General features: G+C 46.1%; 6 protein-coding genes and 1 non-coding gene across 13 annotated transcripts; 3 read left to right on the forward strand and 4 right to left on the reverse strand.

The window, feature by feature from the left end:
- The first annotated feature begins 245 nt into the window (after positions 1 to 245).
- TMBIM1 (transmembrane BAX inhibitor motif containing 1) lies at positions 246 to 18,268 on the forward strand. Of its 4 annotated transcripts, none has more exons than XM_065930593.1 (12): positions 246 to 368; positions 9,239 to 9,471; positions 10,818 to 10,918; positions 12,105 to 12,169; positions 12,394 to 12,447; positions 13,407 to 13,457; positions 14,203 to 14,242; positions 14,794 to 14,831; positions 15,007 to 15,094; positions 15,412 to 15,507; positions 16,479 to 16,532; positions 16,911 to 18,268. In XM_065930593.1, exons 2-12 carry the CDS (start codon positions 9,279 to 9,281, stop codon positions 17,055 to 17,057), a joined length of 927 nt encoding a protein of 308 aa, XP_065786665.1. In that variant the 5' UTR covers positions 246 to 368; positions 9,239 to 9,278; the 3' UTR covers positions 17,058 to 18,268. The 4 variants fall into 4 exon arrangements, with proteins under 4 accessions (XP_065786665.1, XP_065786668.1, XP_065786667.1 ...); XM_065930596.1 differs by having other exon boundaries at positions 10,824 to 10,918; XM_065930595.1 differs by lacking the exon at positions 246 to 368 and adding an exon at positions 423 to 444.
- A 693-nt stretch (positions 18,269 to 18,961) lies between these two features.
- Positions 18,962 to 21,496, reverse strand: LOC136164924 (probable hydrolase PNKD). The gene is made up of 3 exons (XM_065930597.1): positions 21,409 to 21,496; positions 20,468 to 20,636; positions 18,962 to 19,332 (listed from the first exon to the last, which is right to left on the reverse strand). Exons 1-3 carry the CDS (start codon positions 21,473 to 21,475, stop codon positions 19,140 to 19,142), a joined length of 429 nt encoding a protein of 142 aa, XP_065786669.1. The 5' UTR covers positions 21,476 to 21,496; the 3' UTR covers positions 18,962 to 19,139.
- A 345-nt stretch (positions 21,497 to 21,841) lies between these two features.
- AAMP (angio associated migratory cell protein) lies at positions 21,842 to 57,373 on the forward strand. 3 transcript variants are annotated; one of them, XM_065930600.1, is made up of 11 exons: positions 21,842 to 22,047; positions 22,516 to 22,671; positions 23,337 to 23,456; positions 23,974 to 24,113; positions 24,372 to 24,516; positions 24,795 to 24,878; positions 24,978 to 25,093; positions 25,249 to 25,352; positions 25,491 to 25,581; positions 25,737 to 25,916; positions 57,361 to 57,373. In XM_065930600.1, exons 1-10 carry the CDS (start codon positions 21,927 to 21,929, stop codon positions 25,893 to 25,895), a joined length of 1,236 nt encoding a protein of 411 aa, XP_065786672.1. In that variant the 5' UTR covers positions 21,842 to 21,926; the 3' UTR covers positions 25,896 to 25,916; positions 57,361 to 57,373. The 3 variants fall into 3 exon arrangements, with proteins under 3 accessions (XP_065786672.1, XP_065786670.1, XP_065786671.1); XM_065930598.1 differs by lacking the exon at positions 57,361 to 57,373 and adding an exon at positions 26,314 to 26,801 and having other exon boundaries at positions 25,737 to 25,891; XM_065930599.1 differs by lacking the exon at positions 57,361 to 57,373 and adding an exon at positions 26,314 to 26,801 and having other exon boundaries at positions 22,519 to 22,671; positions 25,737 to 25,891.
- Positions 27,122 to 30,334, reverse strand: GPBAR1 (G protein-coupled bile acid receptor 1). The gene is made up of 2 exons (XM_065927659.1): positions 30,115 to 30,334; positions 27,122 to 28,267 (listed from the first exon to the last, which is right to left on the reverse strand). The coding sequence occupies exon 2, from the start codon at positions 28,220 to 28,222 to the stop codon at positions 27,233 to 27,235; it is 990 nt and encodes a 329-aa protein (XP_065783731.1). The 5' UTR covers positions 28,223 to 28,267; positions 30,115 to 30,334; the 3' UTR covers positions 27,122 to 27,232.
- On the reverse strand, positions 35,707 to 63,503 carry ARPC2 (actin related protein 2/3 complex subunit 2). 2 transcript variants are annotated; one of them, XM_065930602.1, is made up of 11 exons: positions 63,378 to 63,503; positions 63,081 to 63,162; positions 54,890 to 54,924; positions 53,530 to 53,642; positions 49,427 to 49,472; positions 46,866 to 47,052; positions 46,173 to 46,266; positions 40,640 to 40,766; positions 39,033 to 39,133; positions 38,627 to 38,727; positions 35,707 to 36,088 (listed from the first exon to the last, which is right to left on the reverse strand). In XM_065930602.1, the coding sequence occupies exons 2-11, from the start codon at positions 63,152 to 63,154 to the stop codon at positions 36,064 to 36,066; spliced, it is 903 nt and encodes a 300-aa protein (XP_065786674.1). In that variant the 5' UTR covers positions 63,155 to 63,162; positions 63,378 to 63,503; the 3' UTR covers positions 35,707 to 36,063. The 2 variants fall into 2 exon arrangements, with proteins under 2 accessions (XP_065786674.1, XP_065786675.1); XM_065930603.1 differs by lacking the exons at positions 63,081 to 63,162; positions 63,378 to 63,503 and adding an exon at positions 62,993 to 63,042.
- LOC136165825 (small nucleolar RNA SNORA42/SNORA80 family) lies at positions 60,151 to 60,287 on the reverse strand. Its single transcript, XR_010662794.1, has one exon. It is a non-coding gene; the product is annotated as a small nucleolar RNA SNORA42/SNORA80 family (small nucleolar RNA).
- Positions 63,504 to 98,899: 35,396 nt separating the features above from the next.
- LOC136163219 (C-X-C chemokine receptor type 2) lies at positions 98,900 to 102,654 on the forward strand. Its single transcript, XM_065927660.1, has 2 exons — positions 98,900 to 98,960; positions 101,081 to 102,654. Exons 1-2 carry the CDS (start codon positions 98,945 to 98,947, stop codon positions 102,178 to 102,180), a joined length of 1,116 nt encoding a protein of 371 aa, XP_065783732.1. The 5' UTR covers positions 98,900 to 98,944; the 3' UTR covers positions 102,181 to 102,654.
- Positions 102,655 to 122,755: the final 20,101 nt, after the last annotated feature.

The following is a 122,755-nucleotide window of genomic DNA, read 5'->3' on the forward strand; positions in this document are numbered from 1 at the left end:
AGTAGGAAACTGATGCAAAACACCGCGCAAAAAAACAAGTAAAATATGTAGATACATAGGCAAAGAAGCATCACCAGCAAGCGCTGGCCGCTGGGAGTCGGGAGGAGTGGAAAGACGTGATCTCTCCCTGTAGTTTTGTATTTTGAGTTTCCAACAATGACCACGTACTGCTTTAAGATCGGAAAATCCTGGTAAGTCCTGGCGGACTTGGGAGGAGCGGCAACAGGCGGGACCGGGGCGGACCCCAGCGCGTTGCGGGGGCCGGCGCGACGGGGCGGGGCGCGGAGACCCAGCCCTACCCAGGCCCGCGCGGGCAGTGCAGGATTCGCGACACCAGGAGGCCGGCGACGCACCGTCCGGAGCGCCAGGCAAGCCAGGGGCCCCGGGGCCGGCGGGCCGGCGGGGCCCGGACCGGGACTAGGCGGCGCCCCAAACTTTCTCGGAGTGCGTGGCGGGCCGCAATGGGGCTCTGTCGCCCTCACTTTTGAGTTTCTCTTTCTCTGCGCGCCCCGGGCGGGCGAGTGGCGCCTGTTTAGCTTTGGGAGCCCAGCCGCGGGGTTGTGGGCGCGGGCGATCAGACCGGGGTCTGAGGGTGTCCCGGGCCCCTGCTTCCTATCGCGGATCTGTCGCCGGGCGTGTCCACAGGGCCAGCCCCAGGGTGGCCAGCTGTGCGTGGGATAAAGGGTGTCAGGGGCCTTCAGCTGGTGGGAGGGGGAGGGGAGGCGGCCCGGGCCTGGCCTCGGCCGCCTCTGACGCCCTGGTGCCAGCTTGGGTGTAGACAGGTGACCGAGTATTTGCGTGAGGGAGAGAGCCGGTGGGAAGCCCCGAGCAGCTCACATCCTTGGTGTGGGGAACCGGTCACCTCTGTCACCAGGCCTTTGCCTCAGTCCCCTCTCCCCTACACTGGTCTAGCCACTTCCCTCAGGCTGGGTTCTGAAAACTACTGGGAAGTACTCTCTTCCTTGTGGCCTCTTTGGGTGGGAGTAAAAACCAAGTAGGAAAATGGGAGCCGGGAGAACCGTGGAGACAGCAGGAGGGAAGTGGAGGCAGGCTGTTCGGAGGCTTGGCCCTGATCTTGTGGGTTTTGCTCTAGCTGTTTTCTTCCCCGGGGGTCACCATCCCCTCTGACTCCATAGTGGCCTCTGGGGTTGGGATTGCCCCGAGGAACCTGGTCATGGGATCGGGGGAGGTGGGGGTAGGCCTGGGAACTAGGGTCAGAGCCAGATGTCACGGAAGGTCCCTCGGGTGTCCAGTTCTCTGGGGCTCTGAAATATTCATCTCACTGGTGAGCTTTGGTTTCAAAGCTGGCGCCTCTGGCTTGGCCAGTGGTAGCAGGAGGAGCCAGGAGCCCTTGGGGCTGCTTTGTGTGGGGCAAGGGGGAAGCCATACTTCCTCCTCACCTGCCTGCTCTGTCTCTCCACGAGGCCCCAGAGACCCAGTTTATAACTTAAAAAGTGGTGGGACCACACAAGGGGTCAGGGGCCCTGACTTCTCTTCTTGTGCCCTGAGCTCAGGGCCTCACCGTAAAAGTGGGCACGTCAGAGAGGTAATGATGGGGTACACCTCCAGTGTGGGGAGAACCTCACGTCATGAGCTGGTGTAATAGCCACCTCAGCTGAGCCTCCTCCCACGGGAATGGCTCCACTAAAGAGCATTTACATCCCCCAAACTTGTCACCCTGGACCCTTCAGAAAGAGCAGAAGCCCTAGGGAAGGGACTCATACTGTGTGTCTTTAGAGAGCCGAACCGGGAGTAGAAACTCGTATAGCAACTGGGAGAGAAGGTCTCTGCTAACCATATGGCTAATCCTCATGTGGGCTTTCTGGAGTATTCTGTTGGGAATGCAGAGGAAGGGAAGGCCTTGACGGACTCTTCCACCCCTAAGATTCTGGGGATCTGGGCCCAAACCTGGGTCTTATTTTAAAGGAGAAATGATACCCAGAAGTCCACAGGCCACAGTGCTAGGTACCTGGAGGATAGTCAGTATACTGGTCAGGGAGGAGGATGACCAATATATATATATATATATATGTAAGTCCTTGTTCTTATATGTGTGAAAGTGACAGTGATGGTCACTCAGTTGTGTCTGACTCTTTGCGACCCCATTGACTGTAGCCCACCAGGCTCCTCTGTCCATGGAATTCTCCAGGCCAGAATACTGTAGTGGGCAGCCGTTCCCTTCTCCAGAGGATCTTCCCAACCCAGGGGTCGAACCCAGATCTCCTGCACTACAGGCGGATTCTTTACCACCTGAGCTATCAGGGAAGCCCGTTTATATATATAATAATTGGTGTTTTTTCCTATTATGTGAAGGTGATGTTAGGAATGGCAGCCTCCTGGCTCTATGCTGCTTGGAGATGCCCCCGGCCCTTTGCAGTGAGTTCCACTTTGGAGTTTAGAGCAGCTGTGTGGGGGTGGCAGAGAGGAAGAACCCTCACAGAGGATCAGGACATTGAGTTGGCCCTACCAGTGAGGGGGCACACCTGGTACTGAGTGTGACTGTTCCGAGGGGCTGGCTAAGGACAGGGGTTTAACAAGATGATGAGTTAGGACATGAATCATTCCCAGGGCTATCTGTAAAACAGAGGTGGCGTGGTCAGCAGCCCACAGGATGGCAACTAGGTGTGCCTGTATAAAAATGTTTCAGGCTTAAGAAAGTTGGAAGGAAACAAAGTTGAATAGCTTTGCTCACTGCAGAACTTGGAAGCTTCCTATGCCATGGTGTCTAATGAATTTCCAAAAGGGGATATGGACTCTCTGTTTCTGAGCTCATCCATGACCATCTCCTGGGGCAGGAGATCTCCTGGGGAGAAGAACATCTCCTCGTGTTCTTTAGAGCAGCCTGGGAAATACCTGGCTGGATGATTCTAGCTTTCTAGAGTCCAGAGAGGTAGGAGAGGGAGTTGTGGCCACTCCCACACCCAGGTCAGACCCTGTGCCTCAGCCTCCTCCAGACCGGATGAGGATGAGGCTGAACCTGGCAGAGACTCTTTAGGAAGCAAGACATTTTGCCCTGAAGGTTTCTGCTCTGGTCTCTTAGCTGTTCATTCAAAAGCAGACATTCTCAGAGTCTGAATGGACTTTGATCATTTGGTGATGGTAAAGAATCCTCCTGCAATGCAGGAGACCCAGGTTTGATCCCTGGGTCAGGAAGATCCACTGGAGAAGGGAATGGCAACCCACTCCCAGTATTCTTACCTGGAAAATCCCATGGACAGAGGAGCCTGGCGGGCTACAGTCCATGGGGATTCAAAGAGTCGGACATGACACTTGTTTTATGGATGAGGAAACTGAGTCCAGAGATGTGAAAAGACCCATCCCGACTCTCACAGTGGAGTTAGGACCAGAACCAGGACAAGAACTCAGCTCCCTGCCTTGTAAATCAGGGCTCTGACAAGGATTGACTTTCGACAAGGGGAAAGGAATTGGTATCAACAAGAGAAAGGTCTTTACTTCCTCAGTCTGCTCAGGTGGTGGTGTTGGCTTGTTCTGGTGGGGGCCTCAGGGACTTTGCCTCCAGGCAGGTGTAAAAGCAAATGGTACCTTAAGTCAGACTTCAGATCTGGGTTCAAACCTTTCTCTGCTGTTTGCCTGCTCCAGGACCTTGGATCAACTTCTCTGGAATTTCAGTTTTCTCATCTGTAGGGTGGGGATAAGGATTGCACTTCATAGGGCCCATGTGAGGAGCATACGTCCATGGTACCCAGTAGGCAGACAGTACTTGCTGCTCTAAGTGATTCTCTTCCTTCCCTGCCCACTGCAGGAGTGGGGTATATCTCCCTTCTCCAGTAGGGGTTGTTAATTATCTGTCTGCCTCTCCCCGCCTCATCTGGGAGTTGAAACTGAACTGAACTAAAAAAGGTAGAAGATGAAACACAAAGAAGGAGGTGGATGGGGCTGTTTCTGAAGCTGCATCTGGCCCGATTAGTGCTGCTTGCTTTCCTTATCTGGATGTCCTAGCTGTTCTGGGTTGACTGGGGTCTCGGAAAACACCCGCACTCATGATGCTGAAGGGTGATGGGAGTACTGGGTGCCTGGGTCTTCCCACGGCTTCCCCTTCCTGGGAGCCACCTTCTCAGTTTCGGATTGGTTGGAGACCAGGGCTAGGAGGGAGGTCTTGAGTTGGCAGCCTTATTTGTTTCTGAGCCAGGACGGCCAGGAGAACTGGGGGAGGGGGCTGGTTGTGGCTCCGCCTCCGGGGTGTGTGTGCTGGCGTCTGTCTCTCTGAGTTCTCGGACAGTGGGCAGGGCAGGGAATGAACGCTCCAAACCCATGACCAAGAGGGCCTGTCACTGCCTGGGCAGGAACTTCCTCGGCTCTGGGATTTCCTGGTCTGTCAAATGACCAGAGGATTTCTAAAGTTTGTTCCAGCTCTGACGTTTTCAGTTTTCAGATCCTCTTGGTTTCATCCTGTTGACCTCAGAGGCCAGGCGGACAGAAGGATAAGTTGATTCTGGGCCCTTGGTCTGTGTGCGTCAGACCTGGTGGTAAGCCCAGTCACTCCTGGGTGGATCCTTTTTACTCCTCTGCCCTCCTGGCTCTGTGCTGGGTTAGGAGGGCCAAGTGTTTTCTTGGAGGGGAGTGGAGAGCTGGGGGGGTGTTGGGGTAGGGAAAGGGAGAGGAGGCTGTCATGAGAGACCTGGTCACAGCGGGCCAGGGGCTTTACTGCTGGGTGGGGTTTCCTGAGATACTCACCCTGAGCTATTCTTTCCACTCTGGCCCTGGGCACCCGTTCCTGGCAGAGAGCGGCACGGGTTGCCTGGACCAGTCAGCTGCTCCTTTCCACCCCTCCCTCCAGCACACACCCTTTTACTGTAAACCCAGTAGATCCAGCCTCCTCTCAGCAGATTCCAGAGCCTTAACCCTTCAGATGCCCTCCTCCCAGGGAGCCTGAACCTGGGCCCCAGCTGGCGGGGCGCACACTGGCCACACTGAGACAGCACCAGGGAAGGAGCTGGCTTCCCCGAGGCTGCCTCTGAAAACCTGATAGCCAACAAGTCCTGTGTTTGGGCCCTCCCACTTCTGATGGCTGGGTCTGGGGAGCGTGTAGGAGAAAGGAGAGGTTCTGGCTCCTTCCCGATGGGTCATGAGAATGGGGACCACAAGAATGGGGAGCAAGCTTAGCTCTAACTTGACAAGGGTGCTGTGGAGCCTGAATGCCTTGATAAAAGGCATCATGAGGAAGCATGTTGTAATGATTCAAGCTCCTTGCCACAAAACAGTCTTGCTTCCTGTTGTGGGAGTGTGTTCAGTAGAAACCGAATGCCTACTGTGTTTTAGGAAAATTCAGGCTTCTGATGGGGCGCCTGGAAGGTCTGTTTTAGCCCCTGGACACCAAGCCCCTCCATTAGCTACTAGTGGAATTCAAATGACCTGATTCCTGGTTTCTAGTCTGTGGGCATTAAGTATCTGCACTCTATCTCTGTATCTTTTCCCACTTCTTCCTCCCCTTCCCTTTGGATTCCACTTTCTCCTGCTGCTCCCGCCTTTAGTCATAGTCATGAAAGTAAACTCTGACAGCTTCCCCCTTTCCCTACTCCTGGTCACCTGCCAGCCCCAAACCTCATCCCTAGCTGAGGCCTTGATGATGGGGAAGTGGTCAGAGCCTCATGTAGGTCAGGCCGTGGCCAGGGAGCAGGCTCAGAAGCTGCCCATGCTGGCGGCCCTGGGGCCCGAGGTTCCTGCCCATCTGGTCCTGCTCACAGGGGGTGTGACTATGCCTAGCCACTCCCCTGACTGGCCTGAACACTCTCCCTGTCTCCTGTGCACAGGCCTCCACATCAGAGAACTGGAATGTAGTCCTGGGTCCTGGCCCCTGCTTTGTGACAGGTCCCTCCATACTCCCCCCTCCCCCGCCCCGAACCGCGGTGGACTGGCTGCTAAAGGGAGGGGTCAGCCTGCCCTAGGTCAGCAAGTTTCCTTTCAGTGCTGACGTTTTAAGAATATCTGTCTCTGACCACCCTCTTCTCCTGGTGGCTGCACGGAGTTTGGGAATCATGGGGCTGATGGAAGGGGCTGAATGGTTCAGTGTGCACTTGCGGTGAGCCCTCTTTTGTCAGTAGAGGGGCTGAGCTGGGAAGCTGGGAAGTGACGAGTGATCGAAAGGGCGATGAGGATGAAAGCAGAGAGGTTAAGAGCTCTGGAGTCTTTGGGAGCTGAGTCTGGCCTTTATCACACCCTAGCTAAGTCACCTTGGACAAGTGACTTAATTCTTCTAAGCTTCTATTTATTTGTAAATAGGGATAATAATATATCCACCCTATTGGAGAATCATAAGGATTTAATGAAATAACAACTACAGGTAGTGTTCAGGTACCATTTTAAGTACTCTACACATATTTTCTCATTTAATTGTTATAACAGCTCTGTGAAGGGTACTGTTATAGTGTTAAACCCATTTTCCAGGTGGAAAAACTGAGACACAGTGAGGTAAACTGGCTAGTGCTGGTCTCTGGTGAGCATGAGCTGGTGACCAAGCCCCAGAGAACTGGACTATGAGCTGCTGCACTCCCCGCAGAAGGTCTGGTTCCTCTGAAACCAGAAGCATCCCAGGGAGGGCCGAGGGAGGGCAGAGGGCATCTCCACGAGTCAGCGGCCCACTGTGCCAGGCCTGAACCGTGGAGTCCTGGGGGCCTATCCAAGGCCGGCCTCATGCTCCCTGATATACCCGCTGGTTTGGGGAGGGACCTGTTTGTCTGGCTTGGCTTGAGGGGGTGGGGCAGCTGGCTGATCAGGCAAAGGGCAGGCCCCACATAACTGGGCTCCTCAGATAAGTCCCAGGCCCCGAGTCTGTTAGAGCTGGACATGAGCTGAGGGATCATCTGGGCCTCTCACTCCATCTCACCGAGGGGCACCCTGAGTTGCTGACAGGACCAGGTCATGGTGACATCAAGATCAGGCGGCCAGCTGGGGCCTCCGACCACAGGGTCCTCCCTGCCAGTGTCTCGTGGGCTGTGTTGAGTCTGTTGTCAGCGGGGCCCGGGGCAGTAATGACAGATAACCCTACTCCGCCCGTGGCCTGCCCTTCCCGCTTCCTGCAGATGGGGCGCTGTCTTCCTGGTGGAGTTAAAGGGGTGTTTGGTGAGAAGGGGCGGTAGGGGGAGGAGACTCTTGCTTCAGGGGAGGGGGGTGCAGTTTCTCTTCCTTCCTTTTTTAAGAAAGTTTGTTAAGCAGATATGCATATTGTAACTGTTTATGCTACCCTGACATAAACCACAAATGTTTCAAAAAACAGTTACTCACTCTGTTTCTTGAACTCACACCACTCAGTGCTGGGTCTCCCTGTTTCCCTCCGCTCCATTTGCTCAGAGCGCCCTACCCCAACCTGTGGGGCCTTCACTATGTCCCATGCTTTGCTGTCACACCCTCACTGTCCTTCTTATTTCTGACTTCACACTCTTGCTGTCTGGTCCGTTTGTTCTGGGAAGATGGAGAATGGCTTTCCTCAAAATAACTCATTTGGAGACTTGGCCTGTTATGTGAATCCTCCTCCCCACCCCTCCCTGCCACCTTCCCCTCTGTGTTATCCCAGTTGAGACAGAAGTTAGTTAGGACAGTCCTTTATCTGCTCCCTGAACTGGGCAGGGGGCCCTAAAAAGAGGGGTCTGTTCTGCCCTTCTGGCAGAGCCTCTGGGGATGTCTACTGGCCTTGACCTGGGCATGTATCTTCCCTGTGGGGACCTGAAGGAAGGTGTGCCCTTGAGAGATGGTCTAGGGGGCGGCTGTGGCCCTCTGAAGGGGCCCAGAGTCTGTCAGGGCTTGGACCCTCCCAGGGACCTCGGACCCTTCCAGGGACCTCCTCCTCAACTTTTCCCAAGCCCCCATCTCTGTCACCTCAGAGGGGGACACCAGGTCCAGAGGACATTTATCTGGCACAAGAGGCATAAAGAACACAGCATAATATAGAGCATGCCTAGACTTCCCTGGTGGCTCAGATGGTAAAGAATCTGCCTGCAAAAAAAAAAGAATCTGCCTGCAACGTGAGAGACCCTGGTTCAATTCCTGGATCGGGAAGATCCCCTGGAGAAGGAAATGGCTACCCACTCCAGTATACTTGCCTGGAGAATCCCATGGACAGAGGAGCCTGGTGGGTTACAGTCCATGGGGTCGCAAATAGTCGGACATGACTAAGCAGCTAACAGTTTCACTTTCACCCAGGACCCGAAAGACCTTGGCTCTTGTACTATTAAATCTGCTAGTTTTGTGATCTTGGGAGTCACTTTACTGCTCTGGGCCTGAGTCCCCCAGTGGAACTGAGCACTTGCGGCCGTACAGCCTGGGGGTCCCTTCGGGATGTTTCTGGGGTTCCCTTCCCCTCCTTCCTCTGCCCTTCCCCAGCCGTGGGGCTCTCCTGCCTCAGAGAGGGCACTGGCTGGCTCTGGCATCAGTCCTCAGCGTTTTAACCTTTCTCAGCCGCCAACCCTGGGAGCAAACAGGCAGGAATCCCAGGGCCGCCAGGGCCTGGCGTCTTCCCCTCCCCGGGGGTTTGAGGGCCCTGAACTCCCTGGCATTCTGCTCCCTGGCACAGCCCTGAAGCGCCTGGTGGCAGCCACAGGCTGTCACATGCCTGAAGCGCCTCCTCGGCTGTCATTTGAAGGAACCAGAAAGTCCTGTCTCCAACCTGCTTTTCTGTGCAGCCTCCCAGCCCCCAGGGGTCAGCCCATGTACCCACATGCTCAGGCCTCTCTGGCGGCCCCTGACTCAGCCTGACACCTTCCACAGCCCCGTGCCCTCCTCCTCTGGGCCTGGCAGCTCCAGCCCTGGGACCGGCTTGTTGTCTTCCACTTGGGGCCTTGGCTCCTCCCCAGCTCTGCCTTTCGGGCCTGGAGCTGCTGCCAGCCGCTGTGGAGGCTGGGCTGCGCCCTTCAGTGGGTCTCGGCTGGCTCTGTGACTCGCCCGTGGCTTTGCTGGGGTCATCGGGCTCCTTTCCTGGTCACTGGGAGTGATCACTTAAGAGAACCCCCTGCTCTCATACCACCCATGTGACTGCCACCCCCCACCCCCCCCCCCGCCCCCTGGCTCCTGAGCTAAATCCCCACCCGCTGCTTTCCAAGGGCAGGGGACTGCACAGTGAGGAGGGGCTGGTGTGAGGGCAGAGGGGCAGGGGCTGAGCTGGCGGGGTGGGGACAGTGGCCTGCGGGGAGAGACTGAAGGTGTCCTCTCTGCTGAGGCAGGGGGGACTGGGGCTCAGTGAGCTGGGCCTATGCACTCATGACTGCTTTTCTCATCTCTGCTTCAGGTCTCAGCAGCTGGGGTCTCCCCTCAGCCTTTGAGCTATCATGTCCCATCCCAGTGCCCCTCCTCCATATGAGGACCGCAGCCCCCTGTACCCTGGTTCTCTGCCCCCAGGGGGCTATGGGCAGCCATCTGTTGTGCCCGGGGGGTACCCTGCCTACCCACAGCCTGGCTATGGTCACCCTGCTGGCTACCCACAGCCTATGCCCCCGGTCCACCCGACGGCCATGAACTATGGTAAGTTCCTGCAGGGCAGCTGAGGGTGGGTGGGAAGGGGCAATACTGATGTGAAGAAACTGATGTGAAGTGAAGAAACACCTCCTTTCTTTCCTTCTTAACTTCCTTCATCTCCTTTTTCATCTTCTCTCTAGCTCTCTCCTTCTGTTTCCCCATCTCTGTTACCTCTCTGCTTTTTCCTTCAGCTCCTAGCCGCCCCCCACCCCCCACCCCCGGGCCACCTGCCAGCCCCTTTATTCAGCGAGGAGACTGAGTCTGTAAGACACACACCAGAACTCACACTTCAGATGAGAAAGTGGCTGTGAAGGAATTACTTCAGGAGGCCACTTCTGTTTTCCTGCTAGGCAGCTGCCACCCACCCTCGGCCCTCTCTTCTTCAGGAACTGCCGCTAAGAAGGAAATGGCAACCCTCTCCAGTATTCTTGCGTGGAGAATGCCATGGACAGAGGAGCCTGTCAGGCTACAGTCCATGGGGTCGCAAAGTGTCGGACATGACTGAGCAACTAACACTTTTCACTTTTCACTGGAACCTGAAGCAGTTTTTTTGTTTTTGTTTTTAAATATTCTCAGTGCTGATGGATCCTCATTTTTTAAGGTAACATCTGGTTTGCAAACATCCAGAACTCATTTGGATGTTTGATAAACGTCATGGCTGGTAAATCTGGTCAGAAACGATATTAGAATGTGGTGAGATTTTCCTATGTGGCTTGCCTCGGATTTTGAAAGCAGTTCCCAGGGAGGCATTTGAGGAATGGCTTTGAGCCCCTGCAGCATCTTTGGAACCCTGGAGCACAGCCAGCTCTCATCAGGCCGTTGGTGTTCTGGTGCGAATACGGGCCGGCACATCAGTCACGTTTACAACGAGGCTTTGCCCTATGCACAGATAGCCCTGACGTTTCTGTTTTCCCAGAATCCTAATGCTTGCCTGATGGAGACCACTGTCTGCACACTCTGTCCTCCATCCTCTGCACGCATGCACTGTTTCCATCTCCCTTTCCTTCCTTCGATCCCCGAGTCCCCGCTCTGACCCTGCCAGCTCCTCTGACCCATACCTGCCTGGCTTCTTTAAGATGGTGTTCCCTTGACGGCAGGAGCGGTGGGTGTTCACACTCCTCAGTGGAATCATGCTGATGGAGTGTTCACACCTCAGCCCCCTCCCAGCCAGGGACATACCACTCCCTATGGTATCCACTCAGGTCGCTCGGGGGGCACCCGGAGGAACTGGCTGGGGAGAGGAGTTCCTGAGTTTTGGCTGGAGATCCCTGAGACTGTTGAGATAGTGTTCCAGAGGCTTGGGGATCCACAGGTCCCGGGTCCCAAGTTGGTCATATGTGATCTGTCCCCAGGCCCAGGCCATGGCTATGATGGCGGGGAGAGAGCAGTGAGTGACAATTTTGGATCTGGAGACTGGGATGACAGGAAAGTCCGACACGCCTTCATCCGAAAGGTGAGATATGGGCTGGTGGGCAGGTGAATCTGGGCCACTGGGGCTGTGATTTGGCCCATTGATAAGAAGAGGGGCAAATGTGGAGTCCTGCCCCAAGCCACAGGTGGGAGGCTTTGCACCAGGGCCACAGAAGTGGAGCCCAGAACCAAGGTCACCTCCAAAACTAATTGAGCCCCATTGCCAAAAGCCCCCCTGATCATTACTAACAAGCTTCCTGACTCCCAATTAGGCAAAGATGCCCACTGCAGTAAACACCCTATAGTGCCTCAACTAGTCACCTAACGCCAACCTTCCAGGAATTTTTTTTGTCTTGAGACTATAAAAATTGGCTATTAATCCATGAAAACTGTCGACTCTCCCTGGCTTGTCAGGAGTTGTCGGCCCGCTGAGCTTGCAGTGCCCACTTTATTTGTGCTCTTCGTTCTTAATAAACTCACTCCTTTCTGCAATACGCTGTGTCTGGAAATTCTTTTCCATCCTGTGCTGGGACTGCCTCAACAGGAATGGCGGTCCTCTGGTTCCAGAGGGCCTGCACTCTCCTGAGGGAACCCCAGCTCCTCTAAGCTATGTTTGCCCACTTTTGCTTCTCTCTTCCTTGCCCTCACTTTGGGGGGGCAGGTTCAATTTGAACAACCCTGCTGAAGTGTTCTACCCTCTGCAAACTTCTTTCTCCTGTTAGACTGCAGCAATTTGAAACCAGAATTGATTGCACACACTCGCAGGCCCCTGCCCACCATCTCACCTCACCCCAGCACCTGCTCAGGGTAGAGATGCCTGACCAACGTTCAGGCTGAACCGCTGCAGGCGCAGAGGCCATACTCAGGAGTGTGGCGAGGCAGGGCAGTGAATGTCAGTGAAGGCCAGGTGTTGGGCTAGAAGGGGAGATGTCAGGAGCAGCGGGGGTGGGGTCAGCCCTGCGGGTGCGCACAGCATCTGAACCAGACTCCTCACTGCGCTGGGCTCTCTGGCAGGCTGCAGTGCAGCTGGGGCGGGCTCTCAGGTGGAAAGGAAGTAAGAGTAGATCCTTCAAAATGAAGAAGGAACCCCCTCCCTACCTCTGGAAGATGGGAGCAGACCTAGGGTGGGAAGGTCTTTTGGGCTCCTTGGTCTCGGGGCTGGCTGCTTCCTGGGGGAAGGCCGGGAGCAGAGGGTGGTGACCGTGCTGTCCCCGGTGTCTGTGTTCCAGGTTTACACCATCATCTCCATCCAGCTGCTCATCACGGTGGCCATCATCGCTGTTTTCACCTTCGTGTGAGTCTCTGGGCCTCTCTGCACAGCTGAAGGCGGCTCTGGGGTCCTGGGCTCTGGGTCCCCTGCTAGGAGCATGGCTGGGGTGGGTCCTCGACCCAAGGACAGGAAGAGGGGCTTGGTTGTGGGTGACTAGAGAAGATGGGGCGGGGGGGGGGGGGGGTAGGGCCTAGGCAGGGGGCGGACAGCCTTGGCATGACTCTTCTTGTGTCTTCTCTGCTCCACAGGAAGCCGGTCGGTGACTTCGTGAGGGCAAACATGGGCATCTACTACGCATCCTAGTGAGTGTGTGCTCTTCACTGCTTGGGGGCCAGGAGAGGAGGGGTGACAGCTGACTAGCAGGGATCAGAATCTTTCTGGAGGGAGGGGTGTCCCAGTTGCTAGCTGTGCTGGGCCGTGTGGTGTGTGCCACTAAGTGTCAGTGTCGGGGTCTCCTGAGAGCAGGGCTGGGGGAGCCACGGCCGCGTGCATCCTGTGAGACAGGCCCCCGCCCCGCCGCCTCTCCCTGCGGCCTCCTCCCAGGCCAGGCCCCCGCTCCGCCGCCTCTCCCTGCGGCCTCCTCCCACGCCAGGCCCACGCTTTGGCCGCCTCTTTGTGGCTCCTGCGGCCTCCTTCCAGGCCAGGCCCCCGCTTTGGCCGCCTCTCTTTGTGGCTCCTGTGTCCTCCTCCCAGGCCAGGCCCACGCCCCGCCGCCTCTCTTTGTGGCTCCTGCAGCCTCCTCCCAGGCCAGGCCCCCGCTTTGGCCGCCTCTCTTTGTGGCTCCTGCAGCCTCCTTCTAGGCCAGGCCCCCGCTTTGGCCGCCTCTCTTTGTGGCTCCTGTGTCCTCCTCCCAGGCCAGGCCCACGCCCCGCCGCCTCTCTTTGTGGCTCCTGCAGCCTCCTCCCAGGCCAGGCCCCCGCTTTGGCCGCCTCTCTTTGTGGCTCCTGCAGCCTCCTTCTAGGCCAGGTCCCCGCTCCGGCCACCTCTCCCTGTGGCCTCCCCCCCCGCCCCCCGGCCAGGCCCCTGCTCCGCCGCCTCTCTCTCTAGTGGCTCCTCCCCGCCTCCCAGGCCAGGCCTCCGGTTACTGATGGCCTCAGTGCCCCTGGCCAGAGTGACCCTGTCCTGCTGGGCAGCTTCCCCTCAGACTTCTAGACGCCTTTCTGGGCCTCCAGCCTGCCGGGCTGGTGAGTGCCACCAGGCTGGGCCGGGAGGGGGCTGAGGGGCATAGTGGGCCTGAGACTACTTCCCTCTTTCTCCCCAGTGCTGTCTTCCTGGTCACATACCTGACCCTTATCTGCTGCCAGGCACCCAGGTGAGTCCCAGAGACTTAGACCATGGGAAGGGATGGTGGGGGGCAAGGTGGTGCACGCGTGCTATGTCGCTTCAGTTGTGTCCGACTCTTTGCGACCCCATGGACTATAGCTCGTCAGGCTCCTCTGTCCATGGGATTCTCCAGGCAAGAATACTGGAGTGGGTTGCCATGCCCTCCTCCAGGGGATCTTCCCCACCCAGGGATCGAACCCGAGTCTCTTATGTCTACCTGCCTTGGCAGGCGGGTTCTTCACCACTGGCCCACCTGGGAAGCCCCCTCATAGCATCTGAGTGGAGACTTACCAGCAGTGATGATGATGACAGTGAAGATGAAGAGGATGTTGGTGGCAGCTACTGGCTACTGCTCAGCTGGGCGCCAAGTGCCTTGTGTGTGCGGGATCTACTTAGCTATCTAGCTGTTATTCTTATAGCTACCATACAAGATATGGGGCATTTTAACCCTTTAACAAATAGGAAGAACCCAAGGCTTAGAGAGGCCAAGGGACTTTCTCACAGTCACGCAAGTAGTCAAAGAGCTGCAAACGAATCCAGTTCTCTGTGGCTCCACAGCCCAGGTCTGTCCTGTTGTCGCTGCTGTCTCTGCATAGAACACGAGCAGGTCCCGAGGGCCAGGCCAGCCTCCCCTCCCTCAGGTCCAGGCCTCATTCTCGAGGTGCACAAGCCAGGAACTCCTTCTGAGACCTGGCCAGCCACACACCACTAAGTCATGGTTTCTTTCCCTTCAGACGCCGTTTCCCATGGAACATCATCCTGCTGACCCTCCTTGTGAGTCAAAAGGCCGGGGGAGGGGGAAGGAGATGGTGAGGGAGGGCTGGGCCCAGGGAAGGAATGAGACCCTGTGGGGGAAGATGGCCCTGGCTCTCTCCCTGACCTGACTGCCCTCTGTTTCCTTGTGGCTGCCACTTTCCAACTAGGTGACACGTACCACCAGCTCTGGTAGTGTTCCCACCATGCCTCCAGGGCTCTGCGTGCCCCTCTCTTTCTAAAATTGATTTTAATTTTATTGTTTATTTATTTATTTGGCTGCACTGAGTCTCAATTGCGGCATGTAAAATCTAGTTCCCTGACCAGGGATCAAACCTGGGCCCCTGCATTGGAAGTAGAGTCCCAGCTGCTAGACCACCAGGGAAGTCCCTCTTTTTTAAAAAAATATATATTTTTGGCCACACCACGGGGCATGCGGGATCTTAGTTCCCTGACTAGGGAACGAACTGGCACCCTCTGCCTTGGAAGTTTGGAGTCTTAACCACTGAACCACCAGGGATGTCCCACAGGCTCTATTAAGTGTCTCACTCTGGTCTCTGTTCTTCCCTCAGACTCTTGCCATGGGCTACATGACCGGCACCATTGCCAGGTGTGTTCAGCGGCAGTCAGTACACAGTGGTGTGTTTTATAGGGGAGTGGGGCACCCCTGGGCTGGCAGCCCCTATATGGCTGCATGCTGGGCATGGTACTTCCAGAAAGCTGTAGTTTTGAAGTTATTTGTGCGTGGCTTATGCCTCTGGCCTCTCTTAATTCCTTCCCTGCAGTGTGTATAACACCAGAGCCGTCATCATTGCAGTGATCATTACTGCTGTGGTGTCCATTTCAGTCACCATCTTCTGCTTCCAGACCAAGGTGAGAGCACTGGAGGGCCGGCCCTTCCCTGGCCACCCCATCCCCCTTTCTTATACAGACCTGACCTTCTGGGCCTGGCACTTAGCAGGCCTGAGAGGGCCCAGATCCTTATATAGGGGTCTCCCTTGGAGACCCGAAGCCCCTTCCCTTCACATCCACATCCACAGCTCTGCTTCCTCTGTCTGTCCTTAGAATGCCGTGATTAATCCTGAGTGCCCAGCAGGCAGCATTGAGCCCCATGGAGGAGGCAGGGCCTGGCTGGGTGGGCTGCTGGCTGTGGCCTGTTTGACAGGGGCCTCCCTCTCTCTTCCTGGCAGGTGGACTTTACCTCGTGCACAGGCCTCTTCTGTGTCCTGGGAATAGTGATGATGGTGACTGGGATTATCACTGCCATCGTGCTGGCCTTCAAATACGTGAGTGTCCCGGCAGAGTTGGTCGGTGAACCCAGTGCTCAGGGCAGACTTTCTGTATATCTTGGTGCAGCAGGCCCCATGGGCCTCTGGACGGCTCTGGGTTCCAGAACCTCTCAACTGGCTAGCCAAGGCACCTGTGCTGAAGCGCCATCCTTTGGACTGTGGTATCACTGGAGACCCAGGTCTGGGAGCCATAGCACCTGAGGCCCCAGACAGCATCATGGGATTCCTGTGAGAAGCAGCAGTGTGATCTGTCTGACAGCTGAGACCAGGCTCTCGGAGGCAGGCTGGCAGAGGAATCCAGAGGGCAGAGAAGATGGGCTCAGCTGGAAGGGACCTTAGGGACCACTGTATCTCTTCTTTGTTTCCAGTCAGCAGCGGGCAGCATGTGAGGCCCTAGGCTGAAGGAAGCTTTGTGGTGGGAAGGGGAAGCACATGAACAGGAGAGTGAACATGACAGGAGCCTACCCATGTAACCATGGCTGGCCCTGGAGGGCTGTTGAACAAGGCTGCCCTGGGGATGCTCCCTGACTCCGCTATTCATCTGGTGGTTAAGGGGTGTCCCTTTTAGGCAGGGCTGCAGGAACATGGTCTAGTGACTGCTGACATGACAAAGGGTAAAGGTGATGGGGCTCTTCAAGGAGTGCATGGCTGGGCCTGCCCCTCCCAGAGCCATAATTCAACCACTCTGCCAGAAGCGGAGTGGACACCTCTGTACCTTGACTAACTGGAAATTGGTTTGGGTAAAAGACGCTGTGATTGATTTCATATAGCTATTGGATGATGGCCTCTGTTTTCTCTGCCAAACATGTTCGCATTCTCAATTTCTCCCAGGATCTGGAAGAGAGAGGTAATTCTCTCATGGATCTTCCCACTTGGCCAGAATCCCAGTGGGGAAGATGGTCCTGAGGGTGTGCCTCACTCTGGGCTTTGCCAAGTTTTCTAATGCCATCCCTGTCCTCTCTCCCCAGGTTTACTGGCTGCACATGGTCTATGCTGCTTTGGGGGCCATTTGCTTCACTTTGGTAAGACCCTGCCCACTCTAGGAAGGGGAGTGGGAGGTATGGAACTGGGTGGGTGCTGAATATAGGCTGCTTGAGAGGCAGGGAGTGGGGCCACAGCTGCCTTTCCCTACCGTCTGGAGGCTCCACTGATTTCTTGGGCATTCTTGTCTTTAATTCACATCGCTTGCTATTAGAATACTCAGCAAGCTGTATTCCAGAGATGACACTATTCCAGTGTCCCTCTCCCTTTCTGGACTGTGAACTGCTTAAAGACAGAGACCATGCCTTCTGCTGTTTGTTAGTGTTCCCTAAGCACACCTCATGGCCCTGAGGCTCCCAGGACAGGTCTGTGGACCACTGAGCCCCTGAATCCTCATGCGTGGCTTCTTGTCCCTGCAGTTCCTGGCCTACGACACACAGCTGGTCCTAGGGAACCGGAAGCACACCATCAGCCCAGAGGAGTACATCACTGGCGCCCTGCAGATCTACACAGATATCGTCTACATCTTCACCTTTGTGTTGCAGCTCGTGGGGAGTCGCGATTAAGGAGCACTTCCGGGGCTTTCCCTTCCCTAGGGGGCTGGGCCCTGTGACCCTGGTCTGGGCCTACACCCATTTCCTTCTCCTCAAGTAATACACCCATTTTTCTTTCTGTCCAGGGATGGGCAGCCTCTCTAGAATTGGATGTATAGGTATCTGATGGGGCTGGAGGAACTAGGGACTAACTCTTGCCCTCAGTGGACAGAGCTGGGCCAAAGATGTGTGTTTTCCCTCCATCCCACTACAGGGCACCAAAGCCTTAACAACTGGGGTTGGAGTGGGGTGAAAACAGCCTGTTCTGTAGCTAAAAGGGAACATGAGAAGGAGAAGGGACTTCCTGGTGTTTTCCCTCCCACTCCTGCCATGGGCTTCTGGGCTTGACAGCTGGAACATTTTTCCTCTCTCAATCCCAACAAAGCCAGAGAGCTGTCCCCTGCCTCCTGGACTCATATCTTGTACTTTTGTGGCAACCCTTGGCACCTTTCAACACAGGAAGGTAGAGGGGGTTTGTCTCCCCTGCTTCAACCCCTTCTTTTGATAGCATATATATAATGATCTTTGGGGTTAGGGGTGGGGAGGAAGAGGAGAGTGAGCAAAGTCAAGCACCGAAGCCAACTGAGAGCAGCATTTGTCCAGGGCTTCCTCAGGGCCTGTGTGGTAGAGAGCAGGGCCCCTGGCAGTCATCTGGTTCTCGAAAGCTGCCTGGGGCTTCTCTGGTACTTCTGAGATCTCTATAGTCAGTGGGACCACTTGCTTCCTGTGCTCAGGCTTCTCAGAGCAAAAAGTGAGGGCAGAAGTCAGGAGATGGTGTGGTGTGTAGGATCACTATGGCCAGGAAGTAACCAGGGTGAAGACAGCCTAAACGTGGGCAGGGTCCCCCATCCTGTCTGAGAGATATGGAAGCCTACATGGTACCCAAGGGGCTTCCCTTCTGCTAAAGGGAGGGCCCTGAGAGGAAGGAGAAGCCCCTCTCAGCCTATGAACTCACGGCAGGGGATTTAAGATGCCCCGTCTCTCCAGCCAACTACCGCTTTCTTCATGACACCAAGTGCCTCAAGCTGGAATGGGGAAGGGGGACAAGGGTCACTCTATGGGGTGGGGGTGGAAACCAAATCAACCCAAGGATATATTTAGGACTTCTTTATTAAGTATGTGATCCTAAATATATCCCACAAAGGATCGTAACTAGAAATAAAGTTTTATGTTTAGAAGGTAAACCCCTGTTTGGCTCTGGTTTTCTTCACTTTAAGGGGTCAGTTCTTGGAGAACGTCTGGCTCTGCCCAAAGCATCCATATCCTACCCTTGCATTCTGGCTTGGTATCTTCTACGATAACCGAATATGCTTTGTCCCAGCGCTTCCTAGTGATGGATGGCTCAACCCCAGGTCTGGCAGGCACCGCTCAGATCCATAGCACATGACCTTTCTGAATCATGGACACTTTACAAAAGCACAGGAGAGCTATAAATGCTCTTCCTCTCAAAGCTGTATGTGTACACACAATTTTGCATATGGGGGTGGGGGTGGGAATGAACCACAATGTTTAGGTTTAGAACTCCTACCTTAGAAGTCACTAGTTCAATCCCTCTTACAAACAAGGAAACTGAGGCCCAGAGAGGTTGAGTCATTTGGACTCAGCCAAGAAGATTAAGTGTTTTTAAAACTCCACACCCTGAACACCCTCTTTGATTCTCTTTATTATTTGTTTAGGCTGAATGGAACCCCACCCTCCTGGCCAGCAGCTCAGGGCTCACTCCCCAGGGCCTGAGCCTAGGCTTGTACTTAAGTCTCTGTGGTTTCACCAACTATTCAGCCTAGAACACTGAGGCTTCTGTGAGAGGGAGTACAGAGGAGTAACCAACCCCACCCTGTACCCCTCCCATCCCAGGGGACTCACAAACCCGGTCCTGGTTCCTTTCCACTCAGACAGTAACTTTATTCGCCTTTGGCTGGTTTTTCAGGAGGAATGGGGTTGGCAGGAGCCTGGGCTTCATGCGCCCTCTGGTGGGCCTCAGAGGCAAGGACCAGAAAGGACTAGAGAGTCTGGAGGCCACAGTCCACAGAGTTTAGGGGAGGGTTGCAGTGCTCCTCATGACTGCACCCCCGACCCAGCTTCAGGAGATGGGGCATGACGGGAGGAGGCCCTGAACCTCTGGCTCTCATACTCGCCCGTGTTGGATGCCCGCATGTTCTGCCGAGCCTTCATCTGCTTCAAACGGTCCTTGTCCACTTCCCGCTTGGTGAGGATGAAGAGGAGGATACCACAGGGGAAGCCGATGGCCCTAGGGGTGGGGAGATGTGCATGGGATTTGGGGAGGGGCCGAGCCTCAGCCAGAGGAGCTGGGCAGAACCTCATTCCAGCTTCAACTGCACCAACACTATAATACTACTTGTTGAATACAACTACTTGCAGGCTGAATACATTCAGCCTCAGTGTTGGCTGCTGGAAGGCCCCGTGTGAATCGGATCCTGCCACTGCCCTGCTCAAAACCCCGCAACAGTTCTCTATCACTTCCTGGCCAAGTTCAAACTCCTAGGCGGCATAAAAGGCCTGTGGTTGGGTCTCTGCCCACCTTGTCATTCCTTTTCCCTTTAGTTTGACACTCCTCAGCACGAGCCCTGCCAGCCTGCCATAACAACTGTGCAGGGTTCTCCAGACAGCCCATTCTCTACCTCTCCAAGTCTTGGCAAAAGTTCCCTCTGCCTAAACCACCCCACACCCCATCCCTGACTCTCCTTAACCTAAGCAACTGCTATGTGGGAGGCACTTCAGCGTGGGGAAAGGGCGTGGAGTTATAAGACCTGGTGAAAATCCAGCTCTGAGCCTCAGTTCCCTCCTCTGTAAAATAGGGATGTCCTATTTATCTCAGAAAGACTAAAACAATACACAGTAAAGTACTGACACACCTCGGGTGCTGGAAAAAAAATATTAATTTCTCCCTGCTTTTAATATTGCTCAAGCCTGGCATGCTCCAGTCCATGGGGTCACAAAGAGTCGGACACGACTGAGCGACTGAACAACAACAATGTATTAAGATCAAAATCAAATCCAAATAACAATGCACTGAACATCTTATAGGTGCTACTACTGTATTACTAACATAATCTTGCATGATCTCAATTAAAACTCAATTGGGTCCTGCCCCAAGCTCCCAAAAGAGAGGATGAGGCCATAGACCCAAATCTGAATCAGATTAGCTCAGTTCAGTGCATAGAAAACCCACTCTCTCTCCAGTTTCAGACGTTGCCACCTCCCTCCCCTGCTCCAGTCCTCTGAGATTCCAGTCCTCACACACAGCCATTCTGTCCTGGCAACCCTGGATTCAGTTCATCACCTGAAACTTGGAGAAGTTTCTGGGTCCCACCCGCCCCTGGTGCCACTCCCCATTGGTGGGCAAAGAGTTAGTTAAAACTTACCAGGCTAGTCCCACAGCTTTCATGGGGTTCTTGCCCCTCTTTCTGGGGATGTATTCCAGCTCAGGGGAGAGGGGCTCAGGCTCCTCCTTGCACTCTGGGGAGCTGTGGCTTTGCAGTGCCCGGCTCCTGTTCTGGGAAGCCTTGTTAGCAGCGGCTCCTGACAGAATCCCTGTGAACAGAGGCAAGGAAGGTCAGTTAAGAGAAGAGGAGAAGAAAGCCTAGGGAGGAGTGACTGAGATCTGAGGAAGGGGAGTGACTGCAATTTGGAGTAACAGGTGCCTGGGAGAGTGCAGAGAGAAATGGGAAAATCGCCACCGAGGTGGCACCTTTGAAAGCCGCTTCCACGTCACTGCGGGCTCATCACCCTGGTGCCGGGAGAGCGAGCTTCGCTGTTCTTCATCTCCTCGGACTTCAGGATGAGAAGGGACTGCAGTGGGGCTCGAGTGAGACATATGGAAGAAAATCCGAGAAATGGCTTGCAAACTGCAGAACGTTAACACTGGAGGGGGAGCTTAAAGGTAGTCTACTCCATCCCCTCATTTTATAGAAGAGGAAACTGAAGCCCCAAGAGACGAACTGCTTCGCCCAAGGTCAAACTGCTAATTATCCGGGGCTAGAACCTAGAACCCAAGCCTCCAGAAGCCCAGGGCTCTTTTCCTCTGCACTGCGGTGAGTGTGAAACACCTGGAGCGCGGGAGTCTAAAAGGCTTCCTCGAGGCTCCCTTTCCGTGAAAGACCCCAGAGGTGTCGTGTAACCGGAAGGCTGAGGGATGGACTGGGTGACTTTTAAAGAGCATCTTTTAGCCCCCAGACTCTTTAAAATCCTACAGAAGGATGCGGGCAGCAATCGACAGCCCTGAACTCCTGCTACAGCTTAGCGGGATGTGAAAAAAAAAGGGCATCCCCTGCAGTCCTGCCCTCCCCGCGGTCCCTCTCCTTACCCCGGAGGACGCGGGCATTTCTCGCCCCCCGGCCCTTCAGCGCCGTAGCAGCTACCACCGCCGCCATGTTCAGATCCCACCCCCCCTTCACCGCAGTCCCCGCTGGGAATTGTAGTTTGCGTAAGGGGCCTCCCCCGCTGTATCCGTCCAGCCTACAAATCAGAAACTACATCTCCCAGAAGCCCAAGCAGCGGACCCAGGAGAACTACCCTTCCCAGGAGAGCCCCGGAAGCGCGCACCCTCGCTTGTTTCCCTCCTGTTGGGGGCGGAGTCAGGTCGGGCGGAGTTTGGGTTCTCCTCGCCACGCCTCGGCCTCGTCTCCCTCTTCTGTCCTGTGATTGGTGACTCAGCCGGTCCACCCCCTTCGCTATTGGTCAAGAGCCCGTCGCTCTCCCTGCTGGGGGAGTGGCCTACACCTACTTCCTCCCGGGAGGAGGGGCCCGAGTTCCGCGTCGTCGCGCAGAGCTGACTCTGGGAGGCGTTTGGGCCCAGAGAAGTGGGTCTGCCGCTTGTGCCGCATGGAGTCCGAATCGGAGAGCGGGGCCGCTGCTGACACCCCCCCGTTGGAGACTCTAAGCTTCCATGGTGATGAAGAGATTATCGAGGTGGTAGAACTGGATCCTGGTCCGCCGGACCCGGGTAAGAGCTGCGGATCCTCAGGCCATGGGACAAGAGGCTCTTACCCCTGGCCTTTGACCCCGGCTTCTCTCCCCTCTGCTCCCCACCCTACCCCACCCACCTGTCATTCCTACCTATCTCCTTCGCCCTTCCCCTCTCCCCTAACCCCACACTTAGTTCTCAGGCCTGGCCCGGGGTGGGGGTTCCCCTGACGCCTCCCCTGGCCCTTCCCCTCACACACCCCCTTCCCATCATTCCCTCGGTCCTCCCTTCCCACACGGTCTCTGGCCAACCCCAGGTCCTCAGAGCTCTCCAGTCCTCCGTTCCACACGCCCCCTCCTCCCTGCCGCCTCTCACCCCCCGCTTCACCCCTCCTGTCTGACCTCATCTTGCCCTCTCGCCACATGACCACCCCAGCCTCGGGCCTCCCCACACTTGCCATCCCTCTTAACGCCTGCCGCACACCGTCTGTTAACCCTCTCCCCAAAGCAGACGATCTGGTCCAGGAGATGGAAGATGTGGACTTCGAGGAAGAGGAAGAAGAAGAGGGCAATGAGGAGGGCTGGGTTCTGGAACCCCAGGAAGGGGTGGTCGGCAGCATGGAGGGCCCTGACGACAGTGAGGTCACTTTTGCATTGCATTCTGGTAGGTCCCTGGGGAGATCTGTCCTAAGTTCAGTCCAGGTGGATATTTGAGCATCATCTGCTGTGTAGCAGTGGGAAAATGTTGCTTTTGTGGTGGAGGAGCTGTTGGCTCCTGGAGTCGGTTGAGACACACTTGGGTTCAAATCCTCTCTCTGCTACTTGGTTGTTTATGATCTTTATTGATGTCTCTGGGCTTTAGTTTCCTTTTAAAAAGTTGTCATTGATAAAAGTTCCTTTACTCTGAATTAGGGGTAATAGTACCTTTTGGTTCATCTTTTGGATAATCCTCTTAAATGTTAACTCTTGATAAGGAACCAGTAACGCAGGCTTTCTTCACTCAGCCCCCAACCTGGTGACATCCCACTCTGAGAACTGTAAGCCCTACATACGTTCCCTCCTCTTGTCTACCACATAAGTGTGGGATGAAGGGAGGAACACAGGAGAGCGATGTGTCCTGGGGAGGGACTTAGAGTTTGGCAAGCTTGGGGAGGGACTTCTCCAACAACTGAATGTTTGAAACTTAGAAGACCTTGGATGCACCCTTCTTTTCCAGGAGGAAAGACATGTTGCTTTAGGTGGAAGGGGGTGGGCTCCCCAAAGGTCCTGAAGGACAGGACCCTAGGTGGGAGCCCCACCTCCTTACTCTTGGAATGTCTCTTGGGACAGCATCAGTGTTCTGCGTGAGCCTGGACCCCAAGACAAACACCTTGGCGGTGACAGGAGGCGAAGACGACAAAGCCTTTGTGTGGAGGCTCAGCGATGGGGAATTGCTCTTTGAATGTGCAGGTGAGGGGGCTCGGTGAAGTCTTGCCTCTTTGCAGGTCTTAGGGGGCTGGCCTGCAGTGGTTGTGCATCCAATAGCCATTTATTGATCCCTGTTTTGCCAGCTCTATGCTTGGCCCAAGAGCCCCAAAGAATATCCTAGTCTGTTGTGGGCGTGGGGGAGGGAGACACTGATTAGCCGAGGGAGTCAGGGAAAGACCTGGAGGAGGCGACACTAGTGACAGAGAATGGGGGTGGGAAGAAGGCTGTGGATGTTTCAGGCAGAGGTGTGGTGTGGACAGAATGGGGAAGACATAGGTCTGGGCTACACGTGGTCAACTGGGGGCCCAGCAGTGTCTCACCTGGGGAGAGCTGGGGGTGTTGGCTCCTGCAGCAGCTTTGAGTTTGGTTACCTGTTCTGTGGGGACTCATCCTTTTTTGCCCAGCAGGTACTTTTTGGTGGGGGGCTGGATACCTAGCTCCTGTATCCCCAGCACCAGGTACCCTGACATTCTTTTCTCTTTCTGCCCAATCTCTGCAGGCCATAAAGACTCTGTGACCTGTGCTGGTTTCAGCCATGACTCTACCCTAGTGGCCACAGGGGACATGAGTGGTCTCTTAAAAGTGTGGCAGGTGGACACAAAGGAGGAAGTCTGGTCTTTTGAAGCAGGAGATCTAGAGGTGAGATCGTCACAGTGGGATTCAGCTCTGAGGGCCGGGCAGAGTGGGGCGAGCTCAGGGGCCATGCCTGCTTGAGCAGATCAAGCCAGCTCTGAGCCAGTGCTCTCCCAGAGGACAGCAGGGGGGTCTGGGCCCATCCCCTGGGATGTCCCCACTGACCGACTCGGAAGCAGGGAGAGCTTGGTGGGGCTCCCGGGGGCAGACTCCTAGGTGAGATGGGGTGAGGAGAACCCCTGTTGAGCCTTTGTCTCTGCCCAGTGGATGGAATGGCACCCTCGGGCACCTGTCCTCCTGGCGGGCACGGCTGATGGCAACACCTGGATGTGGAAGGTTCCAACTGGTGACTGCAAGACCTTCCAAGGCCCCAGCTGCCCGGCCACCTGCGGCCGAGTCCTCCCTGATGGTGAGAGCGGCACCCCTGAGTGTGGACAGGTGGTGGCTGGGTTCCACACCTGCCTGGCACCATCCTGGGCCGTGGTCAGCAAGCTCCGAGGTCTGCTGCTGGGAGCACTGACCGCCCAGGAGCAGAGCAAACAGCTCTCCCTGTCTCACCCAGAACCGGGTCTTCCTGGGGCACTGTCTGCTCCCTCGCTTCCTTGCCTGCCTCCCTCTTTTCTTGCCTGATGCGCTGATGTGTCTGTGCTGGTTGTCTTCTCTTCACCTGCATCTCTGATCCTTTAGGGAAGCGAGCTGTGGTCGGCTATGAAGATGGCACCATCAGGATTTGGGACCTGAAGCAGGGAAACTCTATCCACGTACTAAAAGGTATCAGAGGTGGGGGAGGTGTTAACCTAGGCCTTTGTGGGGAAAGGGCCAAGACCTGGGTCAGGATGAAGCCTGACTTTCCCCGCTGCTTCATCCTAGGGACTGAGGGTCACCAGGGCCCTCTGACCTGTGTCGCTGCCAACCAGGATGGCAGCCTGATCCTCACTGGCTCTGTGGACTGCCAGGCCAAGCTGGTCAGTGCCACCACCGGCAAGGTGAGTGGGGCCTGGAAGCCTGGCTGTGGGGCTCTCTGCGTCTTCTCCGTTTCTTCTCTTTTTCTTCACTCAGCCTCCTCACCCCAGTGCCTTTCTTCTCTTACTGGAGAACCACATTTCCAGGCCCTCTTCTGATCCTCTCCTCTGGCTCATAGGTGGTGGGCGTTTTCAGACCTGAGACTGTGGCCTCTCAGCCAAGCCTGGGAGAAGGGGAGGAGAGTGAGTCCAACTCCGTGGAGTCCTTGGGCTTCTGCAGTGTGTGAGTGTGAGCGTGGCCTCAGCCTGGACACAGGAGCAGGGGACTTGGGGGAGGAGGCTGGGCTGGGGGACCAGGAAGGACAGAGGGCACCGAGTGCAGGTCCCTCCACGAGCCATCGTGATGCTCTCTTCTGCCCAGGATGCCCCTGGCAGCTGTTGGCTACCTGGATGGGACCTTGGCCATCTATGACCTGTCCACACAGACCCTCAGGCACCAGTGTCAGCACCAGGTACAGGCTGTGGGGAAGCCCAGGTTCTCTGGGAGCATCCGCCCTAGACTTGGCTCCTGTCCAGTCCTCCCTATGGTCCATTATCCCTCCCTCCCCCCTTGAGAGTTGGGAGCAGATGCCCCTGACGCACCCCACTTCTCTGTACCCTTCTGCAGTCGGGCATCGTGCAGCTGCTGTGGGAGGCAGGCACCGCCGTGGTTTACACTTGCAGCCTGGACGGCATCGTGCGCCTCTGGGATGCTCGGACCGGCCGCCTGCTTACTGACTACCGGGGCCACACGGCCGAGATCCTGGACTTTGCCCTCAGCAAGTAAGTGACTTGGGCAAGGGCTGGGGTCTCTGCATACTTGGAAGGTGAGAGTAGCATGTGGGGGCCCTTAAAGTATGGGAGGATTGCTAAAGGAAGCTGGGACCCAAGGCCTGGGCCTGCCTAGGCAGCCGTGCTGGGGGTCTGCGGGAGTCGTCCTCTGTTGGTGGTGTGGCCTCTCATCTCACTCTTGGGCTCAGGGGCTGGGACTGCCTCCCACATGTGGGCAGCTCTCCTCTGATCCCCAGGCTGATGGCTGGCTTCAGGAGTGTTCACTGGTTGTGGGCTGGTCAGCCCAGCTCCAGGCACTAGCGGTCTAGAGTTGGGGATACACTGGAAGAGCCCCCCCAAAGTGCCCCTGGGTGGTGGGCTTGGGGTGGACCTTAGGTTCTCCAGTCCTTTCCAACCATGCTTTCTGTCCACAGAGATGCCTCTTTGGTGGTGACCACGTCGGGAGACCACAAAGCAAAAGTATTTTGTGTCCAGAGACCTGACCGCTAACAGCTGCAGCATCTGCTTTGTGTCTGGTGTGGAGGGGGCGCAGGGAGACCCCCCACAGCAGAGGCGGTCGGGTAGGAGGGAAGAGGAGGGGAGGGGCCTCGGACTACTTTCCAACCCCTTCAAACTGACTTGCTCCCTCTCTGTCTCTTCCTTCTCTTAAGAAACCCACCCCTCAGGCCCTTCCCCCCTCCCCTCCCCCTCGCCCAGACCTGGCAGATACTTCAGAGGGAGGTTCAGACCTCTTTCTCTTTCACTTCCTTTGCTGGTGTGAGCCATGGGGGTGTGTGTTTGTATGTGGGGAGTAGGTCTTTGAAGTTCCCGTTCTTTCCCTTCCCAAGTCTCTGGGGGTGGAAAGGAGGAAGAGATGTTAGTTAACAGATTTTAAAAATGTAAATAAAATATACTTCCCAGAGACGTGTCTGTGTGGATTTTGTGGCTGGACGTGAGGAGGAACCAGTGAGGGGCATGTCAGGGTGTTGCTACCGTCCCCCTCTGCTGGATTTCAGGGTTCCTCAACTCACCGCCCTCACCTACTATCAGGAATCTCCCTGGATATATATCCTCTAGGTTCTTTCCCCAGCTGTTCACCTGTCCCTTCCCTGGCTAAGACATGGAATCTCCCTGGATCCTCTAGGTTCTCTCCCCAGCTGTTCACCTGTCCCTCCCTGGCTAAGACACGGAATGAGATAACCATCACCTGGGCCAGGGGAGCTTTATTCAGTCAGAGTGGGGTCATACAGGGACACTCTCTGATCCATGATTCAGAGCTGTGGGGACACGTGGAGACGGGTGGCAGCCAAGATGGATGGATGCTTCTGGTGGGAATGAGCAGAGGCCCTCCCTCTAGTTCAAGTCGAGGTCCACGCTGCTTTGGCTGCTGGTATGGTAGGTGGTGCTGGGGCCAGGACTGCCCTGGGGTCTGCCCCGCAGCATCTGGAGCCACCTCTGGGCAGCCGCCCTCCAGGGGGCCGTGTAGCGCTGATCACCCAGCCCCATGGCCACGGGCACGGCTGCTGCACTGGCGCTGCCCAGTGAAATGAGGGACAGCAGAGTTCCAGGCCCCAGCGGCGGGCGCTGCTCAAAGGCCAGGACAGAGAGCAGCAGGGTGGCCACGTAGGGCCCCCAGCACAGCCCGAAGAGCAACGTGGCCCCGGCCTGCGCCCTGGCCTGCCGCCAGGTGAGGGCCCGGGCTAGGGCCGAGGGCGCCCCGCGGCACACGGCCCGCTCCAGCCGGCGTATGTCCTGCAGCTGGCGGTGTGCGGTGACCAGCACGCGGACCGAGAGGAGGGCGGCCGCGCCCACGGCTGGCAGCAGGAGCCCATAGATTTCGAGGTAGAGGTAGGGGGCTGGGAAGACGGCCTTGGAGCTGCAGTTGCCGCCAGGGGCCCAGTGGTTCCAGCCCAGGGCAGGCAGGCTGGCAAAGAGCAGGGGGGCAGCCCAGGTGAGGAGCAGGGCCAGCCGCATGCTCCCGCGGGGCCGCAGGGGCCGCAGCACGGCCATGTAGCGCTCCCCGTGCACCAGCAGGAGGTTGGCGAGCAGGGAGAGGAAGCAGAAGTTGGGAGCCAAGTAGAGGAAGAGGCAGGACCAGTAGCCCCGGCGGCTCTGGCTCCACAGGGCGGGCAGCGCGGGCAGCGCCAGCCCGGTGAGCAGCCCTGCCAGCAGCAGGCTCAGGAAGAAGCAGCCGGCGGGCGGGCCGCGCAGGCGGCGGTCCCCAGCGATGCCCAGGGCCAGGAGCAGGTTGGCAGCGACGATGAGACTTGCCAGGGCCAGGGAGAGCCCCAGGGCCCCTGCAGGAACGGGGCTGGGCACCTCCTTGGTGCTGTTGGGTGTCATCTTGGGCCTGGGGACGGGGGAGACCTGGAGCAGCAGCAGGCGTGCCTGGACGGAAGATGGGGTGGCTGGAGTTAGGATGGGGCTGCAGATCACTGTCCTCTCTCGGCAAGTTGTTGTTTTGTCGCTAAGTCATGTCCGATTCTTTCTTTGTGACCCCAGGGACTGTAGGTCACCAGGCTGCTCTGTCCATGGGATTTCCCAGGCCAGAATACTGGAGTGGGTAGCTAGTCCCTTTTCGATTGAACTATTGAGCTATTCCCCACCCAGGGACTGAACCCGTCTCCTGCATTGGCAGGCAGATTTCTTTACATCTGAACCATCAGGGAAGCTATCCAGAGGTTGCAGACCAATGGATTGTGGACCATATCCTGTTTGCTGATACACATTTTTCCTCCAATGAATTGCCAATTAAAATTTACATAAAAATTAATATTTTTGGTTAAAAAAAAATGAGGGCTTATGTAGTAGCAACTAGCTAGAGTTGAGCGGTCAACTGCCTTCAGAAAGCTCCCTATAGTCCCCACCCAGCCCTTTCACCCATTTCTGTTACCTGCCTGACCCTCTCTGGGCAGCTGTGTTTATGCCTCTGGTTAGACACACCCATCCCCACAGCATTTGGACCACCCCTGCCTCCACCAGGTGAGGCCTCTAAATCAGCTAAAGAGATAGGATGGAATCTGGCTGGTGTGTAGTGGTCCTCTGGCCAGCCAACAGCTGACAGTCTCCTTTGGGTCATGGGTGTGCCCTGGACCAGGGGCTAGGGCTGGGGTGCGGGGGGCGGGGTGGATATAAATGGAGAGTGGTCCCTGTCTTCAGATGCTTGCAGGCTGGTTGGCACCAGTGTCTTAAAAGGTGGTAGGTTACAGGGATTGGGGGTGGGGGTGGGGGTGGTGCAGAAGTCAGTCTGAGGCAGGGCTCACTGAGTTAGCAGCACCAAGGGGTTGCCCTATCCCCAGCACCTCCCTTCCATCCGCCTTGTGGCTGGTTACACTTCAGTGAGCAGCCTCCGGGTAGGACTTCCAGCCCATAAACTTGACGTCCGCACCAGGCTAGCAGCTAGCAACGGGGCCTTTCCTGGGAACTGGAGGAGGGGAAGAGTTGCTGAGGGACAGGGAGGGTTGGCAGTGAGTGTGGAGGGCAAGGGGGGCTGGCGTGAGCCCAGAGATGGAGGGGGAGCCGCTGGGCAGGGCCTGGCCTCTCTGTGGCTCCGACCTGTCCCAGGCCTCCCATGCCCTGGCCCTACTGCCACATCAAGGGGATGAGGGAGGGGGTGTCCTGCCTGGGCTCTGTGGGAAACTCCTGCTTCTGTCAACAGGGGAGCAGCTGCTGTTGCTAGGATCAAAGTCAATAAGGGAAGGATTCCTACCTGCCCCCTCCCCGGAGTGAGAGGGTCGAAGGGCCTCAAGGCCACTCTGAGCACAGGAGATGCTGCCCCTTCTATTCCCAGCTCCCCCAGGTCCCCAGGCCATTGCACCCCTTTACCCTCAGCCTGGTTCCTCTTCCTCAGTGTCCCCCAGTGCCCTCTGCTGGGAACATCCTTCCCTTCCAGCGGCCCTCTGGTTTCTGTTCCCCTTCATCCCCGCACTGTTAACTTGTTCAAACCCTGGGAGATCTCAGGGTCCTGAAACTTCAAACCTGGACTCTGGAGTCACAGGCTGGAGCTCCCAGCTCTTTGCTGGGAGTGAGTCTCCCACCCCACCTCCACCAGAGCAGCAAGAAAGGCAGGGTCAGCCCTGGGGCGGGGGGGGGGGGGTACATCTCAGCAGTCACAACCTGGAGACTCTGGTGGCTTGGGCTGGGTGCAATGGCCTCTTCAGGCCCCGAGGCTGAAGTCTCCAGGTGTGGTCCAGGGGCCGGGTGGGGGCTAGAGTTAGGGTTAGGTAGCTACTCACATGACTGTAGCTGACAGGTGTGGCTTGCCCAGCCTGGGCTCCCCTCCGAGTGTCAGGGAGCTGTCCCGGCCAGCGCTGCAGGGCTTCTGGCGATGTCTGGTGTCCTGACCATTGAGGTCATGGTACCTCCACTGTGTGGAGACAGCGGGGCCCCCAGCTCTCTGCTGCCCTGGCTCTGCCCTTGCCTAGGATGGAGCTGAGGCTGGTGGGACCCAGCCTGGCCCCGCCTCAGGGGGTGGGGCCTGACACACCCTGAGCTGCTGCGCTGGGAAGGCTTCCTCCCTTCTCCGCTCCCCCCCCCACCCCCTCCACGTCCTTCTCCTGTACCAGGGGCCCTGTCTCCAGCCACTGGACATGGCTTGCCACCAAGGAGGCAGCTCGGAGCTCTCTGGCCTGCTGCTGCTTAGCTAATCTGAGGAATGCATTCCAGTTAACCGACAAAGATTTAGTCCATCCTCCCCACCTCCCAGCTGATATATTTACATTTTATAAATACATCAGTGGCCAGTCAACTGATAGCGCATCCAGCTCTGTAATTCTGCCAGTCTGCTGGGTATAGTCTGATGGTGGTGGTGGTGGGGGCCTTTGGAACCCGAGAATCTTCTCTATCTTCCCTTCCTATCACCTGATGGGAACTTTCAGCTTATAAAAGCCAACCTTGCCTTCTAGAATCTGGGGTCATTCCACACTTTTCTCATTTCCTTTGTGAGTCACGTTTTGGGCTCAGAGGCACGAATGGCCCTGGGGGTGTGACTTTGGGCCAGCCATGTCTCTGGGCCTCTATTTTCTCACCTGTAAAATGGGAACAAGGCAAGGCACCAGTCAGTGTTGCCAGGAGTCTTATGGGATAATATGTGTAACTGCACACACCCCACTGCCGGACACCTAAGCGGGGAGGGGTCTCAAGTGACATCCATCTTCTCTCCTCCATGAAGACTGAGAAATAGCCAGAGCTTGAATCAGAAGGCCTGGGTTTAAATGTCAAGAATTCTAGTTGAATCCTATTTTTCTGACTGTGTAAACTTGAGCAAATTATTAAATTCTCTTACCTCAGTTTCCTCATCTGTAAAATGGGGGCTCATACCGTTTTCATCTATTGTGAGACTAAATGAGAAAATGTGGGGAGACTTCCCTGGAGGTCCAGGGGTTGACTCCACCCTTCAACTACAGGGGCACAGGTTCAATCCCTAGTTGGAGTATATCCCACATGCCACGTGGTGTGGCCAAAAAAAGTGTAGTAAGGATTTGGGTCAGTGGTTGGCACAGAAGCAGTCAACGAAAGGAGCTTCTGGCCTTCTCTGCACGTCCCCTCTGAGAATTCCATTGAAATAAGCGGATGAAGAGCTTGTGAATAGCAAAATGGTAATGACACTTTCACTTCACAAGGAAACACAGGAAACTGAGTGAGAGGAAGGGCAAGTTCAAGGCTAGGAAGCACTGATTTCCATCTTATGTCAAGTGTAACTTTGGGGAGAGGGAGAGAAGAAGCAGTTATATTTTCTTGAGACCTGAAATGGGAGAAAACAGGCGAAAACTTCAGCAAGAAAGCTGGAGGTTAGACATTAGGAAAATCTTTCTCGTTCAAGAGCACATGAAGATGGAACAAGGGGTCCTCTGCTCTCTCCCAAGATCTGGGCCTGAAGGGTTGGAGGCCTGAGAGGTCTGGCTCTGCCAACTCTGCACGGCAGTCAGGGGTCCTGGAGAGAAGGGCCTCTGGATGAAAAGTGGAAGCATCCAGTCTCAGGCCTGTCCTCAAGGGAGCTGGTGGCTAGGAGGACGCAGTGTTCCAGGGGATGGCTCCCAGCCCCACGCTCTCTGGTTGGGCAGAAGTCAAGAGGCTCTGGGAGAGTTCAGACTGGGGTCTGGACCGAAGTGGGAGTGGGGCCCCTCAGATACTGGACTGCCGAGAATAAACAGACCTCCCTCTGTTCCCAGCCCTGGCCTCCTCCCGGCAGCCTCCAGGATGTCTGTGTTTCTTCTCCGCTGCTCTGTCTAAACAGTGTGTGGGATGACGTGTAAAGAACAACTCTGGGAGCAGGAGTCGGGCAGCCTGAGTTCTGTCCTCCGCTCAGCTGTTTGCTCCTGACTTGATCGTCTGGTTCCTCTGTTCCATCAGTCCCTGGGACTGACTCATCCACAGTCTTCTCTCCATTGCTGACAGGAGGGCTCTGATGCAGGCAGTCTTCAGATGCCCCAATCAGCTGACTCTTCAGGCCCTAGAGTCCTCGCCCTAGTCCCCCATCTCTCCTTAGGTCCAGCCTGTTATCACGATGCCTGATGTGGATGGGGGCAGGAAATGCACCTGGGTTGCCTTAGTCACTCTATTCTCCTGGGTATTTAACTTTTCTGTTGACCCTGGGTGTCTGGGACTGGGTGGTGAGGGTCGGGGGGTACTCACTGACTGGATGAACAGAGGCAAAGTGGTGATGAGTGGCTATCGAACAGTTCAATCTTCCCCAGATGCAACAGCAGACGAGCCCCTGGGAGTCTCTGGAGGGTTGTGGGCACAATACTGTGACCAAGATTGAGGAAGCCCTAAGTCACCTACATGAGCAGAGGAAACTGGTCCTTCCTGTTAGGGATAAATGACAGATCTCTCACAGAAATTTAACAGTGCTTTTAGCAATCCCCAGAAGAGGGCAGCATTGCTTGAACTCAGAATAGCTCCAAGAATGGACCCAGGCTTGGGTCTTGGGCCTCTGTGGCTGCTGGGCTGAGGCTGAGGGTCCATGAGGCCTACTTTGAATGAGACTGAAGCAACTGAAATGGTAACAGTGGAGAAGCAGCTCTGGGTATGTGGGCTGACACAGAAGCTGGTGTTACTTCCTCTTCCTGGCTTCAATTTCCCGCCCTCTGGTTCCACACTTCTACTTCCTGTTACTGTCTTGTCTTCCCTCCAAGCTCCTGGTTTTTAGCTTCTCCAAGTCCCACTTTCTCCAGACTTGCAGATACCCATCAACACCTTCCTCACCTCAAACTGCAGTATGAGGGCCACCAGCAAAAAATAGCACCATTTTTGGGGAGGATCTGAAAAACCCCAAAGTAGAATAACCTTGGTTTATGCTGCCTTCTGATCCCCTTGGGAGTGTAAGAATGTAACTAAGATTTATTAGAAAGCTTATCAACTATAATCATAGGCATTATCAGTCAATTCAGTTCAGTCGCTCAGTTGTGTCTATTTGTGACCCCATGGACCACAGCACGCCAGGCCTCCCTGTCCATCACCAACTCCTGGAGTTTACTCAAACTCATTTCCATTGAGTCAGTGATGCCATCCAACCATCTCATCCTGTCGTCCCCTTCTCCCGCCTTCAATCTTTCCCAGCATCAGGATCTTTTCCAATCAATCAGTTTTTCAAATCAGGTGGCCAAAATATTGGAGTTTCAGCTTCAGCATCAGTCCTTTTAATGAATAACCAGGACTGATTTCCTTTAGCATGGACTGGTTGGATCTCCTTGCAGTCCAAGGGACTCTCAAGGGTCTTCTCCAACACCACAGTTCAAAAGCATCAATTCTTCAGCACTCAGCTTTCTTTATAGTCCAACTCTCACATCCATACATGACTATTAGAAAAACCATAGCTTTGACTAGACGGACCTTTGTTGGCAAAATGATTTCTCTCTGCTTTTTAACATGCTATCTAGGTTGGTCATAACTTTTCTTCCAAGGAGCAAGGGTCTTAATTTCACACTGCAGTCACCATCTTCAGTGATTTTGGAGCCCCAAAACATAAAAGTCTGCCACCGTTTCCCCATCTATTTGCCATGAAGTGATAGGACCAGATGCTAATCTTAGTTTTCTGAATGTTGAGCTTTAACCCAACTTTTTCACTCATTATAAATGCCTACTATGTGATAGGCACTTATCTGTTGTCTACTCCTTTTAAGAGCCCCTTGAGATAGGTGGAGTCATGTCCAACCAAAGATGAGGCCACTGGTGCTCAGATTAAGAAATCTACTCAGTCACATAGCTACTAAGTGGAACCTGGATTCAAACCCAAGTCTGTCTAAAAACACTTTTGCAGTTCTCAAGTTTACATCCCAGCTTATCTACACCTCCCAGGTATGGACCTTTGGGCAAAGGAGCAAATTAGCACCAATTGAGATTAGATCCCATTTTCCCAGCCCACATCCTCAGCGTGCTGAAGTCCTCCTACAATGGGCTCTGGCTGAAGTTACAGTGGGCCTTTGTCCATAACGGTGAAGGAGGACCCTTGAGAAAGAGTTAAGCGTGCCCTAGAAACAGATGTAGACAAAGGAGCGTCTGGAGGGGGTTTTCCTCAGTATGAGTTTTTATGCTGATGAAGTCTTGGAATTAAGACAATTCCTTATGGTTTACTGCTGTAAAAAATACTTAATGCCTCTCTTTCTCTCCTAACTCCCTATCTTCTAAGCAATTTTGGTTTTGCCATTTACAGCACTTTTCAGAAATCCGATCCCTATTATTGGCAAAATATAGTTGAGTTCCAACTTACTAAGGAGGTATGTTCTAAACTCAGCGGGATGGCAAACACACTTTCTAGCAAAATTAACCTTCATAAACCCCTTACACAGGGGTACAGAACACATCTATGTCACTGTCTCCCAATAGATCTAACTTAGCCCAGTTTTCCATCTACCAGAGGTAGGTGATGAGGGGCCACATCCCAGGATAACACAGGGCAGACTAGGCAGTGAGCTCTCTCCACTGCAGGTCACGTTTGGCCCCACCAAGGGGATAGCACTCTCCAGGGCAATTGTTTGTTGAGGGCATGGGAGCATAACTGATCCTGAGCTTTCCAGGATCTCGTTTACAAAGAGTAAAGTGAAGTTTTGATGACTAAACGACCTATCCCTTCAAATCTTGACCATGACCCACATAGACATTTTTGTGACCTACTCAATATGTCCACAACTAAGACATATTTCAGAATTAGTACTTACCCATGATAGCAGTGATGTACTCAGCATATGACACAACAGTACCTACTATTCCATTTTAAAACGTTGAAGATGAAGTCACACACGTGAAAAAAAACACACAGGGAACCACACACACACACACACACACACACACAAATGAGTTGCATGTAAAACTGGGGAAATATGAGTAAGATTGTGATCGTGTCAACATTAGCTTCCTCCTGGCAATTATATTGTATTACAGGATTTTAGCACTGTTTCTTACAACTGCAGTGAATCTATAAATACCTCATAATTGCTGAGGAAATGTCAGGTTTCACAATTCATTGACAGTCTCAAACCAGTTTGAAACACAATGAACTTCAGAGACAAATTAAAAAGATTTACAGTGCATGTTCGCGTTTACTTAGAAATGCCGACTAAGAGCTTATCAGTGAGCCTTTCTCCCCTCTACAGGCAGGGTGGGGGTGAGGGGGCTCCTGAACCTAAGCTTCTCCAGTGCAGGTTTGTAGGTTCAAGGGCAGTACTGATGCACCCTTCATCCCTCCTTTTTTTTTTTTTTTGGGGGGGGGGGGGGGGGACAACTCCCAGTCCAGAAACCAAGTGAATTTTCATGTAAGATAGAAAGATTTTCTTTATTAATGACCCCAACCGTATTTCTTTAGATACAGGAGTTTTGAACTCAAATACTTAGAGAAAACAAGTTAAGATTGCATTATCCTGCAACTCATTACCAGTAACATATTGCAAAGCAAAACAGCTTGGAAAAGAGGGGGAAGGAAAGGGGAGTGAGGGAGGGAAGATAAAGAAAAGGAATTAAGTTGATCAAGTGGAATTCTTTTTTTTTTTTTTTAATTCTTGGGAACCATGAAGTCCTTGCAAGCACAGCTCGTTTTTGCAGATTATTTTCCAAACGTGTACAAAATGGAACCAAAACGGAGAATCCCTTAAGAACCTGAAGAGGTGCAACATTAAAAGCTACGATTATCCAGTAGCAAGTGTTCCAGCCTTCAGTTGCCAGCCGCTTCCTCTTCCTGTTCCCAAGAGTTAGCGGGATGAAAACGTCTTCCCCCTTCAAAAGCAGAGATTAAATGCGAAGGTTAGTTTCTGCTTACCTTCCCATCCACCCCACACTTTGCACTGAGATGGGGTCAATGTTTCTCAAGTAGAGGTATGCGGGAACTCCAGGCAAGGGAACTCCAGCTTTCACAGAAACAACCCATCAGCTCTTTCTTCCTATTGAATACTTCAGGGTACCAAGTAATAAGCCCATGAGGACAGTAAATATACCAAGTTAGACAGGAGAATCACCTGCCCACAATTTCTGGATGGCCTAGATCTACCTGCATTTTAGACTGGTCTCAACCCTCTTCTGAGTGAAGAATCTGGGGTCCTCCTAACACAGCTTATACCTTTTTTTCAGGCTAGCAGACAGCAGTTCCTTAAATCTTTCCCCATGGGGCCAGGATGTCAGAAGAAGCAACCCTCCAAACTTTCCAAGGTTAAAGGTGCTTTGTGTTGTCATACGGTGGCTACACTCAGTCACAAAACACTTGCTTCACTCAAGGCTCCTGAGCTGGGGTGTCCTGTCCTACCCTGCATTCTAAGAATGGCCAACTTTGGGAATGTTCCCAAAGATGGAGGGTACCTATCTGGCACAGAAGCCTGGAAGCTAGAGCGGAGGACTATGGGAACTAAGATTTTCCTGCCTGGAATGTCTTACCCTACCACAGGTGAAGCTAAAATATTTTGTTATCTATTCCCCAACAGAAAGCTCAATTCTGACAGAGCTCTGTGGGGTGCTGATGGCTGGCTTCTGATCACAACAGGGCTGCCACCCTCCTTTATGCTGCTCCAGGTTCTGAGAACCCAGAGCAGAAGAGGGCTCCTGGCTTCTCCTGCCTAGCCTTGGGAACTCAATCTGGTTTCCAAGGTTGTTTACCTCCTGCTTCTCCTTTCTGGGGCTCACCTCTGCCAAAGAGAGGTCACAAGACGGAAAAAGGCAAGGCTGCTCTCCTTAAGTTCCAGGAAGGAAGTTTATGGACGACTGGCTCATTTCAAGGACTCATCTTTTCTTAGTCCCCCATCAGGACAGGGAGTTGCTCCTGCCCTTCCACTGCACCTGCTTTGCAGTGACCCCACACTCGACACTGGGTAGTGGCTGCCTGGTGGGCGTTTCTCCTGAACGGACAGACAGGTACAGGGCTGAAGGCAACAGGAGAAGTTTGTGACTATCTATGATGCCCAGCCCCCATTTGGTGGGCCACAGGCTGGCGCGTCAGGCTGCCTTCTGCTGCACTGGCTGCCGGCTCACCTCCTGGCCTCTACTGAACCAGGCCCTGAAACTGGCACAAAATTGGCTGCCTCACACTCGATGTCACCAACGTGGTGTGCGTGAGAGAAGCAAGCAGGCAAGCAAAGGGAGACCTGTCCACTCCATGATGGAGGTTGAGTATCTGCAGGGCAGTGAGAGACGTGTCCCCAGGACACGCCCACCCCGCCTCCCCACCTTTCACGTTCTGCCCATTTTAAGCTGTGCCACAAAGCTGCAGAGTAGAAGGAATGATGCAGTCATTGTTTTGCCATGGCACATGGGCACTTCTAAGCAGAGGATTCAGCTGTGGACTGAACACTCTGTGGCTCTGGGCAGTGTGAGGAGTTATTCTACAGAAAGGTCCTTGGTATCAATTTCCTAGTGAGACAGGCAGCCTCTAAAGTCTAGAAGGCAGAGGTGACTTACACTGCTCTCTATAAATGTCTGATGTTTCTGAGATTAAAAGCACTCTGCTTAGGTGCCCAAACTCAGACCCTCTCTCACCTTGTTAAATGGCAGCAAAAACTAGCTTGGTAGAAGAGGCCAAGGAAAGGAGCCTGAAGGCCTAGGCACAACATACTTCTAGAAGCTTTTCCCAAGAGTTTGGGGTCCTGGAAATGGCTGTGAGGGTTGTGGGGGTGCTTAGTTCACACCTCAGAACATTTAATTCAATGGGAACAAGTGATAGGAGACGAGCACCTATTTCTCTGCCTGGAGAACAGGTTGGCGGAAACCCTACCAGAGGGGGTCCCAAGAGTCGGCACCTGGCACAGACCCAAACCCCCAGGCCCTTGACCATGCTGCTCTACTGCGGACAGTGTCCTGCACCCTTTAGGGTGCTCCTCCTCATCTCCACCTCAGATAAAGTCGACCTCCTCTTCAGGCAACATTCCTGCCAAGATTCGGACCAGGAAAAAGAATGCTTTGGAATAGTTCCAGGCCTATTTATGCAACTATATGTCCTCAAGCAGATTATTCCACTTCTACAAGAGGACATCAAGACAGTAAGATAGGCCTCTCAACTCAGGCCCAAAGAGAACATAGTTCATCTTGGTAAAAAGGCCTGTGTTTCGTCCTAGTAGCCACTCTCCTCGATCACAGAGATGTGGAAACAAGGACACCCATTCAGACGTGAAAACCTGTTTGTCCCATCTTTAGTCTGCCAGGCAGCTATAGGCGCCCCCCTGCCTGTCTCACCTGCAGCCACTGCCCAGACACCTGGGTCACCGACACCCATGACCTCCTTGGTAAGCTTAGGAGAGGAAGGTAGTCCTGCGGCAGGATGGCGTTACTCACGTGATTGTTTTCATTTCCTTTTTCTCGGCATCTGGGCGTGCACGGTTCAGCACCTTGAGGAAGTCTGATGTTTTTGCCCGCATACGTGTGTGAATATAGGCCTGGAGGCAAACACAATGGGTACTGAAGCAGAGTCATGTTCCAGAAAGGCTTTGCTCTAAGTAGTGGAAATTATCAGAAAGGTCTGGGAACATCCACCCTGGGGTTGATGTAGGGCTGTGCAAGGAAGCATATATTCACCTTTCTGCTACGGAGTGAGAGAGATGGAGAAAGGCCATGATTCAAAGCCTAGAGAACCATCTCTGTGGGGTTCCTAGCAACAGCCTGGACCAGAGAGGACTTCATGCCATGAGCGCTGGTGGAGAGAACGGCCCGGAGCACAGGGGCCGAGGCTGCTCCCACTCACCTTAGAGCACTTGATGTGGTAGTGCAGGTAGTCCCGGAACGTGTGGATCAGGTTGATGGTGTTGTCTCGAGCACTGGCGTTGGTGTGGCGAGGGAACAGCACTGGGTGGGGGCACAGACAAGGTGTCAAGGCCTAGTAACACCAATGCCAAAGGGTGCACAGACCAGCAGCCTACCGTCAGCTCCCATCTAGCCCTGCTTTGGGACCGTCCACTTGTTTCATTAGGGTTTTCTGCCAGTGAGTGCAAATGGAGGAGACCATGGCCGAAAACCAGGGCTCCCCAGGGGAAGGGCTTGGTCCTGGCATTCATTCCAGGTCTGGATTCTCCGGCTGTGCACTGTGAAATCTACTAGCTCTTGCCTCTCAGAAGTCTCTCTAGAAGATGACACAATTGGCTACCTGGGTGGACTCTGGAGCTATGGGGATTAGAGAAGAAAGCCTGCCTGCTGTAGGCCCTTGGTGCCAAGGCAGAGTAAGCGTTCAGAGAAACGAGATCCCTAGGGGACCATGTAGTCTGTGGTGAACACCAAACAGGAAGGGACAAGAACCTGAGCACTCCTGGTGGGGAATGGCAGGAGGAGTTGCTTTGGATGGGGGCTGAGAAAAGCCCTTGCCACTGCAAGACCCCATGAAGTCCTGTGCAGTCAGTCACTCAGCTTCACACCTGGGCAGACCTGCATGCCTCTCCCTCTGGCTTCTGGGAATCCCCTCTATCTTCTGCATCTATCCTACTCAGTGGAATTGGCATCAGCAAAGTCCTTGAGTATCAGGTTTTGTTGAAATGAAAAGAAATGCCTCCTAAGAAAGGGTGGGACCACTGTGTGTCAACTTGCCCTCAAGAGAAAAAAGAGCGCCAGGCCAGGAGATAACTATACTGCAGAGGTCCTGAGATGCTAATGACTATAAGTTCACCATCAGTTTATGTAGCACAAAGAGAGACACTGCTAATTAAACTGTAACAGGCTGTCCCAACCTCAGAGAGAGTAACATGCTAAAAAAAAAATAAATGTAGATTAGACTTAAGGAAACCTGGTTAATCAACCCGCTCATCGCCGATAAACTGGTGAAACTTCAGCACTCAGGTGACTTAGAGAACTTCACAAAAGGGGACATTTTAGTGCCGTCAGGGTCAGTGTGCGTATGAGCTGCGATTCTAAACTGTCAGCTGTTAACGATGAACCAGCTCACTAGGCTGAAGCAAGCTGTGAGAGGGTTGGATGTGAATCTCTCCAGAGGGAAAGTGGGTAAGTGAATCATGGCTGGAGCTCTGGTCCGATGAGCAAAAAAAACCTAATAGGCACCAAAGGACAGAGAACCCCATCTAGCTGCTTAGTAGTGCTAATGTGGCCCTAACCTCTCCTACTTCACACCAGAAGCCACCTTTTCCCCCCTGAGGATTTAGATAAAACAGGGAAAAAAGGAAAATGATTACTGTATAAAAATAAAAACAGCGCATGACTTGTATTAGTGCTCCATGACATGCCTCCTATAGTCATGGCACTGGCAACAGGAACACTCTGGCACACCTGCTTTCACCACTCAGCCCCATTTCAACTGCAGTATGAACCCACCAAGGTGTGCAAATGTGGCAAACCCGCCCGGCTCACCGAAGGTAATGTAGCCAATGTTGTCACCCACGGCGGCATCGGTATCTTTCAGCTCTAGGGGAGGTTCCCTGTGGCTGAAGAGGACCTGTGGGGCTGTGTGGCTGGCTCTGCGTCCTTCTTTGAACTCCTGCCAGGATGAAGCAAAAAGCAGACAGAAGAGGATTTGGTGTGAGATGAACAGCAACCTATGCTCTAGGGTTTGCCCTGTGATGTGACCTCTGAGCCCTCTGTCTGGCAGAGGCTAAAAATGAATGACACCTAATGTGAAACACTGGTCTTCCCTGGTAGCTCAGCTGGTCAAGAATCCACCTGCGATGCAGGAGACCCCAGTTTGATTCCAGGCTTGGGAAGATCCCCTGGAGAAGGCATAGGCTACCCACTCCAGTATTCTTGGGCGTCCCTGGTGGCTTGGATGGTAAAGAATCTGCCTGCAATGTGGGAGACCTGGGTTGGGAAGATTCCCCTGGAGGAGGGCATGGCAACCCACTCCAGTATTCTTGCCTGGAGAATCCCCATGGACAGAGGAGCCTGGCAGGCTACAGTCCATGGGGTCTCGGAAAGTCAGACATGACAGTGATTCAGCACAGCACAACGTGAAATGCTACCAGTGTTGGCTGCCATCAGTGCACTTCAGACTCAAAGAGGAGAGACCACAAAATACTTAACAAGTCCGATCTTCAAAGAGTGAAGAAAAGCACTGTTAATCCTCTTCCCTTTCTTTTGTTTTGGAAAAATATGCATGATAAAATTACTTCTGAGGCTAAATAGACAACAAATTGCAAAGCACTCGGAGAACCAGATTATGTTCAGGATAAGGATGACAGTTTATTAGTTTCTTTTGATTTAATATGAAAGGAGGTTATATTTTTCAGGAAATTTGATTAAGATGTCAAGTGGAGCTCAAGTAAGAGCTCACCCTTGACAAAATCTATCCACCCTCAGCAAACTACAGAAAAATGCCTAAGGATGTCAAAACCAAGCCATTCTTCCCCGTCCTAACTTCCACATCTCAAGCGTTCCCAATCCATACACTCCTGTATAAACAGGTAAGTGACACGAGGCGTCCCCGTCTCAACCCAGATCTGTAATAACAGGACTGGACTTTCCAGCAACGCCAGTAAAACCTACGGTTTAAACTCTCTGGAGGACAGAAAGATGGAACCAAAAGTTTTCCAAGGTCCCCGAGTTTTCTGAGCGTACTGAGAGCAAGTCATATAGCCCTTCAGTCTACAACGTTCCTTCTACTGCTGCCTAGATGTAACGTTCTCTCCAACAGCCTGGGCACAGCTGGCTGCTCTCCTGTGGGGAGAGCAGCTTTTCTAGAAACCTCTACTGTGGTATTTCACTATTCATTAATGGACCTGGCTTCCCTACCAGGTTTTAAGCTCCTCAAGTCAAGGATTCTTTTCTTCATCTCTGTACCTAGTCCTCTGCCCTTCAAAGAGGCTGTCTAGCACAAGAACGAGAAAGCAGGCACCACTCCCCTGCTGACAGAGCCAGCACACGGTGAAGGAAGGAGCAGGGGCTACGCTTCCACGTGCAGCAGCAGGACACACACTCATGGGCAAGCCCTCAGCAGCAGCAACGTGAAGGAAGGACACTGCCTGAGGAGGTCTAACGCCCAGGCGGGGAGCTTGTCTTTTTCACCCCCTGCCTTCTGAACTCCTTGTGTAGCTTCCAAAGGTTGGTGGGAAATAACATCACTGGGTTAGGTGTGCGCCCCTCTGAACTTTGATCCCCAAAGGAAAAATATCTGAAGAGGGAGGGAAGGATCCAAGATAATTCAAAATGGAAATCCTTAAAGCAAAGCTGCTGAAATTGCCCTTCTCTAGAAAATACCGTTCATTCTGCAACTGGGTCGGGAGGTTCTCTAACTTCTATCAGTTTCCCTCTTTGAGCCCCGACGGGGAGAACAGATAAAAACTGCCTGCCAGCACTTTGTGTTTCATAAGTTTCTTGAATGCTCCAGTTCACTGGTACATGTGGCGTTCACAACCAGATGGGAGTATCTGTAAACCCATGGGGACTTGGCAGCATTTCTCAGTTTTGTACCTGGAGAGTGATACATTTCAGAGTTGGTTAACAATATACTGACTCGGGGCTATAACTCAGGCAATCTCCTGCCTTTGTTTCTCCTTGGTTTTTCTCTCTTACACAACACTTAAAGCCAACCAACCCACCAACCCAGCGCTTTTTGCTTTAAGAGTCTTGTTAGTATGTATCAGTAATACTGCCTCTTTTTTCTTCCTTTTTTTCTCTTTGGGGCATCACAATATTATTTCTTTCTTCCATCAAAGCACAACTGACCACAGAAGCTCAGAATAAACCCAAATATACACAGAAATTAAGTATATGATAAAGGCAGCATCTTAAACCAGTAGCGTAAACATGGACTTTTAAACAGCTGCCCTGGGACAGGGAGTAGTCACTTAGAAAAAAAGACGGCTGCACCTTTCATATCATGCACCAAGAGAAACTACCCATAGGCAGTAAGATTTACACATAAAACATGAAACTATAAAAACACCAGGAAAATATTGCAGGTAGATTTCTTTACAACCTTGCAGTAGGGAAGGCGTTTCTAACTATGACTCAAAACCTAGAAGCCACAGAGGTTGATCAATTTCACTACATGAAAATAAAGTTCTACCTGGGGGAAAACCAAACAACAAAAACAACCCACGAAGTCTAATGATTAACTTGAAAAAAAAAAAAAAATCTGCAACTCTTACCACAGACAAACGGCCAGTCTCCCAAGTATGTGAAGAAACTGAGAAAATCAATAACCCAATAGAAAAATGGGTAGGGGCCATCAAGAGACATCTCACAAGGAAAAAAAAAAAAAAAAAGATGGTTTGATCGCGTTCATAAGAGAAAGCAGAAACCATTTTTAACCTGTCAGACTGGCAGAAATCCACAAGTTCAGCTCCACTTTGGGAAAATGGACACTTATGCATTGGAGGTGGGAGGGAAATGGCATAACCTCTCTGGAGAAGGGGTTGGCAATGCTACCAAAATTACTCACTTTGCCTCAGGGTCCCCAGTTCAGGAAAATATCCTACAGGTGTAACCCCACATGTACACAGGCAGCAAGGATCCTCAGAATAACAGCTTCAGCACTGTCTATGAGGCAAACTGCTTGTCTTGTCCTGAACATATAGTAACCAGTGGTTTCCACTTAATTTTTCTTACCTACTGAACTAACTTAAAGATCGAGTTATATAAACAATTCTAGTTCACCAATCTCTGAAAGGGTAACTATTGCTTTTCACGTAATGAGTGCTGAAATGATATCTACCAGGTTTTCTCTGATGCTCACAGCTCATATACCTACAAAGGTGAGCACCAGCACATCCATAAGAGTGGGGAATGCCCCTCCCTGTCTTTTCCCAAATGACAGCAATAAGCATCCCTCCAAGTCAGCCTGCCAAATGACAAGGGAGGGATGGCATTCTGACCAGGCTGGAGGTGCATGTCAGCATGGGAAACAAGGACCCACAACAGATAGACAAGTGACCACGACCAGCCTTCCCAGGTCATGGCATTCTAGGCTAGGCATTCACTGCTCTCCTTTTTCCTAGAAATTTAAAATAACTAGGCCTAGGACAGTGCTTGATTTATTTTGGAGGGGAAAACCAGCAAAATAAGTCCACATTACTAAGGTCATTTCAAGTAAATTACCACTGCCTCTGAGTCTGAAGAGGGAGGAAGGGGAGATGGCTTCCTGGGCACCGCCTTTTCACATGGGGCCAGGCCGTCACTCACTGGAGACACTGTCAGTACAAAACTGCAGACCTTCTTTTCTCTTTTAGACAAGTGTCCCACCACATGGACTCTGAGGGACAGCATAAGTTCACATGCAAAAAAGAATACTCAAAATTCTCCTAAGGAACAAATCTCCAGTACACTCTCCAAGACGAGATCTGTTTAAAGTATAAAAATAAGTTAAGATGCTGTCTGGAATAAAGTGGAAGAAGACTGGTAAAAAAAAACCCAGCAAAATCTAAATATATACTTCATAGGTTTTAAAATTAGCTTGTCAGTCTGGATTTAGCCCAATTTCTGAGCTACTGCATTTAATTCCCCTGTCAATTCTGCATAAAAACACATGAAATGCCTGTCTGAGGTTTACATTTAGGACCTAAGACATACATATCTATGTGTCCGCACACACACACACTTTTGAAAGTTTAGTACTCTCAAACGCTGTGTCAATATTCTGATTCTTCTGCCTGGGGATTACAAAATTAGTTTCTGATTAATTAGCTTAACACAAAAAGCCACTACAGATGGTCAAATGGAGAATATCCCTTTTGAAGATTCCCCTACCCATTCAGAATGCCTACACATAAAGTATTCTCACTATATTAAGCACAATTATTTTTCAACTCAACCTGGCAAAAGAGCTTCTGTCCTGGAATTGTTAAATTTCATTACCCTGCCAAGGAACAGAATGAACATACAAAGTTTTGTGTGTTTTTTTTTTTTTTAATTTAACCTCTGTACTAGACTTTGAATGCTGAGCTGTCTCATAAGAAACGAGCCAGGATACCACTTCACCAGTGAGCTCTCATGTCCTAAAGCCAGCAACTGGTTAGCAGACAGCATGACAAAGCCACAATGGTTGTATTGTGTCAGACCTGAGTCCAACCACACCAGAAATCCAATTACAAAATGTCCTGCTAACACCCATTACTCTTCTAGTAGATGAGCTGCTTCTGAGGGAGGCGCTCCATGGAGACCTCAGCCAAACTCAGGCCCATTCTCTTCACTGCCAGTTTGACAACTCTACGCTATTAATGCATTACCTACCACCTAAGAATTTTCTCTAGATTCCATTCTGAAAAGACTTTAGGACTAATAAGCCAAGCCAACAAACCTTGCTAGAAGCTTAAAGAAAACTTAAGAGGGCAGGAAACATGACCAAGCTTTAAATCAAAGACCCCATGGCAGGAAGGATATTTCATATTCAGTCATCTTGTTACTATGTGCTATGCTTAGTTGCTCAGTCATGTCTGATTCTTTGCGACTCCCATTCTGTAGCCCACCAGGCTCCTCTGTCCATGGGGATTCTCCAGTCAAGAATACTAGAGTGGGCTGCCACTCCAGGGGATCCTCTTCCAGGGGATCTTCCCAACCTAGGGATTGAACCCAGGTCTCCCGCACTGCAGGTGGATTCTTTACCGTCTGAACCAACTCTAGTTCAGTCCCGGAAAAGGGCTAAAACCACTAAGAAAAAAAAATTCAGTGAGTTGGATGGGGGACTGTTTAACTAAATCAAGTTTCAACATCAATAGGGCTGCCAGTTCTTATCTTTTAAAAAAAATATCTACTTATTTATTATTTTAGCTATGCTGGGTCTTAGTTGTGGCATGTGGGATCCAGCTCCCTGACCAGGGATTGAACCTGGGCCCCCTTGCATTGGAGTGAGGAATCTTAGCCACTGGACCATGAGGGAAGTCTCTTTGATGGCAGAGTGTAAGTCACTAGGCCATAGTCCCCCTCTCCCCGCCCCAAGATGTCCGCTCCATACCTGCATGAACACCTTTCCAATGACCACATCGTCGTCATCCTTAAACACTGTGCTGAAGACTACTGTGACTCTGTCCTTTTTTGACTCAACATACCTGAGGGGAACAAAACCCACAAGTAAGTACAGAATCAGAACAGGGTTTTGTTGAGAACTTGATCTATAAGCGAAGCAGGAGGGTAAAGTCATCATAAACCTTTTAATTCATAAAACAAGGTGTGCTAGTGAGACTGATTATCTATGGCCACGAAGTCAGTACAATAATTGCATACTTTACGTGAGGCAAGAGATGCAAATCACCCAAAGTGGACGTTATGAACTTGTCTATATGGTATGATTTGGAATCCAGAGTTAGCTGATTCTCAGAACCCCACTTTAAAAGATATTTCTTAGAACCTATAGTTACCCTCAGCCTCCTGATTACCCAGCTAAATTACAGAAGGGGACTCAAAATGTTAGTGCCTTAAAGGAAGTGCTAGATTCTCTTTTTATCTTTTGCCAACTTTCTGTAGACAAGGAGAAGTGGCCTTCTCCTTCGCCATACCATCTACATCCTGAGTTAAAGAATTTTATGAGAAAGACACTTTGGGGGGCTTCACACAATATAGTTTAAGGTCTGACTTAGCTGAACATCTTTTGGCAAGCACATGTGACAGACATAACCAAGTTTCAGGACCAAATTCTACCTATACTCACATGGTCTCATCATCCCTATAATGGATAACTGCCCTGTTCTCCCCTTCCTTGCCCTCTTCTTGGAACTGGAAGTATTTCTCAAAGACAGAGGCAAAACAGTTTCGTTTCAACATGCCAGCCTGATGCACGATGGAATCCTTGGATGCAGGCAGATTTTCAAGGTCGTATAACAAAGAGACATTATATCCTGGAGGGAAAAATAAAAACACCCAGTAGGTATATTAAAAAAAAAAAAAATGCAGTCCTCTCCCATCTTCCTCAAAGGCAAATGAGGTGAAATAAAACCTTAATTCTTGTAAAATTATTGTAAATATATATAGCTAATTAACAGATACCATGCAACAATCTAAATCAGTATTAAAGATGACTGATTACAAATAAGGAATGGGAGGAAGTCATAATCCTGGAACTTTTAGAAATCTAATGTTCCAGACACAATTGTGAAAGCGGGCTGAATATGCTACCAACCTATTAATGAATTTCATATTTTCCTCTGATGGTTTATCATGCCAAGTGCCAACATGGTGAGCAGCTTGGTTGCTTTTTGATAAAAAAAATACACCTGCCTGCATGCCATTGCAAACCCTGAGAATGGAAATAGGGCAAAAACCTAAAAGGGGAAAAAAAAAATCTGTATACACTCCAAAAGACTTATTTGTGTACACTGTAAATTTTTCCAAGTGTTTTAAAACATTTTACTTCATTTGATCTCCATATGAGTTGTATGAAATAGGCCAGATATAGTTATTCTCATTTTAGAGGGAAAAAAAGGTTCAAAGAAGTCAAGTGCCTAGGATGCTTTATTATGTAATTGAATGACATATACCTGCCCAAAAGCCTGTAGATGATTTTGCAAGAATATCTGTCCATCACTGAGGATCATTTCATATTCTAAACAAATGATGGGAATAATTTTACCAGAACTGTACAGACTTCACATTTCCAAGTTTCCTAGACCTTTATACTTTGTTACCATTTAATACTTTTCTAAGAGCATTCCTGAGGTCTGTGTTTTGGGGATCTATCCTCACTGACAGCATCAACTGGCTATCTAAATCTCTGTTCTAGACAGGGTTTAGCACATTCATGGCACTCCAAAATTAAATAATATCAATCACCCTCCAGTTTTGGATACCTGAAAACCAGATAAACAAATAGACCACAAGATTAGATTAAAAAAAAAAAAAGAAATAAATAAAATATTTAAAGCTGGGGTTTGTTAGCTTTAAGAAGCCAAATAAAATAAACTAAATAAAACTATAACTGAAGCCAGACTTAAGTCTGGCTTCCAATATGATAAAGAAAACATGATGAGAATGAAGAAAAGTAAAATCTAGTATGGCTAGCTGAGTTTTCCAAACATGCCTAGATAAATCCATAGAGAAAAATCCAGGTCATACTCTGCTTGTTCTGATAGATTTTAGGATCTGAGTGGTGACAAGAACATCCAAGAGTTCCTTTATGCTTTTTCTGCTCTAGTTATTTTTCTTTCTGAAATTCCCTGATTCCTCTCAGAGCCCACACTGTTATTTATCTTTTGGCTTTTATTTCTGAGATATGTTTGTACCATCAATTTGGCGAAGAATAAATTTCAGTATTCTTTATGGAGCACAAAGTTCTCATAGGCAAATACTCCAAGTAACAAGTTACATTCTAAAGGCACTTTTCTTTATTAGCTACTTTGTTTCCAGAGCAGCATATAAGAGTCAGAGGAAAGTATTCTAATGGGGATGGTGAGGTGCCATCATTTTTTCTTTTTTTTTCTTTTTAAAGTAACTGCTGTTAAAAAGAGACAGATACATTTTCCTTTTTAGAAAGATTTGTTAAGTCAAGGTACCAGTCATAGGATCTGAGTAACAAATATTACATTCAAGCAGTCTTTCAACTTGGTCCTCACTATGGGGCCTGGCTATAGATGCCTCAGAATTCAAAACTACTATTTAATCATAGGGAAAAAAATACTGTTCCCTTTTTTTCCTCTTTAAGTTTCCTTTAAAGCTATATAACATAGCTCTTCTAATCAAGGAGGCACAGATCACTGATTAGGGGCTGAAATTTTTATCTGAAAACGTGACAATAGCTGTGAATATTCCTGTTCCTTCTCCAAATGTGCTGTGTACAAAGGTGTTACTGGGGGCTGGGAGGGAGAATCAATGTTGGCTTAATCTTCTCAAAAGGCATGTTAATCACTATGGGCAAACAAAGGTGGCCCTTTGGCTGAAACATTAACAAAGAGTCAATGTTAAAAACAGCATACATCAACTCTCTGTGTGACTACACCAATAACGTGTATCCATTACTGGACAATGCAAAGCCGCTTAAATGCTAGGTTTATGGAGACAGCTAAAGTGGGACCGTGGACAGGGAGGCCTGGCGTGCTGTGATTCATGGGGTCACAAAGAATCGGACATGACTGAGCGACTGAACTGAACTGAAAGTGGGACCTGAACTCATGTAGAAATATTCATAAATAAGTAACATTTACACAGAATCTGCTGGCTAAAAAAAGCATAGCACAAACAGGGCGAATTTCGTTCCCAGCCATTCACATTACTACACACCTGATTCTGGATTTACCAAGTAGCTTCCGTACACTCTCTTTAATAACTAGAAAATAGAAAAACAAGTATGTCATACAAATACATATCAACAAGTGTGTTAATTCAAAAGAGAATTTCATTATTTTCAAAGCACCATGCATGCCAAGTTTTTCCTAAGCCAGCACTCTTCCTAACTTTCAAAAGGCGAATGGGAAATAGGATACAGGGAGGGAAGAAGATTTATCTGAGTTATCAAGCAAATCACTCACAAAACTTCGATTAACTCCAAAAGGTTAGCACCTGGTCACCCCCTTTATATGGTCTGTTCTCCTCCAGATCTTATATTACACATAATTACCCTTTTTCTTTTTCCCCAAGAGAGTAGGATGCTGAACTCAAGTGAGAATAGATCATGTTAGTCATCAACCAAGTATAGGCCAAACCACTAACTCAGGTGAATGAAATGGTAAACCAGAACTGTCAGGAAGTGATTCTGGTTAGCCTGCTTATCTTGAATGCTTTAAAATTATTTATTTACTACCAGCTTTTTTAAAGGCAAAAAGCAATGGATAATTCAATCTTAGCCGGTTATTTATACTGTGGGGGTCCACAGAAGGGTATACTCTCTAAATGTTTTTTTCTCAAAACCAATCCTTACAGCTGGCTATTTTCCAGGTTTTTTGGAGTAAATGATAAAACAAGAGTCCCTTTTACACCTTCTTATTTTTTCTCTGCCAGTGTGATTGCTCTTCCTGGCAGGAACTGCTCTGAGGCTGAAATGGTTTAAGAATCAATCTTTTTATTTGGGAAGGAACAGTTCTGACTTAAATGTTATTGACACATTAAGCAGGAGAAAGGCAGTTATTTGGAGAGAGAAAAATTAAAGTCACTAGAATTCAAAAACTTCTCGGTATTTAATAGTTTTTATTACATTTTAGAGGCAAGACATAGACAGGTCTTATTTCCGTCTCATTAAAATCTTGAACTTAGGGAGGGAAGGAGTCAGCATTATTCCACACTAAGGCAGAATGGAGGCCAATATATCAATACTAACCCCCAGTCGTATAACAGGCTGTGGGATTTTGTCTCTATGCATCCAATTTTTAATGGTGTCACCACAAATATACTAACAACGATCCTCTTGCATTTTCTGGGATACCAAAAAAAAGAGGTATTCGAATCTAAGTTACCAAGTTAAAAGTGAACAAGAGATGGGAAGGGGGTTCAGGATGGGGAACACATGTAAATCCACGGCTGATTCATGTCAATGTATGGCAAAAATCACCACAATATTGTAAAGTAATTAGCCTCCGACTAATAAAAATAAATGGGAAAAAAAAAAAAAGTGAACAAGAGCATAAACTTGCTTTAATTATAAGAGTAGTGTGTGCTTCTCAGAGCCCATCTCCAGCATCTAGGGACTCAGATAACAGAACTGAGCAAATGTGAATGCTTTTCTTCTAATCTTATTTTCAGTGTTCTCTCCAGGTTTTAAAAACACATATGATATACAAACCAGGAGCCATTTATTTCATGTCTCATTTTAAAGAATTATCATATAATACATTCTTTCTCCTCATTCTTAAATAGTTTTTAGTACTCCACATATTTATTTAACCGTTACCCTATAGCTGGAACAAAGTCTCAACATGCAAAACCTGGACAGCAGGGTGGACTTCACAGCATGAATCAGTGACCACACTTGTTTATGTAAAGGCAAAAGGTAACTAATGCCACACATAGTTCCTATTTGGTGACCATACACCCACTGTGAGGTATCTCTTACAGAAGAGGAACTAAAGGGAGAGGTTCAAGGTCATAGAATCTATTGGTGGCACAGAGATTTGACTTCAGGTGCACCATATACCACTTCTCCTAAATCATTTCAGGGTGAAAAAAGTAGTACCCATGTCCCATTAATAATTTTAACTATCTACAATTCTGTACTATGTGTACTTAGATGAAGGGAAAATCAGATGTGGGAGAAACCACAGCTCCTAGTTTAGGTTCCAAGTTATTCAGTTAAAGCCCAAGATACTAAGTTAATATTCTGAGATCTAAGCAGTTTTTAGAACCAAAATTATACCACATTCAACTCCTCTGCTCCCTCCTCTTGGCAAAACCAGCCAACGCTTCCTAATTCACTTCACTTGTACTTTTAACTGTGATTCACTTTGCACCCCCTCTTACAACTTGACACCAGGAAATCAGACCTTCCCACCTGGCAGCTGAGGCTTTCTGCTTTGAAAAAAGGCCTGTGACAAAATAACAAGCTTCCTGTGGTTATCACAGGCTGGTCACTGTTTAACCAACCCAGGGAGCCATTTACCCTGCACTCTGCTGCAACACAGCCAATGGTTACCTATTCCACCCACTTGAGTGGGTGAGGTTGGTTCTCTGACCCTGTGGAAGCTACAAGAATAGCAATGTATTCTGGAATTTCACTGTAAGGAAAGCAGACTGGAACAAAGATTTAAGAAATCTAGCTTAACACTTTCTCTCCCTCCCAAGGATTGTTTTTACTGCATCAAGATCTTTAAAGAGAGGGAAAGGTCTAGCGGGAATGATAGCACAGTTTTTCAGTTATCTGTTCAAATGTTCAACAGTTCTTTCTAGGTAGTTGTCTTCTACTTCATCTAAAGCAGGGCCACCTTAACTGCCATTTATTTCCTCTTGATCTTCATCTGGTAAAGAGTTAGCCGGTCTCACATTAGTAATCTTTCAAATGCTTTAAAAGACTTAAAGTCTTTCTTCTGAGGCTCTTTTTTTTTCAGGTAAAATAACCCTGAATGCAAGTTCTCTAAACCATTCTTCTTCTCTTGAACTTGAGGCAAAATCAGAGAAGGTTTTAGCTGTTCCTTCGAACTTCCAGGGCAAACCAATTGCATACGAAGAAGTAAGGGAAGTGACCGTGTATGGCTGTTGGTATCTGGCTTGGTTAACACTAATTTTAGTTTTTAGTATCGAGATTTTGATCGTATGCTTTTGTTAAACAGCTCTTTCATCACATAAATTTTAAATAAGTTAAAAGCTACTACTCTCAGTAGCATGGAAACATATACACCACTGTATATAAAATGGATAGCCAATGGGAATTTGCTGTATGTTTCAGGGAACACAAAATGGGGCTCTGCAACAACGTAGGAAGGTGGGGAGGGGTAGGGCCGGGCGGGAGGTTCGAGGGGACACATGCACGCCTATGGCTGATTCATGCTGATGTACGGTAGAAACCAACACAGTACTGTAAAGCAGTTATCATTCAACTAAAAATAAATAAACTTAAAAAAATAACAAACTACTATTACTCTCAATCAGAAAGAAAATAGAAATGGCTGTATCTTCATTTACCACATTAAGGAGAACCTACTCTGTTAAAACTAGAAGATACTTGAAAACTGATTCAGGAACTGAGTCATACTTCCTGCTTTGAGACCCAACCCCAACGTGCACACACTGGTGTGATAACATTTTCTTTCTTCCATAAATGGCTCTCCCCAGAGCAAATACAGTTCAACAGGAACCAAACCTATTGAAAGAAGTCAGTGAATAAAGCATGGCCGCCAAGAGTTTCTGAACACATGGACACCCTTTCTTATTTCCCCTAAGATAGTCATAAAGAAGAAGAGATACTTACAGAGGCCAGTTCTAAAGAGCATTAAATTTAAAAGCAGAAAGGCAGATTTGTTCCTAAATTTCTAGAATGAGAAATTATGCCTGTAAACTTGAAACAGACCAAGGTTATATACCTGCTTCTCAATGTAACAGAAAAAGAAATGAATCCATCTCAGTCTTGCCATAGCTATTTTTGTATTGGTCAAGGAAAAGTATTCTTTGCTACATTTTTTGAGAACTAAATCTGTTTTTGTTTTCACTGGTTAGAGAACATCTTTACTTCTTCAGTGTACAAAGCAGTCAAGCAGAGAACCAAAACCTTTTCTGAGAAACACCCTTCTTTATGACTAATGGAAATGAAGTCAAGAGCCCGTGGTTAGGTGAGCAAGCCACCCAGAGTGGCCAGTGCCAGTGTGGATGACTCAGTGCCGTGGATCTTCTAGGAACGGCAAACTGCCAGGAAAAGGTGAGGAGGAAACAAGACTCCCAAGGAAAAGTGATCTGCAACTTACCTCATCAGCACCATGTGCCTGAAGTTCCTTGTAGAATTTCAAAGAAATACTGACCATCACTTTTGTTTTGTCTCCATTAGGATTTGAAATATGATAGAGGACTCCATCAAAATCTGCCAGGAGAGGCAAATAATCTTGCTTAACTTGGGAATAGGGAATAACATCTCAAAGTGCCTGTCTACCTTTGGGGGCACAAGGAAATCTCCCTTACAAGTAGGCATGTAAGTAAAATGACGTTCATTTAAAATCCATGTGGAAAATCAGTAGAAACACTGAGATAAGAATTATCAAGAACTCATCTCTTTTCTCTAAAATTACAAAGCTATTTTTACTTTAATCATCACTTTGTGCTGAAAGAATTAAAAAAAAACAAAGAAGCAAACCTTTATTGTGATGTATTTTAAACATGTATAAAAATGTAACATACAACAAACCCCTATTCTCATCATGGCTTCAACAATTAATCAACATATGGCCAACCTTGTTTCACTTAAGACACAGCCCTTCTCAACGATTTATTCTGAAGCAAATCTCACACATCATGTCAGTTCACCCATAAATATTTCAGAATACATCTCTAAAAAAAACATAACCCCAATTCCACTGTCATGCCTAAATTAAAAAAAAATATTAAATATCCAGTCAAGCACTGAAATATTATCTCAAGAATTTTTTAAAAATATTGTTGTCTTATTTGAATTAGGATCCAAACAAGGCTCACACAGAGTGTTTGGCTAGCTCTTAAGTTCTTGTAATTCACAGGCCTCCCCTCTACATGGTTCCTGAAACCTGGGCCTGAGTGTCATTACTTCAGGCAGCTCTGGCATTGCCAGTAAGCAGGAGGGAAGGGGATGGTGCCTGGCCTCCAAGTCAGAGCCCTTCAGAGCTGCAAAAAGTTTTCCAAGATGACCCGGTCAAGCATCCCCATTTTATTAATAAACAGCATGACCAACGCCTCAAAGTTCACAGAGCAAGTGAGTAGTGTCAATACCCAATTCTTTCTAGGGAAAAGAAAGCACTAACCTCTCTCTCTGACTTGTTGAACAAGTCTCGAGTATTTTTGTGATTCCCTACTCCTCTAAGTGCTAGGTAAACTAAGACGATGGCTAAAGATACTAACATAATATTTCCAAATTAAAAAAACCTTAGTTTGTACCACAAAATTAAACCCAAACTTCTAAGATATCAGCAGGCAACTTTATATAGCTCACTAAATCCATGAATAATGATCGAAAATAAAAGCCAGAAAAAAAAAAAAAGAAACCTGACAATCAAGATAGGAGCCCAAACGTCAAAGTTTATTTTAGAAACAATTTTCTTTTCTATTTTCTCTTAATAGGCGAGATAAAGGATACTTTACCTGCAAATGTTACTTCTACAGCTTCTGGTTTGTTTCTGCAAAATGAAATAAAAGTCCTTTAGTTAGCTAACTATATTGCTAGGACCTCCCTGGTGACCCAGTGGTTAAGACTCCGTGCTTCCAATGCAGGGGGGACAGGTTCAAACCTTGGTTAGGGAACTAAGATCCTGCGTGCTGTGCAACGTGGCCAACAAAAGGGTAACGACATTGCTGCTTGCCTTCAGGGAGACTTGCAAAAGGCTCCTGAGCTTTATTTAAGATCAAACAACCTTGATCCAGGTACACAATTCATTTTCTCACGCACCTGAACCTCTGTACTTACTAATGGTGAAAGACTGAAAAAAGGATAGACAGATAAAGCTTGTTTTGCAGCTTGAGTCTCTGCTGTGGTTGGGGCTCACCTTCAATTCTTAACTCCTTAAGACCATGACAGACACGTTTGTGTATATGACTCACAAAATGCCCTCTTTTGTAAAATGAAAGGATGAGTTCAGGCCACGAAATGATGCAGTCCTATTCCATTTCAAAGACAATCTGTAAGTCTTCCTACACTGTGTTTCCCTCTCTCTTACATCACCTAAGTACTCACTACTCTCCTTCATGAAGCCCTCTTTGGTTCTACTCTAGTTTTTTTTTTTTTTTTTTTTTTGCCGGGGGGGGGGGGGGGTGTTTTTAAATTTCAGTGTTGTACTTTTTTTTTTTCCCCCAGTGTTGTGCTTTGATACAACATGTAGCACAAAGTAACAGCAAAATAACTGAGAACAGTCAAGACGCCTGTTTTCCAACTTTAGCCTTTTCTTCAGGATCATGTTTTCAGACAAATTAATGCCTGCATTCCTTCATTTTCTCACCTACTCATCTTTAAAATGGGAGAACACAAATGATCCTACCTACTTCACACAACTGCTAAAGATAAAACAAGAGAACAGACATGGAAGAACTTTTCCTGGGAGGCACTGATGCTCTACCACTTTCAATGTGATTCCCAGCTGAGCCTGGTACATGGACTTCTGTTTGATAAATGCTGCTGAGTTATTAACCCAGAAAGCATGACATATATCCAGTTAAAAACAATAATGGTCAATTAACCTCCAGTGAAAAACTACTTCAAATGCTTTCCTTACTTCTCCTCAAAACCCAATGGTAGGAAACCAATGAAGACTCCATAGTTTTATTAGCTAACACCCTATAACTCAAATGATTCCACTTTGTTTTACGGACCAGCAGACAAGATATACACACTTTCACATTTATTCTTGCCTAACTTGCTCAAGACCGCACCATCAAATGTGTATCTCTTTTACTATCTCCGCTCCCTCATCTGCAGAAGGAACTAAGACTGAGCTGCCCTTCAGAGTTGCTGGGAAATAACAGAATAAATAACATGGTTTATGACTGTTAAAACGCTGCTGCAAAGCTAAACCATACCTCTCAAGGAAACTGGCTTCTATTAAACATATGTTAGCCCCATTGTAAAATCAACCTATACAAATCACATATCGAGTTCCACTCTGATTCTTCAAAGCCATCCATATGTGACTTAGGAAAAGTACTTTGGGTGTCTGAGAATCGAAGCATCAAGTGGGTTTATGGACAAGCAGTGAGTTCAGGATGTGATGAAAAGAACTAGATTCAGGATATGATGAAAAGAACTGGATAAAAATTAAAAGTTGTTTCTGATCTTTCATTTGAAACTAGCCTGGTGACTAAGGAGATGAATGACCAATCACCATTTCTCACTTCTAGAAAAAACAAGAGCAAAGGAAGATGTAGAAACATTAATCTATGGCCCATTTGAATGAAACATTAAGAGGATGCACAATGGGAGGAAGCACTGAAACACATTCTCCTGAAGAAGGCTGGCTGTGCCAAAGAGGCAGGGTGGAGGCTTATAAAAGCCCATGTTGTATCACTTAGTAGGAGGCTGTTTTTTTTTTTTTTTTTAACTTTTAAGCTTTAAGTCAGCCACAGAAGGACTCAGTTCCTCACTTTCTCACTTCATCAACTGACCAAGAAAAGATCAACTGTAGATAAAAAACCTTAAGGGTTCCAACATTTTGACTCTGAAATTTTGAATTTCTCTAGGTCATAAAGTTCCCTGAGCACTGATCCCCACTGGGAGAAGTCGTTAAGATCTACACTAAGTGGTTTGCTGCCTGACTTGGGAATATTTGTCAAATCATTGCCATTAATATTTTAGTTTGCTATTTATGGCTGCATAGAGGTCGCAGAGGAGAGAGGCAGGCTGCTGAGGAGCACTGGGCTAAAGGAGTCCTCCTGAGAAGTCACCTGGGGGTTAGACTTCTGTCTAACTCTGTCCCTAACAAAGGGACTGCACTGAGTGGGAAATACACCATGACAGGGCTGTGGCTCAAGTCCAAGACCAAGTGTTTTGTGGTTTAAAAATCACGGAGCTACTGGGGAATAAAGGCTTCCCTGGTGGCTCAGCTGGTAAAGAGTCTGCCTGCAAGGCAGGAGACCACATGTAGCACAGCATTCCTGGGTCCGGAAGATCCCCTCAAGTAGGAAATGGCAACTCACTCCAGTATTCTTGCCTGGAAAATCCCATGGACAGAAAAGCCTGTACGTTACAGTCTGTGAAGTCGCAAGAGTCAGACATGACTTAGCGACTAAACCACAAGCAACCACAGACAGGAATAAGATTGGTCTGGGAGCAAGTGTACTCTTAACTGGTCAAAAGAATGTTAGCCACTCAGTTGTGTCTGACTCTTTGGGACCCCATGGACTGTAGCCCACCAGACTCCTATGTCTATGGAATTCTCCAGGCAAGAATACTGGAGTGGGTTGCCATGCCTTCTCCAGGCGATCTTCCCAGCCCAGGCATCGAATCCAGGTCTCCTGCATTGGAGGCAGATTCTTTACCATCTGAGCTACCACAGAAGCCCCTAGGCCAAAAGGGCAAATAGTTATTTACTGTTTGACTGTGTGCTAAAGTTTCAGGCGGTGAGAGTAACTTTAATCACAGAAAAAGCTTTTTCAGAGCTGACTCTTCACCTCAAGTTCTGTCGCTTACTGTAGCCACAGCAGTGATACTCGTTAGCAAGCTGAAGGTTCCTCTTCTAGAAAATGGAGATTAAAAGCCTCTACCACAATGGCAACCCACTCCAGTACTCCTGCCTGGAAAATTCCATGGACAGAGGAGCTTTGTAGGCTACAGTCCATGGGGTTGCAAAGAGTCGGACATGACTGAGTGACTTCACTTCACTTTACCACACAAAGCTGCTGTGAGGACTAACTGTTACGTGGATGGCAAAGTTTCCCAACAAAGGTCTTATGACTCAGCTACAGATATGCTGAGATAATGATCCCGTGGCCCTCAGGGCAGTCCAGTGGCAGGATCTCCAGGCTAGACCATTTGCCCAGATGTGACATACCATAATAAGGTCAGCAAATCACCAGGGAAGGGTGCCTACACAATGCTGAATCCATCTACTCCCTCAGCAACTCCCAAGAGCCCCAGTTTTGTCAATTGTAAATCAGAGCTGCTATCTGTAACCCAGGCACACTCTGAAATGGAAGGAAACCATGTCAAACAATCAGGAATTGGTCAGCAAAACAAGGAGAAACAGAACCATATTAGCGTCAGACTGCTGCAGTGCCTGCAATCCTAGAGTAAGCCAGGTGGCTAAGTCCTCAGGGTTACTGACAGGACAGCACAAGACACTAAAACATACTCCATTCATTCAGACGGGTTTCAAGAGCCATTCTTAAATTCCTTTAGAAAAAATTTCTTCCTCTCCTTTTTCTAAGGAACTTTCTAAAATGTCACTAAAGAACTCCTGGCAACTGTTATTATTAAATTCTCTTTCCTCATTAAGGATTTTGGAGTTTTTACTCCTGAACACATCCAGTTCCTTGTTGTGCATTTATGTCCCTCTTCTAGTTACTGTTTCGATGAGCTGAATTAGAGGAATTACTGAATACTGCTCATTATCTCATCATAAAGTCTTTGATTAATCTCCTTTAAGTCCTCTCTAAGGCTCCCATCATCTTTTTTGAGCAGAGCCTACAAAAATGGATCATATTAGGTAAGAGGTGGTCCTACTCTCTTAAGGTACATCTCAAAATAACGAAGAGGGTCTAAAAGCTGATTCACACAATGTCAGAAGAAGGATAAACTCCAAAAGAAACTGAGAACCATTCTATCTAGCTTCATCAAACATGTACTAAGCTGACTATACACACAGTAAGAATTCTGGGGAAACAAAGATGAAAGAACCATAGACCTTGCCACTAACAGAGTTGCAGGTTTCGTACACACAAAAGGAACACAGTTCTGGGGCCTCATGCCAAAGTAGCTCCGAGGCAGCCAGAGAGTGGGCAGTAGTGTGTGACTACAGTGACCAGTAAAAAGACCAACCAGATCATCTCAGCAAGTCAGCTGCTACATCCAGTTTCTTCTAAATGCTTAAACAATGTCCTAATTCCAAACTACTTCACAGTAAGAGGACATAGGCAGCATATTTGGGAATGAGAAGCTATCAGCAAGATTTAATTTATTCCTCGTTCAAATTTCTCCTCCCACAGTCCTCGCCCACCCCAACTGGCAAGGCTTGCTTGCTGAGCTTCACTCCCCCTCACAGAAGCACAGCGCCCCACAATATGCACAGCTGTGGCAAGAAGCCAGCATGCACTTAAAATCAACAGCAATTCGCATCTGACAGCATTTCCTCAATTTTGCACTCCAGACTAGAGTGAGGTTGACAAGCCTAGCTTTAGAGGCTATAAAGGTTCTTGGTGTGTATACAGTAACAAAAGAATTAAATTAATTTGCCAGAATACTTCTTTAATTGGAAGCCTAAGTAAGAATTCCTAAATGATTGGAAAAAAAACCAACCAAAAAACTGTTGACAAGACCTGCACATGAGGCTATCTGCAGTGTTGTGCAGAGCTTCTTAATCACGGACAGTCTCTCAGTGTCACAGTCTCAGTGGAGGCTGTTGAGAAGACAATTTACCAATAATTATCATTTTGTGGGGATACAGGAATCATCTCAATAAGCCACCTTTCCAGGAGTGTGGTGGGAAAAAAAAGAAAGAGTAATTTGCCTGGAATGGCTCTCAGGCTTTGTCAAAACTGCTTCCAAGTTAAAAGGTTTTCATGACCAAATATATTCTTAAAAAACTTATGACAGAACTGCTTTACTCAAAGGAAATTTAGACTTTTAGAAGGACATCACAGGCAAGAAGATCCAGCAAGATAATCTGAGAGGCATCATTTTTTTTTTCTTTCTTGTTTCACACTGTACAACCCCCTTCAGTGCTCGCAGCCCACAAGTAAGGAGGCTGGGCAATGGTTCGAGGCTGCAATTTACTCTGGCATGGGTACACTATGAGAGGCCCACAGAGGAGGACCTGCCATAAATCCATTACCATGCTCTGAGAGGCATCACTTAAAATAAGATCAACTTCAAAAGGAAAATAACTGTGTTCTGAAATGTATACCGCAGAACTATTTTTAAGACTACCTCATGCTCACGTTTTCAGTAGCTGCAACAGGGCTGTCCAAGGGGACTTTCTGCAATAATGGAAATGTCCTACATCTAGCTGCCCACATTTGACTGCTTCTAGCCATGTGTGGCAACTGATCTCCAAACTGTGGTTAGTGTGACTGAGGAGCTTTATTTTTAATTCACTTTAATTTTTATTTCAACCTGACTAGCTATATGTAGCTACTGGCTATCACCAGGCATCGTAGAGCTGGAGGATTCACTCTGGGGAAGGCTGCGTAGAACCTCATTTCCCCAACTGGGAAAAGCAGGGCGGAGTGGACCTCTCCCAGGAGGTTCCCACAATGGCCAAGCCTTTCTAATCTCCAAGGTTTCTCCTTAGAGCTACTGCCTTTCTTTAATCTTTCTCTGATCTCCACCCCAAAATGTGTTCCCCCTTAGGTCCTCTGTAACTCTGCCATACTCTAAGAAAGGTCCCCCTTTCCTGTTTCTGTTTGGGGCTGAGCACTAAGAGAACCCTGTAAGTGTTCATGATTATCTAGTTATTATGTAATAATACTAGTTATTATTCTCTAAAAGTTCTGGCTAGGCATGCACCGTGATAAATAGTTAACTACTTGATAAATACTTAAATACTTTACTGCTGCCTCACCTTACTAGTATGCCTAGAAACTTCTAGGCTTCTAGGTGTTACATTTGCAATCCCAGGAAAACCCTACCTGTTAGGCTGAATATCACGGTCTCTTTTCAGAGTGATTTTCTGTAGAGTATATTCTGAGTCCACTTACTTAAAGTCACATCTCAACTGGAAGACAGGCCAGAAAAAAACCAAAATTTGCTGCCATGCCCTAAGATTTAACATTGTTACAACATATACTTTGTAAAAAAAAAAAATGTCCAGAAGTTCTAAATTATGCCTTCCAGACTTGTGTGACTAGTACTCCTAGCTGAAATAGTTAGTAGCTCTTTTTAAGAGTAATGTTCTAAAAAGAAAAGAGCTGAAGCTATGAATAATGGGCTACGTTTCAGAGTCACAAGTTATTAATAAACAAGCAGATGTGAACGTACTCCTACACTACAAGGCATGCTTCTACTTGAAATGCACAGGCATTTATCTTGTAGATCAGTTTATAACCACCCAGGTCTCATTTTTCGCTAGTCTAAACTTGAGAATTCACTTGAGATCAGCTGTGAAAATGCAGAAGTTATTTTAACTTCCTCCTATGTGTTACACTGCTCAAAAAAGTACACAGCAATCATCCAAAATAAGCCACTAAGCTGACTGGCTTGAACATTTAAAATGCAAAGGAACTGGTAAGTGAGGCCAAAGACAAGAAGCAAGTCAGCCTAAAATATAAGCAACTGCAGCCCCTGGCAGGAAACAGTCACTACTGGTCACTGTGTTACTTCAAGGAAAGCTGTGCTTTGTTCCACAGATAAAACCTGTGGCCTTATAACAGAGATAGGAGACAATATATTCAATTTAAGAGGCAGGTAATAAGTATTTTTTTAAAATGCCTACAAGCCACAAGTTCATTATGTCCACTCAGAAATTCCCTCCACCAATCCTCTCCGATCGGTGGCTCTCCAAGCACTTACTCTATTATTAGTTCCTAGTTCACCAGAAACGGTTTGCACTATTTCCTCAACTGTGTAACCAAGATGTGAAGTTCCATCCTCACACATGGGGAAATAAGGCCAAGGGACTGGCCACAAGCCATCAAAAATTAGAAGTTAAAACCGATTCTTTGGTTCATGTATTAAATATTATATTAGAAAAGCAAAGCAGCTTTGGGGGAGGAGGTCATCTTCTACTGATTCTTGTGTCTGACAGCGAAGGTTGCCTTAGAAACATGTCCTAAAGCCTAGTTTTAAAAAGGCCAATGGTTAACAAACAGGTCTTATCTGAGAACTTTATTATAGACTCTGGAGGCTTTTAAGTGTGTATCTGGGCCGGAATGACTACAGAAGAAATCACAGACCAAGGGGTACGGTACAAAGATTTAAAAGATAACAAGATAGAGGGCAGTGGGTGGGGAAAAAAGAATCAGGACCTCAGAAGAGCGATAAGAAAGGAGTGGGGATATTGGGGGGACTATTAACTTTGCTCGAGAAATGTAACAAAATGACCAGTCTCTCTCACAGTAGGGTTCGGGGAAGTAAAACTAGAGAGATCAACGGGTTTTCCGGCTGCAAGGCAGGGCCTGCCTTAGTCTTCTCTCCCGCTCCTTTACACGAGAAGATGGGGGTGGGGAGCGAGAAGATGGGTGGTGAATCTGGGCCTGCCACCTTCTTTCCTCCCCCAGTGCTGGGAATTCCTGAACACTCCTTCCAACCGGATCCCAAATGGGCTCTCTCTGGGTTCTGAACAATGACGGGGAATACAGAGGGAAGTGGTCCCCAGCTCGTTCCAGAGGGGAATGGGATCCTCCAGCGGAGAGTTCCGGCCCAAGCTCCCCTCACGTCCCACAGGTCTCCTGCCCTTTGGCACGCGCACTCCTGTCCACTCACTGCTTCCGCATCCCTCCTCTGAGCCTCTCCCCACGCATCTCTGCCCCTCACCCCACCGAGCCCAATCACCTCCCACGTCTAACCCCGCTGGGGCAGTCCCCACACCCGGCCAGGTCGCTCACCTCCCTCCTCTGGGTCTGGAGGACTGAACGATCATCAGGGGTCAACTCTGCCTCCCCCGCCACCCACCGGCCCCAGGCGCGCGCTCACCCGGCGGCCGCGTTCTCGAACTTGAGCGCGAGCGTCTCCTCGATGATGCGGTTGTTCACCTCCAGCAGGATCATGGCGGCGGCTGCCCCGGACAGGGGAAGGAGAAACAAGGGCGGGTGAGGGTGGGTAAGGGAGAAAAGGACAGAGGGAGCGGCCCTGCTGCCCCTTGAGGAGGGGGGCTGGGTGGGGTAGGAGGTTAGGGGAGAAGGGGAAAGGGACCGGGGTGGGAGAAGGGGAAAATCTGCGCGCTGGCCCGCGCACGCACTGACTGTGGAGACACCCACCCACCCGACCGACCTGGCCCCTGAAGCCTGAACCCGCCTGCCGAGCCGCCGCCGCCGCCGCTGCCGCCTCACCGACAAGCCTGGTCCCCGCCCAGCCCCCGGCTCTAGCCGGCCACTTCCGCTCTCACACCCACTTCCGCTCGCCGCCCGGACGCGCGGCCCCGCGGCGCCATTTCCGCTCCGACCCCTCATGCACGCGCACGCCATCGCGCCGGGCAGGGGGCGGGGTGGAGGAGTGGGGCGGGGTGGAGGAGTGGGGCGGGGAGGGGGAGAGGGGAAAGTGGGTGCCGCGCTTGCGCACGCGCGATGCCGGGAGTCCCAACTCCTTCCTCTTGGCTAGTATCCGTACAGCCCCCTCGGCCTGCTGCCGTTCCCCGAGGTCCACCTGGCAGTCCGGTCCCGTACTCCCCAAATGTTTACCTCCACTCTTTCGGTCTTGTAATTTCAGAGACCCTGCAAGAAGCTCGCTCTTGTCATCTCCCAGCCAGCTTCTTTGCTCTCCGCTTGTCAGTGACCCTTCCTCGTACCACACCAATGGCTGTCCAGCGGCACCGTCGCGCATTCATTTCACCAAATGTGTAGTGGGCTCCTGCTCTGCGCTGGAGATACAGTGAAACACAAGAGGTCCCGCCCTCGAGGAGCTTATAGTCTGGTGAAGGAAACGAACACATTCTCAGCTTAGCTAACTACGGATTGTTAACAAGGTCAAGGAAGGAAAGGAATGAGAAGTCACCGAAGTGAATAAGCCTGCCTGGATTCCTGTCATGCCTCCATTTCTGTGCCTAGAGTTTGCCTCCAGGTGCCCCGAACGTGACTTTTCTCTGCCTTTGAAACCGTTTCATTCCAGTGCCTCTGCCAGAGACATACATTAACTTATCTGCATGTGGAAATGAACTCATTTTTGTGCTGCGGCTGTCATGCCTGTGCGCCTTGTTTTGTCTTTTTCTCCATGGAGAATAGAACAAACGTAGTTGAGTTCTCTCTACATGTATTGATTTACTTTCTGCTACGTGCTCTTGGTAAAGGGAAGGATGGGGAATGCAAAAACGAACAAATAACTAGCCCTTGTCATCAAGGCCCAGACAGCCCTTCAAAATGGATTTCTTTGCTTACCGACCATGGATAAACTTCCATTTGAAGCTACTCCCAAATTATATGCTAATATTTTAACATTGTTTATTGAACTAAAATAATGCAGATACATAACTTTAACATCCATACATATACTAGAAGGCTTGTAATGAAAAAAGTTGTTCCCTGGCCTACTCTTTAGAGGCAATAGTCTCAACTCTGTTACATATTCATCCAGATTAGATCCATATGTCTAAATAAATCCATATACTACTAATTCTTGATTTGTTCATTTGAAGGGTTATTTGTTGACTTCCTGCCATGACAGTTAAGAACATGAGTCTATCTCTTCTGTTCTCCACCTCCCATATTTATGTAAAAATTTTAGTTAAACCAATAATCAGCATTTAAATTATGTATGCAAATACTATTTACCAATGACCCAATGTGTACATCTGTGCCTTACAATTTATACAGCCCTTCATTTTTCTTAGAGTTAATTATTGCCTTTTTTCCCTTGCTTGTTAGTTTTTTGTATTATCTACAGTTGGCTGCCCCCACCCCTGAAAGTGCTCTTATGACTCTGTCCAAAAGTCTGGCAGTTATTTTCTGTATACTCAAATGCATAAGTTCTATTTTTTCTCTAGAATCTTTGTCCCAGAGTCTCCTTCCTCTTGTTTCAATCGGAACTGAGTGCTCTCTAGACTTGCTGTACAGTTGTCATTCTGGGATTTTCCTGGGCTGGTTTTGCCCATTTTACGGATCCCATGCCTTCCTCTTTGTTAACTTCCTTGTTTTGCTGAAGCACCGCCTCTGGTAACTTCGAAAGGAAAAGGCATAGGGGGATATATTGGAATCTTCGCATATTTTAAAATCTATTTTATCTTAATACTTGATTTGTAGTTGAATTTATAGTTGGGCTGGTTATTGAATTTAAGTTTTGAAAATAATTTCCTGTCATAATTTTGAGGGTATTATTCATTTTCTTCTACCTTTCAGGTTACTATTGTGAAAAGCCTGATTCCTATTCATGTTCCTTATCCTTTGTATGTTACATCTTCTCTGCCTCTGGAGGCTTTAGGATTTTCTCTTTAGTCTGTGGGTTGGAAATTTTATAATGAGTTGCTTTGCTGTGACTTAATTTTTTTGAACTGAGCACTTATTCAAAATGGAAGCTCATGTACTTTATCTTTGGAGGCAATTTTCTTTATTTCCTTGATAATTTCTTCTCCTCCATTTTCCTTGTTCACTTTCTGGAATGCCTGTTATTTAAAAGTTAGATTTCTGCATTGATATTTTCATTTTTTTTCTTCTGTTTTCTGTTGCTTTGGGTTGGTGTCTTTTATTTTTATTTTCAATTGTAAAATACATAATGTGAAATTTCTCATTTTAAGCATTTTTAAGTGTACAGTTCAGTCAGTTAAGCCATTTATTGGGATTTTAATGCAACAGTCTCAAAACTCTTCATTTTGCAAAGTTGAAACTCTGTACCCATTGTTTGTTTGTTTTTGTTGTTCTGTTTTTCTGAGATATTTCCTTGTCATTATCTTCAACCATTTTAAGTTTCAGCTTTTTTTATTTTTAATTCCCAAGATGTTTTTCCCCCAACTCCCCTTCCCATATTATTTTATCCTTCTTCTCTCTCTCTCTTTTTTTCCTTCTTCTCTTTTATATATTTATTTATTTGACTGATCTGGGTCTTAATTGCAGCATGTGGGATGTAGTTCCCTGACTGGGGGATGAACCTAGGCCCTGACTAGGGAATGAAACCAGGAGTCACCAAACCACTGGGAAAGTTCCTGTCCTGTTTTATTTGACAAGAGTATCTTCTATCTTTCTGAGGATATTGTATGTTTTATGGACAGGAATATCTTCTCTTGAAGAATACTATAGTGTGTTTCTTTTTAGTTTTTCTTCTTCTCTTTGCTTTGATCTATTTCTTTGTTGTTGTTTTTCTTTTTGCTTGTTTATTTTTGTTTTGTCTCATTTATGTTAATGGCCATTTCTTTAGCAGCCTGTTCTTATTTCTTTAGCAGCCTGTTCATGTTTAGGGATGAGATTCCAAAAAGCTGAGTGGAGGCTGAGTGTGTGGGCAAGAAGCGTTGACAAGCACCTTACTCCTCAAAAGAGACTAGCAGCGTTGGCTTCCTTTGGAAGATTTTTGGAAATACAGACTCTTTGGTCCCACCATAAACTGCAGATTTAGAATCTGCACTTTAACAAGGTTGTTACGTGACTCAAATGGACCTTATGTTGTGAGAAGCACTGGATGAGTGGGCTTATTATGAGGTGTACCAGTGACATGCTGGGCTTCCCTGGGAGCTCAGCTGGTAAAGAATCTACCTGCAATGTGGGAGACCTGGGTTCAATCTCCTGGAGGAGGGGTTGGGAACCCACACCAGTATTTTTGCCTGAAAAATCCCATGGACAGAAAAGTCTGGTTGGCTACAGTCCATGGGGTCCCAAAGAGTTGGACACGACTGAGTGACTAAGCACAGCATTGATGTGCCAGATTTCTTACAGGGCCCACAAATGTCAGTATTGGGAGGTCTTTTCTCCAGAGAAGCATCCTCTAGTTTCTTGGGACATATAAACTTGGCTATGAGTGTTCCCAGAGTCTTAAGAATGCATTCTAAGTTCCAAGCCACTTCCACTTAATCCCATTGTAAGCTCTGTGCCTCCCCACTGCCTTCCCTAGGGCTAGAGTGTATAGAAAATGAATCTCTGTTGGTAGAGATGGAGGAAGGGGTGGAAATAGGATGGGTCAGATGGAAACAGGGGTAATCACTTGACTGTTTGGGAACCTAGAGTGCCAAATGCTTTTTATGACACAGATTTTTCAACCAATCTTTCCATTTTCTTCTTCTGGCTTTTGGTTTATTTAAACTTATGACTAATTGAACGAACATCTTTGTCCCACCACCCAGCTTTCTGGAGTCTTAATGTTTTATAATTAAACGTGCATGAGTGCTTTTTTTCAATAGAAGAAATACAGTTGAAACTTTCTGTGAAGCCCACCCAACTCTATTCCCTTTTCTCCTTCTTCCCCCTCCTCCTCAAAGGTACCCATCACCTTGCATTTGGTGTTTATTCTTCCCATGGCATATTTTTACACTTTTATTACATATGCATGTATCCATAAACAATGTGTAGCAAATTTGCATGATTTTAAACTTTTTGTTATTAGTGTTACATATGCATGTATCTATAAACAATGTGTAGCAAATTTACATGATTTTAAACTTTTTGTTATTAGTTATTAATATCATAAATATATTCTTTTGAAACTTGTTTCTTTTAGTCAGCAATATATTTTTGAGATTTACCCATGTTGTTACATGAAGCTATTTTAATTGTGATGTAGCATTCCAATGCTGAAGATGAAGCTCCAGTACTTTGACCACCTGATGGGAAAAGTTGACTCATTGGAAAAGGCTCTGGTGCTGGGCAAGATTGAAAGCAAGAGTGCGGCAGAGGATGAGATGGTTAGCACCACTGATTCAATGAACATGAATTTGAGCAAACTCCAGGAGATAGTGAAGGACAGAAAAACTTGGCATGCTGCAGTCCATGGGATCGTAAAGAGTCAGACATGACTTAGCAACTGAACAACAGCAGCAGCATTCTAGTATATGATTATGTGTTATGATCACCAGGGTATTTATCTACTCTCCTGTAGAAGAAGGACACTAAAGTTCTTTCCAGTATTTTTGCTATAAAAAGCAATGCTGTATGGAACATTCTTATACATATTTCCTGTGTACAGGTGTGAAGGTTTCTTTAGCGTATATCCCTAGGAGTGTAGCTATTGAGATGCAAATTATGGATACCTTTAACTTTTCCAGCTGTTGCCAAACTGTTCTCCAAAAAATTGTACCAATTTATACTCCCACTCGCAACATACAAGGGTTCTTATTACTCCCTGTCCTTGGCATTGTCAAACTTCAAATGGATGGATATAAAAAACATCTGACTCTTTTAGAAATAAGAATTAGCCAAGTAGATAAAGAGGCATACGTGAAGGCCTAGAGGCAAGAGACCATGACATCTTGCAGAAAGTAAAAGCAGACTGGTAAATTGTGGGGTAGAGCTGAATGGGGAGGGAGGGAAGTGCCGGGAGGCAGACAGCTGAAAACACAGTAATGGTTAACATTTATTCAGGTTGAAGATTTGTTCTGTGTTAGGTGCTGGTGCTATTTTAAGAACTTTACATGTATCTCATTGAATTCCTGTGATAACTGTAAGAAGTAGGAACTACCATTAGTTCTTTTATAGATGATGAAACTGAGATGCCGATTGGCTAAGAATGTATCCAAAGGTATCCAGATGTATCCAAATATAGCTGATCATTGAAGCTATATGTGTAGCTACATGTGGCTGATCATTGAACTGGGATTTAGACTCCAGATGTCATGCTCTTGACATGTAATATGGGTATCCAATACTGAACTGGATAGTTCTGTATTTTAGTTTCAAGTATAATAAAATCCAAGTATAAAAAAACTGTACCTAACACTGCATTTAAAAATAAAGACAGTAACTTCTTGATTGAACCTTCATCCTACTACACCCCAATGGCCAAAATAGGGAAGGTGACTGTTTCAAAACTGCCATAAATTTGTTGCTTTCAGTCTTAAAGACAGAAGCTGGAGGTCATATTGGGGTTGGGGGGCTGGAATCAATTCAAACTAGATTTTTATAAATTTAGGATGTCTGTTGTAACCTGCAGGGTAACCACTGATAATAACAAACAAACAAAAAAAAAAAAGTATGGAAAAGAAAATGAAGGAAGGACCAAAATTGTACACTAGAAAAACCAGTCATACACCAAAGTAGAGTGTATTCAAGGAAATAAAGGAGAAAAAAGATTTAAGATACGAAGAAAAGAAATAGCACAATGGTAGAAGTAAGTCCTTTATTATCAGTAATCATTTTAAATGTAAATGGATAGGCTCACTTTATTAAAAGATGGAGATTGACAGAATATATAAAAACCTGTGATCCAGTTATACACTGCTTAAGAGAAACTTAAGAAGAAAAGACACAAATAGGTTGAAAGAATTGGAAAAATATATTCTACACAAATAGTAAGCACAAGAGAGGTGGGGTGGTTATACTAGCACCAGAAAATATATATTTTAAGTTAAAAGTTGTTATAAGAGGCAAAGAAGAATGCTATGTATTGATAAAAGGATCAGTTCATTGAGAAAATAGCAGTCATTACAAACATATACACACCAAACAACAGAGTCCCAAAATATAAGAAGCAAATACTGATAGAATTAAAGGGAGAAATAGATAATTCTACAATAATAATTGCAGTTCGCCTTCAATATCTCACTTTAAACAGTGTATTGAATATCTAGGCAGAAGATCAGTAAGGAAACAGAGGACTTGAAGAATATTATAAATCAAGTAAGCCTAACACATACAGAACATCCCACCCAACAACAGCAGATACACAGTCTCCTCAAGTGTACATGCAACATTCTCTAGGATAAGCCATATGTTAGGCCATAAAAAAACTCAATGAATTTTAAAAGATCAAAATCATACAAAACATTTTCTTCAACCACTTGAGAATGAAACTAGAAATCAGTAACAGAAGAAAACTGAAAAATTCACAAATGCATGGAAATTGAGCAACATACTCTAACTACAAATACATCAAAGAAGTCACTAGGGAAATTAGAAAATACTTTGATATGAATGAAAATTAAAATATACCAAACCTTATGGGAGGCAGTGAAAGCAGTCCTCAGGGGGATATTTACAGATCAACACCTTAAGTTCATAACTTAAGAAACTAGAAAACAGAGCAAACTAAACCCAAAGCTGGCAAAGAAAGGAAAGCCCATAATTAACTTTAGGGCATAGCTAAATAGAGGATAGAGAAACGATGCAGAGTACCAATAAAACCAAAAGGAGAATTCTTTTCTTTAAAAAGATCCAACAAAATTGAAAAACTTTTAACTAAGAGAAAAAGAGAAGATACAAGTAACTAAAATCAGACAAATGAAGCCCTTACAGAAATTAAAAGGATTGTAAGAGAATATTATGAATAATTGTATGCCCATTAATTAGATAATGTAGATGAACAATTTTTAGATATGTGAAAATGACCAAAACTTAAGAAGGAATGGAAAATATCAACAGACTTCTAACCAGAAAAAGATATTAAATCAATAATCAAAAACCTCCCAAGAAAAATCACCAGCCCAGGTGGGATGCATGAGACAAGAGCTCGGGCCTGGTCCACTGGGAAGACCCAGAGGGATCAGGTGGAGAGGGAGGTAGGAGGGGGGATCGGGATGGGGAACACATGTAACTCCATGGCTGATTCATGTCAATGTGTGACTGAACCCACTGCAATGTTGTGGAGTATTTAGCCTCCAACTAATAAAAATAAATGAAAAAAAAAAAGAAAGAAAGAAAGAAAGAAATGTCCAGCCACTACAATATTGTAATTAGTCTCCAACTAATAAAAATAAATGGAAAACAAAATGAGAAAAAAAAAAATAGAAAAAAAAGACAAATAGAACCTAATAAAGAACCTAATAAATCATAAAAAAAAAAAAAATAAAAAAAGAAATGTCCAGGCCCAGGTGGTTTAACTAGTGAATTATACTAACCATGTAAAGAATATCTGTGTGTGTAGTTTCTTCAGTTGTATCCAACTCTGCGACTCGATGGACTGTAGCCTGCCAGGATCCCCTGTTCGTGGATTCATGCAGTATTCATTTGCATGAAGTGTGCAATTCTTTCAGTATTCATGCAAGAATACTGGAGTGGGTTGCCATGCCCTCCTCCATGGGATCTTCCTGGCCCAGGGATCAAACACACGTCTCCTGCATTGCAGGTGGATTCTTTACTAGTGAGCTACTTGAGAAGCCCCCTGTGTAAAGAATAATTAATACCAACTCTATCGAAACTCTTCCAAGAAACAGAAGAGGAAGGGAAAACTTCCTAACACATTCTGTGAAGCCAGCATTGCCTTGATACCAAAGCCAGACACAGATACCTCAAGAAAAGCAAACTACTCTATCTTTTATGAATATATATGAAAAAATCTTGAACAAAATGGTAGCAAGCCAAGCCAAATAGCACATTAAAAAAGATTGTATACCACAACCGGGGCTTCTCTGGTGGCTCAGTGGTAAATGATCTGCCTACCAATGCAGAAGACGTGGGTTACATCCCTGGGTTGGGAAGATCTCCTGGAGGAGGAAATGGCAACCCACTCCAGTATTCTTACCTGGAAATTCCATGGACTGAGAAGCTACAGTCCAGGGGTCACAAAAGAGTCGGACCCGACTTAGTGAATAAAGAATATCATGACTGAGTGGAATTTACTCCAAGAATGCAGAGTGGCTCAATGTAAGAAAATCAATTAATGTGATACATCATATTAACAGAATGAAAAAAAAGAATAAAGAACATCTCAATAGATGCAGAAAAGGCATCTGATGTAATACAGCACTTTTTTTTAATAGAGCACTTTTTAATGATACAAACACTCAGGAAGCTAGGAACAAAAGGGGATTTCCTTAACATAATAATGGACATTTATGAAAAAACCCACAACTAACATTATTCACAGTTTTAAAAGACTTAAAACGTTGTCCCTCACATCAGGAACAAGACAAAGATGTCTACCTTCACCATTGTTTTTGGCATTGTACTGGAAGTCCTAGCAGAGCAATTAGGCAATTAAAGGAAAAACATCTACACTGGACCACAAGAATTAAACTATCCTTATTTGTGAATGACATGATTTTATATTAAAAAAATCACATAGAATACACACATACATACAGACACACCTCCTAGAGCTAATTAAAGAATTCAGCAAAATTTTTGGGAACAATATCAACACAAAATCAGTTGCATTTCTATACACAATCTGAAAAGGAAGTTAAGAAAACAGTTTTACTTCCAATAGCATCTAAAAGAATAAATTACCCAGGAATAAGAATAACCAAGGAGGTGAAAGATTCATACACTAAAAATTACAAAGCTTGGCTAAAAGAAGAATTTAAAGAAGACCTGAATTAATGAAAAAACATCCCAGTGTTCACAAACTGAAAGACCTGATGTTGTTAAGCTGGCAATATTATCCAAAGCAACCTACAGATTCAACATAATCCCTGGTAAAATTCCAGTAGCCTTTCTGCCTAAATGAAGTTGATCTTCAAAGTTAGAGAGAACTGCAAGCGCCTCTAAATAGCCAAAATGATATTTTTAAAAAGCAAAATTGGAGGACTGACACTTTCAAGTTTCAAAACTTACTACAAAGTGGGACTTTGCTAGTGCTCCAGTGGTTAAGATTCCTCACTTCCACTACAGGGGGCACAGGTTTGATCTTTGGTTGGAGAACTAAAATCCTTTATGCCAGGCAGTATGACCAAAAGCAAACAAAAATAAAAACTTGCTACAAAGCTACAGCAATCAAAACAGTGTGGTACTGACATAAAGACAGACATATATAGACCAATGGAATAGAATTGAGAATTCACCAATAAACCCAACATCTATGGCCAACTAACTTTTGACAAGGGGGCCAAGACTATTCAGTGGGGGAAGCAAGAATCTCTAACAAATTATGCTGGGACAACTGGATAACCTTAAGCAAAAGAAGAGAGTTGTACCCTTATTTCACTATTTATAAAAAAATTAATTCAGACTGGATCAACAACCTAAATATAAATGTCAAAGCTATAAAACTATTAGAAGAAAACATAGGTGTAAAATCTTTATGACCTCAGATTTGTGAATAGATTCTTAGATTTGACACTAAAAGCAGAAACAACAAAGGAAAAATAAATTGTTCATCAAAATAAAAAACTTGTGATAGACACATACAAGTCGTACCTCTAAACCTGAGATAAGTCAGCCAAGGACTGTCATTTAAGTAAAGTCATCTGAACGGCTAAATATGAATAATGCAATAGGCTGTGCTATTCGTGGGAAATTAGTGATTTATTTAAATTTTGAGTGGTTTCATATGCCTCCCAAGAAGTTATCTGCTTTAAAAAATCACATGTATTGAGCCTCTCATTTTAGCATAAAAAGAGAGACATACTACTCTTATTAATAGACAATTTCTCCTCATCTCTGGTGAATAAAGGTTGACTTGAAGGAAAGCCAAATTATTCACTTGCCTTGGATGCTCTCATGTCTTGGCCCTGTTTTGATAGGATGCGCAAATGTGACACGGGAGATCAGGAGGCTATTCTATTTGTCTGGGCTGGAGAGGATGACAGTCTGCTCTGGGTAGACTAGAGAAGATGGAGAGAATTAGATGTTTTTAGAGTTATTGCAGTGAAGGAATCAAAAAGTTCTGGTGGTGGATCGAATAGGTGATGCATTCGTTTTTTTATGCTGAGTATCAAGCTACCAGAAACTTAGCAACCTAAAATAACACCCATTTATGAGCTCACAGTTTCTACAGGTCAGAAGTTCAGGCATAGCTTGACTGGGTCGTCTGCTCAGGATCTCAGCAGACTTCAGTCCAGGTGCTGGCTGGGACTGTGGTCTCATCAGAGGTTCAACTGGGAAAAGATCCACTTCCAGAGTGATTGGCAGAATCCATCTCCTAGCAACTGTAGCACTGAAGTCCCCATTTTCTTTCTTTCTTTCTTTTTTTTTTTTTTATAAATAATTCAGTTAAATTTTTAAAAAATTTTGTATTTTTTAAAATACAAATACAAAGTTTATTTTTGGCTGTGCTGGGTCTTTGTTGCTGCATTGGCTTTTCTCTAGTTGTGGCAAGTGGGGGCTGCTCTCTAGTTGCAGTGTGCAGGCACCCAGGCCTCTCATTGCCGTGGCTTCCCTTGTTGCAGAGCAGAGGCTCTAGGGCACAGGATCAATAGTAGGAGCTCACAGGCTTTGTTGCTCCGCAGCATGTGGGGTCTTCCTGGACCAGGGATTGAACCCATGTCTCCTGCATTGACAGATGGATTCTTTACCATTGAGCCCGCCAGGGAAGCCCTCCATTTTCTTTCTGGCCGTCAAAACCACCCCATCCCCACAACTCCCTTGACAAATATGACAGCTTAATTCTTTAAAACCAGGAAGGATGTCTTTCTCACTTCAGCCTGCAGGATGGAGTCTTAGAATGTAACTATGGGGCTGACATCTTGTCACCCTTGCCATATAACACAACCTAAACAAGAGGCTGGCATCGGTCACCTTGGCTATATTTTACTGACTAGAAGGCAGGTCACAGATTCTGCCTCAAGGAGAAGGGATTATACAAAAACATAACTCTGTGGAGGGGGGTTATCAGTTTAGAGTGTGTCCCCCACAGGAAGGATAAGAGAAAGCACAGTGTCAGCCCTAACTTTCAGATTTCTGCCTTGAGCAGATGGGTGGCTATTGTGCTGTTTCTTGGGATGAAAACATGGAGGAGCACGTTGGTTGAGGGCAGCTCCTGAGCTCAGGGCATGGAGCATGCCTATTCTGTTCTTCTCTCTTTATCCAGTACCTCATGTAATTCCTAACATGTAGTCAGTCAGTGCTAATAGAATGAATGGATGAACAAATGCTTCTATGAGACATCCAAATGTAGACAGCAATGAGCCAATATCTCCGGGAGGTCACTGGTGTTTGTACACTGATTAACACACCACCTTGGATGAGACTGCCTCGAAAAGAGGGTAGAGAGAGGAAGGCAAGGATCTCAGGATTGAGTGCTGGGACCCACAGCACCGACAGGTCAGGCTGAGGAGGAAACACTGTCAAAGGATACCGAGAAAGGACAGGCATGAGAGGCTGTCGTCAAATGCTCCTGAGAATCCAAGTCAGTACTGAGAGGGGTCTGTGGGGAGAACCAGTTTTGGCGGAGTGGTGGGGCTAAGGAGCGGACAGGAGATAAAGAAAGGGTGGGCAAGCCAACCCTTTTTTTCTAGAAATCTGGCCGTAGGGGAGGAAAGACTGAGTGATACCTGGAGACAGATGAGTCATCCACTGTAGAGATCAGCCACATTCTGATGCCGAGAGAGGGCAGCTCGGGGCAGGCACTGGGACGGGACCAGCCTTCTCGGTCAAAGGGGAAGAGAACATCTTCTCTGCTGATTTCTTGATGTTGCCTTTATACTGCTTTCTCTATCATGTTTTTATTATAGTCAAGCTAACACCTTTCTTTAAGAATGTTAAGGTTGGAAAATACACTCAAGAAATCTCTTTCCTCTCCTTTTCTCCTCTTCCCTCGCTCTTCCTCCTCCTAAATCATTCTGTCCAGAATGTATTTCCTCCCTCCCTCCCTTCCTTCCAAAATTAGTATGGAAGAGACTTGACCAGTTTAATTGAGGACAAGTAGACTGCAAGAGAGAAGGAGAAGGTGAAAATAAAGCAAAGATGGTTACTAATAGTGTGAGGCTTCTGAGAAAATGATGGGGAAATGGACTCTAGGAAACAGACTGGCTTTGAGTTGGCTGAGGGATGCAGATACTCTGATGCACAAGCAAGGAGGAAGGTGTGCAGGGGGCCCGGTTAGAGGATTGGTTTGGTGTCAGGAAGTAGAGGGAGGTTTCCAGGGTTCAGGTCCAAGTATTTTTTGTGTCCACCCCTATCCCTGAGACACTGGTTTTTCATATAATAAACTTAATAATTTTGTTGAATAAAAGAATAGGTGCAGAAATCCTTTAAAAGAACAGCATAAATAGTGTACGTCTTCCTCGATTTTTCAAAACGAAATACTTATTGACTTTAGTTATCATACAAGTAACACATGCCCCTTATAAAAAATGTAAATAATACAGAAAATTTCCCTTGAAATTTCCCCCCACAGAGATAACAACTGCAAACGGTGAGCATCCACTTTGCCCCAGTGGGTTACATATTAACTAAAGATCACCTTATACCTGGAATTGTGTAAGCTGTTTTTTTCACTTTAACATTGTATCCTTTGTGTCAATATGTAAAGACCTTCCTTATCTTTCATAACACCTGCTTGGTATCCATGACACCTTTGAGTCTGGTACATTTATTAACAAAAAACCTCTTTTGATAATCATTTAGGATTTAGGTTGTTGTTAATTTTTCAATACAGCTTTGCATACTTTTACCATTATTTTATTAAAATAAATTTAGGGACTTCCCTGGTGTTCCAGTGATTCAGACTCTGCCCTTCCAACGCAGGGGTCATGGGTTTGATCCCTGATGTGGGAACTAAGATCCCACGTGCTGTGTGGAGTGAATCCCTACCCTCCAAAAAATAAATAAAATAAAATAAATTTAAAGGAGGGCAGCACATATGTACATTTCAAGTTTTGATATCTGTCTCCAAATTGCCCTCCAAAGAACTGTGCCAATTTAAGCTTCCATCAACAAGATGTCAGGTTACCTGTCTCCACATACTCTTGTCAACAATTGGCTGTTAGAAATTTTTTTAATCCTGTCCAACTAAGGAAAAAATGAATCTTGTTTTAATTTGCTTGTTTGTAATCATTAGTGAGGTTCTACATCTTAAATATGAATTTGGGCCATTTTCAAGCCTTTTTTTTTTTTTCATTTTTTTTTCAAGCCTTCTTTTATGGAGTGCTTCTTTGTGCCATTTACTCACTTTCTATCTGACTTGTTAAATTACAAGTCAGATAGAAAGTGAATAAACATTGAATGGCCTATCAGCAAAAACCTTCAGAACTGGGAATGAGCCTTCCCAGCAACTCGGGACAAAATGGTCATGAAATGCCCCCCCAAAGTATTGTTGGATTTATGACCACAAGGGTGCCCTGTCAACTACAACTTGGCACTTGCCAAGAGCATTTGCCAGTGACTAAACAGCAGTAACAACAAGGGTATTTGCCATTTACCTCTGCAGAGACTGAGTTTCCCTGGTAGCTCAGTTGGTGAAGAATCCATCTACAATGCAGGAAACCTCAGTTCAGTTCCTGGGTTGGGAAGATCCCCTGGAGGAAGGATAGGCTACCCACTCCAGTATTCTTGCCTGGAAATCCCCATGGACAGAGGAGCCTGGCAGGCTACAGTCCATAGGGTCACAAAGAGTTGGACATGACTGAGCGATTAAGCACAATCCATACTTTAATAATAATGTGACTTCCCTGGTGGTTCAGATGGTAAAGCGTCTGCCTACAATGTGGGAGACCCAGGTTCGATCCCTGGGTTGGGAAGATCCCCTGGAGAAGGAAATGGCAACCCACTCCAGTACTCTTGCCTGGAAAATCCCATGGACAGAGGAGCCTGATGGGCTACAGTCCATGGGGTTGTAAAGAGTTGGACACGAACGAGCAATTTAACTTTCACTTTTCATACTTTAGTAATACTCTTCTTTTTCCAGCATGTTGCAAATGCTTTTTTCCACTTTGTTGTTTAGCTCTGCTGTTGATTTGCTTTGCAATATAGCAATTTAGCATTCTTTAAAAGTTTATTTCTAATTGGAGGATAATTGCTTTACAATGTTGTGTTGGTTTCTGCTGCTCAACATGAATTAGCTCTAAGTATACATATATTCCCTCCCTCTTGAGCCTCTTTCCCACCTACCTCAGAGATTTTACAGTTTTATGTCAATTTTCTCAATCTTTTTTAAAAAAATGGTTTTTGTCATTGGCACAGTACTAATAAAGCTGACTGTCATATCAGCTTCATTGTCATATCAGAATTATTGAAAAATTCTTATGTTTTCTCTATGACTTTGAGGTTTATCACTTTTTAGTTAAAATTTTATTTGTTTCTGCTTGTTTTTAATCAGAAGAGCAACATGTGATTACATTCTAGTAACTTCCTTGGAAATAGTCACTGCTATTTGATTAAGGGCTATCCTTTTAGACTCTTACTTGCTCATGTGAAGATACCCAGACATATTCAACATAAATGGCATCTTTTGCTTGTGTTATTTATAACTTATTTTCTCATTGAACAGTGGTTAAATATTTCCTTGTCAGTGCCTATGTATTGATTTCTTTCTTTTCTTATTGCTGAATGACAGTTTATTGTATGAATTTACTATATGAATGTACCATAAATTGTGGTCTGTTAAGATATTTGTCTTCATCTGAAAATGTGTGTTTGTGTAGTGAGTTAGAGATATAACTTAATTTTTCCCAATAATTTTCCAACTATCTTTTAACACCATGCGTTGAATAACCCATCTTTCCTCTACTGACTTGAAGTGTTACTTTATAGTTATAGTTAAAAAAAATTTTTTTTAAAGTTTTTAAATTTAGGCCTCACTGTGCAGCATGTGGGATCTTAGTTTCTCAACCAGGGATCAAACCCATATCCCCTGCATTGAGAACTCAGAGTCTTAACCACTGGACCACTGGGGAAGCCCTAAAATGTTATTCTATATATGTTGAATGAACACCAGATTGAGAATTTTGGGAGATGGGCATAGTTAAGTATTCAGGGGCTTTTGAAGGCCTTCCTGTTTCTGATGTACCAGCTGGCCTGGTATTCTTATTTCTCCCCGGCCATGTAGCTTGCTCTGCAAAGACATACAGGGCTAACCAATATTCCCTAGTTGTTTTATCCCCGTGTACAGAGAAATCTTAGCTTAGTAGCCATTTCTCCTTCATCATCATCCTGTTTAAGGTTGTGGTAGACCTGCCACCTATTTCCACCTCCCCTGAGTGACTTGAGGTGTGTAAGGCCTTATGTACTATGCAGTTCAGGGGAAGACCCTTATCTGTAATATTCCCTCCTGTATATCTAGAACAGGAATGTCGAGACAGCTGACTTTACTTTCACAAAATGCTCCATTAGTAAAGCAAAACAAACAAAAAACAAAAACGAGATCATTTGGGGTGAATTTGTTTTAATTTAATTAAAATTTAAAATTATTATTCTTTTTTTACTTACCTTGTAAATGATACAAGTGAACAGCCAGATGAACAGGCAACTTCTAGAAGGATCCTGAGAGCAGGAGCTTCCCTGTGGAGTTGGGGTGCACCACCCTCATGGCAGGGGAATGTACTCAGCAATCTGGAAACTGCTTTAATGATAATTATTACATTTATTTATTTTAATCAGTATTAGAAAAAAATAAGACACACATGAGAGCACAAGGCTTAAAATAGGTATGTAAGTTAACATAAGTGAATCAGTCTAAAGAATACTGTATTTGAGTGGACATGATAAAATACTATAGAAGGTTTGAGGATGATTGAAATTTTGGAAAATCTCAAGTTAGATGACAGTGTTATCAGTCAAGAGTGCCCCCAGGTGCTTTCCCCTGGCAGTCCAGTGGTTAGACTCCATTCTTTCACTACCAAGGGCCCGGTTTCAATCCCTGGTCCAGAAGCTAAGATCCTACAAGCCAAATGATGTGACCGAAAAAAAAAAAAAAAAAAGAGTGTCCTCAGATGGAAGTGAAGTGAAAGTCACTCAGTCGTGTCTGACTGTTTCTGACCCCGTGGATAATCCATGAAATTCTCCAGGCCAGAATACTGGAGTGGGTAGCTTTTCCATTCTCCAGGGGATATTGCCAACCCAGGGATCAAACCCAGGTATCCCACATTGCAGGCAGATTCTTTACCAGCTGAGCCACCAGGGAAGCCCTCAGATGCAAGTAACAAAAACCTATTAATAACTCATAGTGGCTTAAAAGCAAGGGGGTGAGGTTTTTTTGGTTTTGTCTTTTTTTTTTTTTGGTTTTGTTATTTTACACATAATGTTCACTTGTTGGACTATGTTGGTTCAGGCACTAAGTGATGTCCAAGGGTGAAAGACCTCTTTGTGATTCTTTTGGCCTTTTTCTCATGGTCCCATGATGGCTGCTGCTGCTCTGGCTATCACAACCAAAAGGAAGAAAAAGGAAGGTGGGACCAAGCAGTGTCTTTGACCTTTGTCAGGAGAACTAAGAGCTTTTCCAGAGTTCCCAGCAGTCTTCTTCAGCCTCATTTGCCTGAATATACATGGTCACTGTGAGCTGTAAAGGAGGCTGGGAAAGTAGACCATAGATTGTTGTAATTGGCTTAGACCATCCTCATCAAACTGAGGTCCTCTTAGTGAGGAAGGAAGGGGAATGGGTAGGTAGAAAACTGCAGTATCTGCCATGTGTGGATGTGTGGACCTGCAGAGAGACGCAGAAATGGGACACCATCTGGCCCCAAAGAGATGCTACAGTGGGAGTAATGTCAGGCTCTCAGCTCTAATCCCTAAGTAACAAACTGTACTTCATTTCATGTTCTTGCAAGTTGGCAAGATTGCCTATTATATCATTTCCATAAACCATCGTTTGACTTGAGCTAGTGAGAGTGGGTTTCTGTTCATTCTAGCCCCAAGCAGAATTTTTTTCTTTTTTTTTAAATTGAAGTACCCTGGTGGCTCAGAGGGTGAAGAATCTGCCTGCAATGCAGGAGATGCGGGTTTGATCCTCGAGTTGGGAAGATCCCCTGGAGGAGGAAATGGCAACCCACTCCAGTATTCTTGTCTGGGAAATCCCACAGACAGAGGTGCCTGGTGAGCAACAGTCTATGGGGTTGCGAAAGAGTCAGACATGACTTAGCACCTAAACAGCAGCGGTTAAATTTACGACGTTATGTTAGTTTCATGCGTACAGCAAAGTGATTTAGTTTTTTATATATATATATATACACATATTTTTTTCTTTTCCATTATAGTTTGTTACAAGATACTGAGAATAGTTTCTTGTGCTCCAAGCAGAGTTTCTGATATGTGTTAAAGTGTGTGTGTTCTTGTTTGTTCTTTACAGCAGCTATTAGAATCCTTATTTTACACAAGAGGAAAAAGAAACTCAGGTTAAATTGCTCAACATCATGTGAATTTAACCTAGGTTTTCTGACAACTAACATATTCTTTATGTCATCTCTGTAATTTTTGGAGGACCATCTTTATTTTTTATTTTTATTTATTTATTTTCCTTCTGGAGGACCATCTTTAAATGGAAGTATTTATTCCCTAAGTAGTATCAAGAGGACAAAGGAATTAAATACATGAGTGATGGAGTTTCCTTTGGGGCTGTTCAGTATCACCCATCAGGTCTGTACCTGGCTTAAGTCAGAAGGCAGGAGGCAGCCTGACCCTGTCACACACCTGGGTTTCAGAGACCTAGGGGATGTTTAGCTTTCTGCTCGTCTATTTCCAAACTTTATGCATGTAATTTTTTGTCTTGTTGTAATTTAACATGTTTGGAGGATGTGGGGCATTTAAGTTCCAGATCTGTGTGAAAAACACAAGGGAAAGTAAGTGTGTTTGGGAGCTACGTGCGTGACCTTAACTGACCATGACTAACCACCAGCAAGACAAAGGTGGCTCTCAAGATCCTGATTCAGCCTGGTCAAGCAGAAGTCATCACCTCCTCTCCCTAAACTTGACTTTCTTCTTGCATTTCCTGTCTTGGTAAATGGCAGAGCCATCTACACAGTCATGCCAGGAAGTCATCACCCCCACATGCAAACCCTTGCCACATTATGCAGATTCTTTCCTCTGAATCACACTGTAATACGCCCCCTCTTTCCTTCCCCTAATGTCTCAGTTCAGACCTTCTTCATTCCCGTTCAGAGGATGGTGGCTGCCATCTCCTGGATTTGGTATTTTCCAAGCTCTTTGGAAAACCTGGGGTGCTTGCTAATTAGCTAAATGCTCAGGTCCTTCCCCTAGACTCTGAGTCAATAGGCCTGGAATCTGTATGCTTAACAGACATTCCTGGCAATTTTTCCAAGCAATGGGCGGCGCTGGGACCTTGCTGGTCTCCCTGCCTCAGATCTCTCCCTTATCAGTCTAGCCCTGTTCTGCAGAAGTGTCTTCCTGAAATGTACCAGAGTCTCTTATGTCACACAGAACTCAAACTCTGTAACACCATAAACAGGGTGTGATGTGGTCACTACCTCCTGCTCTATCTAGTCTCATTTCCTGTCTTCCTGAGCTCTAATAATACACACTGTTCATCTAATTTGAGGATCCCCTTGTTTTTTCACAGCTCACTGCCGCCTTTGCTTATGCTGTTCCTTCTGCCTGGACAGCCTTTCTTCCCCAGGTCTACCTAGAAAACTCCTTTCCATCCTACAAGACCCAACTCAAGTGTTCTCCCTTCCCTGAAGCTTTCCTTGCCCTCTTTAGAACTTGAGCATATGTTTATTATTGCAGTTAACTCACTGAAATCTCTGCGGCAGAGTCTGTGGTTAGCCCACAGCTACAGATTGTATTTGTAGTAGTTGTAGGTTCTTGGTAAACAACTACTGAATAAATAGCTTTTCCTCTGTGAGAGGAACTTTTGTGAAAGCAAATAAGGCTATGTCCATGAAAATAGTCTTCCTGCTCTTTCTCTTGTCAGTTTAAACTCAATAGTGTTTCTTACTGTGAAAAACAGTCCTTATTCTGTTTACATTCACAAAGTCAAAATATTAAACATGTAGTAATAGTCAACATTTACCTGGTGCCCGCTGTGTTCTAGAAACTTTCACTTCACTTATCCTACAGTTGAAAAAACTGAGGCTCAAGAGGTGAATTAATTTGCCCAAGATTGCAAAACCAGTAAGTGGTGGGACTGGTACAAGGCTATTCTGCCTTTTTCAGGAATGTATGTAATAACCACATCCCTGGATATGTCATATATGTCTAGGATAAAATATCCATGTATTGTGCAGGTAGTATCAGTGAGTGAAGCAGTGTGGGCGTGATGCAATAAAGAGGGCTGAGGAGTGTGGCGATTGGAGGGTGTACACTCTGAATAAAGGTGTAGCTGAGACCGAGTGCCAGCTGATTTGACTACCCAGCATTTTATTGTGAAAAATTTCAAACATATAGCAAAGTTGAAAATCTTATAGTGTATGTCTGTCTACCTACTACCTAGCTTCCACTACAAGCATTTTACTTGTTTTATCTCGTACCTATCCATTTGACTATCCTTATATTCATTAATGCATTTTATTTTTAAAAATGTATTTAAAGGGAAATTACAGATAGCATTACATATCTTCCTAAATATGAATACATCAGTATGTACAACATTAACTAGAGATCAATATAGTTTTCCTTTTGATGTAATATTTATGTATTAATACAATGAAATGCACAGATCTTCAGTGTATATTCACTAAGTTTTGACAAAATATGTGCTCCTGTCATCTCAATTTCCATTGTGGAATAAACCCCCAGTCTAGAAAACATCATCATTATCCCTTAAACTCCCCATGTTCCTCCTAACTATCTCTGCTTCTGTCCCCCATGAGGTAACAACTGTTCTGATTATTTTTCAGTACAGATTCAGTTCAGTTCAGTCACTCAGTTGTGTCTGACTCTTTGCAACCCCACGGACTGCAGCATTCCAGGCTTCCCTGTCCATTACCAACTCCCGGAGCTTGCTCAAACTCATGTCCATCGAGTCAGTGATGCCATCCAACCATCTTGTCTTTTGTTGTCCCCTTCTCCTCCTGCCTTCAATCTTTCCCAGCATCAGAGTCTTTTCCAATGAATCAGTTCTTCGCATCAGCTGGCCAAAGTATTGCATCAGGGGAGATTAGTTTTGCCTATTTTAGAACTTTGTAAAAGCTGAATTATATAGTATATACTCTTTTGTATAAGGCTTCTTTCCACTCATCATAAAGTTTTAAAGATACATTCATGTTGTTGAGTGTATAAGCAGCTCTTTCCTTTTTGTTGTTGAGAGGTGTTCCATTGTATTTGACTGTATGAATATACCACATTTTGTTTATCCATCCTCCTATGGATGGATACCTGGGCTGTTTCTAGTTTTTGTCTATTATGAATAAAGCTACTAATATTTTTAGACAAATATGTTTGTGGACATATATTTTTACCTCTATTGGGTATATTCTTAGGAGAGGAAGAGTATGTTTAGTTTTACAAGAAACTGCCAGGTCATTTACCAAAACGGTTGTACCACTTTACATTCCTACCAATAACCTAAGAGAATTCCAGTTGCTTTACATCCTCACCAGCACTTGATGTGAACATGATCAGTCGCTCAGTTGTGTCGGACTCTATGCGACCCTATGGACTGTAGCCTTTTATTTATAACAAATAGTTTGCTTACCCCCAAGTCATGATATTCATTCACATTTTTCTCTAAAAGCTCTGCAGTTTTAGCTTTTACATTTAGACCTATGAGTCATCAACATAATATTTGTGTATAAGGCATGGATCAAAGTTCATATTTTTCCTATATCTAGTTATTTCACCACCATTTTATGGATGGAATTTTCCTTTTCCCATTTGATTGCTTTGGCACCTTTGATGAAAATCAAGTGATGGTGGTAGCATGGTTCTATTTCTAGCATCTCATTTATGTATCAACTTCAGCTGATTTTTGCCATGGGCTCAGTATTGCCCCATCTTCCAAATGTTAAGAGAGAGGATAGAAATCCAGATTTCTTTTAATGCAAAAAAGTTTAAATTTTAATAAGTTGAAAATCAATTCTACTTTAAATGAACAAACAAGTAAAACAAACCTAGGTAGCCAAGGAAAGTCATCTGCAGACTGATTGGGTCTGTGGCATGTGGACTGGGAGAGGTAATTTCAGCAGGAAGCTGGTTCTACTATTTATGCTCAAATATAAATCAAGGGCCTTATTATTAATTTTTTTTAGAGTTGACTATATTTTGAATAAATCAAGGTAGTATAAGTTTGTGTGACTATTATTTCTTTAAGATATTAATAATTGTTATTTATTATAATATTTAAAGTTTAGATATGGAAATATGCTATTATGAAATTTGTATATCAAGATATTTAATTTTCTGACAATTTTCCATCAAATATTATTTTAGAAATTTTTGTTCGTTTATTTTTTAAAAGATCTTTTTGATGTGGATCATTTTTAAAATCTTTATTGAATTTTCTACAATTTTGTTTCTGTTCTATGTTTTGGTTTTTTTGGCCGTGAGGCATGCAGAATCTTAGCTCCCTGACCAGGAATCAAACTTGCTCCCCAGCCGCCTGCACTGGGACAAAGTCTCAATCACTTGGTCTGCCAGGGAAGTCTCAAGGGCCTTGTTTTAAGTGAAGGAAAATGAGACTGTTGCCAGCGTAAATACGTGGATTTCAATAGACCGGGAAAGTCAACGAGAATTTACTGCCAGGGTGAGTTTAAAACCCAGATCTTGAAACAACAAGGTCCTACTCTACAGCACAGAGAACCATATTCAATATCCTATGATAAACCACAATGGAAAAGAATATTAAAAAAAAGAATGTATAGATATATATCACTGAATCACTTTGATGTACGGCAGGAACCAACACAACAGTGTAAATCAACTATATTTTAATAACAAAAAGTCCCAGGGCCTGAGGTTTCTTTGGCGTCTAGGAGAGCCAGGAAGGGCCACACAGACCAAGAGGGCCTAGTGGGAGACGTGGAGAGGCCGGGACGTCCTGGACTGCAGCCGAGGAGAGAGTGCCGGCAGCCAGACAGACGCCACAAGAAACAGGCAAGGACTGAGGGAGTCCAGGGTGACCTGACTGGAAGTGAGGGGTCTGAAGTGACTTAGAGAAATGACAGGCGGCTAGGCCCCGGGCCCAGGAAAGTGCTTCCTGGAGCCGTCTGGGGCTTTTTCAGCTCGTCAGGGGGAAGGTGAGCCGGCAGCCTGAAGACACTACAACTGTGGCCCCAGAGCTTCAGGGATGGCTCCTGGCAGCACCACGTGCTTCCCACCCATGGTGAAGCTATTCGTTCTAAACATGCTAAGACTACATTTCACATCTAAAACATAATGGGAACCACGTCACATGTTTCAAACATTTAAAAAAAAATATTAAAAGCTATTAATGAAATGTCTTCTTCCCAACTGCCTTCCATCTGCCCAGTTCCCATCTCCAACTCCTCCACCCCCAGGTAAACATTTGTGCTGTTTATTTGTACCGAAACCAAGGATACCACTTTGGCAGCCCCGTCTGTCAGGCAAAATGTTGATTATGCTGACTGAGCCACACCAGGGAGAGCTTGGTGTGGCGGGCAGCATGTAGGAAAAAATAAGCCAGGCTGCATAAAAGACAGAAGTGTGTTAACACTTGCTAGAAGCTTGTCTCATGAATACGTAAGAGAGTGCTATCAGGGAGGGAGGGCATTCTCCTCAAACTGGGACGTGGTGCTTGTTATAGGCTGAATAATGTCTGTATCCCTGCAAAATTCTTTTTTTTTTTGGAAGAAAATTAAAAAATCACTGAAATGGTTATCACTTCCTATGATTACATTTTAGTAGAAGTAGAACAAAATAACAAAAGGAGGTCCTAATAAACCAGGAGGTCCTCCCCAGACCCGGAATCTGTCAGGACCATCAAAATTCATGGGCTGCAGCAATATCACTTCTGGGCATACACACCGAGGAAACCAGATCTGAAAGAGACACGTGCACCCCATTGTTCATCGCAGCACTGTTTATAATAACCAGGACATGGAAGCAGCCTAGATGCCCATCAGCAGATGAATGGATAAGGAAGCTGTGGTACATATACACCATGGAATATTACTCAGCCATTAAAAAGAATGCATTTGAATCAGTTCTAATGAGATGGACGAAACTGGAGCCCATTATACAGAGTGAAGTAAGCCAGAAAGATAAAGAACATTACAGCATACTAACACATATATATGGAATTTAGAAAGATGGTAATGATAACCCTATTTGCAAAACAAAAAGACACACAGAAGTACAGAACAGACTTTTGAACTCTGTGGGAGAAGGTGAGAGTGGGATGTTTCAAAAGAACAGCATGTATATTATCTATGGTGAATCAGATCACTAGCCCAGGTGGGATGCATGAGACGAGTGCTCAGGCCTGGTGCACTGGGAGGACCCAGAGGAGTCGGGTGGAGAGGGAGGTGGGAGGGGGGATCGGGATGGGGAATACGTGTAGCTCTATGGCTGATTCATGTCAATGTATGACAAAACCCACTGAAATGTTGTGAAGTGATTGGCCTCCAACTAATAAAATAAAATTAAAAAAAAAAAAAAATTCATGGGCTGGGGCTTCCTTGGTGGTTCAGTGGTAAAGAGTCCGCGCACCAATGCAGGAGACGTGGGTTCCATCCCGTCTGATGTCACAGCTATTGAGCCTGTGCTCTAGGGCCCGTGAACCTCAACTACTGAAGACCGAGTGCCCTAGAGCTGGTACTTTGCAACATGAAAAGCCACCACAATAAAGAAGCCTGAGCACCTCAATGAAAAGTAGCCCCTGCTCACCACAACTGGAGAAAGTCTGTGCAGCAACAAAGACCTAGCACAGACAAACATAAAAAAGTAAATTTATTAAAAAAAATAATTCACCGGCTGAAGCCCTGACTTCCAATGTGGTGGTATTTTGGGGGTGGGAGGGTATCTTTGGGAGGGAGTTAGGTTTACATGAGGTCATGACCGTGAGGCCCTCCCCATGGTGGGATTAGCTTCCTCATAAGGACAGGGAAGCCTGGTGTGCTGCAGTCCATGGGGTCGCAAAGGGTCGGCCACGACTGAGCGACTGAACTGAACTGAAGAAGAGGAAGAAGCCAGAGCTCTTTCTCTCTTTGCACGAAAGGCAACGGTCTGAAAGCCAGAAAGACAGCTCTCACCGAGAACCCATGCAGCCAGCTCCGTGATCTCAGACTTCCAGTCTCCAAAACTGTGAGAAATAAATAATCTGTTGTTTAAACCACTGAATCCACAGTATTTTGTGATGGCAGCCTGAGCTAAGATAATTTTGGAGGACCAAAAAGTGAGCTGTAAGGAAGCTGGGAAAAGATTTCCAGTTCTCTGAAATATACCTTTTAATTGCCTTGCCAAGTGCATCTCAACATGTTGTGTTTAAAAGTGTGAATTTGGGATGGGGAACACATGTAAATCCATGGCTGATTCAGGTCAATGTATGACAAAAACCACTACAATATTGTGAAGTAATTAGCCTCCAACTAATAAAAATAAATGGAAAAAATAAAAGTGTGAATTCACACAGAGAGGCCAAGAACCGGTGGTGTGGAGGAAGGGTCTGTGGAGGAAGGGGGATGGCCACAGGGACAGGACTATTCATGAAGCCTGCGACAAGTTGAGTGTGATAGGACCAAATGGGTGATAAACCTCAGCTGCTCATCCCAAGCCGCGCTGCCCCTCTGGGAATTGCTAAACTCTCATCTGCACGGATGCTAAGTCGTGTCCGACTCTTTGTGACCTCATGGACTGTACCTGCCAAACTCCTCTGTCCTTGGGGATTCTCCAGGCAAGATTACTGGAGTAGGGTTGCCATGCCCTCCTTCAGGGAATCTTCTTGATCCAGCGATCGAACCCGCGTCTCTTCTGTCTCTCGCGTTGGCAGACGGGGCTCTTTACAACTAGCGCCACTTGGGAAGCCCCGAAACTCTCATCTGGGAGGACGTTAAGGGGAGAATGAATGCATGTGAAAGGGCTTGCACACCTTAATGGATAGTGTTACGTTCTAGACGTTGACTGCTTAACCCAACTTCCAGCGGGTATTTTTACCGCGATTATTTCTCTGCCTGCCCCGCCCCTCTCCACCCCGCCTGCCCTCCCCCTCCCTGTATTTGGTTTGATTTGAAGGTAATGCTGCCCTCTGCTGGATTGACCTTGCAACTGCAGAGATCCTGGCCGCCAGGAGTAGATTGTTTTTTCCTCCCCTGCTAGAGATCAGGTGCTGTCAGCATTGCTAGGGGTCTCATGATTTCCGAAGCCGTGGTGCGGTCAACTTTTCCTCCAATGTAATTTCCCAGAGGTCAGAGGCGAGTTAAACAGAAGACAAACCCTCTGTGGGTCTCCCAGTCTCTAGAAATATAATCCATCTTTCTTTCCTTTGCTTTGGTCAACAACTTTTTATGGCACCCTAAAGGCCAAGCTGTCTCCTAGGCGCTTGGGATACAGCGATCGAAATAGATAACGATCACTGCCCATGTGAGGCTTATGTTCTAGAGAGGAGAGAGAGATGATAAGTAATAGTGTCTATAGTAAACAAGTGGATTGTATAGTATTATGTTAGGAAGTGATAAGTGCTGTGGGGAGAGAAAAATGTGCAAAGTAAAAAAGGGAACGTTTTCAAATTGTTAGCCTGGCACTCACCATGTAGCCCCAGGCTTGTGATTATCTTTGGGGGAAAAAAATCCAACAACAATAAATATCGCAATAAATAAATAAATATGTCATCCCCCCAAAAAAGTGCGGAAAGGGGTACCCAGCAATGCTAGGGAAGATACAGCTGTAAATAGGTGAACAGGGTGGGACCCAGTGAAACGGCAGCATCTCAGCAAATACTAAAGAGGTGAGGGGTTACCTGGGGGACCATCTACACAAGACCATTCCCAGAAGCCTGAACAGCAGAGGCGATGCCCCCAGACAGGAGCCGAGCCAAGAGGTCAGTGTGGTGGAGCAGAGCTCTAAGAGACAAAGGAGGACTCAGCTAGAGGATGTTATGGGCTGAATTGTGTCCCTTCCCCCCAGATTCATATGTTGAAGTCCATCACATCAAAACGGGACCTTATTTGGAAATAGAGTCCTTGCAGAGGTAATTAATTAAGATGCAGTCATTAGAGGGAGCTCTAATTTAACAAACTGGCGTCCTTATAAAAAGGGGAAATTTGGACGCAGACATATCAGGAGAACACCAATGTGAAGACGAAGGTAGAGACTGAAGTGGTGTTTCCACAACCAAGGAATGCCAACAGTTGTTAGCACACCACCGGAAGCTGGGGAAGAAGCTGGGCACAGATTCTCCCTGGTAGCCCTCGGAAGGAAGCAGCTCTGCTCACACCCTAATCTTGGCTTTCCAGCCTCCAGAACTGTGAGAAAATGCTTTTCTGTTGGTTAATCCCCCCCCCGTTTGTGGTCCAGGGGTGGAGGAGTGATGGAGAAGTCATTTTTTATTTTAAAATATCTAGCCATATTTTATTTTTTTAAATTTTCTTGACTGTGCAGCATGTGGGATCTTAGTTTCCCAACCAGGGGTTGAACCTGCACCCCTTGTACTAAAAGTGGGAGTCTTAACCACTGGACAACCAGGGAAGCCCCTTGAGAACTTTTACTTTTATCAAATTTACTTTTTTTTTCATAATTAGGTGGGCTATATCCCCCCCATACAAACATTACTCAATGTTAGAAAGCCATGAGTATAATTCATATGCTAATATAGCTAAGAAGAAAAAAAAACATAATTATCTTCATAGGCCTTTGACAAAATTCAATATTTATTCCTGATTTAAAAAATATAACTCAATAAAATAAAATAGGTAACAACTTTAAAAGCAAGTGTTAACTAAACTCCAGATTTTATCTGGATTTTTCCAGTTTTTCCACTAGTTCTCTTTCTGTCCCAGGATCCAGTGCAGGGTTCCCCAAGGCTTTCAGCTGGCATAACTCCCCAGTCTCCGTAGTCTGTGATGGTTTTGCTCACTCTTTCCTCGCTTTTCATGACCCGGACAGTGTTGAGGAGTGCTGGCCAGGTGTCGTGTAGAGTGTGCCCCAGGCTAGGCTTGTTTGATGTTTTCCTCATGACTAGTCAGGGTGGTGGGTTTTCAGAGACACTACCCCAGAGGTGAGGTGCCCTTCTCTTCACATCATCCCGGAGGTTTGTGAAACCCACACAGCATCCCTGGTAGCATCAGCCCTTTTCACTTGGTCAAGGTGGTGTTTGTCTAGTTTCTACACTGTGAAGTCACTTAAAATGCACCCAGGAAATGAAAGCAGTAAAATTCATCTTTTGGAAACATTGGAGGGTAGTAAGAAGGGATGACACGATCTGACTTTAAACATAAACGGATCTCTCCGGCTGGTGTGATGAGAACAGACAGTAGGAGAAACCTGGTAGACACAGGAAAGACTGGGAGGTTGCCTTAGTAATTCAGGAGAGAGGGATTGGTGGCAGGGGCCAGGGCAATAGCAGTAGGGGAGATGAGAAAGTACAAGTTGGAATTTCTTTTGGTAGAGTCAGTGGAATTTTCTGATAGATTGAATTTTGGGTGTCACTGAATTCTGGCCAGCTCAGTTGGAAGGATGGAGTTGCCATTTTGAGTGAGCTTAGGTAAAAAGTCCAGTCTGGCTCTTATGTCCTCTCCATTGCTTCAATATTTCACCCACCCAGGAGATATTTATCTGGGGTCCAGGCTGGTTGCATAATTTGCAGGACCCAGTGCAAAATGAAAACGCAGAGTCCCTTGTTCAGAAAGCAGGAAAAAGCTTGTTTCTTTCTTTTATGACCTTTCTCTTAAGGGGACAGAGTGGGGACTTCCTGGCCTTCCAGTGATTAGGTCTCTGAAATTCCACTGCAAGGGACCTGGATTTGATCCCTGGTTGGGGAACTAAGATCCTACAAGCTGCATGGTGTGGCAAAAAAAAGTGTGTGGGGGAGACAGAGTGTTTTTTATTGTCTATCTAATGCTGCACTCCCTGAGGCTTGGGATATTTGGGGGTGGGGGAGTAGCAGGCTGAGCTCTCCCGTCCCAGGGAGGCAACAAGAGGTGGGACTATGCTAGAGCTGAGCTCAAGGCCCTGTGTGTGTTCCATTGTCTCTTCAGACCTCACTTAAAAAACACAAATTCTAAAATAAATTTATAAGGATCTCATGGTACTGGGTGCAGAGCATTCCACGCTGAGCACAGGGCTCTTCCCGGCATGCGGCCCTGGACACTGCACAGTTCCACGTCCGCTCCCCGTGTGGCCTCTGCTAGTGTGTGTCACGCACTTTGCTGGGCACTGAGGATGCAAAGGAAGAGAGGCTTTATTAATCACTGCTCTGTACCAGAGTCTCGCCTACTCACAGTTCAGTGGGAGAGACGGAGTTCTGAAAATGGAATCCAGTCTAAAAAGTACAACAATCGAGAACAGGACGGGTGGCACGGGGCTCCGAGGGGAAGGAGACTATGGCAGATTGAAGGGTTGAGGAAATAGGAGGAACCTCAGTGTCTTGGACATCTGCTCACCGACCTAGCTGGACAGGCTGATCTGAGAGAGGAGAGGGAAATGGCCATCAGAGTGTTATTTGTTTACTTTTGAGTGAAAATGGCTAAATACATACTTTTTTTCTGACTGCAAAATTAGTGCTCATTTTAGCAGTTGGGCCACATCAAAGGATATAAGCTAGAAAGTAAATATCCATAATCCCACCATCCAAAGATAACCACTGTTAACATTTCCCCTCTCTCTCCTCTCCTCCCTGTGCACATACATCCATAGATTTATTACAGAATCTTATCATCCTGTGCATTCTGCTTGTTGACATTTCTTTCTACTCAGCAGTTCTATTATAGATACCTTGTCACAGCATTAATTGTACCTATACCTTATGTTTAGTGGAAACAGTGTTCCATTTTACAGATCGACTATAATTTGTAAAATAAGTTTTTTGAAGGGCATTGAAATATTTCCAAATTTTATTGCTATAAATGACTCTGAGACAAAGTTTATCCTCCCTCCCTTTCCCCTCTTCCTCCCTGTTCCTATTTCTTTCCTTCCTTCCTTCCCTCACGTTAAGTGGGCTCACAGGGTCAGAAAGTTTGCATTGTTTAGTGAGTCTGTTCACAGTCACTGAACAGGACTGTGTACAGACGGTTACAGGTCATGAACATTTATCATCTGCCAGATACTATACTAAGCCCTACATTCATTAACTCAGTGATCCTCATATCAGCCCTATGAGTTAGCTCCCACTTTTAGTCTCATTTTACAGAGGAGGAAACTGAGGTGCAGAGTGTGTATCTAAGCTTCCCAAGGCACAGAGCTGGCCAGGGACAGAGCTGGGATTTGCACCGAGGTGGCTTGGTTGGCACTAGTGGTAAAGAACCTGCCTGCCAACACAAGGGATGTAAGAGACGTGAGTTCGATCCCTGTGTCGGCAAGATCCCCGGAGGAGGAAATGGCAACCTACTCCAGTATTCTTGCTTGGAGAATCCCCATGGACAGAGGAACCTAGAGGGCTACAGTCCATGGGGAAGCAGAAAGTCAGACATGACTGAGGTGACTTAACATGCAAGTACACACAGCTTGGTTCTTGAGCCCATGATCTTACCCCAATTCATCATCACACAGCTGCATGAGGCAAGTAGCCCCATTTTGATGGATAAGGATATTTTGATATAGGTTAAAAGCAGTGTCCTGTACAATGTCACGAACCTCCATCCACAGTTCATCAGGCACTCTATCAGATCTAGTCCCTTAAATCGATTTCTCACTTCCACTGTATAATCATAAGGGATTTGATTTATGTCATAGCCAAATGGTCTAGTGGTTTTCCCTACTTTCTTCAATTTAGGTCTGCCAGAGAATAGCAAGGAGAGATAAGAAAGCCTTCCTCAGTGATCAGTGAAAAGAAATAGAGGAAAACAACAGAATGGGAAAGACTAGAGATCTCTTCAAGGAAATTAGAGATGCTAAGGGAACATTTCATGCAAAGATGGGCTCAATAAAGGACAGAAATGGTATGGACCATGTGGGAGAAGGTGAGGGTGGGATGTTTCAAAAGAACAGCATGAATATTATCTATGGTGAAACAGATCACCAGCCCAGGTGGGATGCATGAGTCAAGTGCTCGGGCCTGGTGGGCTGGGAAGACCCAGAGGAATCGGGTGGAGAGGGAGGTGGGAGGGGGGATAGAGATGGGAAATACGTGTAACTCTATGGCTGATTCATATCAATGTATGACAAAACCCACTGAAAAAAAAAAAAAAGAAATGACATGGACCTAACAGAAGCAGAAGATATTAAGAAGAGGTGGCAAGAATACACAGAAGAATTGTACAAAAAAGATCTTCATGACCCAGATAATCATGATGGTGTGATCACTCACCTAGAGTCAGACATCCTGGAATGTGAAGTCAAGTGGGCCTTAGGAAGCATCACTATGAACAAAGCTAGTGGAGGTGATGGAACTCCAGTTGAGCTATTTCAAATCCTGAAAGATGATGGTGTGAAAGTGCTGCACTCAGTATGCCAGCAAATTTGGAAAACTCAGCAGTGGCCACAGGACTGGAAAAGGTCAGTTATCATTCCAATTCCAAAAAAAGGCAATGCCAAAGAATGCTCAAACTACTGCACAATTATATTCATCTCACATGCTAGCAAAGTAATGCTCAAAATCCTCCAAGCCAGGCTTCAACAATACATGAACCGTGAGCTTCCAGATGTTCAAGCTGGTTTTAGAAAAGGCAGAGGAACCAGAGATCAAATTGCCAACATCCACTGGATCATCAAAAAAGCAAGAGCGTTCCAGTAAAACCTCTATTTCTGCTTTATTGACTATGCCAAAGCCTCTGACTGTGTGGATCACAATAAACTGTAGAAAATTCTGAAAGAAATGGGAATACCAGACCATCTGATCTGCCTCTTGAGAAACCTGTATGCAGGTCAGGAAGCAACAGTTAGAACTGAATATGGAACAACAGACTGATTCCAAGTAGGGAAAGGAGTACGTCAAGGCTGTATATTGTCACCCTGCTTATTTAACTTCTATGCAGAGCACATCATGAGAAACGCTGGGCTGGAAGAAGCACAAGCTGGAATCAAAATTGCCAGGAGAGATATCAATAACTTCAGATATGCAGATGACACCACCCTTATGGCAGAAAGTGAAGAGGAACTAAAGAGCCTCTTGATGAGAGTGAAAGAGGAGAGTGAAAAAGTTGGCTCAAAGCTCAACATTCAGAAAACTAAGATTATGGCATCTGGTCCCATCACTTCATGGCAAATAGATGGGGAAACAGTGGAAACAGTGGCTGACTTAATTTTTCTGGGCTCCAAAATCACTGCAGATGGTGACTGCAACCATGAAATTAAAAGACACTTGCTCCTTGGAAGGAAAGTTATGACCAACCTAGACAGCACATTAAAAAGCAGAGATATTACTTTGCGAACAAAGGTCCGTCTACACAAGGCTATGGTTTTTCCAGCGGTCATGTATGGATGTGAGAGTTGGACTATAAAGAAAACTGAGCACCGAAGAATTGATGCTTTTGAACTGTGGTGTTGGAGAAGACTCTTGAGAGTCCCTTGGACTGCAAGATGGACAGCAACCAGTTCATCCTAAAGGAGATCAGTCCTGAGTGTCCATTGATGTTGAAGCTGCAACTTCAATACTTTGGCCACCTGATGCAAAGAACTGACTCATTGGAAAAGGCCCTGATGCTGGGAAAGATTGAAGGTGGGAGAAGGGGACGACAGATGGCTGGATGGCATCACTGACTCAATGGACGTGAGTTTGGTTAAACTCCAGGAGTTGGTGATAGACAGGGAGGCCTGGTGTGCTGCAGTCCGTGGGGTCGCAAAGAGTCAGACATGACTGAGTGAACTGAACTGAACTGAACTGAAGAAATGTGTCAAAGGTTCTAAGCTGTTGAAGGAAAGCCAATATTTGAATCATGGTCGGTCTGATGGGCATGGCAACTCAGTCCAGTATTCTTGCCTGGAGAATCCCCATGGACAGAGGAGCCTGGTGGGCTACAGCCCATGGGGTCACACAGAGTCAGATGCGACTGAGCAACTTATCACACACACATGCTGTCTGTATCCAAAGCAGCGGTTCCTGGGTTCCTCGTGAGGATTTCTGAGTTCATTCAGGAGAATGTCCTCAGTAGGAATCTCATCTGCTTGCTCTCCAAGTTTCCTCTCCAACTTCCACCAGAGGCTGATAATAACCAGGGCTGGGAGGTCCAACCATAGCTGCATCCCTGGGTCACACCCCTGTCACATCCTGCCGTTACCTGTCTACGCGTGAGACACATTCTCTCCCTTCTCCTTTCGTCTTGGATCACTGTTGGTTACCAGAACTCTCTTGGTCGGGCCCAGTTTTGGTTGTGTGTACAGACAACTCCTGGAGGAGGATATGGCAACCCACTCTAGTGTTCTTGCCTGGGAAATCCCATGGACAGAAGAACCTGGCAGGTACAGTCTATGGGGTTACAAAGAGTCGGACACGACTTAGTTACTAAACCACCACCACCAGACCACTCCACTTGAACTGGTCTTCAACAATAAAAACAATTTACTGGCTCACATAATTGAAAAATACACAAAGAAGATGAACTCTGGGCATAGCATGTTTAGGACCCTGGATCTGTTTCTTTGCAATCTCTTGGTTCTGTCTCCTCCAAGTGTTAGTTTTTGTCTTTGGACTGGTTTGCCATATATGGTAGCAAAATGGCTTGCAGCAGCCACAAAGCTACATACTTGCTTTTCCACAGTCATTAAACAACCACCCTGAGCCTGGCTCTGAGTGGGATTGTCTTAGGTCACATACTTACCCTTGAACTTGTCACGATGGCAACAGGGACCGTCTTCAGGGAGAGGGTTGAACCCTCTCCCTCCACCTCCCTTGCCTCTACTTTGGTCCCCAGGTCAGAGTGGATTCTTCTGCAGGGCTGTGCAGAGATGTTGAGGCCGGTATTGAAGCGGACAGGGGGACAAAATAGATATCCTTATAGCCATATTGTGTTGTCCACATGGTCCTGCATTGAAGCTGCCACTTCTAGAACAGAATGGCAAGAACAGGCCTTGGCATCTTGCCAAGGACTGGCATTTGGGCTGCACATGTCACAGCAGTCTTTGTGGCACTGGATGTTCTACACAGAATGGAAACATGCTCTCCCATTAGGAACATCATAGAGCCATTTAAGGCGAAGCCGTGATAAATGCAAAGTGACGTCCAGAAGATACGTGCTGTGGGCGAACTTGCTGGAACCTTTTCAAGTGGGTAGAATTTTATTCCAAGCTCATCTGTGTGTGCCTTTCCCCCTCCTTCAGTGAAATGCCCTTTCCTACCATGAAGGGAAAGATCCTTTTCAATTCTTTTCCCCATATTGTTTTTCCACTGGAGACCTAAGCTACCACCGTTGCCACCCCCATGCTCATCCCAAGGGGCTGATTCTTTTTTGTTCCTTGGGTTTGAGGGAGGACTCTTCCCTAGTACTCCAGTGATTAGTTGAAACATACTGGAATCCTGAACCAACTTGAGTGAGGGCCTGGGAAAGCAGAAGGGAATTATTCACAAAGAGGGGCTTAAAGCCAAGGATTAGATGAGACTTTTCTTGGTCTTTCTCTGTGGGTCTCTTCCTTGCAGACTTCCTCGCTCAGTGACTGCTGCCCCCTTGTGGCGAATATTCTGTTTGCCCTGGAGTGCATGTTGACTTGCGCAGTCCAGACCCCAGTCTGTTTTCTCCCTTGTTCCCTATTTTCTGTCCCAGGAGCTACCTTTTCCCTAGATGATTAATAGGAGACATGTCTGCTCTCTCCAGGGACTACCCCCTCTTCAAGTCCTTTCTAGTCTAGGCGTCAGGTCGCAATTGGTCAACACCTGTAAAAGCAAGGCATGGGTAGCCCCTGGGCAATTGTCTCCTTACACTTCCTGCTATTACTTATAAAGGATAAGAGAACAGAGGAGGAGCGCATGACTTAGTTTAAGAAATATGGTTGCCAGGGGCAGAATTGTAGGCACCAGTGCCATGCTACATTCGGCATGCACGGTAGAGGCAGAACACAGATTAGCACCAGCTCTAAACAGTAGCAGATAGTTTGGAAAGGACAGACAGTCCAGCTCGGCTATATGGAAGTGCAGCTTACATAGACTCTCTTCCTTAAAGTGATAGACACCCTGAATCGCAGGAAGGGGGTGGGGGAGGATCCACGACACATCAATCCAAGGAGATATGACTAATGTTGTTTACCCTATAACCATTGAGTGAGCACTTACTCTGTATCCTGGCAGAGGCTCTGAAGGTGAATTGGAGTGGTGTCTAGCAGCCCACGGTCTAGTGGGGCAGACTGACTTGTAAATGCATCATTACAGGACAATAGGGTTCCTGTTATAAGGAAGAAGTGATTGAAGTACCAGAGGTAAAGCTAAGGGACAGACATTAGCTGTTGGGAGCAGCTGAGGCAGGTTCCCAGAGATGCCATCTGTCAAGACTGAGAGCTGGGAGAATGACATTACCACCACTCCATTCAGCGGCCCCAGCTCTGCTGGTCTCCCTGTGGTCCAGCCAGACTCCAGGAGTGGCCCCCAGAATCAGGGCCATTCTAATCAACCAGTTCTTCGTTGGTGGTGGAGGAGGATTGGTTCTTCCTCTGAAGCTCCATCAACATCTCCATCCCAAAGAAGTCTAGAGTTTAAGTAAACACTGTGTGTTTGCTGTCCAAACACAACTCAGTCTTCTACCTCCTTCCCACTGGGTTGTCCTCTAGCCGTCAACCCCACCCGCTGGTGGAGGGCTCCTACAAGGCCCTCCTACTGTGGACTGCTAGAGTCTGTACTATATAAAGTCAAATTCTTTCCCCTTTATTCAGGTCAGGCAAGTTGGAAGCTTTCAAATGGAAATAAAAGCAAGAAAAGGAAGAGAATGACAATAGCCATCCACAGAACGGAGATTTCAGATAATGGATCCTTAACTCCATCTTCACCCCGGGTTCCCCTGCTTGGACACAGGGACCCTGGGAGTCTCTGATACCCTGTCACCCCCTGACTTAACCTGTTCTCCAAATATAGACATGGGCAAGGCCCAGGGAGGAGCTGTGCTGTGACGAGGCTTCCCTATTCTTTATTCATCAAGTTTCCTCTCAGTGTTAAGGCACTCTGGTCTCTGAGTTCCAGGCTCTTACGGCTGGACATACATGGTTGGTGACTCAGGTAGGAAGCCACCTCTGATTGCCAGGCCTTTTTCTGGGGCAGGGTGACTTAGTTTGACTGTATTTCAGAAAATGCATCTGGTTGTCTGGGACCTGTGATTTGTACTCCATTGACTCCCTGCCTCCTTCCTCATGACCATGTATTCAGTTCTGTTTTTATACATAGCTACAGATGGTGACCAGGGGGCCACAGTCTTCTCACCTTCACCTTTCATACCTCTCCTCTCCTTTAAAAAATATTTATTTATTAAAAAAATTTTTTTTTGGCTGTGCTGGCTTTTGTTGCTGCACGGGGCCTTTCTCTAGTTGCAGAGAGTGGGGGCTACTCTCTAGTTGAGGTGCATGGGTTCTAGGCACATAGGCTTCAGCAGTTGTGGAACAGGGGTTTAGTAGTTGCAGCTTGCAGACTCTAGAGCGCGGGCTCAGTAGTAGTTGTGGCTCATGGGCCTAATTGCTCCATGGTATGTGGGATCTTCCCAGAGCAGGGATCAAGCCTGTGTCTCCTACATTGACAGACAGATTCTTAACCACTGTGCCACCAGGGAAATTCCACATCTCTCCTTTTTTAGGGAAGAGGATGACTTTCTCTGATCTGATGTTTATTGCTTTGCCCTGAGTCTTAGTCTTTTGTGAAAATGCAGTCCTGGCAGAGAGATTAAAATGTGTGGGTTTGAAAGAACTCATAGAACCTCAGATTTGGAAGCATCTCAGGGGTTGTTTATTCTGCCTCCCTCAATTTGGATGAGGAAATGGAAATCTGGAGAGGTAAAAGGACTCACTCAAGGTCACATAGCTTATTAATGACAGAATCAGGAGAGAATGAGCACTGGATACCAGATATCCTTATTTCCAGTCTTGGTAACCGTTTGTAGGTTTTCAGATTGTTCTCTGAAGAGCCCTGGAGGTTTTGCGGGAACCTCCTCTGTAGTGACTACTTAGATGCAGAGAGGGGCACACCCACCCTCCTCAGCAGAAGAGTTTTTTGTCTGTTTCACGCCTGTTTCTTCTGGTAAGATTTTGCTTCAATAAATGTTTAACAGCCTTAAAAGTTATTTGAAAAGTGCTGAACGATTCTGTGGATATTTAAGTGGTGACCACAATGGGGGTTTCTCTTAAATGCTTACACTTTCTTTAGACAGAGGACCCAAACATTTATTGCTCCTTTAGAGAAAAGGCTTAAAATACACTTTTTTTTGTGGCCATGCTGCACAGCATGTGTTATCTCAGTTCCCCAACCAGGGACTGAACCTGTGCCCCCTGCAGTGGAAGCAGGAGTCTTCACCACTGGACCATCAGAGAAGTCCCTTGACATACACTTTAATGCAATTTATTACTATTATTTTTTTCCCTCAGTGGATTTTAAGGTTAAATAAGAATCGGTAAGGGAATTCCCTAGTAGTCCAGTGGTTAGGATTCAGCACTTGGACTGCCGGGGCCTTGCAGGCTGCATAACACAGCGAAAAACAAACAAACAAACAAACAAACCACCAGGAAGACCATGGAGGGGAAATAGCGTAAGAAGGGGCATCTGAGAGCAGGTTTTGTCTTTGCCACCCCATGGACAGTAGCCCGCCAGGCTCCATGGAATTCTCCAGGCAAGAATACTGGAGTGGGTTGTCATTTCCTTCTCCAGGGCATCTTCCCAGTCCAGGAATCAGACCCACGTCTGCTGCATCAGTAGGCGGTTTCTTTACCACTGAGCCACCTGGGAAACCCTAGAGCAGGTTTGCCTTCTTCCATTTTGCCTGATGCTGGCTCTTCCCAAATGTGTAGAACAACTTAGTCCTCCCATTTGAATGCCTAGACATGGCTGAGGATGGAGAAAGTCAAAGAGAGCACAGAGGCAGTATTATAGGTAGAGCTGATGCTACTGTGGGGCCAACCAACAGCAGATGCTTTTCTCTGTGTGTATGTTCATCTTATCCCACATTTAGGTCTTGGTTTCTGGAAAGCTGACAACATGATGAAGCTGATCCTTAAAGCAGCCTGTGACAGAGGTGAAGGAAGGGATCTTCAGTTACCAACTAGCAGATAAGCAGAAGATAACCTAGTAACGGTTATCACATCCTTGATGAGAGTGACTTGGATCTGAGTTACTAAATCACCTTTCTTTCCTTCTAGTCTTTCAACCAGATCACACCATGACAATCATCCTGGACGATGTCTATAATAGCAGTTATTTGTGGGAGGGGTTTGAGGATGAGTTTGGAAATTACACCGGCACACCACCCACAGAAGATGATGATTATATCTGTGATGTAAACACTGAGACACTCAACAAGCATGCTGTGGTCGTCATCTATGTCCTGGTCTTCCTGCTAAGCCTCCTGGGAAACTCCCTGGTGATGCTGGTCATCTTATACAGCCGGGTCGGTCGCTCTGTCACTGATGTCTACCTGCTGAACCTGGCCATGGCTGACCTGCTCTTCGCCATGACCTTGCCTATCTGGGCCGCCTCCAAGGCAAAGGGCTGGATCTTTGGCACACCCCTTTGCAAGGTGGTCTCACTCCTGAAGGAAGTCAACTTCTACAGTGGTATCCTACTGCTGGCCTGCATCAGCATGGACCGCTACCTGGCCATTGTCCATGCCACACGCACGCTGACCCAGAAGCGCCACTGGGTCAAGTTCATATGTTTAGGCATCTGGGTCCTGTCTGTGATCCTGGCCCTGCCCATCTCCATCTTCCGTGAGGTCTATCAACCACCCTCCTCCAACCTAGTCTGCTACGAGAACCTGGGTGCCAATACAACGAAATGGAGAATGGTGATGAGGGTCCTGCCCCAGACCTTTGGCTTCCTCCTGCCCCTGCTGGTCATGCTGTTCTGTTATGGACTCACCCTGCGCACGCTGTTTTCAGCCCAAATGGGGCAGAAGCACCGGGCCATGCGGGTCATCTTTGCGGTCGTGCTCGTCTTCCTGCTCTGCTGGCTGCCCTACAACCTGGTTCTGGTTGTAGACACCCTCATGAGGGCCCGGGTGATCCCCGAGACCTGTCAGCGCCGCAAAGACATCGGCCGGGCCCTGGACGCCACCGAGATCCTGGGCTTCCTGCACAGCTGCCTCAACCCTCTCATCTACGTCTTCATTGGCCAGAAGTTTCGCCATGGACTCCTCAAGATCATGGCCATCCATGGCCTGATCAGCAAGGAGTTCCTGGCCAAGGACGGCAGGCCTTCCTTTGTTGGCTCTTCTTCAGGGAACACGTCTACTACCCTCTGAGACCCCTCAGCGGGCTCCTCGCTTCCCCTCAGCATCATCCCAAGCCCCATGTCCTCTGGTCAGGCACAGTCCAGTGTCAAGGCAGCTCCCCATTGTGGCTATAGGAAGTTGCTGAGGCCACATCCCTCTTAGGCCCACATCACATGGATTAGACAGCCTGTCCTGGGCCCCACCTCTTGCTGTAATTGCCATGTCAACTGATAGAGCTTGGTACATCCTACCACTGAGCCCACAGTGCTCTATCTTCTGGCAGACATCCTTTGAAGATATTCTTTTCAGTGATTACAAAAGGTTCCCTTTAATGAGAACTATTAATGTAAAACACCGTTGGTCACTTGCCTAGCTCTCCCTTTCCTTATTGGCCAGCAAAGTCCCCTTCCCTTGAGAGAGGCTGAAAATGACAGACACTCTCTTTCCAAGATTCCCTTAAGACAGGAGTGGCCATATCATCTTGTTCTGACTTGTAAAACTTAAAAACAATGATGTGCTGGTAAATCACTCTCCTGGTTGGGGGGTGGGGGGAGGGAAGTTCTGATTTGTAGCATTTGCTATGTTCTGTGGTATAAATAAATGCGACCATCATGGCCAATTTCAAGGACAGTGGTGTTTAACAACAAGCTCACAAAATCTAAAAAATGTGATAATGTGCTTTCACAAGCTTGTGCAAACTGGCTTCAGCACACTGTTGCTTAAGAGGAAGTCTAATGGGGCCAGGGGACTCCTGGGAAATATTCTTAGTTAAAACACACACACACACACACACACACACACACACACACACACACATCCTTGGTTCTTGACTTTGACTATGGTTATAGGATATGATGTGTGGAGCTGAAGCAGCCACTTTGTGACAATGAGGGCAAAAGCCTTAGGCTGATGGAGCCAAGGGATAACAAGGACCTGAGAATAAAAAGTCCAGAATAAACCTAAGCATAAATGGTCAAATGAGTTTCAACAAGGGTGTCAAGACTATTTAAGGGGGAAAGGATAGTCTTTCAACAAATTGTGCTGGGAAAATTAGATATCCACATACAAAAGAATGAATCTGGGCCCCTACCTTACATCACATACAAAAATTAACTTAGGATGGATCAAAGACCTACAATTAGAGCTAAAACTATAAAACTCCTAGGGAAAAAACTTAAGGAAAAAGCATAATTTGGTCTGAGGTTGGGTATGGAGTGAGGCTCAGAGATGGGATTTAGATCAAGGTTGAGATTGGGATCAGGGGTTGAGGTTGGAGTCAGAGATGAAATGTAGGGGAACCAGGGATGGGATTGTAGTTTGTGATATGATCAGAGAAGAATGAGTGTCAGAAATAGGGAGAGATCCACAATTAGACTGAGGCTGGGGATAGGGTGAGATTCAGGGAGGTTGGAGATGGGGTTGGGACCAGGTGTGGAGTAAGTGTTGGGAATGGGATGAATGTGGGGGTGTGGGAGGGGTGTTAGAAACATAGTGAATGTCAAGGATGAGTTAGTGGCTACAATAGTGGCCGCTAGGATTTAATCTAGTTAGTGACTGCTACAAAAGGCATCACCAGTAAGGTCACCATCCTCTCTGGAGTGTTGCCTATGATGCTCTCTCAGGGGCCAAGATGGAGACACCTTGGCCTGTCCAGCTTGAGACTCCAAAAGTAGGTTGGTGAGGAAGGAGTTAGGGGCTCAGGCCCTAAGAAATACCTCTGATTCAGGGGAGAGGATAGAAGAATGTAGAAAGAATCCAGGGAGGAAAGCAGGAAATGGGCCTAGAAACCTCCCTTTCCTCTCCCTCCCTCCTCTAGTCCTCTCTCCACCTCACCTACTGTGTAACTCAATGTTCACCTTCCTTCATCTTCTGCTGCCCTAAAGACAAGTAAATAAGGAACCATATTGGGTCTGGGGAAATATATAGATGACTAATATCCATTTGAAAAAATGCTTGCTCTCACTAGTAACCTGCAAAGTGGAAAGCAAAGAGCAAAAATAATTTGGAAGTGTTTCCAGGGCAAAGATTCAGTCTGAACTCTCCTCAAACAAGTGCAACATCGTTCACTTAGACTTTTTTTTTTTTAATGCAGTGTGTAGTTCTCTGGGTATAGCTCAATGATTTGGATTTCAGATCTGTAAGAATGCCAAGATATTGGTACTTAAGTAACACAATGTATGAAAATATCAGAAACTGGTGTTCTAATCATTGGATAATGTAAGGATTAGCTATCTGGTCAAAGTTAGGGAAATGGAGAAGGAAATGGCAACCCACTCCAGTATTCTTGCCTGGAAAATCCCATGGATGGAAGAGCATGGTAGGCTACAATCCATGGTGTTGCAAAGAGTCAGACATGACTGAGAGACTTCACTTTCACTTTCAAGGTTAGGGAGACGTTTACCTTGGGGAGGAGCTCAGCATCCAGAATGGAGCTGGCATCCAGGATGGGCTGCATCTTAAGATCAAGGGAAGCAGGAAGTTGTCAGGGATGGGAGAGAGTTAAGGATGGAATTGACATTAGCGATGGGGCAAACACCAAGGATTAGACGGGGGATAGAGATTGGGATGTGAATGTATATTTTGCACAATGCTTGCTGATGTTTAAAACTTTAAAATTATTTTTAAATTTTTTTGGCTGCACTGTGTGACATGCAGGACCTTAGTTCCCTGACCAGGAATAGAACCCACTCTCCCTGTAGTAGTGGAAGCATGAAGTCTTACTGGACTTCCAGGGAAGTCCCAACACTTGCTGATTTTAAATTTTGAATATTTGTTCTGTGGGTTTAGTTAAAAGTTTTCAGCCTTCAAATTACAATGTTGAATGATACTATTTCCCCCTACACTTCTGACCAACCACAACCTCCTCACCAGCCCTTGTTTCCCTATCTAGTAGCCCATTCTTAGTGATTCTAGCAAAAATATTAATTGATAATCTGTATTTTATTTCATAGGGGTTTAAGATTGCTTCTTTTCCAGCAATTTGTGTTTTATAGGATCTCTCAGAGGCTGAGAAGTCTTATGGATGAAGATGAAATTAAATGACCAAATCCTCTTTGGTCTAAAGGTCTTCCCAGACATGACTGCTAATCAAGAAGTAATAAAGAGTACTGGTGTAATTTGGAGATATTGAAAGTTTGGTTCCAGACCACCACAATAAAGTAAATACAGAAATAAAGTGAGTCATCTGCTTCTTTTTTTTTTTTTGGTTTTCCCGCGCATATAAAAGTTGTTTATACTGTAGTGTATCAGGTGTGCAATAGCATTATGTCTAAAAGTGTACATACCTTAATTAAAAATACTTTATTGCAAAACAATGCTAACCATCATCTGAGCCTGCAATGAGTCATAATCTTTTTGCAACAGTAACATTGAAGATCACTACTGAGCAAATACTGTTGAAAAAATGGCACCAATAGACTTGCTCCAGGTAAGGGTTGCCACCAACCTTCAATTTGTAAAAAAAAACCACAGTATTTGCAAAGGACAACAAAGTGAAGTGCAATGAACTGAGAAGATATGCCTGTACAGCTGTTGCGGTTTCCATGAAGAGAGTGGAGAGGCCAAAGATCTCTGGGTTTGACCCAGAAACCTGCAAGTGGCTAATATCTGGGCTGGTTTTTCCATCCTGGTATTTTATTTATTTATTTTTGGCTGCACTGGGTCTTCATTGCTTTCCATGAGTTTTCATTGCAGCGAGTGGGGGCTACTCTTTGTTGTGGCACGTGGGCTTCTGATTGTGGTGGCTTCTCTTGTAGAGCTCAGGCTCTAGGGCATGCAGGCTTCAGTAGTTGTGGTACACGGGCTTCAGTAGTTGTTGCTCTGAGGCATGTGGAATCTTCCAGGGCCAGGATTGGAACCTGTGCCCCCTGCATTGTCAGTCTGATTCTTATCCACTGAATCACCAGGGAAATTCTGGTTTCTGTTTTTAAACTCAAGATTCTTCTTCCAACCTTGAGAGTAGAAATTAATCGAAAAATTTAAAAAAAAAGCAGAATATATTAATGCAAACTTTCTAAAATTAGCTTTTCTTTTTTTTTAATCAAAATATTTCACTGACATTGTTTATAAAAGTGAAACAGCTTTACAAAGCTTATAATGAAAATCAGCAGTAGCCCTCCTGTCCCACTTCCCCATGTCAAAATGTGACTTTCAACTCACACAGTTGTTTCATTCAGTAGTGGTCTGTTGTTGTTGTTTAGTCTTGAAGTCTTGTCCTACTGTTTTGTGACCCCATGGACTGTAGCCTGCCAGGCTTCTCTGTCCATGGGATTTCCCAGGCAAGAATACTGGAGTGGGTTGCCATTTCCTTCTCCAGGGGGTCTTCCTGACCCAGGAATCAAACCCAGGTCTCCTGCACTGCAGGCAGATTCTTTACTATTCAGCCACCAGGGAATCCTCAACAGTGGTCTACATATTTCTAAATATTATGCTTATTCTGCTAGCTCGTGAAAGTTTTTTTCTGAGTTTTGGATATCATCTATTGACTTTCTATCTGGCTTCTAAAGATTTAACACTCTTTCACATTTTCTCTTGCTTTTATTCCTGTCCCAGAAAATACAAATATTGCCTCTTCTGTTCTTCCAGGACATAGATCTGTACTTTTTGGTTAAATCAGCGTTCAGTGTTTCAGTTAAAATGACTATATAAAAAATAATTCACAGTTGGGTACAATGTTTATACTTCCTTTTTTGGTACAAGTTTTCTTTTCTTTAGAATTAATGACAGAATTTTTCCATGTACTTTTCATTACATCACTCTCAAATGTCTCCCTCAATACACTCACATTAATCAGATAATAAGCATAATAAATTTGAGATAATCCATAATTATTTTTTCTTTTTTGGAGACCCCTTTTCTGGAGCCCTTTATACCCCTGTTCCAATCTGGATAGGTTATTCTCCATGCCTGGTTCTTTTTTCTAAATAGCTTTAATTTCCAGATAAATTTTAGAATCTGATTGCTAATTTCAATAAAATGTCCTGCTGGGATTTTTATCTGAATTACATTGAATTTATAGATCAATTTGGAAAATGTTGACATATTAATAACATTGAGTCTTCCAATCCATGACCATGGCATCTTTTCCCACCTACTAGGCCTTTTCTAATTTGTCTTGGAAATGTTTCACAGCTTTTAGTACATAGATCTTGTACATATTTTACCCTTAAAGTTAAATTTATCCCTAAGTACTTTATGGTTATTTGAATGCTTTGTAAGTGGTATTTGGGCTTCCCTGGTGGTTCAGATGGTAAAGAATCCACTTGCAATGTGAGAGACCTGTGTTTGATCCCTGGAGCAGGAAGATTCCCTGGAGAAGGACATGACAACCCACTACAGTATTCTTACCTGGCAAATCCCCACGGACAGAGGAAACTGGTGGGCTGCTGTCCATGGGGTTGCAAAGAGTCAGACACAACTGAGTGAGTAAGTACAGCACAGCACATAAGTGGTATTTAGTTTTTAAAAAATTTCCAGTTTTTTCTTACTATAGAGAAATACAGTTGAGTTATCTATATTGACCTTATATTCTGGGACTTTGGTAAATTCACTTATTAGTTCTAGTAGTTTTATTTATTTTTTTCAGTAGTTTTATTTTTACAGATTCTTTTGGACTTTGTATGTACACAATCATGTCCCTGAGGATAAAGACAATCTTATTTCTTCCTTTTATTTATTTTTCTTGCCTTATTTCACTGACTACAACCTCCAGTATGATGATGAATAGAAGTTGTAAGAGTTTGCTCAATTCCTAGTCTTAGGGGTAAAGCATTTAGTCTTTATTAAATATGGTGTTAGCTAAAGATTTTTCATGGAGGCCCTTTTCAGGTTGAGGAAGTTCCTTTCGTGAATGGTATTAAATCTTCCTCTTTCTGCTGAAGCCAGACTACTGCTGCTTCGTCTTCATGACTAGTGGCAGATCATTTGAGCTCCCTCTAGCACTTTGTAAAATGTGGATAATGATGATGTTTAACTATTTCCCATGAGGATTAAATTAAATGACTACACATACACACTGCACTAGAAGAATGCCTACCATACCACAGGTGTAAGGTGCTATTTAAATGTGAGGCATTATAATTTTGGTTTACTCCCTTATTTCATTTTACTACTGGATTTTGCTGAGAAAATACATATAGTAGATAACTTTTAGAGATCCTGAGTTTTCAAAAAAGGCTTTATTCTATTCTCCCATGTGATTAGTATTTTGACAGAGTATTGAATTCTAGATTAGCCTTTCTTTTCCTTCAGAGTTTTGCAGGCTTTTTTAAATTTTTTTCTATCTTGTAGGGTTACAGTCAATACTTCTGATGTTATTCTATTCTTGATCTATATATGTGACCAAATTTTCTCTTAGAAACATTTAGGATATTCTCTTCATCTTTTCAGTTTTAGAATGCATGATATTGTGCCTTGTTGGGGGTTCTTTTCTCAATCATTTTGTTGGGAACCAGGTGGCTGTCCTTGCTGGGGCCCTACTGGGTCGTATGGTTCATAGCATTTTTGGTAATTTTTGCTGTTATTGCTTGATCCCTTGTTTTCACATCATTCCAAAGGGCATATTTGGATCCTCATCATTTTTAACTCAAGACTTGTAAGTCTGAATTATCCCTCAGGTGGCCCTCTTTATCCATAGCGAGGACAGGCCTCTCACTTTGGGGTCACGTCTCAGAGCTGGCAAATACTTTTCTATCTCCAGGAAAGCCTGGGCCAGTTCTTCTCTGGTTCCTGGTGTTTTGCAGGGAATCCATACACAGGGTCTGTAGACCCACTGGTGTTATCATTCTCATCCTTAAGATGCATGACCAGTTCTAGCATCCTTCTGGATTCCCATGGCTTCAACTCCTGCTTCTTGATAAGCCTGTCCATCTCTGAGTTTCCCTTTCATGCCTGACCTTCAGAGACCCCCTCTCCTTTTGCTTTTGATCTCGGATATTTATTTAAAATTTAAAAAATATATGTTATCTAACATTTCGATGTGTGTGTTTGTGTGTGTGTGTGTGTGTGTATGTGTGTGTGTTGTTCCCATACATCTTCCCATGCATCCTTGGAGCACTGTCATAACAGAATATCAGTAAAAATTCAAATAGCTCATAAAATAGATCAGTCTCTTTTCATTATTTCTTTCCTTTCCTTAAAGACAACTATTACTGAAACTTTCTCCCAGTGAATTCTATAGCCAGTCTGGAGGACACATTGGCCAAATGTCTAGTTAACTCACAGCACGGATGCGTATGCTGCATACCCATGTGTGCATGTGCACGTGTGCATTGGAGGTGAATGACCAGCAGTATCTCAGGATTATCACCCCTTCTTTCAGTCAGGCTCAAGTCAGCAGGGTGAAAGGATTGAGATACAGAAGGTAAGTGGGGAGGTGCTTCTGAAGAAATCTAGTCACTTCCGACGTGGGAAGAAATCGTATTGCCCAACAGAAACCTATGAGGACACATCCGTACTTCTCTTGGTTCCCATGTCGTAAACAAGACTCTTTTCCTGAAAGAGCTGGCTTTGTTCCAACTTCGAGAACACTGAAGGTGGAGGGAAACTAAGCAAGTAAGGTCTAAGGGCCAGACAGTACAGGGTTCCTCTTTTTACCAGCATCCTTGTACACTCCACGCTCCTGTGAGCTGGGACCCTACTCTGCAGGCCCATGTGCCCATTCCCCAAGGTGTTGTAGAAAATGTGTGTTCATAAGTAAGAATCAGATAGCCAGTTAGCTGATTATGTATCAAACGCCTCTTATGCACCCAACTTTGGGCTAGACCCTTAAAATAAGGGTAGGTACTATAGAAATGAAACTTAGGACACAAGGAAACTTGTGAATTGAGGATATGTGAAGAGTTCATGAAATTTCCTGTAGTATCAAGGTGATCAGAACAAACAGAATTATCTGGAGGTCCTAGAGAACCACAAACTTAATCTGAAAATTTGGGGAAAAATGTTTCTAGTTAAATAGAGAAAGAAAAGAAAAACTTAGTAGGTGTATGACTCTGAATATTAATTTAAGCTTTCTGCTGGCACATAGGAGCTCGATAAATGTCTGCTCTTTTAGGGGTAAAAACAAACAAACAAACACACAAAACAAAAAACTTTTCTGAATCTCAGTTTCCTCTTCCACGAAATGAGGTTGAATTAGGTAAGCTCCTTTTTTGTTTGAAGCATAAATGTTCTAAATTGGAGAATCTATATGTTTAGTGAACTTGATATGAAACTTCCATCTTTGCTCAGAACATGAAGCTTAGTAATTAGGTGCTTCGTAGAAGACCATTTAGTGTGTGCTTTCTGTGCAGCTGCTGCCCAGGACTGACATGAAAAGTTCTACAGAGACCTTCCTCCTTCCCCCTCTCTTTCCTCCTTCTTCCATCCACCCTCATTCCCCTCCAACGTCTTCCTCCCTCAACTGTCAGCAGTTCATTCCTTTGGGGTAGGCAGGTCCTTTGGAAAAACAGCAAATACCCCTGGTGAGGGGACTACATTTCTTTCAGTGATTTAGCTTAGAAAAATAATGGGTTTTTGAAATCATTCTCTTGAACAGAAGAATCTCTCTTTCTGCACCTTCAAGGTCATGAGCAAATCTGCACACTATAATCCAACACATCAGCTTAGCCTCTTACTAACAGATGTGTCTGCTAGTAACTACAGATCTAAGATGTGCCAGACAGGTAAAAAGCACTTTTTACGTGAGATTACTTCATTGAATGCTTACTAAGACCTTATGGTAGTAATTATTATTATCCTCATTTTATAGATGAGGAAAATAAGGTCCAAGGAGATTAAATACCTGGTTCAAGGAGATTAAGCATCTTGCCCACAGTAGCAGAGCAGCAGAGAAGTCACAAATCAGAGTTCGAATTAAGGAATCAATGCTTTCAGAGTCTGGGCTCTCAGTTCCTTATTATACACGGAGAAGCCCTAGGGTGGAGTGAGAGCCCCAGGGGGCTTTGAGTCAGGCTGAGTCTTGGTCTGTTGCTGAACCTTTGCATGTACTATTGTCCTTTACTGTATGTTCTTCTCTGCATCTCCAGGTAGGTAAATTCTATTAATCTCTCAAAAGTTAGCTCAAGGTCTTTCTTGGAGGTGCAGTGGATAAGAAACCGCTTGCCAATGCAGGGGACAGGGGTTCCCATCTCTGGTCCGGGAAGATCTCACATGCCACGGAGCACCTAAACCCATGTGCCGGGACTACTGTACTGAGCCCTCAACTCTAGAGCCTGTGAGCTGCAACTGCTGAGTCCACGTGTCACAACTACTGAAGCCCCCCCACCTAGAGCCTGTTCTCCACAACAAGAGAAGCCACCACAATGAGAAGCCCCAACACCACAACCAAGAGTAACCCCTACTCGTGGCAGCTAGAGAAAGCCCATGCACAGCAACAAAGACTCAGTCATCAGTCAGTTCAGTCACTCAGTCGTGTCCGACTCTTTGTGACCCCATGGACTGTAGCACGCCAGGCTTCTCTGTCCATCACCAACTCCCGGAGCTTGCTCAAACTCATGTCCATTGAGTCGGTGATGCCATCCAACCATCTCATCCTCTCTTGCCCCCTTCTCCTCCTGCCTTCAATCTTTCCCAGCATTAGGGTCTTTTCCAATGAGTCAGCTCTTCGCATTATGTGGCCAAAGGATTGGAGTTTCAGCTTCTGTATCAGTCCTTCCAATGAATATTCATGACTGATTTCCTTTAGGATTGACAAAGACTCAGCTTAACCAAAAAAAAAAAAAAGTTAGCTTAAGAATTAGAACTTCCAGAAAGTCTCTCCAGGCTGAGTTATGAGTCCCTCTCTACATGTTCACACAAGACCACTGCTTGACTTTTCTCTAACGCTTATCACATTTGGGTTGTTTAATTGATTACTGGTGTATCTCAAACTACATCATGAGGTTGCTAAATCTGTTCACCTCTCTCATTAGATTTGGAGGAAGAACTAGGTCTAAAATGAGGATAGATTCAGCTTTTAAACGAATGAATGGGACAGTACATTATCCTTCATTTACCACCTGCGGGTAATTGGTGGACTGGATTCAGGTGTAAGATGGGAAAAAAGAAAATACCCCAGTTGGCTGATTCTGATGGCAGCATGTTTCTCACTGTTCATTGGAGTCCCATGAGTTACTTGCCCTCAGGAAACTGCGTAACTTAGGGTTAGCTTTCTGCAAGTTTACAGGGTTGTGACTTCCTAGATGTAAACTGCCTAACTTGACTGAGTAGCTGATGCAAATAAATGAATGGCTAAAAGTGGAACCGATCAGATTTAGAACAGATTTGAAAAACATCACCACCTTTATACGACAGGCAAGTCAATGGTGCTGTGTGTATTTTATATAAACACCAGTTAGGAACTCATTTGGACTTTATATCAAAATTGCTATACATAAAGTTCAGTCCAAATTACTACATCCACAAAGGGGAACAAAATTAAAGAGTTACATAAATATTAATAGCTAACTGTTTTTTTGGCCAAGCTGTGTGACTTGTGGGATCCTAGTTCCCCGACTAAGGATTGAACCCGTGCTCTCGGCAGTGAAACCGCTGAGTCCAAACCACTGGACAGCTAAGGAATTCCCTAATAGCTAACATTTATTGAAAGCTTACCATAGTCTATTACTGGGTTAAGTGCTTTATATGCATTGAGTAGCTAATTTAATTACTAGACTATCCTATGAGTTTGGTTCTTTTTTTTTTTTTTTTTTCAGTTTTTATTGAAGTAACGATTGGGAGAAGTTGAGGTTGGTTCTTATTAATTACTTTTTAGTCCATTTTACAGAGGAAGAAACTGAGGCACAGAGTTAAACTAGATTTGGAATGTGCATTCAGGGATCTGACTCCAGGGCCTACACCCTCAACCACTCTGCTAAATTCCCTCAAGGTACGGTATGGTACCTTTCTTCCAATACTTATCTGTTAATGGTGGTTACTTAATTATGCCTTATTTCACCATGCTTTAGTAGAGTTTTTCTTTTTTGTTTTGAATTTTTCTTTTAAAATATCTTTTGTGTTTATTCTTTTAGGTGAAAAAAACTCTCTGTGCCTTACAAAAATCATATTTGGAATTAAATTTCCTGGTTTTCTTACTAACATTGGCATAATAAAAAAAAAAATAACCTTTTGTAATCTGCTGGGTTAAAAAAAATGTATCCCAAAGATGAATTACTTACAGAGATTTGCTATGCAAAACAGTACCTAGAGGGCTTCCCCAGTGGCTCAGAGGTAAAAAATCCACCTGCATTGCAGGAGACGTGGATTCAATCCCCGGGTCTGGAAGATCCCTGGGAGGAGGGCACAGCAACCCACTCCAGCATTTTTGCCTGGAGAATCCCAGGGACAGAAAAACCTGCTGGGCTACAGTCCATGGGGTTGCAAAGAGTTGGGCACGACTGGTCACATAGTGCCTATAATAAGCCATACGATATCATGCACTTAAATTTTTTTTTAAGAGGGTAGATCTCAAATGTGTTCTTATCACAAACAGCAACAACAAAACCTCTGAAAACATTCAAAAAAATCAAGCCAAAGCAAAACAACAAAAAAGCAAAAGCACAAAGGGATGCAAGGAAAGTTATGGAGGGGATGGATATGTTTAGTACCTTGATTATAAACATTTGCAGGTTTTTTTTTTTTTGGCTATGTCAGTTACACTTCAGCCAAACTGTGAAAAAAAAGTGAAAAAACAGAACAAGATGAAAAACCTTCTCTATGTGAGTGTAAGTCTTCTTGGCATTCAAATCTCTTGCAAGAAGCTTTAATCATGTTAATGTTTACCACTGAATAAGCTCCAAATGTTTACCTGCTTCACATGATGGATGGAAATAAGTGAATAAGTGACAGAGGAACTTTGAAACTGCCCTCTGAATCTTTCTCAAAAAATTTTTTTCTTCCTCCCTGAATCTTTATCTACAGGTTTGGAAGTAAAATATCATAGCACAGTCTTGAGTCCTGCCATTCATCCTGTGGGAATTAGGTTTCCCAGCAACTGGTGGGGAGGACTTCCCGTTGGCTCAGACGGTAAAGCGTCTGCCTACAATGCGGGAGACCTAGGTTTGATCCCTGGGTTGGCAAGATCCACTGAAGAAGGAAATGGCAACCCATTCCAGTATTCTTTTTTTTTTTTTTGATTTTATATATATATATATATTTTAATTTTTTTATTTTTCAGTGGGTTTTGTCATACATTGATGTGAATCAGCCATAGAGTTACACGAATTCCCCATCCCGGTCTCCCATCCCACCTCCCTCTCCACCCGATTCCTCTGGGTCTTCCCAGCCCACCAGGCCCGAGCACTTGACTCATGCATCCCACCTGGGCTGGTGGTCTGTTTCACCACAGATAATATACATGTTGTTCTTTCGAAACATCCCACCCTCCCCTTCTCCCACAGAGTTCAAAAGTCTCTTCTGTACTTCTGCGTCTCTTCTTCTGCCCTGCATATAGGGCCATCGTTACCATCTTTCTAAATTCCGTATATATGTGTTAGTATACTGTAATGTTCTTTATCTTTCTGGCTTACTTCACTCTGTATAATGGGCTCCAGTTTCATCCATCTCATTAGAACTGGTTCAAATGAATTCTTTTTAACGGCTGAGTAATATTCCATGGTGTATATGTACCACAGCTTCCTTATCCATTCATCTGCTGATGGGCATCTAGGTTGCTTCCATGTCCTGGCTATTATAAACAGTGCTGCGATGAACATTGGGGTGCACGTGTCTCTTTCAGATCTGGATTCCTCAGTGTGTATGCCCAGAAGTGGTATTGCTGGGTCATATGGTAGTTCTATTTCCAGTTTTTTAAGAAATCTCCACACTGTTCTCCATAGTGGCTGTACTAGTTTGCATTCCCACCAACAGTGTAAGAGGGTTCCCTTTTCTCCACACCCTCTCCAGCATTTATTGCTTGTAGACTTTTCCATTCCAGTATTCTTGCCTGGAGAATCCCATGGACGGAGGAGCCTGGTGGCCTATAGTCCACGGGGTTGCAAAGGGTGGGACATGACTGAGCGATTTCACTTTTCCCAGTATGGCAAAGAGGAGAATGAATTCGGACTCTGGAGATCAGGGCCGAGCACTGCCTCTGTCACTCACAGTTCAAGACCTTTGGCAAGTGTTCACCTGTTCTGGGCAACAAGGAGCTCACCTGAAAAAAGGGGAGGTCAGTCTAGAAGTGAATCTTTTAAGCCCTCTTCCACCCCGACAGTCTAGATTTAGGCAAAGCAGTTCAAGTCCACCACTGATAGATGGACAGGTTTGACACTACACAGCCCTAAGGGAGTGCCACTTGCAGAGAGTACAATGTGACTAACACATTTATTGCATGTATATCTTAAGTGGAATTAGTAGAATCTTCCCATAAACTGATGGATTTTGTACAACCTTGACCCTGGTCCCTGGGAGCTGCTATGACACTGAGACCCTGGAAGCGTTTCGAAGCTCCCTGGGAGTCATGCTTTTCATTTTTGGCAGTTGAGCTGGATCCTTGGGCAAGGGAGTTAAGCAGGGGGCATTTGAGTGTGTGTGTGTGTGTGTGTGTGTGTATCTGTGCTCAGTCATTCAATCGTGTCTGATTCTTTGCGACCCCACGGACTGTAATCTGCCAGGCTCCTCTCTCCAAGGTATTTTCCAGGCAAGAATACTGGAGCGTGTTGCATTTCCTTCTCCAAGGGATCTTCCCAACCCAGGGATTGAACTTGCGTCCCCTGCATTGCAGGCGGATTCTTTATCATTGAGTCACCTGGGAAGCAAGAGGTATCCAAGTGCCATAGCCAACTGCATACCCTAGAAGTAAATCCTTAGCATCATGCTGGATCTCCAAGCCAGTCCTCTAGAAATGCTAGCTGGTGGGAATTATTGCTCTGGTGGGAATAGAAAACAAACATGGGACAGGACACCTTGGGAGAATCAAGAGTTTGACCAAACTTCTGGGTAGCTTGGCACAGAGCCAGCTTTGCTAGGAAACCAACCCCATTGTTATGGCCAAGGGGACATGTCTGACATCACACTTTGCAAGGCTCTGTTGAGAAATCAATGACGCATCTGTCTTTTCTGGGAAGATGCTCATGGCTATGAAGCTGCTGAAGGAGGGGCCTTAGGTTGGGGCAGTGATGTCTGCACCTCCCTGCAACCCCTCCCCACCCCTACATCTGTCCCACCTTGGGCGGGTGAAATGGTCAGGAGGAGACTCCCTGCAAGGCCACCTTGCTTTTGGCTAGAGGTCAGCTAAGGGGAGTTGTGGGGGTCTTAGAGACCAGAAGTGTACAAGGAGAGAGAGAGGAAGGAGAACACATATCTGGAAGGGAAAGAATCATCCTCACAGACAGTTTTAATTCCAACAGAATCATCCTCACAGACAGTTTTAATTCCAACAGGACATGTCTCATCTCCAGTTTGAGCAGATTTGCCCCATGGATTCTGGGTCAATGGGTTTTAAACTTGAATCTTTTTCTTAATAGCATGACTTTAATAAAATTTATTTTTTATTGAAGTTGTGATGATGTACAAGGTTGTGTTAATTTCTGCTATACAGCAAAGTGACTCAGTTACACACACGTATCTTTTAAAATCTTTTTTTCCGTTAAGATTTATCACAGGATATTGAATATAGTACCTTGTGTCCAGTAGGAACTTGTGGTTTATCTGCTGTATATGTAATAGTTTCCATCTACTAACTTCAAACTCCCAGTCCTTCCCTCCCCCACTGTCCCTCCTTTTTCGTAACCACAAGTCTGTGAGTTTTTTTGGTTTTGTAGATAGGTTTATTTTCACCCAACTTTTAGATCCCACATATAAGTGATATCATATAGTATTTGTCTTTCTCTTTCTGACTTACTTCACTAGGTATGATAATCTCTAGGTGCATCGACATTGCTGAAAATGGCTTTACTTCATTCTTTTCCTATGTCTGAATAGTATTACACTGCATATATCACCACATCTTCTTTACCCACTCATCTGTTGATAGACAGGTTGTTTCCATGTCTCAGCCATTGTGAATAGCACTGCTATGAACATGGTAGCACCTCTATCTTTTTCAATTATAGTTTTGTCCGGGTATGTACCCAGGAGTGGGATTGCTGGATCATATGGTGACTCTATTTTTGGTTTTCTGACGAACCTCCATACTGTTCTTCATAGTGGCTGCACCAGTTTACATTCTCATAGACATAAACTTGAATCTTGATCAGACTTACCTTAGTTCCAGATTCCCAGGGACCCATCTTCACATTCCTTAGGCCTGGGATTGTCACCTTACTTTAACCATAAGCTGAATACCTTCTGTTTGTGCTTCCAGATCCACTCTCTGCCTTTTTCTACCACACTCTGTGCCCTGGGATACTGACTTTAGTGGGTTCCCCATGCTCTGATTTCTGAGCTTGTCTAACGGGAGCCCCGGTTGGAGATCTGTGGGCAAAATTACAAGTCAGGGCATTTATTCTCCTAGCTCTGTTCCTTGGATACTGGGATCGACTCTTGTCAGACAGGCCTTATCATATAGCTTTCCTTCTGGGCTCCTGCAATAGCTCCCCTACCTGACTCCTTAGGCTTAGTGATAGTAACAGCTCCCAGTAGTTACTGGCCTTGGGGTGCTGCACCATTGCCCATTACTTTCCCCAAATCCTTCCCACACTTTTGTTAAAGCTCTTTGTATTGAGTTCTCACAAGTTTGATGAAACTCTATCTATTTGCCCAGTCCTCTATGCCATCAGGTTCCTGCCAGGATGCTGATCCAGTCTGGGCTTGACCATAAAGCTGCATTTTAAGCAAACAGCCCATTTTAAACATGGAGATGGAAATTAGAAATACTGCGCCACGGGACTATAATGCTCCTTAGTTCTTTTTTTGGCCCCTTAGTGTTTAACTTATTTGAGATGATAACTTTATCTCAAATGAAAGCATCAACTTAAGGTGATGTTTTTCAAAAAGCAGTTTTATCAGGAAATGAAGTTAAAAGAAAAAAGACTAATACTGCTCAATGAGAAAATATAAAGGGACAGAAACAGGCACATCGACAAAGATCAGCTTCTTTGTCCATAAGGAGGCGTATATCTGTGCTAGCCCATGGGTCTCATCCATAAACACCAAGCCTCCGTTCCTTCGTCTCTGCAAAAACTCTGATCTAACCAAAGAAATTAGAACAATGCAAAGCTGTATGAATTAATCATGAATACGACTAAAGAGAATAAAGTTCTCTTTAACAAGAACTCCTTTGAACAGCTTGGTGTATTTCTTCCCAGATGTTTTTCTGAACACTTATAAAGCCATATAATTATAATGTTTTTACACAAATGAATAAACTGTTTACTACACATGCTGTTCCACTTTCCTTTTTCATTCAATATGGTTTTTTGAAGACCTTTCCATGTCCATTCATATACAACCAACACTTAGCATCACAGGGTATTGGTTCTAGGAACCTATTCCCTGCTCTTGGGTACCAAAATCCATAGATGTTTGAGTTCTTATATGAAACTTAATTAAATAGCATTGTCTTTGCATATAATCTCTGGGCATACTTTTGTATACTTTAAATTATCTCCAGACTCCTTGTAATACTTAACACAATGTAAATGCTATGAAAATATTTGTTAATGCATGGGAAATTCATTTTTGGCCTTTTGGAACTTTCTGGAATATTTTTTTCAAATGTTTTCAATTCATGGTTGTTTGAATCCACAGATGCAGGACCTGTGAATGTGGAGGGCTGACTGTAACTACCTCATTATTTTTTAAGGTTTTTAAAAATAGTTTTATTGAAGTATAATTTGTTTAATATAAAATTCAGCTGCTTTAAGTACACAATATAATTATTTTTAGTAAATTAACAGAGTTATACAACTATTACCACAATCCAGACTTAGAATATTTCCATTGCCCCTAACAGAACCACAGTGCCTGTTTGCAATCATGCCCTGCTCCCACTTCCAGCCCCAGGCAATCGCTCATCTGCTTTCTTCCTCTGTAGATTTACCTTTTCCAGACATTTTATGTCAATGGATTTGTACAATATGTGATCTTTTGTTCTGGTTTCTACCACTTAACATCATGTTTGTAACCTTATGTTTAGACAACTGCCATCAATACAGCCCATGGTATGGATGGACCTTCAGAGTTGAAATAGTCACTTCCCTACTGATAGACATTTAGGTTGTTTCTAAGCTTTGCATTTTATAAACAAAGCTGTAACAAATAGCTTGCATACATTTGTCCACTTATGTGGGTATTTCTATAGGGTGCATTTCTGGAAGTGTCATTCCTGGATCACAGGGTATGTACACTGAAGTAGGTTTGATCACATTACCTTCTCTAAAGGTTTCACCTCTTTACTCTCCTAGAAGTAGTGGATAATGATACTGTCTTCTACTCTGCTGAATCTGGACCCCAGAGCAATAGACAACCTGTAGGGGCTCCTTGAAATGACTGGGGGTGTCCACTTGTGGTTTTGATAACTTTCTTCATAGCTTTTTCTTTTATTTTAATGATTGAAAGTGTTTTTATTGTGAACAGCTTGCAGAAAACTTATGTTTATAGTTTAAAGAATGAGAGTACAATGAACCCTAGGTGTCCAAGATCTAGGTAAAGAAAATTTGATCAGGACCCTCAAATACCCCCGTGTGCTCCTCTCTGATGGACTGAAACTTGAAAAAGCATAATCCAACCCTTTGTGGTAACCATTCCTTTTTCTCTAGAGTTCTATTCATAGGTAACCTATATTCATGCAAAAGATTTGAATGGAACCCACCTGCAATGTGGGAGACCTGGGTTTGATCTCCGGGGCTGGGAAGATCCCCTGGAGAAGGGAACACTAGTATTCTCACCTGGAGAATTCCATGGGCAGAGGAGCCTAGTGGACTGCAGCCATGGGGGTCACAAAGAGTCCAACATGACTGAGTGACTTTCACTTTTCACTTTCCTTTTAGTTCAGCTGGAACTACAGTTTCCTTCCTTGAATCATTCCAAGTTAGTGTTGGCCAGAAGCTGCACATTTCATGTGCTGGAAAGTCAGCGCTGCTGTGACGTCACTGGCACTTATCTCCTGGCTGCTTTTGCTTTCTCGGTTGGCAGTGGGTCCGCAGCTCTGAGTGCTCCTGAGTGGAGTGTGCTGACCTTTGTCACGCTGTTGGTGTTCTGTCACTAAGTTGTATCTGACTCTGTGACCCCATGACTGTAGCCTGCCAGATTCCTCTGTCTATTGGGTTCTTCAGGCAAGAATACTGGAGTGGGTTGCCATTTCCTTCTCCAGGGGATCTTCCCGGACTAGGGATCCAACCTGTGTCTCCTGCATTGGCAGGTGAGTTCTTTACCGCTGAGTCACCTGGGAGGTGACCTTTGTGATGCAGACACCAACCGACATCCACCACCACCGGGCCATCCACAGCCAGAGCTTGCCACTCATCTTTCAGTCTGTCCTTGCTCCTTGCCCCTTAACGTGCATCTTTCCTTCTCACCTGCCTGTCCTGTCACTTTCACGTCCCAGCGCCAGAAGCAAAGTCAACAGCTACTCTAGACTACTGAACCAGCTCCCAAGTGCTACAGTCAGATCCCTGTAACAAATCCCTTCTCCTTTTCAGAAATTCAGTTCTGCTGTTCTAAGTGAATCTTGTGTGACAGAGCGTGTGTCTCAATAGAAGGTTTAGTTTGGCCTGTCTTTGAACTTCGTGTTGGTTTATGATTGCCTCTTAACTGTCTTGCTTGCCAGCACAGAATAGGGTAACCCCAGCTGAGTCTGCTTTCATACCTGTGCCCCAAGCCTCAGGTGGCCCTTACCTCTATCACAGGTTGGAGATTCCAAAGCCCAGTGCCAACGCGGAGGAGTCTAGGCACTGAAGATGTAGACTGGCCCTGCGGCGTGACCTGAATGCTCTGAGAAGTTCAGTGTATTTATTTCCTGTTCCTTTGTAAGATGTTTTAAAATTCACCATTAGAAAAGCAAAATATCTGAAAAAATGAAGTGAACTAAGAATATTTATTCCAATTCCATTACTATTTAGCCATGAGATTTCCGTCAATATGCTTTGCTTGGGCTTCAGGTTCCTCGTTTATGTATTGAAAGAGTCAGCCTCTCCATAGGGAGGGGCGTCTCTAGGTCTCCCCTGTCTTTGGTATTGTGTGATGGTGTGGTTTTCCATGTGTGCCTACACGTGATGTGTTTCAACGTGATTTGCAAACTGGAGGTGCTTCTTTGTATCACCCAAGAGAGGCTGGTGTCTGCCCTGATGTCATAAACGAGGGTATCCCATCTTGCAGAATCTGGGGCTGGATGGTGGTGGAGGAAGACATCATAAGCATTGGGGACAGAGGAAAAAGACAGATGGTGTTAGTGTAAGTAGAGGAACATATATCTCTGGAAGCAAGAGGGCCAGCTTAGACTGAGCGGGCAGATCTAGGCAGAAAGCTACTGGGCCCTGACTCAAACCTGGAAACATCAGATGGAAGAAAGAAATCAGCAGGCCTTGGATTTGCCCTGTGCTAGTGATGGCTTGGCGGGTTGATTATTTATGCCAAGAGAGTCTTTTCTTGTGTGTGAGAGTGTGAGTAAGAGTCAGGGCTAAGTATTAACAGTTCACGTAAGTCCAGTTCAGTCTCCGCGTCATTGCTTCTGGGCTTATTTTATCCTCTTGTTTTCCTTGGAGAACCATGTTTTCTCCAGCCCTGGTTCCAGGAGGAAAGAGCAGAGTTCCTGGAACCAGGGTGGCCTCCTCCAACCAACAGTCATCGCAGGGAGCTGCCCACTTAGTCCTCCTTGTCCAGTTAGGACAGCACTGGTTCCTCCAGTAACTCGGGGCTTTGGTAAAAACACATTCCCTTGTCTTTCCCTCTTGCTGAATCAGAAGCTGTTCTGAAGACTCAGCCAGAACAGTTAAGTCGTGCTTGATCCTGAGTTCAGCCCAGTACCTGGCAGAGTGAGCTTGGAACGGAGGGGTTATTGTTGGTGAATTAATCCTGCTTGCTGACTGCGAAAGGAAAAGCACGTTCCTGAGTTAGGAGTGGTGGTTACCTGTCCCTGGAGCACTGCAGCTCAGAGGTTTGTTTCTGCCTTGCTGGAGAGGCATTGTGCCATAGCCAAGGCCACTCTCTCCTCCGTTTAATGGTCAGAGAGTTGTTAACGTGAAAGGGATCGGAACCTGGTAAAAGTGCGGTTTAGTTCCCCTTGCTTCCTTACTCGCTTAGCAGGCTGCTTGGAGCCAGAGCCCCTCCCACCAAAGACCTTTCAGAGTCAAGCCCTGTGAACAGGGGCTGTGTCAGTGTGAGGCTCAGTCTGTTTTGATTGCTGCTTTACCCAAAGCTCTGGAACAGTAGGCTCTTAATGCCGTTGAAGAAATGAGTTCAGTTGTTTGTTTTGTCTGGGTGACATAGTCATTTTCCCGTTCTGCATGAGTGTGGTGTTTTGTCAAACCTGAATGATGGGTGTGTACGTGTGTGTTTTGGGTGGGAGAGAGGAAAGAGTGAAGGGGGACTCAAAGTGGGAGTCGATGGCTGACCTCAGGAGAGCCCTCTGACTTTCGGCTACCCAATCCAGCTGATTTGGTAGACTTTCTAGGCAGTTCTAAGTCCCACCCTTGACACTGTTGACTACTGTTTCACCCAAGGAGACAAGACGCACAAGAAGATCCCAGGA

This window comes from Muntiacus reevesi, chromosome 3 (assembly GCF_963930625.1).
Source record: "Muntiacus reevesi chromosome 3, mMunRee1.1, whole genome shotgun sequence".
Classification (NCBI taxonomy): domain Eukaryota; kingdom Metazoa; phylum Chordata; class Mammalia; order Artiodactyla; family Cervidae; genus Muntiacus; species Muntiacus reevesi.

Excerpts from the sequence above, each read along its gene's own strand:
- TMBIM1 (XM_065930593.1), top strand. The coding sequence starts at position 9,279 with ATGTCCCATCCCAGTGCCCCTCCTCCATATGAGGACCGCAGCCCCCTG. Across the intron at positions 12,448-13,406 it reads GGCATCTACTACGCATCCTA|TGCTGTCTTCCTGGTCACAT; the intron begins GTGAGTGTGTGC and ends CTTTCTCCCCAG. Across the intron at positions 15,095-15,411 it reads TCTTCTGCTTCCAGACCAAG|GTGGACTTTACCTCGTGCAC; the intron begins GTGAGAGCACTG and ends TCTTCCTGGCAG.
- LOC136164924 (XM_065930597.1), bottom strand. The coding sequence starts at position 21,475 with ATGGCGGCGGTGGTAGCTGCTACGGCGCTGAAGGGCCGGGGGGCGAGA. Across the intron at positions 20,637-21,408 it reads AAATGCCCGCGTCCTCCGGG|GGATTCTGTCAGGAGCCGCT; the intron begins GTAAGGAGAGGG and ends CTCTGTTCACAG. Across the intron at positions 19,333-20,467 it reads AAAGCTGTGGGACTAGCCTG|GGCCATCGGCTTCCCCTGTG; the intron begins GTAAGTTTTAAC and ends CCCCACCCCTAG.
- AAMP (XM_065930598.1), top strand. The coding sequence starts at position 21,927 with ATGGAGTCCGAATCGGAGAGCGGGGCCGCTGCTGACACCCCCCCGTTG. Across the intron at positions 24,879-24,977 it reads CTCTATCCACGTACTAAAAG|GGACTGAGGGTCACCAGGGC; the intron begins GTATCAGAGGTG and ends GCTTCATCCTAG. Across the intron at positions 25,353-25,490 it reads TCCTTGGGCTTCTGCAGTGT|GATGCCCCTGGCAGCTGTTG; the intron begins GTGAGTGTGAGC and ends TCTTCTGCCCAG.
- GPBAR1 (XM_065927659.1), bottom strand. The coding sequence starts at position 28,222 with ATGACACCCAACAGCACCAAGGAGGTGCCCAGCCCCGTTCCTGCAGGG.
- ARPC2 (XM_065930602.1), bottom strand. The coding sequence starts at position 63,154 with ATGATCCTGCTGGAGGTGAACAACCGCATCATCGAGGAGACGCTCGCG. Across the intron at positions 54,925-63,080 it reads TTCGAGAACGCGGCCGCCGG|AAACAAACCAGAAGCTGTAG; the intron begins GTGAGCGCGCGC and ends TTCATTTTGCAG. Across the intron at positions 53,643-54,889 it reads TGTAGAAGTAACATTTGCAG|ATTTTGATGGAGTCCTCTAT; the intron begins GTAAAGTATCCT and ends CTCTCCTGGCAG.